The 140,962-nt window shown below is 33.3% G+C and overlaps 15 protein-coding genes, 1 long non-coding RNA gene, 1 other non-coding gene and 1 pseudogene across 27 annotated transcripts in view; 7 read left to right on the top strand and 11 right to left on the bottom strand.

Moving 5' to 3' along the window:
- LOC133700460 (cucurbitadienol 11-hydroxylase-like) overlaps positions 1–2,405 on the bottom strand; it is a 2,817-nt gene extending 412 nt beyond the window's left edge. Inside the window, exons 1-8 of one of the 2 annotated variants that reach the window (XR_009843415.1) lie at positions 1,983–2,405; positions 1,528–1,858; positions 1,291–1,443; positions 940–1,188; positions 760–849; positions 582–660; positions 271–503; positions 1–5 (exon numbers count right to left, since the gene is read on the bottom strand). The exon at positions 1–5 is cut by the window's left edge and continues 123 nt beyond it. Coding sequence is in view for 1 of the 2 variants with exons in the window: in XM_062124000.1 (XP_061979984.1) it covers positions 1–5; positions 397–503; positions 582–660; positions 760–849; positions 940–1,188; positions 1,291–1,443; positions 1,528–1,858; positions 1,983–2,182 (1,214 nt within the window). In the remaining variant the exon portion in view is untranslated. The remainder of the gene's footprint in view (positions 6–270; positions 504–581; positions 661–759; positions 850–939; positions 1,189–1,290; positions 1,444–1,527; positions 1,859–1,982) is intronic. The other variant, XM_062124000.1, reaches the window with a different exon arrangement.
- Positions 2,406–2,650: 245 nt separating this feature from the next.
- LOC133700451 (cucurbitadienol 11-hydroxylase-like) lies at positions 2,651–5,774 on the bottom strand. Its single transcript, XM_062123992.1, has 9 exons — positions 5,453–5,774; positions 4,846–5,176; positions 4,380–4,529; positions 3,996–4,244; positions 3,776–3,865; positions 3,587–3,665; positions 3,374–3,480; positions 3,111–3,238; positions 2,651–3,020 (listed from the first exon to the last, which is right to left on the bottom strand). The coding sequence occupies exons 1-9, from the start codon at positions 5,662–5,664 to the stop codon at positions 2,927–2,929; spliced, it is 1,440 nt and encodes a 479-aa protein (XP_061979976.1). The 5' UTR covers positions 5,665–5,774; the 3' UTR covers positions 2,651–2,926.
- Positions 5,775–19,405: 13,631 nt separating this feature from the next.
- On the bottom strand, positions 19,406–21,459 carry LOC133699191 (cytochrome P450 705A5-like). Its single transcript, XM_062122349.1, has 2 exons — positions 20,490–21,459; positions 19,406–20,363 (listed from the first exon to the last, which is right to left on the bottom strand). The coding sequence occupies exons 1-2, from the start codon at positions 21,405–21,407 to the stop codon at positions 19,734–19,736; spliced, it is 1,548 nt and encodes a 515-aa protein (XP_061978333.1). The 5' UTR covers positions 21,408–21,459; the 3' UTR covers positions 19,406–19,733.
- An 18,353-nt stretch (positions 21,460–39,812) lies between these two features.
- LOC133676638 (uncharacterized) lies at positions 39,813–43,579 on the bottom strand. The gene is made up of 3 exons (XM_062098387.1): positions 43,240–43,579; positions 40,231–40,351; positions 39,813–39,942 (listed from the first exon to the last, which is right to left on the bottom strand). Exons 1-3 carry the CDS (start codon positions 43,577–43,579, stop codon positions 39,813–39,815), a joined length of 591 nt encoding a protein of 196 aa, XP_061954371.1.
- A 683-nt stretch (positions 43,580–44,262) lies between these two features.
- LOC133674765 (uncharacterized) lies at positions 44,263–48,505 on the bottom strand. Its single transcript, XM_062096030.1, has 7 exons — positions 48,129–48,505; positions 46,597–46,770; positions 46,427–46,519; positions 46,270–46,338; positions 45,387–45,593; positions 44,786–44,911; positions 44,263–44,653 (listed from the first exon to the last, which is right to left on the bottom strand). Exons 1-7 carry the CDS (start codon positions 48,408–48,410, stop codon positions 44,498–44,500), a joined length of 1,107 nt encoding a protein of 368 aa, XP_061952014.1. The 5' UTR covers positions 48,411–48,505; the 3' UTR covers positions 44,263–44,497.
- Positions 48,506–53,382: 4,877 nt separating this feature from the next.
- LOC133704303 (clustered mitochondria protein-like) lies at positions 53,383–66,406 on the top strand. 2 transcript variants are annotated; one of them, XM_062129111.1, is made up of 29 exons: positions 53,383–53,610; positions 54,329–54,563; positions 54,785–54,846; positions 55,065–55,254; positions 55,332–55,469; positions 55,583–55,739; positions 55,845–56,038; positions 56,143–56,244; positions 57,415–57,550; positions 57,678–57,806; positions 58,017–58,368; positions 58,813–58,917; positions 59,142–59,260; positions 59,632–59,740; positions 59,825–59,959; positions 60,361–60,495; positions 60,675–60,845; positions 61,027–61,113; positions 61,922–62,056; positions 62,325–62,477; positions 62,677–62,745; positions 63,117–63,275; positions 63,671–63,727; positions 63,892–63,932; positions 64,150–64,269; positions 64,482–64,791; positions 64,881–64,988; positions 65,068–65,139; positions 65,474–66,406. In XM_062129111.1, the coding sequence occupies exons 2-29, from the start codon at positions 54,338–54,340 to the stop codon at positions 65,939–65,941; spliced, it is 4,239 nt and encodes a 1,412-aa protein (XP_061985095.1). In that variant the 5' UTR covers positions 53,383–53,610; positions 54,329–54,337; the 3' UTR covers positions 65,942–66,406. The 2 variants fall into 2 exon arrangements, with proteins under 2 accessions (XP_061985095.1, XP_061985087.1); XM_062129103.1 differs by having other exon boundaries at positions 54,299–54,563.
- A 4,407-nt stretch (positions 66,407–70,813) lies between these two features.
- Positions 70,814–79,118, bottom strand: LOC133691887 (chaperone protein dnaJ GFA2, mitochondrial). Its single transcript, XM_062112540.1, has 18 exons — positions 78,690–79,118; positions 78,503–78,602; positions 78,181–78,255; positions 77,899–77,981; positions 77,493–77,576; positions 77,363–77,401; positions 76,085–76,174; positions 75,557–75,604; positions 75,375–75,462; positions 75,160–75,224; positions 74,985–75,059; positions 74,554–74,626; positions 73,226–73,317; positions 72,462–72,533; positions 72,105–72,161; positions 71,972–72,020; positions 71,582–71,648; positions 70,814–71,334 (listed from the first exon to the last, which is right to left on the bottom strand). Exons 1-18 carry the CDS (start codon positions 78,774–78,776, stop codon positions 71,241–71,243), a joined length of 1,338 nt encoding a protein of 445 aa, XP_061968524.1. The 5' UTR covers positions 78,777–79,118; the 3' UTR covers positions 70,814–71,240.
- A 4,982-nt stretch (positions 79,119–84,100) lies between these two features.
- LOC133702255 (FT-interacting protein 1) lies at positions 84,101–87,619 on the top strand. Its single transcript, XM_062126561.1, has one exon. The coding sequence runs from the start codon at positions 84,392–84,394 to the stop codon at positions 87,551–87,553; it is 3,162 nt and encodes a 1,053-aa protein (XP_061982545.1). The 5' UTR covers positions 84,101–84,391; the 3' UTR covers positions 87,554–87,619.
- Positions 87,620–88,199: 580 nt separating this feature from the next.
- Positions 88,200–89,945, bottom strand: LOC133680710 (large ribosomal subunit protein eL6-like). Its single transcript, XM_062103721.1, has 4 exons — positions 89,589–89,945; positions 89,211–89,317; positions 88,612–88,793; positions 88,200–88,509 (listed from the first exon to the last, which is right to left on the bottom strand). The coding sequence occupies exons 1-4, from the start codon at positions 89,840–89,842 to the stop codon at positions 88,354–88,356; spliced, it is 699 nt and encodes a 232-aa protein (XP_061959705.1). The 5' UTR covers positions 89,843–89,945; the 3' UTR covers positions 88,200–88,353.
- Positions 89,946–98,936: 8,991 nt separating this feature from the next.
- Positions 98,937–105,504, top strand: LOC133685345 (mitogen-activated protein kinase 3-like). Its single transcript, XM_062106896.1, has 6 exons — positions 98,937–99,295; positions 99,374–99,503; positions 103,579–103,716; positions 103,816–104,148; positions 104,631–104,814; positions 105,190–105,504. Exons 1-6 carry the CDS (start codon positions 99,138–99,140, stop codon positions 105,357–105,359), a joined length of 1,113 nt encoding a protein of 370 aa, XP_061962880.1. The 5' UTR covers positions 98,937–99,137; the 3' UTR covers positions 105,360–105,504.
- Positions 105,505–108,537: 3,033 nt separating this feature from the next.
- Positions 108,538–113,562, bottom strand: LOC133689945 (uncharacterized). Its single transcript, XM_062110064.1, has 13 exons — positions 113,255–113,562; positions 112,994–113,089; positions 112,585–112,662; positions 110,993–111,073; positions 110,691–110,910; positions 110,555–110,613; positions 110,310–110,359; positions 110,130–110,217; positions 109,773–110,030; positions 109,583–109,675; positions 109,352–109,456; positions 109,037–109,153; positions 108,538–108,925 (listed from the first exon to the last, which is right to left on the bottom strand). The coding sequence occupies exons 1-13, from the start codon at positions 113,318–113,320 to the stop codon at positions 108,860–108,862; spliced, it is 1,377 nt and encodes a 458-aa protein (XP_061966048.1). The 5' UTR covers positions 113,321–113,562; the 3' UTR covers positions 108,538–108,859.
- Positions 113,563–113,677: 115 nt separating this feature from the next.
- TRNAA-UGC (transfer RNA alanine (anticodon UGC)) lies at positions 113,678–113,750 on the top strand. The gene has a single exon. It is a non-coding gene; the product is annotated as a tRNA-Ala (tRNA).
- Positions 113,751–114,933: 1,183 nt separating this feature from the next.
- Positions 114,934–116,813, bottom strand: LOC133690234 (F-box/kelch-repeat protein At5g26960-like). Its single transcript, XM_062110465.1, has one exon. It carries the CDS (start codon positions 116,591–116,593, stop codon positions 115,325–115,327), a length of 1,269 nt encoding a protein of 422 aa, XP_061966449.1. The 5' UTR covers positions 116,594–116,813; the 3' UTR covers positions 114,934–115,324.
- An 855-nt stretch (positions 116,814–117,668) lies between these two features.
- On the top strand, positions 117,669–118,420 carry LOC133690907 (uncharacterized). The gene is made up of 2 exons (XR_009841527.1): positions 117,669–117,896; positions 118,016–118,420. It is a non-coding gene; the product is annotated as an uncharacterized LOC133690907 (long non-coding RNA).
- Positions 118,421–121,275: 2,855 nt separating this feature from the next.
- On the top strand, positions 121,276–124,549 carry LOC133671149 (G2/mitotic-specific cyclin S13-7-like). Of its 3 annotated transcripts, none has more exons than XM_062091813.1 (9): positions 121,276–121,557; positions 122,425–122,525; positions 122,627–122,845; positions 122,932–123,048; positions 123,140–123,388; positions 123,492–123,653; positions 123,761–123,942; positions 124,131–124,233; positions 124,288–124,549. In XM_062091813.1, the coding sequence occupies exons 1-9, from the start codon at positions 121,512–121,514 to the stop codon at positions 124,327–124,329; spliced, it is 1,221 nt and encodes a 406-aa protein (XP_061947797.1). In that variant the 5' UTR covers positions 121,276–121,511; the 3' UTR covers positions 124,330–124,549. The 3 variants fall into 3 exon arrangements, with proteins under 3 accessions (XP_061947797.1, XP_061947789.1, XP_061947803.1); XM_062091805.1 differs by having other exon boundaries at positions 122,422–122,525; XM_062091819.1 differs by having other exon boundaries at positions 122,422–122,525; positions 124,131–124,549.
- A 439-nt stretch (positions 124,550–124,988) lies between these two features.
- On the bottom strand, positions 124,989–127,400 carry LOC133671169 (molybdopterin synthase catalytic subunit). 2 transcript variants are annotated; one of them, XM_062091830.1, is made up of 2 exons: positions 127,244–127,400; positions 124,989–125,929 (listed from the first exon to the last, which is right to left on the bottom strand). In XM_062091830.1, the coding sequence occupies exon 2, from the start codon at positions 125,801–125,803 to the stop codon at positions 125,198–125,200; it is 606 nt and encodes a 201-aa protein (XP_061947814.1). In that variant the 5' UTR covers positions 125,804–125,929; positions 127,244–127,400; the 3' UTR covers positions 124,989–125,197. The 2 variants fall into 2 exon arrangements, with proteins under 2 accessions (XP_061947814.1, XP_061947819.1); XM_062091835.1 differs by lacking the exon at positions 127,244–127,400 and adding an exon at positions 127,033–127,187.
- A 499-nt stretch (positions 127,401–127,899) lies between these two features.
- Positions 127,900–128,718, top strand: LOC133676557 (cytochrome P450 71B36-like; annotated as a pseudogene).
- Positions 128,719–132,198: 3,480 nt separating this feature from the next.
- LOC133676210 (stomatal closure-related actin-binding protein 1-like) lies at positions 132,199–139,633 on the bottom strand. Of its 6 annotated transcripts, none has more exons than XM_062097861.1 (14): positions 139,206–139,616; positions 139,039–139,086; positions 138,258–138,557; positions 137,738–137,866; positions 137,504–137,596; positions 137,217–137,357; positions 136,874–136,942; positions 136,271–136,354; positions 135,500–135,680; positions 134,675–134,791; positions 134,306–134,364; positions 133,106–133,240; positions 132,699–132,848; positions 132,199–132,567 (listed from the first exon to the last, which is right to left on the bottom strand). In XM_062097861.1, exons 3-14 carry the CDS (start codon positions 138,537–138,539, stop codon positions 132,523–132,525), a joined length of 1,485 nt encoding a protein of 494 aa, XP_061953845.1. In that variant the 5' UTR covers positions 138,540–138,557; positions 139,039–139,086; positions 139,206–139,616; the 3' UTR covers positions 132,199–132,522. The 6 variants fall into 6 exon arrangements, with proteins under 6 accessions (XP_061953845.1, XP_061953835.1, XP_061953827.1 ...); XM_062097851.1 differs by having other exon boundaries at positions 139,039–139,083; XM_062097843.1 differs by having other exon boundaries at positions 139,039–139,616.
- Between the last annotated feature and the right edge of the window lie 1,329 nt (positions 139,634–140,962).

Below are 140,962 nucleotides of genomic sequence, written 5' to 3'. Positions count from 1 at the left end.
AGATCCTGTGTACCATTGGACAAATTAGCGATGAAAAGAGAAATAATCAGTTGTGAAGGAATGATGCTTGTTAGAGTGTATTGGTCCGTGTTAGAGTATATCGATAAGCCCGGAGTGGCCTGGCTCCAGGTAGCTCAGAAAGACTAGAAAGAAGAGCTAGAGAGAAGATGAGTTTAGTCCAGAGAGGTTATCCCTCTCAAGAGCCAAACCCAGGAGGCCTAGCTCATCTAAAAAACCACCCTAAAGAGATGAGGATTCCCAAGGGCTTACAAGAGTCCTGGCTTTGGTGTGTTTAGGCAACGTGGGATTCTAACAATGCTTTTTTATGTTATAGCAAAGTGAATTGATCAATTGTAATCCTCCCCTGTAAGGTTCAGCAATTGTAAAACTCCCAACCTTCCAGCGGCATGGGTCGAATGTTAGCGGATCCTTGAATGTTTCAGGATTCAGCTGGATAGCAGGGGTAGCAAGCAGTACTGTCCAGCCAGATGGAATAGTGTATCCTGGAAATTTCACAAACAATCAATTGAATTGAGCATAAGAAACCAAAGAGATCTTGAATTAAGAATTGATAACATTACCTTTGACTTGAAAATCTTTCAATGCTCTTCGGATTATACCAGGTGGAAGGTTCGAAATTCTAAGCGTTTCATAGACGACCTACGAATGATTTGACCACACTCCAGAAGAATGTAAGACTATCGATCTTACAACAAAAATGAGAAAAAAGGATTTGCATTTAAGAACATAGAAACTAACCATCTGTGTATAAGTCAATGATCGGTACTCCTCCCATGCAAGGCTCGAGTTTGGATTTTCTCTGTTCTTCAGAATAGTCTCATGCTCAGCCTGATTATAAAACAATTAGCGCCAGTATAAACCAGATATCATTCAATCTGGAATCTTAAAACTTTGATAATCGGTGTTAATTATACTTACGGTTAATTTCTCAACTACTTGAGGGTTCTCCGAGAGAAACTTGATTGCAAGAGTTAGGGTTGATGATATAGATTCATAGCTGGCAAATAATATCCCGAAAATGAGCTGGGGGATGAAATCTACGGTCAGGAACTTCTTTGTCTCCAGATCATCAATGGCTTGATCAAGAAAATCTCCCCGACGCTTTGAGGGGTCGTTCAGTCTCTCAATCAGTGTATCCTTCAAAATCTTCATCATCTTCTTATGGTCCTGAATCAATAGTAGTGTATATATATATTTTTTGATTAATCACTCCCAAGTAGCGAGTATCAAATAAGAATATATTTCAAGTTTGAGGACTTCTTTCTTTACTTGCATGCACTTGTGGAAGATAGTACCGGGGATTTTCAAGGGCAAGGATAAGAAACTGTCGGCAAGCCTTGTGTAATTCTCACTTAGCTTCTCTTTTGAGTTTTCAGCATCGTAGCCAAATACTATTTCTTTTGCTGTAAAATTGAAAACCATCTACAGCCAGAAAGGAAAGGTTAGAATTAACACAAGGAAATTGTTAATTAATACTACTGTGTCGATCAACTGAAAAGTACTCACAACAGCAATAGCTTGTTTCATATCAACAGGTCCCTGAGTAGCCCACTTTGCTAGGTTGGTGTTAATCATATTTTCAATTTTAGGAAGCAATGATTCCCTGAGGCTCTCAACACCGAAGTGGTTCAGCGTTATGCTTCTCGTGTATCTATGAACTTCACCGATAGCGCTCACTCTGTTTTCACCCTCAAGTGCGAAAAACTTGGCAAAGGAATCCAAATACCATAGCTCAACCAAAGTTCCTTCATGTTGCAAGATGTACTTGTTCACTTCATTGTCAGTGGATATTACGGTAGGTTTACCAAGCAAACTGGTTTTAAAGATCGGTCCATACCTGAAACAAGGAAATTAATATGAATTTGTTAGTAGTGAATAAAGCAGGCAAGCATTTATGATTTAATTATGAAATAAAATGCTCTCTCTTTTTTTCTCGCAAACTATGGTAGCCAGCATATTACTTGTGCATCCTTTTCTTGACGAATGGATGAAGATCGATAGATCTTCCAGGAATAATGAACTGAAGGGTTTCTCCAATGAGGGGCCAGCCCATGGAGCCTGGAGGAAGAACTCCATCAATTTTAGGATTTCTCCATTTGCTAATCAAATGTGTGTAGTATACCACCGCCAATGCTACAACAAGAAACCCAATTGTCCACATCTTGTAATGCTTTTCGCTTGATGTTTCTCTTCTTCCTTAAGGAAATTGATGTGGGGAAGACGCTTTTTATCCGTAGATGAAGCGTGTTAGTTTTTTCGTCGCAAGTGTTAGATGCCTATAAGGTGATGCGCAATAATATGAAGGAAGGAAAGAAGAAACTGCAAGGTTGCTTGCTACACACGAACCATTTGTGTTCCTTTAAGCTGGGCTGGGGATATGGTCAGCAACCAACCGCGTATTCTTTCATGTATCAATATTCAGGTTCTTTCTGCTATCCTTCAGAATTGTGACCGCTTATTGGCGATGGCTGCTTTCATGACCTTCATTTGTTTATTCTATGTATTAGCAGGGTCACATGACAGGACCCTTTTCATGAAATTGGCCAAATTGTCTTTTAAACTATAGAGTTCATTTCTTTTTTACATATAGGGTCGAGTTTATGAAAAACAGAGGGCATTCCAATCGATCTGAGGTTGAAATGGCATGAAGGCCAATAAATTAACTTCTCTTGCCAAATAAAAAAAACACGAACAAAGTAAAAAAAAAAAAGAAGTTTCACATAGGATACAAATCATCAACACCACAACACCTGGTGTTAATTGAAATACAATTTAAATTAATTAAACTCGCCAACGCCGTATACTGTAAATTATTCGAGAAGTCTAGTCTTTCTAGGCTGGCCCCTTTCTCCCTGTCTTGCTTCTTCCTCGTTGCCTACATATGATGGTTATTAGTTATTACCCTTCAATCACGTTTTGATGTAATCTTAACGTGGACACCATCTGGAAATAGTAAAATAGGACTTCGGGTGATGCGTCCTCCTTTGACCTTTGACCATCTGTTGCATCAAGCATAAGCATAAGCATTTTAAATTTTCTCCATGGCAGCCTATTAAATTATCCTTGGCAACTGTAAAAGTCAAATATACCTGTATTTGGTCACCAGTACATGGAGAAAGGCCGCCATGTACACCTTACTGAATTCTGCCCCGGCACACTGTCTTGTACCTCCACCGAATGGCATGAAAGACTTGGAAAGAGTAACCTGGTCGAGGTCCTACAGGTCCCGTCAAATAAATAAACAAGAGATATTAGCAATTCAGGGTTTATTTCTAAGAACTCTTGAGAATTCACAAGTTTAATTCTTAATATATTCATCTCCAAGGTTTCCATGATATATAAAAAGGCACACCTTCCAGCGCCATGGATTGAACTTTAATGGATCCTTGTATGTTTCAGGATTTAAGTGAACAATAGGAGTAACAAGCATTATAGTCCACCCAGCCGGAATTGTGTATCCTGGATCGAAAAGTAAACGTAAAACGATCAATCAATTCCATCAAAGAATAAATATAATTAATTACAAACAGAGGATTCATTGCAATGAGAACATATGCATACATACCCTTGACATTAATGTCTTTCAGAGCCTTTCGCAGTAAACCAGGTGGGATATTCATCAATCTAAGCGTTTCGTTAACGACCTGCGCATACATACAGAAACCACATCCATGCAAAAAAAAATATGTGAGGAACGTTTCAATATCTCAGAGTTTAGGTAAATCAATTCAACAATAGAGATTATGGTACTGACGCTCTGCGTAAAAGCCATCGTTTTGTATTCTTCCCATGTAAGCTGGGAATCAGGATTTTCTCTTTTCTTTAGAACCGCCTCATTTTCGGCCTGGAAAGGGAAAAAAAAAGGTGTTATGAGTTTTTCAAAACTAATAAATGGCAAATGATTGACTAATTTATCAGCTATCATGAGAATCTTGGAGAATTTTTTTGTTTCTGTAGTATTGCTACACACGCACCGTCAATTCTTCCAACACGAGAGGGTTTTCCGCAAGAAACTTGATAGCTAACGTCAGTGTTGTGGACACAGATTCAAAGGCAGCAAACAAAATCCCAAAAGAGAGCTCAGCAATAAAATCCTCTGTCAAGAACTTCTCTGATGCCATATCATTAAGAGCTTGATCAAGAAAATCTCCTGGACGTTTATCCGGAGAATTAAATCTCTCCTTTATTATGTGCCTCACCATGTTTGACATCTTCTCTTTGTCCTGAATAAAGAAAGAGATGCGTGACTGATCATTCCCCATTATAAAAAAGAAGGAAAAAATCTTCAGTAGAACAGGTAAACTTTAGTAATTTCAAGAAAGAAATCTCAAATCTTAACATTAATTCTCGTTAATCACCTTCATGCACTTGTGGAATGTAGTGCCAGGAATGTTCAAGGGAAAGGACATGAGACTTTTAATGAAATTGGGCAAGTTTTCAATTTTCTCCCCCTTCGAGTTTTCTAGATCATACCCAAATGCAACCTTCGCGGTGAAGTTGAAAATCATCTGCAAAACACCAAAAATTAATAGGGGTTGATTAATAGCAAAAACAACAATACAATCCCTCAGTTAGTGAGGTCTGTATTCGAAACATTCACAAAGTACTAATATTGGAATGGATAATTATTCTTGTTAGAATTTATTTAGTGTTGTTTTTTAAAATATTTTTTGTTTAAAAATAATATTTTTTTTATTAAAACACAAAAATAAACATTCTTAATATTCTATTAAAAAAATAAAAACAAAAACAAAGACAAAGACATACTGATAATTTTATATGTAAATATGCATGGCAGCTCTAAGTGAGAATAGCAATAGTTACCCGTGAAATAGCTGATTTAACTTCAACAGCTCCCTGAGGGGACCATTGGCGCAGGTTATCGTTTATGGAGGCATCAATTTGAGGAAGCATCTTTTCCCTGAGGCTCTCGCCACCAAAATGGTTCAAGGTAATGCCTCGCAAGTATCTGTGGACACGACCAATCGCAGTAACCTTGGACTCGCCCTCGAAAGCAAACAACTTGGCGAATGAATCCAAATACCACATCTCCACTAAATTCCCTTCCTGAGAAAAGATGTACTTGTTGACTTCAGCGTCTGCTGAGACTATGATCGGTCTTCCAACCAGATTTGTTCGAAAAATGGGCCCATACCTTGGACAAAAAAGATTAGCTTAATGCTGTCAGTCTCCTGTATCATTTACTCAGGTGATGACTTCCGTTCGAAGAAAGGACACACCGATGAGTATTTATTTCCAAGCCCATTTAATATATTTCAGAAAATATTTAATGATAAATTAATATCCAGATGGAATCAGATTCATTTTAAAAAATAAATAAAAACATTATTATTTTAAAAAATACTGTTTATCGCAAACTCAAACGGTACCTAAACAATGATTAGAACGACATATAATGCTGCCACAGTACCTTTGGATTCGTTTTCTGATGAACGGGTGAATATCTATAGAGTTATAGCTTGGGATAAGCAACTGGATGGTCTCTCCAATGACAGGGAGACCCATAGAACCAGGAGGGAGCTGAACTGGAACTCCATTAATTTTTGGGTATTTCCATTTGACAAGCAAATGAGTGTAATATATGACAAACAACGCTACAAGGACCAGCGCAATCTCCAGCATTGTGTGCGCTCTTGCTGTATCTCTACCTCGTAGGAGAATGGAAGCGAGGAAGAGAAGCAAAACTAACTCAAAGTATTAGAAGTGACGAGTGAGTTTGGAAAAATCAGAAAAAAGATGATGCTTAAATAGCTCAACGCCATGGCATGCTGAGGACTCAAGAGTCCAAAACCCAATTCCAACACAAAGTAACCCACGTTTGCTTTTCTTCCCCTTTTTTCCACCTGTTACTATAAAAAAATCATATGTTAATAGAAAATAGACCGGTGCTCGGTGGACGGGCTTGTCCGCTACTTTATTCTAAGACGGCTTACCAGTTCTGCATTATCCCATGTTTGACCACCGTTAAAATAAACTTTCGCTCTTAGATGAGAGTTTTTTATTTTTTGATTTAGTTTTAGATTTATAAAATCGAACTGAATCAGTTAAATTTTTAAAAATTTTAATCGGTTCAGTTTTTTCATTCATTTTTTTTAATTTTCTCAATAATCAGTATTTCAGTTTTTTCCATACTCCACCCTGTCTGTGTATTTTCCTCATTCTTTCGCTGCCCCTTCTTTCTTTCTGCTTGGTGGGAGTCTGCTGCTGCTGCCACATGTTTAACAGGTGTTGGAAGAATTTTCCTTGATTTTTTTTCCACATCACCTCACTGTGATTTTTATTTTTCTAGCGGATGCATACTGAGGCATTGATTGAGGGAGGGGAGTGGACAGAAAACTCTTTTTTTATGTGTCTGTGCCAACAAAGTTGATTGGGCGAGGAACTATCGCAAGCCAGTTTTCCAAAAGATCATTTTAATCCCAAGATTTTAAGCATTGATTCATGCTGGCCCCTTTGAGATTATTACTAAACCTCCCCTGAAAAATCAAGAACTTTCATAACATTACTAAATACTTGTGATATTTCAAAATTCCACCCCACCCCCGTCATCAGCAACCTCCCCACAAGGAAGTATATCTACATTTATATAAATATTTTTGTAAATATCACTTGAAGGTACAAGCCCTTTTTTATTTTATTTTTTTGTCGCTAAAAGTAAATATTTTCATTGATAAAAAGAGATAAAAATTACATCTCAAATCTAAACTAATTTGAATTACATCAATATTGAAAAAAGGGCTTAGTATATATATGGCATATATGGGCACTCAAGCACATGGAGGAGATTTTATACAAAAAAAAATAATCTTGATCATAAATTAAAAAGTCTATATATTTATTTCATTAAATAAATTAAGAATTATATATCTTAATAAATAAATAAATAAATGTTTACGTGTTTATTTGATTTGCCTCACTGCAGGTCAAATATTTTTTTTAATGCAAAAGAATTCATGTTTAAAAGTTATTAATGTATTTTTTGACATCGGATAAAAAATATAATTTTAAATTAAAAAGTTGATACTTAAATATAATAAAATACAGTGAATATTATATGTGTCAATAAAAACATATAAGACTTCAAGCTAATTTTTAACCTAATATAAAAATAAGATAATGTTGTAATTACTATAATGAAACACCTTTTTCTTTGTCTTTGTATAATAATTTAAAAAAAATACAAAGAAAAACAATTACAAAGAATGAAGATACGAACAAAAATAAATGTACAAATAGACTAAGTGTAGAGTAATAAATATTTCAAATATAAAAAAATAATAACATTTTTTTTTTCAAAAACAAAGTGTAAAGAAAAAAAAAGAGGAAAGTAAAAAATATTACAAAAAAATAAAAATAAGAAAAAAGATAGTAATAAATAAATCAAGTGTAAAATGATATAAATATATAGTATAAAAAATATACAAAAAATATTTTTTTCTAAAAAAACTTAAAAATTATAGTTTGACCTGAAAAATTTAAAAACAATTTATGATTACTTACGACATTTGTACATTAAAAAAAACCTATTTTTTAGTACATGTATAATAATAATAAAATTACCCAGGGAATTTTCAACTCGAGTAATTAAATTATTTTATTTAAATCGCACCCATAGTTTATTAACTTCATTAGTCAAATTCGGACTACTCAACATGGCCAGTTGCAGTCAAAACATTGTGTTTCAATTCCATTTTGTGGACGCCGTCAGTTCTGATTGTTGGGTGTTCTAGATGCAGTCCTGCTATCCGTTATCCTTTTGAACTTGAGGGCTATTCTTGTCATTTTCTTAAATGGTTTTTCTCCTGTTACCTGATGTTGGTTACTGATGAAGCAAGAAAAAACTTAACTGGACATGAGATTTTTTTCATAGCCAATAATAGGTTGGAGAGAAGGTGTTGTCTGAAAAAAAAAAAAAACATTTCTATGCTAAAGTTAATTACTTTAGAGTTTCCCATGTAGATATTATGTAGAAAAAGAAGAGAATCGAAGTTAGATATTTTTATTTTTTCATATAGAGATGGGAAAAATCCTGCTCTTCTTCTTTAAACTTGGAAATATATAGCTTATTTGATAGCAAACATGTGACTAACTATATGGTAAAGTGATATTTATATTGCATATCTTACTTTTATTACATGATAGGTTGCCAAGTCAACTATGCATGTGACAATTCTAGTTGAAATATAAATGAAGTTACAGCATGCATGTATAGCGGTTGCCCAAAACAAAATAAGACATAAACTACATAGAGAGAGAGAGAGAGAGAGAGAGAGAGAGAGAGAGAGAGAGAGAGAGAGAGAGAGAGAGAGAGAGAGAGATGATTGTTTGGGTAAAAACTAAGCCATGTGAGGCTTGCTTGGCTAGGCCTCGGTTGGCCTCGGCAATAACCGGGCCACAAGCTTTTTTTATATATTATCAGTTAATATATATAGGTTGTGAAAGGTGACGGAGCTAGAGTGACGGAGCTAGAGTTTTTTAAATGAAGGAATAAATTATTAATAAATATTATATTATATTATATTATATTATATAGATATATATTAAAAATCAATTCAAAACATATATACTAATACATATCAAGTAAAATTAATTTAAAAATATTTTTAAAATAAAAAAAATTTTATATTATAATTGTTTTCTTCGAGTTTTTATATTTTGAAACCGCTTCATAATAACTTCATTATCAATCTTATCAAAGATATCTTTCTTAATATATACAACCAAACTATCATTTATTCATTTATTTCTCATCCTATTCCGCAATCTACTCTTGGCAATATACATAGCAGAAAAACTGTAGTAGTTGCAACTGGTAGAAGTAATTACAATTTGATAAACATATATACCAATGGAAATATCAAATTATTTTTTGTTTTTATCTTTTTCTCTGCAAGACTGGCAATACCTTCAATACCAGAAACTCATCATCACCATGTAGATCAATAATATGTGTATCAAGTTGGTCACCAAGTACCATAAGGTACACTATAGAGAATTCACTATGATAAAAAAGAGCAAGGCGAATAAGTTTTTCTTTGTTGAAAGTAGAGAAAGAGTCACTTGAGTTTAAATATGTCACACAAAGAATTCACTGGATTTTTTTATCATCACTAGTGTCTACATGATAATTAACACAACTACACAATAATTCTAAATCTTCCATATGAAATTCATAACAAAATACACATCAATTCATCAAAATCAAAACCTATTTCAATTCATATCTATACGCATATAATAAGTATGTTGATTAAATTGTACTTAATTATTTTTAGACAAATTTGAACATTTTTATATCAAAACCCCTAAAGAAACATTTATCATAAACCTCTAAATTATCATAAATCCTAATAGTTTTAATAACTAATTATAAAAGAATAAAAGTAAAATTAGACAATAAAATAAATAGAAAAGATGAAGGAAATTTACCTAAAGTATAAAGCAAAAAACAAAATAAAATTAATTGCTTAACTGTACTTAAAGAAAAATTTGTATATAGAAGAGAGGCAGGGAACATAGTATTAAAGAATCATCTCAAGTCAAAAGCTTAAACTTTTAAGTGAGATCCTAGGATATGATTTATATTATTCTCTAACACACCCCCTCAAGTGAAAGTTATTTGGGCTTGAAACTTGCACAGACCACATTACCTTGTGCTTAATTTTTATCAAATAAATGAGGATGGTGAAATTCAAATTCATAACCGTTTGGTCATCAAGGCTCTGATACCGTATCAAAGAACCGTCTCAACCCAAAAAATTAATCTTTTAGGTAAGGTTTGCACATGAAAAGAACAAAAAAAAACTTTTTGTTAGTCGGGGGAAGTTAAAGAAAGAAAAGAAAGGGAAAAAAATTTAGGTAACGAGTTGTACTTATATATATATGTATATATAAGTACAACTCGTTACCTAAATTTTTTTCCCTTTCTTTTCTTTCTTTACATTTAATAATAACTTTACTTCCGTGTAGCCACAATTCACCAAACTAATATATTAATATTTTAATATATAAAATATTTAAAACAAAATTAAAGGGGCAATTGCCTCCTTTTGTCCTTTCGTGGCTCCGCCAGTGGTTGTGGAGATAAAAGAATAGAATTAATTAATTGGTTTAGAGAAAAGAAACTCACATCTTTCAAGGTGTTCATGTGTGTGTGTGGACACACACTTATTTGAAACAACACTTTATAATGATATGATTGTAAAGAAAAAACTTGATACTTTTGAATTAGATTGAATGACTATCAATGCAATTTAATTTTAATAATTGCACCCATTAACTAACTGATGTCAATAAAATAGATTTTATATGTAAACCCTTGTTCTAACACTAGTAAATCAATGCTAGAAATTGCAAATTTTTTATTTGAGAAATGATAATTAAGAATAAAAATTGTTATAGATAGAGATGATAAACTTTTATAAATTTAACTTAAATTTCATACAAAATAAAGTAATAAATTAATACGCAAAATGTCAACCCAATGATGAATAGCGTAAATTCTCCAACCGGGTGAAATAATTATCCAAGGAAAAAAAATTATACATTGGGTATAAAAAAGGTGATACAACAACAACAACAACAACAATAATAATAGAGTGGGAATCTAAGAAAAAAATAATGTATAATTTTACATGTGAAAACATTGATTGTCGATATAAGCCCCCGCGTACAATCATGCTATTTTGACCAAAAGTAGCAAAAATTCTAAGCAATTTTTTTATGATGGTTATGAATGGGAGTCATTAATGAATTAGATTAAAAATCACGGTGATATGAGTAAATGAAATGGTACGCAAAATTTGGATTTTTGAAGAAAACTAATCCAATAACTAGTTTTATAATATCAATTATATCTTTTAATCAGGCCATTCAATTAAGTTAAGCTTTTACGAGTGTTTTTTTAACATATTATTCTACCTTAGGTTGAATTTTTAGGTTAATCAGAGTCCGAGAAAACCTCACAAAAATACCAACATACTAGAATTTGATAGAAAGAAACATATAGATATTTATGAAGGACATTGTAGTCTTTTCATATATTGTGATAAAAATATATATGAAGTAAAAAAATGATTTGAAAATACAATAGTGCCCCTGTATGCATTATTATAAGTATTAATGATTAGGGGCATTATAGTCTTTTTTTCATATATATATATATATATATATATATATAGTGAAACAAAAAATAAGAAGAAGATACCAAATTTTGGAGAGAAAATCGTAAGTGAGAGGAAGAGAAAAAGATGGAGGAAGAAATAAAGAAAATGTTGAGAGATAGATGATAAAGGAATTGAGTGTTAAAGTAAGAATGAGTTTTGATATGTATGATAAATGTGATGTTGATTTTATTGAGGTTTCTAAAGATTTGAATTTTTTATTGTTAAAATTGATTGATGATTGTTATGGGTAATGGTTAAATTGAGTGATTTGAGTGGATTATTAAGAATAATTATTTGAGATTGAATTTGATTAATGAATAATTTTTTTTGTAAGTAATCTTATGAGTTATGAAGATTCCTTTGCTGGAAAATTCTAGAAAAAAAATGGATTTGAGGTTGAATATGATCAAATTTCATTTTGGTCATTCATTTGTAAAATTTACAATTTTGTCTTAAAAACTTTGAAAAATTATGATTTGACCCCTGAAAATTATTCTAGAATTACAGGCAAAACTGATTGTGGGATTAAATATGATGAAATTCAGTTTAGTCATTGATTAATAATATTTTCAGTTTAGTCCCTCAATTTTGTAAAAAAATCGACTTGACCTTGAATTTCAAGAAAATTACAATTTGGTCCCTGGTTGTAAAAGACAGTTTTTAAGATGTTTTCAAGCAATAAATGTAGACTTATTAATGGTGGATTATTAAGACTTAATTAATTTTATTTGCATTTGAAATTGATTCAATATTGGGTTTGTATATTCCTTAGGTAAATGATGAATTGAGTTAATTACATACCATGTGTTTGATAAATTGTGTGAATATTTATAAATTAAATTGTGAAGTGTCGGACCATTTTTAGTGTATTTTGGAAGATTTGAGATGTATAATTGGTGCCGGAAATTATGTAAATTATATGTGATAAGGATGAATTAAGTATGTAATTGTGATTAGAATCATTGTAAATTAATTTATGATATGTGGAACCATTATGGATGTGTCTTGGACGGTTATATATATGAAATTAATTATAGAATTTGAGTGTTGGAATTTATGTAAATAGAATGAAATGATGATAAATTTAATGTATAATTTTCATTGTAAATTGATTTACCGATATGTGAGATTATTGTAGTTATGTTTTGGAAGGTTTGGTATATACATTTCTTATGTAAGGAGTAGTTTAAATTAATTACACATCATGTTTGATAAATATGGGATTGATTATAAATTGATTTTGATGAGAAGAAAATAATTATGATGTTTTGAAGAGATTGTATATGTATCATCTTTATATAAAAGATGATTTGATTTGATTGTATTTAAAATTTTTGATGATGAGTGCATAAAGTGAAATGTTTAATGAATTTTTTTTCTTAAAGATGGCAAAAGCTTACTAGGCTAAAATTATAAATATAGTAAAGGGAAGGATTAGCTTGAACATGGTAACATGTACTATGTCAAACTTGGCTTGAATTATTGTGTGGAATTTATCAATAAAAAATTATGTTATTCAAACATTGAAAAGCATCAATAAAAAAATTAAGTTAGTGTGACATTAAAATTATTATTGAGAAATGAAGGCATTCAGGCATTTAATGTATGGGTCTGAAGAGATGCATTCTTGGGCTCAACTAAGTGCTAAGTCCAACCATGTATAAGTCTAGCAAATTACCAGACCCAACATTCTTCGACTCAATCAAGCGCCAAGCCCAAACATGTACAAGTATTGTGAGTTGTCAGGCCCAGCATCCTTGGGCCCATCCAAGTGTTACGTCCAAGCATGTACAGGTCTGGTGAGCTTCCAAACCCAATATCATTGAACTCAATCAAGCGTTGAGCCCAAAAATAAACGAGTATGATGAGTTGTCTGACCCAACATCTTTGAGCTAAGCCAAACACTGAGTCTAAGTACATATAGCTCTAGGAATCTTGTTAGACTCCATGTCGGACCACGAGATTCTAATAAGTCAGATATATTTTTCTATGATGAGTTTGTGACATTTTTTCCACTTGACGCATAAGAAAAATTAAATGTTATGAGGAAAATATGACTTTTAAGCTCTCATATCCACCAAAGATTAATAATCATGGGCTATAATAAATTGATTAAATCTTTAAAAGAAAAGATTCTCAATATCCATTCTTTAGCTAGAAAGAATGGACAAGGTTATCAAAATCAAAAGGTTAACTGATTATCTAAGATAAATCTTGCTCCTAAGTTACTTGAATTTTTTAGGACTTCATCTCTCAAACACTTAATTAACCATCAAAAACCAAATTTCTCACTATGACAACAAATTTCTACTTAGATGCTAATATTTTTTATTGGTATTTATTAAAATAATATTAAATATTTGAAAAAGGAATATGTTTGTAACCAAGTTCTCTCTGTTTTAATTTTATAATAAATTTCATAGGTTTAGGTTTTTTATTCATTTTTGTCCATATATATATATATATATATATATATATATATATATATATATATATAAATTTGTTTTAAAGTAATGATCTTATCAACCAATGCATATATTTGACACATATTACATGATTTAACATAATTGAATGAAAAGAAAAGAAAAAACCCAATAGTATATATAGAATAATCTAGATATAAAAAAAGTGTACATAGGTAAGGATTATAAAAACTAAGAGTATAGGAGTACTAAAACATGTCATTAATCCATTTTTATTCACTAAACAAGAAAATAATCATCAAATGTCTCTTAACCAACAAAATAGATGAAATGTTAGAGAAGTGATTCTTGAAAGACAGAATCCAAGAAAGAATTTATAGAAATACACAACTCGTAAAAAAGAGCAGAAAATAAAAGCTCAACACACGCCATTAACACAATTATTACACTACTGAAAACCCTTTATTATAAACACTTTGAGCGTGTGTGTGTGTGTATTAAGTGGATCGGACATATTTATGACACGTACAATCCAAAGGGTCCTCAAGAGGAGAGCTTCTTTATTATAAAAAAAAAAGGAAAAAAAAAAGAATAATTAAGGCAGATTTGCCATTTATATATCAATAAAAACGTTAACCACGTGCACGAGGAGGAGCCTGGTATTTGTTTCCATTCCTTTATAATGCAAGTGAAAGCTGCCTATTTGGTGGCTATTTGGGTTGCAGTTGTAACTTGTTTTAAAATTTTATTTATATATTTTTAATTATTTTAATACGTTGTTGTTGAAAATAAATTTTAAAAATATATATACATATATATATTTAATATATACTTTTTAATTTATTTTTTTTTAAATCCTAACCACACAAATATTTCGACAAAAAAGCAGCGCTTCCTCTTTCCAAGTGGGGCATAGGATGTCTGTTTTATTTATTTATTTATTTATTTATTTGCATAGGAGGTCTGCTAATTGTTCTTCGCTTAAACACCGTGGCATTTTGTTTTGTTAGGTAGTTTGCTTTTCTATAACATTCCTCTAGCAATTCATCCGATTTTTATATTTTCATCGTCCACATTTTTATAATCGGGTTTGTATCATCTCAGCAAGTTTTTTTTTTTTTTTGTGATGGGTGAAATGATAGTGAGTTTTTAATGATAGTTAGTATGATATCAGTGACTCGTTTATTTTAATTAATTATTTCAAAAATAAATTAACAGTTTGTTTGCTGTTATTGCTAATATTTTAAATAAGATTATTAAACCATCAGGTTTTATTGGATTTAGTCGAGTTAATAACTTAAATATCAGATTTTTCTTGCTTCTTAAAAAATATTATCTTTATTTAAGTATTTTTTTGTGTGCCAGAAATTTTTTGACCAATCTAGTAGTAATTATAAATGAATGAAGGGGAGAGTGAGACCGTCTAACATTGGCAAAATTAATAAAATTAAAATATTTGAAAATTAATTAATAAAAATTAAGGATAATATGCTGGAGACTAAACTTTTGACTCATGGGATATCTCTTATTAATTATAAATTATGAAAATAATTTTGACAAATGAATTTTTTTTTCCAATGCTTGATCATCTATGGAAATGAGTTGGAAAAAGTTTTCAGTATTCTATGGACATAAAAAATTAAATTTCTATATTATTATATGATTTTTTTAATCATTTACACCAAATAATGATAATTTTTTGATAAATCACGAAATTAAAGCCTTAACGAGTAGCAAACTAGATGTGAATAATGTACTTTCCTTATTTTATCATGGAAAATAGATCTCCCAGAGGCTGATTGAAATAATAAGACACCACTTTTTGAAGGGTTTTTTTTTTTTCCTCTCTTCTTGTTTTTTATTTGAATAAAATTGTAGAGCGTCTAAGTATATCAGATAAACTGGAGAAACACAATAAAAGTCATTAAATCTAGTGATGTAAATGATAGAAGGTAGGATAATTGAAGAAAAAGAGGTACAAAACAAAGAAATATAAAATACTGAAAACTACGACCTCTAAATGTATTTTCCGAGCTAAGAAAACCAACCCCTAGTGTTTACGTAACCTGTGGACTCAAAGACAGACGCCTCCACGCCTGGCAAGGCACCAGCCCACCTTTAAAACATGCCTAGATTATAAAATTACAAATGCCCTCCACTTGTTATTTGTTTCTGGTACTCCAAGCCAATCCCTTTCTTTTTTTTTAATTTGTTTGATGTGTAAATTACAGATGCCCTCCTCCACCTGTTATTTGCATGAACATTCTTGCCATCTTCGGCGGTGATTGAACCTGTTGAAGGAATCATAATATCTAACATACGCGAGGGAATTATTTTGTAAATGTGCGTGCGATGCTGGTTAATAAATGAGTATTCGAGGGAGTAAAGCTTTTTGCTCGGAGTCTGAAGAAACATTCTCATACAGTGGACATGTGTTTGGTATGTTTAGTACAAACTGATTCGAACATTCTGGTTATCAAAAAAATCATTATATACAAAAATAGTAGAGGATGAGGTATCTGCTTCAAACTTGCAACGCAACTCAAATAATCTCAAATATTTCACCCAACTACATGTAAATTTATTTCGCATGGACAGGGCAATCAGCCAATATAAAACCCTCCCTGAAAATAAAAATAAAGAAACTGGCATGACAGCACTTGACAAACCTACCTCCCAGAAAACAAACGGCATATAAGCAAGCATGGCAAAAAATCATCCTTCTCCAATTGGAATGCAAATGAAATTAACGAAAAATGTTAAAATAGAGCATAGAAAATGCCAAGGAAACTCTTAATTTCATCTATGTTCATGTGATAAAAGCTGAAGGAGGCAGCACAACCCAAAAAGTCTAAAAACAAAAGGCAAGAACCAAAGCATGGTAGCCCTGAAACCAATCCACAAGCCAGCAAACAAACAAAATATAAGCAACCATGATGGAGAATCATCCATGGTCAACTGTAATTCCAGGGAAAATTACTAAAACTAGTTAAAATACAGCATAGAAAGATTCAGATAAAATGCAAAGGGAACTTAGAAACAATTCTTCTACATGCCTTGTGAGTTGAAGAAGGCAACGCAACGCATAAAGCCCAATAAAAAAAAACCAAGAACTTAACCATGGCAGCACTGAACTAACAAACCAGCTAGCTAGCAAACAAACAAAATATAAAGACCGTGACTAAGAATCATCATCTCCAATCATAATGCAAGCAAAACTACTGAATATAGCAAGAACACAACAAAAAAATTCCAGAAAAATATGCAAAGAAAAATAATGAGGTCTTATTTTATCCCGTGGGCTTGAAGGTCAAGCTTGGGCCTAGTCTAAAGTCATTAATATCCTATGGCAATCTAATTCACCCTTCTATGGTGAAAATATAGATAGATCATCATCGTTACCTGTAAAAAATTCTCTTTTATATATCTATTTGAAGACTTTCCAATAATTAAATTAGAATTGATTCAAAGAGAGATCGGTTATATTTTGAGAAAAAAAGCTTTTAACATAGATCAATTTTTGTAACCAAAGAGAAAAAACTAAAATTGGTGTGATCATCTTTGCTTTCTCCTTTTATAATCCTTCGGGTGCTTCTCTTCCTTGTAAGGGAAAGGTTGACATGTCCTATTAAGATAAAATATGTCTGATTTGTGGTCCAATCATGATACAATATTTATGATTTACGATCCTATCAGAATAAGATATCTCTGATTTATTAAGGGGTGTCTAGGCTCAACACTTGGCTACGCTCAACAACGATAGGTCTGGAAACTCGCCAAACCTACATGCGTATGGGCCCAATCCTTGGTTAAGCTCAAGAACAATTGGTCTAGCAACTCGTCAAACCCACAGGCGTCTAGGTTCAGCGCTTGGTTGAGTGTAGAAAAGATGGGTCTAGCAACTTGTCATACCCACATGTGTCTGGGCTCAGCACTTGGCTTAGCCCAAGGATGATGAGTCTTAACCTTCTCATGGTTAGTCATTTGGAGAGCAATTTTAACCAACAAACAAAAAGCAATAAATATCGATCCATTAGTAGCCCGCCAAATCTTTGGGTATTATATGTGAACATTTTGAAAAAACCTATACCCATAGCAGGTAAGACCCTTTTTTATCTTTCCCATAAAGTTTTATACATCCCTCTTAACACCGTTGGGATCCTCAAGTTCAGGTGGCTTCTTTCCACGGGTAAAAGGTTTTTCTTGGGGAATGAAATGATGGCCAGCACTCAATGTAGCAATTGAGTATCCTTCTCAAGATATGTGATGACATAAAAAGTTTTTAAATGATCTTTCTTTTTCAATAAGAATCAATAGAGCCCAAAAACATCAGGTCTAGTTCAAGAAAGAGAAGTACTTCAATTCTTGATGAGGAGTTCAAGTTTCAATTAGAACATGAAAAAAGAAACAAGGGATATGGGTCCCTTAGATTAGGCCCTAAGGTTTGGGAGGATGCCATATTGGTGTTGTTCTCTAGTAGAGAGGAGAGAAGATCCTCGCGTAGTGGCCCATCCACTTCTCCTTTTAGGGGTGCTCAAGAGACGAGATCCCATAGGAGTCCATCCCATGTCCCCACCAAAGACCCTCGGGAGAGAGGAAGGTTGCCTTAGATCCCCAAGGATGACATCCCCAACAATATATAAACTGCACACGTGGAAATCATAGCTTGCCAACAACTCAGCAAGCACATTGCCTAGATGCCCCTCCCTGGAAACCTCTCAGGGTCTTTTTGAAATCAATGTTCCTCTATGCATGTACAAGATGGGGTATTATTTCCCTCTCTAGGTGATCCACCTTGACAGAATCACCAACAAAACATGTCATTGATGTTCTATTAATGAAATCATCAGTGAGACAGACATATTGCCGACAGAACTATCCGTCAAAATTCTATTGATAATATTCACCAACGAATTTGACAACAGATATTGGTCAGCTCTTTTTTAAGGACCAACGATAATAATTTATCGTTATATCCATCAATATAAAAATCATTGATGAGATTACCGATAGATATAATATCAACAACGAGATATTTTCTAACATGTTTTTATCAATAAATTCATCGGTGATTTTTACAACGATAGAATTAGTGTGTTTGTATTGATGGAATATCTCGTCAGTATTTTAAAAATCTTCGGTAATGCAATGTAAAATGAATAAATTCAACTTATTTGGAAAAAAATCATAATATATATATATATATATATATATATATATATATATAACAAAACAAATCTTTAAGATGAATGGTATTTCATGATCTAATAAAAAAAAGATGAGAGAAAACCTCCCACAAATTTAAAGGAAATGTAATTGGGAAATGAAGAAATGATAATTAAAAGTGATCGTTAAATATTTGGATTCTATAAGGTGAAATTACATATGAATAATTTTGGAATTCTAAATATTACATCAAAATCCCTCTAGTGGGGTAGGGTTGTCCAAATTTCTCATATGAATTTCACACCGATATAGTTTTATAATCTCAACATTAGATGAACTTTGTTCACCATCTAAAATAAATTATTAAATTCACCCAAACCATCAATTTAATTGTTATGTTTAAATATGATTTTTTTTTCATATTTAGTATAAAAAATGAGAAGGAATAATTAATAACATAATCACAAAAATAATGTAGATAATTTTAATAAGGTTCGGCAATTTTATTGACTTGATCCGTTATCTTAGATGGTGAAATTACAAGATAAAACAATTATACCAAAAAAAAATGATAGAAATCATCCATCAACGTGCCAAATAGTCATCATCTGGAGCAACGTGCCAATACTATTATTTTCTTTTTATAATTGAAGTGTACACTGTACACGTGTGTGGAGTACATTATTTAACAAATGTATGGACACGTTAAATGTACTAAAAACGACCACATCTCATAAAGCAAGGGATAGAGAACAGGTTTTGGTTCCTGTCCTAACTACTTATGAAAACAAGGGGGGGAAAAAACACATCAGAAGTATGCATTGCATGCCACCGAGAAGTGTGATTTGTTTTGAGAGTAGATCGCTAGAATTAGATAAGCCAGCGTATATAGATAGGAAGAACAAATGCATAAATGGAGAGATTCTTCTTTAGGGATTCAGGCAGAAAATAAATTGCGGTGGAGAACAGGAGTGGACATGAATGGTTTATCCAAGCTCATAGTCACACCTGCTTTAGTGTCCATGTTAACTTTTGATCCATCTGGGCCATCTCCTCCAACCACCTTCCAATCAAAACATTGAACCATAGCTGAAACACTGCAATTGATCAAACTTGAGGACATGTTAGTCCCAGGGCACATTCTCCTTCCCCCGCCAAAAGGGACGTAAATCTGCAGGTTTTGCCCCTTGGTGCTGTCATGTTCTGTCAAGAACCTCTCTGGAATGAAGTCGTTGGGGTTATCCCATATCTTTGGATCCCTCATGATAGAGTATGCATTCATTATCATTGTAATTCCTTTGGGGATGTCATGTCCTGCAAGTTTGCAATCTTCACGGCATACTCTATCAAATAAAGGCACTGGTGGATGTAGTCTCATTGCCTCCTTCACACATGCTTGAAAATAAGGCAGATTTGGGATATCTGCTTCATCTGCAAGTCTCTCTGTCCCGACAACTGAATCTATCTCCTCTCTCAGCTTCTTGAATGCTGCAGGATGGTTGACAAGCTCCCCTAAGATCCATAGTATGGCATCTGCTGTAGTACTCGTACCTCCAGTGAAAAGATCCTGAGAAAAGAATTAAAAGGGATATTTGTTAAGACAGTTTATTCTTGACAACTCATCCCAACATGTATAATTACAAGAAAGATTTATGAATTAATGAAGAAGGGAAATGGATGAAAGAATAATTACCAGAAAGAAAGTCTTCATTTGCTTCCTGGTTATCCTCATTTCAGCATTTTTATCATGATAAACTTCCAAGAGAATATCCATCAAGTCTTTATTCTCCATGTGTGGACCTCCTCTCTTTGCTTTTTCCTCATGCTCTACCAAGATGTTCTCAAACAATTCATCATACCTTTTGGGCACAGAAGCAATTTTCTTTCTTAAGTACCAAATACCTATCCTTTTCAAGGGACCAAACAAGTTACATACAGCAAGCTTTGCAGCCAGATCAAAGGATTCACTCACCAGCCCTCTACACTGATCAGCCTGATTATCTTCCCCCGAACACCTAGCACTCATGATCATCCTGCAAGTAGCATTGTTTGCTAGTGTTAATACCTCAGCACTCAAATCTGCAACATCATTTTTTTGACCTATCTCCAACATTTTAGACAAAAATCTCACAACTTCTTCGTGCCTAACATTCTTTAACTTCTTCATCTGGCTGCTCCCCAACAATTCTGTCATGCAAATCTTCTTCATGAATTTCCAGTAATCACCATATGGGGCATTGAAAAAGCTTGTTGAGCTTCCAAATAGTAAATTATCCTCAAAGGGGGATTTTATTCTAGAGGCAAAATGGACATCTTGTGCCTTGAAGATCTCAGTGGCCACTGGAGCTGATGAGACAAGAACAGCAGGATACGTGGCCAAACGGAGATAGAGGAGAGGGCCATATTTGTTGTTGAGAGCATGGAAGCCTTTGTATGCTACTGGGGTTAGTAAATGGAGGTGACCGATCAAAGGAAGTGATGGTGGGCTTGGAAGGGGGCAATAACCGGCAGGTTTCTTGCCGGGTCTCTTGAAAATGTATTGAAGAAAGACGGTGATAAACCAGAGGACAAAGAGGGCAATGACATATTGAATGGCAGTCATGGCAGCCATTTGACTAGAAAAGCTGGCTAGCAAATGGTGAGTATATCGTTCTGAACTAGAGTTGTTATGCATTTATAACTAACCTCTCACTAGGTTTCATTTCAGGGAATCATTTCTGAGGATTTTTTTTTTAAAAAAAAAAAAGTCATCAATATGAATTTGTTGAAATCGAGTTTGAATGAGTAGGGGCTTTGTATTAGTCAATGCATACGTTCGATGAAAAACTTGGCATGCATTCTATCTAAAATAAAAAAACATAAAAAAAGTGAGAAAAATAAAGTAAAGTAAAGAAAAAAATAAAAATAAATAGTAACCAGATGTAAAACAAATACCATGCTACATATTTTTATTATATTTTTATAAAAATAATGTTATCATCTCATAGGAAAATTCGTTGATCGATGGGATAACGGATGACTGTCTCATGGAAAAATTAAATCAAAAAGGTATTGTAAGGCACCCTTTATTAATTACTCACAGGTTCAAATTCACTTTTTTTTTTTAGAAAACTTATTTATTTATTTATTATTGAAGATATGATGAGAAAACACAACAAGAAAACACATAATCATGAACTAATTCGACATTAATCCTGTAATGTTCTAAAACTCTGAAACTAATTCGAACTGCCGGCCATTTGAGTGATTTTCCGATTGAAAAAGAAAATGTCCTTCTGAGGCCATGAAAGGTCTCTTCTTATTTGCTTTAGCAACAAGAAGCAATAGGACTTTTCAAACTTCATTATTCGATATTTGTATTTCGACAAGTTATTCACGTTGAGATATATATGGCCAGAATTTCGAGTGTGGCTTTCAACTTCAAGGAAAGGAACGTATATTCAAGGTAACTGAATGCTGAGTGGATAAATTAGCTGATGGGCCACTTCAAATTCTCTTTCAAATTTCGTTAATTCTTGATGTATATGAGTATGTTGCCGTAGCCATGTGGCCCATGCTATGAGAGCTTGGGATCTTTATGAGTCAGGGCACAGATGACTCGGTGCATTTTGCCGCGCACTAATTAATGGGAACAGTTTGATCAATATCGACAATAATTGGGTTTAATGGAGTTTTTCTAAATCATCCATGGTTTCAACCAAGTATGAATGGGTTTAATGAAATCTTTGGATTAAGATAGTCTTGATTTGAATATATAATTAATAGATTTGGCTTAAGAATAACATGATATAAATTCAAACCATTTATTTAAAACAAAGGTTTAAGTTTCTCATTTATGATTGTTTCCATGAAGAAAGAGTACGTAGTGCTTAATTTCTCCATGGTAACATGTTTTAATTTCGAGGGGACGATAAACAAGCTGCAGCCACAAAATAATGAGCATTTACACCAAAAGAAACCAGCAAAAATAAAAAACATGGTTGTTTATGAATATGATACTGATTACTTTTTATTTCAAAATTTATTAAAGTTGAAAAAATGTAAATTTCCTTTGAATTGCAAACAAAAGAAGTTTTGTTTTGTTCTTCCAGTCGATTATATTTTCTTCCGACAGTATTTTGATGATCATCAAGACTATAGTTTTTTTAAAAAAAAATGGAAATAGTCAGATCCTTTTTCTTTGGATTGGGAAATTAAAGTCAATTTTGAACGCGGAATTTGACTTTCAGCGTTTTAAGAGGTGGTATTATTCTACCGTAAAACTATAAATATATATACCGCATCATAGACCAGCCCTGGCTTAATTTATTATAGTAAAGCCAGCGCTGGTCTATGATTGAACACTAATCAAACATGTGCACATGATAAGAGATAGAACACTAATCAAGCACAATCTTAAGGATTTGTTTGATCAAAGTTTATCCAATAGAATAGAAGGTTTCAAGATTTTCATTGGTTAGCTTTCAAAATAATCATGCACGCGATGACCTAAATATTCATGCACTGCTGCTCTCCAAAATCATCCGCCGAAGCTACGAAGGCCCGTCCACACACATATTAAGTTGGTCTCCCTTCCTTTCCTTTCTTTTTTTGGGTTACCGTCTATCTAAGTTTGTTGATCCCCTTTCGTTTTGCTAGGGGATTATCCAAGTTGTTAATCTGTCCCTCTCAAAATAAAATTTGAATTTACCCCATAAGAAGTTGTGAATTTTATCGAGATTTAACGAGTCCAGTTGTTTGCTGAGAAATTCAACCATCCAACTGATACAACACTGATTAAGCTGAGAAATCCAAGCCATCCAACCGGTACACTACTAATTCAAGAGATCCAATTAGGTATCCGGATCAACTTGTATATACCTCAATTAATTATACAGTCCTGAAGTTAACGATCATGTAAATCTCCAGTGGCCCTGAAATTTATAGACCTTAAACTGGTAATTTGTAGGATGCAAACTTAGAATTTAACCAGTTGAGCTAGCTAGAATACCCTTCAAGATTATAAGATTCATCTAAATATCCTTGTTTTTCAAATAAAAAAATTATTTGGCATGTGGGGTGCTGTGTAATCACAAATCTAAATAACATCTAAGATGAATAGAAACTGTATACCTGGTAAACTGTATCAAGGTTGTAGCTTTGTTTAACTGAATAAGCTCCTCTCATGGTTAGAGTAGAAAAGATTCCAATGAATAATTATCGCAATGTAAGTTTCACGTTACAATTATTGTCCTGCATCATCCACGCACATTCTGGGTAACTGCTCCACTGCTGAAAGTTGAAAGTCCTTCATGCCGCCAGGCCTTTCTTTTTCTTTTTTCGTTTTGACTGTATCATCTAAAGAAAACCTATGTCAGTATCCTTTGTTATACGTTTCTCGTGGAATTTTTGGAATGCCGTGGATGGAAATTTGTTCCAGGTCCACCCCTTGAATTTTATTTTATTTTTTTTATCGCATATCTTTTTGCATCGTTACCATTGATCAGAGTGAGTTGAGTTAATTAATTAATGATGATTTTGGAATAAGTTATAAATAAAATATTTAAAAATATTTTTTAATTATTTGTTATGCAGATAAATAAGGTATCGGGAAATCTTGGTTTTGTATTTGAAGTTTTTCATTAAATAAAGATAATTCTTATTTTGTAAAATATAATTTTTAAATATATCTTATTTATTTTTAAAATTTAATATAATCATCGCTATTATCCAAGTAATTTTTAGATTAAACCTGGCCGGCTCCGAATCAAAAGACTCGCCACCATTTTTTGTTCACCACCTTGCATTTTTTTTTTCTTTTTAGGGCTCGTGGAAAGAAATTGAGCTGTTGGGTGATAAAATTTATTATTAATATTCTGTTTGAATACATGCAAGCACATGTTTAATCTGAGAAATGGACACAGAAGCACGCTATGGTTATCTTATATTTCTATGAATTATAGTTAGGGAAACAGGCTGGTTTTTTTAATTAAAGTAATGATTATTTTTTAAAGTATTTTTTTTTAGAAATATATTAAAATAATATTTTTTTTATTTTTAACATTAGTACATCAAAACAATTTTAAAAATATAAAATAAATTAATTTAAATAAAAAGGTTAAATCTTTTTTTAAAATAAAAAATAATTAAAAATCAACTCCAAATATCTTGTCAATGTATACGTTCAACATTATTTAGTAAATGGTAATCATAGTTAAAGGCAAAATCATACATTTGACGGGAATAAAAAATATTTATATTCAGAATTAATTTAAGACCGTGTAAGCAGGTGGCGCAGGGTAAACTCTGTCATAATTCTTTATGTTTTTCTCACATCAGACTTTCATTGATTCACATTAAATAATAATAATAATAATAATAATTTTAAAAAATCCGCTAAGAAAGTTACTATGCTATAATTATGATTTTTATCATGGAGAAAAAGGAAATTCACTGAGCTTCGGAGTAAAATTGTCTTTTATTATAATATAATTGTTTTTTTTTAATTATATGGGTTAGTTTGATAATTTGTTTTATTTTGTACAATAAAATTATTAATTTAACCCTAAAATAAAATAATCTAATATCTACTACTCATAGATATTTTTGTATTTTTAATTTTTAGATCGTTGATATTTTTAAAGACAAAACCAATTGAACTTTCATCCAAAAGCTTTTTTTATCATTTAACATTGTTTTTATTGTAATTTTCAAGGGTGCTCAGAAATATTATTACAAATTATATTTATTAAATATAATTTAAAAAAATTATTAGCACGTATGCGGCATGCACGAGCGTGTGGAAGGCCTTCGTATTGTTTGGGCGGCGCATGGGAGGTCGTCCAATCATAAAATGCTGCCTTCCGAGGCGACATTTGAAAGGTCGTGGCGCCCCAAACCAAATGAGGTGACGCATGTGCCAAGATTTGAGGTGGTTCGGTACCAACAACCATTTTTTTCCCCTATTCTTCTCTCTCTCCCCACCTAGATTTTCACAGCAACCCCTTAAAAATTTAAGAACAACCCTTTAATTTGTTGATTTTTTAGATTTGATCATTTTTTTGTTATTATGACTTTTTTTTATCTTGGATAATTTATTGAATTTGATAAACGTTCTTTTTATTGCTATTTTTTTGTTTGGAATCATTTTTTCAATTGATTTTGTTTTATGATTTCACCCTCTTTGCTTTTTTCCCTATCAAATTTAATCCCTCTTCTTTTGATTGTCATTTTTTTAGCCTTGACAAGTTTTTATTATAAATCATAAATGATTTTATTTTATGATTCACCCTTATTTATATTTTTTTCCTATCAAATTTAATCCGCATTCTTTTGCTTTGATAACTTTTAAACTTTTACATTTTTAAATTGGTTCGTAATAAACATCTTGATTGAAACCGGATCACAGATTTCACGGGTTACGAGTTTTTAAAATTTGACCAGGTTTATGATATTTGTCCGGGTTTGCTTGGTTTTTACAAATATTTTTCAATTTCACCCTTATGATTTTCTTAATCTTTAAGATTTGGTCTCTATTCATTTAATTGTTATTTTTTATCTTTAAAATTTAGCCCCTATTCTTTTAATTGTTGTTTATTTTAACTGCCATCATTTTATAATCTTTTTAAATTATAACATTTTTTAGTTTTTTCTATTAAATTTGATCCTCACTATTTTTTTATTGAATTGATTGAAAATTAGGTTTCTTAATTGGATCTGGGTCAAAGATTTCACGCGTTGTGACTTTTTTATATTGGACAAAATTTAAGAGGTTCCCCAAGTTTGCTTTGTTTTTTTCCTGTTTGTAAACTGATATTTTCTTTTTTTTATCCTTTTTTTTTTATTTTTTGTGTTTTGATTTTGTTGGGTTAGCAGTCAACAATTTATTTCTATTTTAACCCTTACCATTTTTTAATTTATAAATAATCTATCAAATTATAAATATTTTTAATTTCAGCCCCTATGATTTTTTAATCTTTCAAATTTAGCCTCTGTTGATTTAATTGCAATTTATTTTGTTTGGGATCATTTTTATTTGTTTTTTTTCAATTTTTATCTTCTTCAGGTTTTTTCTATCAAACTTTATCTCCATGTTTTTTGCTGCTATATTTTTTTTCATTGCATGTTTTTTAATTAATATTTTTTATGCGATTTCATCCTTCAAAATTAAATTTGTTGAGAGTTAAGTTTCTTGATTAAATCCATGTCCAAGATTTCACAAGTTGTAAATTTTAGAGATTAGACTAACTTTAGAAGGTTCACTCGGGTTTTCTTGGTTTGTTTTCTCTTTTTTGAGTTTTTTTTCTTATTTTTAATATACAAATAATCTATCAAATTCCAAATGTTTTTCAATTTAATCTCTTATGATTTTTTAATCTTTTAAATTTGTACTCATTCTTTTAATTACTATTTATTTTTTCTGAGATTGTTTTTTTCAAATATCATCCTCCTTGGTTGTTTTTCTCAAATTTTATCCTCGTTCTTTTTATCATTTTTGCAATTTTTTCTATTAATATATTTTTATGATTTCATTCTTTAAAATTAAATTGGTTGATAGTTCAACCTCTTCATTGAACTCGAGTCTATGATTCAACGAGTTGCAAGTTTTTAAAATTAGACTAGTTTAGGAGCTTTGCCTGAGTTTTCTTGCTTTTTTATCTTTTTTCAAGCAAATTTTTTTCTTTTTTTCTTTTTTTTAATATTATTTAAATTTTCATTTGAACAACTCAAGACTGGAAATTTTTTAACTTGGCACTTTTTTTAGATTAAAAACAAATTTTGACCCGCAACAGAGCATGACAAACATATCAAGTAAATATTTATTCTAGGAACTTTCTTAATTCAATAGCTTAAAATTGTTAAGTAAAGCCTTAAAATATAATTTATAGGCAAATTACTAGGCAAAAGACCTAAAAAGCTAGTGCCAATTGCATTGATAAGTGCAAAATATACATATATTTTTATTTCTTTTACACTATGCTTTTTAATGTATTTTAAGATTATTTGAGCTTATTGAAAGTTATTTTTATGAGTTTGGCATGCCTAAAAAACTTTATGAATTAATTGCTAAAAGATAAGAATTTCTATATTTTATATTTCAAACCTTACTTCTTGTGATAGGTTTTTCACCGAGTTGTAATTTTATAATGTGAATGTAGGCTGAATCAAAGTTAAAGTGCACATATCAAGCTTTCCAAGAAGGTATTATAGGCAGAAATCCGAGTTCGTTTGAACCTCTAATCAGACCTGCAAAATCGGATCGAAATATTACTTAAGCAGGATTCTTTACTTACATACTAAATATTCAAATTGGCATATCTTGATCCTTGAAAATCAAAATCATGTTATTCAAAATCTCAAACTCATCCACAAATCCAGGACCACAACTTTTATGAAGGATTCTAGGTCAGATAAAATTATTTTAAAGGTGAAAATTCAGACACAATCTGAAGGACAAAATTGGTCTCCTGATCTGATGAGAAAACTAACGGTGTCGAGCATCCCACTATGGCTAAGAGTCTGACATAGAAATGATAGGTCTTAGGACCCAATAAAGGTGCATATCAAGCCTGGTCTTAGGACCCAATAAAGGTGCATATCAAGCCTTTAACATGCTATGAATGAAAGAATACAGCTGGGATGGTCAAATATTGCAAGAAACCAAGTCAGAAACAAAGTCTAAGTTGCAGCAGAGTTAGAATTACAGTTGAGTTGTGACAGCAGCAGAGTCCTAACAGCAGCAGAGTCCGTTCTCAACACAAATTCTGAGAGATTTAACCAATCTTAAGGACTAGATAAAGAAAGAAGGAATTAAGTAGCTTAAGGACTTTTAATTAGCCTAAGAATTCTGAAGAAATTTGGCGTCCAATGGAGAGAATAAATAGAGCAGAACACTCAGGCAACATTTTTTTTTCTCTATTTTTATCAATTTTCCAACAACTATGAACTAATTTCTAATTTCGGTTCAAGAGGAATACACACTATCTTCATTAGCAAGTTATGAGAAGTAACGTTAGTTTTGTAATTCTTTCAGATTCAAGTATTTATTTTTCTTTATCAGAATTATGCTATTGATTGTTATTCAAGCCTATTGAATTGTTTTGAGATAGCATATATGCTTTCTAGTTTCTTTCAATCCATAATTGTTGTTAGGGACTAGAGTTAGAAGCAAAAGAATTAATTTGATTGCTACAACTCTCATCATGATTTATTAGGGAAGAATAAACTAAGTTAAATTGTCAAGTTTTTGAACGTTTGCTTAAAATAATTTCACAGACTTTATTCCTAAGACTACTCCCGATTGAATAAGAATTGCTTTTAATATTAAATTCGTTTGATGGTAAGAAATTGATTAGAGAGCTTTGTCTAATGAATTTACTTGTAATCTCATCGATTTTCCTCAATTTTAAGGGATATCGAATTTATTTGCTTGACTTGAAAGAATATTATTTTACTTTGATGATCAATAGATGTATAGGAATAGATATGTGGACCCTTGAATTGAGTTAACGACATATCAATTTATTATTTTTATTTTCAAAATTTTGTTTCTTTAATTTTTTTTATTCAAATCCCCCATTCTTTTTTATTTCAGTATATTATGGAAAAATTAAATAAATTTTTTTAAAAATTTGATCTGGTTTTCACGATAATACTACAAATTTATTTTATTTGTTAAAAATTGTATTTTAAAGATTCCAGCGGCCTACCATGCATCTTATAAGAGTTTTATAGCATAGAGGTAGTTGATGGAAGGGATTTATCAAGAGAGAAAGAAATAATAAAAGATCATTTTGGCTATGACTGGTTGAAACAACAACTGTTTGAGATAATTTGGTATTATAATAGCTTTTTTTATTTAATTATTGAGAAAAAATCATTTAAATAGGTAAATAGTTTTTTTCTTTTTGCAACGAGCTTGGTGTAAAATTACATTTCAAACCTTAATTTTTAAAAAACTCAAATATCATTTTTTTTTCATTGTAAAAACCTTTTTTTTATTTATTTTACATGTAAAATTTTATCTCATAACAATTTTAACCAAATACTATTACAAATATTTTTCTTAATTGTTTTTTTAACCTATAACCCCAAAAAATATCAAAAGTTCCAAACAAGCACAAAATTAATTGGGAAGAGGGAATTCATTCATTCATTCAAATGAAGGTATTGAAATACTATTGCAATGGCAGCGGATTTCAGTCATTCATTCAAATGCCATCATTGGGAAGAGGGAATCCTCCTTCCAGCCCAAATTGGAAGAAAACTGAAGGTATGCTATTTTTCTCTTGGTCATATTCTTTAGTGGACCTGAAACCCGTTTACTTATCGAAATCTGTGTTCTCCGACCACCAGATGGGATGCTCCTTTTTCCGTAAGATTAAAAATTAATTTTTAATTTTTAATATTGCAAAAAAAATTTTAAGCAACCACTCATGAAAACTTATTCTACTAAATATGATGTATACTATATTTTTAATTTTATTTAAAAAAATTAATTTTAACTAATTTATAAATTGATACATGGATATCTTCTATTATTAAACCAACACACACCTATTTTGCAAGTGTAATTCATTCTTCCTTGTGTATGATTATATTAAAAAGATATTTAATAATTATTAAATAAAATGTTTTTTATTTTGAAATGTATTAAAATAATATATTTTATGTTTTTAATAAATATATGCATAAAATAGAATGTGATTTGAGAGATGAATTTTATTTAACTTTATTTATATTTTTATTTGCTAAAGATGTTAAGAGCCCAATGAATAGAAAGAAATGCATTTATGGGCCGACAACCCATGGAGATTCATTATCCAAATTCCTATCATACTCTTATTTTAAAAGTCCTCATATATTAGATTAATTAAATGTGAGTCCAATAATAATTGCGTAGAATCAAATCGAATGCTGAACATGCATGGAGTGCGGGAGTGTGTAACTAGTAGTATATGTTTAAAATTAAATTAAAGGAAAGTTGCTCATTCAATTGGTTTAGAAAATCCAAAGATAATCTAATAAATTCAAGATAATTGTTTTTTAAAAATATTAAGATAACAACATATTAAATCAATCCGAGTTTCATGACTTAACTTGCTAAATTTGCAATCTGGATAATGAACTTTGGTGGTCTAGGAACTCTGTTTTTTTAAAAACTGTTTTTTACTTAATTATACAAAAACAAAAATTAACGCTCGTAAAGTTAATCACAAATCAAATATCAAGATATTTATTTAATACTGCAATAACCTCATAGAAAGTAAACAGAAATAATTTATGTAGATAAATTCAAAATTAAACAAAAATTGAAGGTAAATTTGAGAAAAAATGATGAAAATGAAAGAAAAAAGAAAGAGAATAAAAATACAAAAAAAAAATAAAGTCATCTACTTCACTGTTCATTAAAAAAAAAAGGAACATCTTTTAGTGTTCATATATATATCAACAATGAAGGAGGTGTTTTTTCATCCCAAGATTTTTAGTATAAAAGGTATAAACTTGTGATTTAATAAAAATAAATGCTCATAAAATTAATCGCAAATCAAATGTCAAGATGTTTATTTAAGATTGCAATAAGTTCATAGAAAGCAAATCAAAATAATTTATGAAAATAAATTAAAATTCAAGCAAATATGAAAGGATGAAATTGAGAGAAGAATGACAAAAAATAAAAAAGAAAAAGAAAAAGAAGAAAAAGCCACCTCTTTCACTATCCATTAAAAAAAGGATTGTTTTCATTGTTCATATATGAACAATGAAGGAGGTGTTTTTCATTCCAAGATTTTTAGTATAGAAAGTAGGGTGTTCAAAAAAACTGAATAACTGAAAAAACAGATGGAAAATTAACCGAGAAAATCGAACCAAGATGAAAAACCGATTAAATCAATTACTAAAACTAGAAATCTTTTCGGTTCGATTCAGTTTTGGTTTTAAAACCAAAACCGGTGACCCGAATCGAAACAACAATAAAATAAAGGAGGTATAAATACTGCACAAAGCCTAACCCTAATAACTTAATACAAAGCCGCCAGAGACAATTTTTCTCTTCTTCCTTTCCCTTTCATCCACTCTACCTCCTGCATCTCCTTCTCTAACCTAACCCTAATAACATAACACAAAGTCGCCGCCAAGACCAGAGACAATTTTTCTCTTCTTCCTTTCCCTTTCATCCACTTTGCCTTTTGCATCTGTCTTTTCTCTAGCAGAACAAAAGCTCACATCTCCATCTCCTTGGCTTCTCTCTTTACTTCTACGCAAGGCGTCGCGATCCTCCTCCTTTATACTTGCAGCAGAAAGATAAGGCTCTTTCATTAGAGAAAAAACGGCAAGGTAAAGTTTATCCCTATGCTAATTCGGGCCTTTATGTGCTTGTAACATCTGTTTCAAACTTTTATGCTTCGATTAAGTTAAAGTCTTGTTTTCTCATTTCTATGTTATCTGGTTAAAATCTTGTTTAATTCAAGTTAATTTGGGATTTTATGGTTGCCCATTCTTGGTAATAAATTCAGTGTTTTCTCATTTCTGTGTGCTTTGATTATGTTACTGGTATGGGCTTTGATTCTGTTATTTGTGTTACTGGTGTGGACTGTGTAAGCTTTTTTGGAGTTCTTGGTTTGTTTTTGTGGTATCTGTGAGAGAGTTCTTCAACTGTGGTTTGCTCTCTGCTTGATTGGTTTCTTCACAAGGTTTGTTTTTTTTCTTTATTTGGGTGCCCTCTTAGTGTTTTCTTGATTGCTTTATTTAGCATTGTTAACTTTAATATGTATCAGTTTATCTTGATTGCTTTGATCTGTATTATCGGTTTTATTATATGTATTATTAGCTATCAATCTGTTTTATGTTGTATTAATTCTGGACTGCTGGCATGGCAGTAAGTTCATTCTGTTTTATTCTGGCAATAAGTTCATTCTATTTACATATGTTTAATCTAACATTTTAATTTATGTTTTTGTAGAATTTGTTGAAAGTTTAAAAATATGAACTGATTGTTTGTAAGTAGTATTGGTGGCTTGGTGCAATCTTGGAATATAATTGTTTTGGGTAATTAATTTATTTTACCTTGTTAATTCCCCTTAAAAATTTGCATACTTAATTCTTTTAATAGTTGAACTCTAATATGTTGCTAATTTGCTAGTGTTTTTTTATAGCATTATCCTTGCTAGAATTTTTGGATGCTGTCGTTGCTGGAATTTTTGGATGCTGTCGTTGCTGGGTTTTTTTCTTCAAAGTTCAAACTATGTCGGATGTTTATAATAATTTATTGTTGGTTGCTAATGTATCCGCTTGTTAATGTTAACTTTTCTAGTACGAACAAGTTTTTAATTTGAGGTGTTCAAATTTGATCATGCATCTTGCATATTGCATTGATTTAGCACTTTGGAAAGCATATTAAAAGTCAGCCAATTTGCATCTATGTGGGATTTTAATTCATGTCCAGATTTTAATTCATATTTAAAGTTAGTCAATTCATATTAAAAGTCAGCCATGTGAATTAGTTGAACATTATAAAATTTTAAAAGCTAAACATCAGTTTGCTTTAAATTTTAAAGCTTAATTTAATGTCATCCATGTGAATTAGTTGAACATTGTAAATTTTTAAAAGCTGAACATCAGTTTGCTTTAAATTTTAAAGCTTAATTTAATGTAAGGCTAAGCCAATTAAAAAAACAAAAAAAAAACTATATATGATGGGATTAGGTTTCCAAGTTTTTTTAACTGAACCGGATCGGTTCTGTTTGAACCGGTTTCCGATCCGGTTTGGTTAATTTTCTACAAAAATATTGTAATTCGGTTCGATTGGTTTTTTTAGTCTAAACCGAACCGAACCGAACCGAACCGTGAATACCCCTAATAGAAAGTATAATCTTGTGATTTTAAAAAAAAAAACAATAAAAGGATTTAGATGAAATTAAGATTCCACCAGTAGCTAGCTAGTTACTTCTATAAATGAAAACTTTTATTTATCTTGTTAACTTTAGTATAACGATAAATAAAACTCCATATATAAATCTATGCATACATTCATTAGAAACAATTAATAAACAGATGGACGCATGAATAAACATGTCAAAGAACCATCTCAACCCAATAGCTTAAACTGTTATGTGAGGTTCCAAGATATGATTTATATTATTTTTTTCTAACAAAACCCTTCCAAATGTTTGATTATTGAGTTTTTGTTCTTACCATATATTTTATATATAGGAATGGAGCTAGGGGTTTGTAGATTAGAATGATAGAAAACATTGTTATGTACTAACGCACAAATTAATATTCCTCTAATAATCAATATCATGTTTAATAAAAGTATTAAATAAAAATTCAATTTAAACAATCGTAAAATAGTCAATGTAAACAATAACTTAATACATAATTAGATATGTCAATATCATCCAAACCCAATGGGTACTAACTTGAATTCACCCGAATGGATAGGAATTTGTTTTGCCCGTTTAGTTCGGTTCGGGTTCGGGTAATACACTAAGTAAAAAAGGTCAAGTTCAGATAGGATATGGATATTGCTCTACTCGACCTAAAACTTTGCCTAAACTCGACCCGAACTATATATATAATCTTAAATTTTTTTAAAAAAAAATTGCATTTGTACCTATCTCTATATTTAAAGAAAAACTACAATCTCTCTGTCACATTTCCCTTCTCTTGTTCTCTTCTCCAATCTCTAACTAACAGCAGACATGTCGTAACACTAGCAACATGTTTGTTTATTCTATGTTCCATACAATCTTGCACTTGAAACAACCTTGTCTTTGTCCCCCTCACTCTCTTAGTTGACACTCTTTTTCTTTTTTTTTCTTTTTAAGCTTTTCTACCAAAATCACATAATGACTTCAAGGTTTAAAACTAGTTTTCCCGCTCTTTTTGGTTTTTATTTTTATTTTTTTTTATTTTGGTATACTTTATCAAATGGACAAAACAACCCAATAAAGAATAACTTTTTTCAACTTTAAACCGTAGGGACATATTTGCTTTTGGGTTTTTTCTTGTATCATGAAGTTTGCAATTTCCTTGATGTTTTATTTTAGTGGTGTCAGTTTAGGGAATGTAGGGTGCTAAAATTATCGAGGTTTGGTTATTATGAATGAAAAGAATGGATCTAAAAGTTTGGTGTATTTGTTGCTTTTTTTATCCTAGGATTTGAAATGCACCCTCTTAATTACCATATTAATGTTTGGATGTATATTGTCTATTTTTGTTAATCTATATGTTATACACATTTGATTAATGCAAATTTGATTGATTCTTAAATTGCTCTGTTTGGATCATTTGATTAAATGATGGATCCAACTATTTTAATTTAAGAACTATCGTATGCACAACACATTATAGTTTTGGTTCTGGTTCTAGTTCTAGTTCGGGTCTAGTATGAATACCTCATAGATATCTGATGGATGGCTAATGGATACCTAAAACCCAATTGGGTTGGATTTGGTTTATGCCTAATTAGGTTCAGGTAAGAAATTTGGGATCGAATTCGGGTATGGATATTGAAAAACCTGACCCATGAGTATCCATTATTATCCCTATACATAATTATTCCAAAAATACAGTAACATGATAAATATGTCAAGAAAAGGAATATGAGGGCAAATATCTAAAAAGTCAATGGAAATTTTGAATAACTAAGACTAATGATTTTACTTTTTTAAAAAAATAATCTCCCCTCTTCTAATGGATGTATGTTTGCCCCTGCTTTCATATCTTTATATGTTAGTAGTAAGAGGGATGAAGTATACCATAGAAAAACTATTAAAGGAAAGCCTAAGTTGTTGCCTTTGTTATTGTCGTTGGTTATGTAAATTAGTTGTTGTGGCTTAGCATAGTTGATGTTATCTTATTTATAGATATGATAAGGACTAGTTGTTACCAATTGTTATGCCTAGATTGTAGGAGAAAGATGTGGTTGTTATTACTATCTTTTCTATTTATTTTGTATTTTGTACGTGTAAAACTTGACTATGATTGCTCAAATAGAACAAGCTCTATTCCTTTAAATTTTTTTATGGTATCAGAGTCAGTTCTTATTATTCTGTATTTTATTTAAAGTTTTTAAGGAAAACACTCCTAAATCTGGTGGTGCTAATACCAGAAATAAATCTTTCAACATTTTAAAAGGAGAACCATATCCAAATCAGCATTTGGGTTCCATATTGTTGAACGAGCTCAAAATCTTCCTTGGTCAAGAGTCATGATAATTGCTCTTGGTGGAAAGTCCAAACTCAACTATGTTAATGGCCATATTAAACCTCTTAACCCTTCTTCACCAACCTATAAAGCTTGGTAATGCAAAGATCAACTTGTTACTTCTAGCTACTCAATTCTATGAAGAACAATATTGCTAATTTTTTTAGTTATTCGGAGTCTTCATTCGATCTATGGGAGGCAATGAAAAAAATATATGGTAGTCAGAACAATGTTGCTCCAGTGTTTTAAATAAAAAAAAAAGGATTTTACTAATCTTTATGGCAGGACCTATGTGTAATTGCTTGGAATGTTGAAAGGTATGTGGAGTGAACTCGCACTATACCACCCTCATATTATTGATGCTGCAGTATTGCAGAAACGAGAGGAAGATAAGATATTCCAGCTTTTATCTAGTTTTGGTTTAGATTATGAAGATCTTTGCAGTCGAATTCTTATGAATCTTGATCTTCTATCACTTACAAGTGTATATGCTACAATTCAATAAGAAGAAGTCCGCAGGAAAGTCATGAATATAGAGCCTAAAATCACCTTGTCAGAGACATGTGCTTATATTTTAAATAGACAAATAAAGAATGGCAAGGCTTATGAATGAAAACAACTAAATTTAAAGTGTCAGCATTGTCATAATTTAGGTCATTCAATTGTGTGATGCTGAATTCTTCATCCAAAGCTGAAACATAAGTTTGAAAAGGAGAAGGGATTTCAAAAACGCTATGAACATAAAGCTCATATTACTGCTTACTCTGTTGATTCGTCACCTAGTAATGTGGTAACTTTTTCTACCAATCCAGCTGCCCTTATTAATGATTATGTTACATATCCATAGGAGAAGGGTGATCATGGTTTGTCAATTTCTGAGAATTATGATTCCATAACTCTTCTTAGTAAGCTTTGTGCATCTGTCATAAATATTGAAGTTTTTTTTACTGCATTCAAAACTGCTTTAGTCTCTAGTATTGTGCATGATTTTTGGGTCATTGATTTGGGTGCCATTGATCATATGACAAATAAAATGATCGATTTATATCACTTTAAGAAGTTTTCTACTCTTAACTCATGTATTTTTGCAAATGGGAAAAAATGTTTCTATTGAGGATAAAGGAAATGTTAAATTACTATCTAAAGATTTAGAATCTATGGTTATATATGTTCTTCTTCTTCTTTTTTCATTTTAGTTGCTCTCTATTGTTAAACTCACCTAAACTCTTAATCATCATGCTGTATTCAATTCTCACTGTGCTATTTTTCAAGACCTTGTAACCAAGAAGATAATTGGTGAAGGTTTCTTTTTCTAAAGACTTTATTATCTTCAAGAAATCCTTAGAACATCAAGAATTTTCGAGTTTTTTGCTCTTTCCTTTCTTTCCATGTCAAATTTTATGGCATTAATGTTTAATGCATCCCTCTGAAATTGTTCGTACCAATTTGATGCCTAATTTAGGTACCAATTCCATCGCTTATGATACATGTCATTTATTAAAATTCACTAGACTATTATTTATGCCTTCTTTATCTAGAGCTAATAAGATTTTTGAACTTGAATACTATGATGTTTGGGGACCTATTATTGAATCTTTTGATGGTTATAAGTATTTAGTTACTTTCATTGATGATTTTTCTCATTAGAAAAGTCACATGCCTCCCACACTCCAATGTAACCATTATCTAATGGATGAAATTGGTCTCTCTAGTGCAATAACACCACCCTTCATGAGCTTTTCCCCTCTGCCCTTTCAAAAAATTTCTAAGTATAGGTGTTGACATGGATCCGACCTCTTCAGCCTTTAGAAATCTTTCCAAGTATAGGCATTGACATGGATTCATCTCCCTAGCCACTTATTACCTGAGGTTTTCACCCCTCTTTTTAAATGAAAAAAACTCGACAAAACTCATTGTACCAGATATTTTTACAAATATTTACGTATCAATATTAGGGGTGTGCAAAAAAACCGGAAAACCGAGAAAACCGAGAAAAAATTAACCGAAAAAACCGAACCGAAAAAAAAACCGATTAAACCGATTAGAATAGTTAGAAAAAATCCCGGTTCGGTTCGGTTTCGGTTTCCAAAGTCTGAAACTGATTGAACCGAACCGAACCGGTTCAACCATTCCAGCATTAAAAAAAAAAACCAAGTATAAATAGAAAAAACCCTAGACCTAAAGTGCAGTTGACGCCCCCATCCCTCTCTTTTCTCTGCCTCTCATCATCTTCTCACACAGCCCCCCTCCCTTTTCCCTTTTTTTCTCTCTTTTTCTCCCTGTCTCTCATCATCTTTTGATTCTTTTCACAGCCCCCCTCCCTTTCTCTTTTTTCTCCATGCCTCTCATCTCCCCGTAGCCCCTCATCCTTTTCTCTCTATCTCTCATCTCTCATCTCTCATCTCATCTCTTTAAGTTCACCCTTGCATCAACAATACATTTACTCTAATCAAACTACATGGGCTGGGCAGATAAAAAAAGAGACGACTTTTTGATGATTAAAATTCTAACTTCATTTCAAGTTCATCTCTGCAGTTTGCATCTTGTGGGTTTTTTATTATTATTATTATTAAGTTATAATTTGCTTGTAATTTGTGGGTAGATTTGTGTTCTTGAACAACAGAAACCGAGATTTGCTTGTAATTTGTGGGCACTGGACATCAAGATTTGCTTGTAGTTTGTGGGCACTGGGCAGATCTGTTTTCGTGAACAACAGAAACTGAGATTTGCTTGGAGTTTGTGGACACTGGGCACCGAGATTTTCTTTTTGGTTTTACCGGTTTTTGAACAACAGAAACCGAACCGAAACCAGTCGGTTTGAACCGGTTTCGGTTCAGTTTCGATTTTAAAATTTTAAAATTAATAATGTTGGTTTGGTTCATTTTTTATGTAAAAACCGAACCGAACCGGATTTGCTCACCCCTAATCAATATCACAAAGACTAGGTTTAATGGGCCCAAAACCCTCCCTAAAAGGCCTCATTCAACATATCTAGGCACACTACGGAGACCCACTCCATGGGTTCCCTATAAGGGAAGAGCCCCCACTCCATTTCTTTAAGGAGGAGCCCAACTCCATGGGCTTTTTCTAAGGGAGGAGCCTGACTTAATGGTCACTCCCTAGAAGAGGTGCCTAACTCAATGGGCTCACCTTATGAAGTGTGTTTGGATCTATTTTTTACCTCTAATAAGGCAACTTTCCCGAGCCCAACTCTCTATTAAGAATTTTTCCAAAACCCCACGCAGGTACCTTGATATTTTGTATTGATCCAATACATATTATTTTTAAGTTGATTACTCTTCAATCCCTCCTCTCCATAAAAAGACAAGACTCATGGGTTATAAATACATTATAAATCCTTCAAACTCAAGATTCACAATCTCTTCATTCTTAACACTTTCAATATATATATATATATATATATATATATATATATATATATATATATATATATATATTAATATCTTATATTTCTAAGATATTATTGCACTTTCTCTTCTTACAAAGTTATTACCTTAAGCATCTAAGAGTTTTCACATCCATTAAAAAAAAAATATTTTGCAAGTACCAGTTACCAGTCATCTTAACTTACCAGGCACCATCAGCTACTATCTATCTGAACTTTTTATATCAAGCCACAAAATACCTTAGATGAAAAAAATAAATCAAATTACTTGAACTAAAAAAAATTAACTAATTATTGAATATATAAACTTTATTCCTAAATATTTTAGATTTTAATACTCATAATTCTTTGAAACGATGCATCATCATATTTGTTGCTCAAAGTCCCTAGCCCGTTTTCCATATAGCCGAAACCCTGGAACTTTCAAAGGACCCAAGAGGCCAAGACTTCGCCAAAACAGAACTTTACAGCCAATTCAAACGACTCCTTCACAAGCTCCCTACGCTTCTCAGCTTCTCCATCTTCCTCTGAACACGAAGTGCTCATCACCATCCTGCATAAACACTAACGATTTCATTAATAGAGGACATCAAAAAATATATTTCACTAACAGCCAATTAAAACAAGAAGTGGCTAACAAATATAAAATCAATTAGAAAAATTATAGGGTTGGCCTAATGATTAAGGGCTTGAATGAGTTCTGTAGAATGTCTCCATTCTATTCTATTAGAAGAAAAAAATAATTAATCTGCATGTGACATTGTTTGTAAGCTTGGTTAACTCGGCGCTCAAATCAACATCCTCATTTTTGCTGGCTTTCTTCAAATATTTATGCATGAACCGCATGATCTCTTCACGTCTATCTCCACAGGACCTTTCAAGCTGCCATGGTCCAAGCAGTTCAGTCACAAAAAGTTTCTTGATGAATTTCCCGTAATCACCATAAAGTGCAGTGATAAATCCTGAGATTCCATAAGGTAACTTATCAGCAAATTTATAGCAAATGTTGGGCGAGATGAAAAGGCAAGATCATTGATCTTGAAGATCTCTTTTGCCATGGATGCTGATGATACGAGAAGACAACGAGAAGGGCCCAGTCGGAGATAGAGGAGAGGACCATATTAATTTGGAGGAGAGATTGTAGAAACATTTGTACAAGGCAGAAGTGAAGAGGTGGAGGTGACCATCACTGGAAGAGTGGTTGGCGTGGAGGAAGGTGGAGTTTGGTGTTGGTTGTTGCTTTGGTGAGTTTCTTGAAGATGAACTGAGGGAGAATGGTTAAGATTATGCAGAAGAGCAAGAAGATGTAATTATTCATGTCGATTCATGTCAATAATCGAGGCCATCGCTAGATAAAGTAACTTTGTCGGTGCATATTTTGAGTGTATTTGGTATTGCGGTAGCTGTTATGGTTGTGGTTTGAAAAAAATTATTTTATAAAAAATATTTTTAGTTGAGATTGGTTTGGAAAAATATATGTTTTGTTAAAATTGTGGTTGAAATTGAGTTTGAACAAAAAGTAGTTTAATGTATTTGGTTAAAAGAATGCTTTTTAAATTGAGGTATATATATATATTGTAAATTTAACTAATATTATTACATCATGAAATAAATAATATTGATATCAAATATTGTTTATTGTTCCATTAAACTATATGCAATTTCATCACGTACGAAATCTATCCAACAAGAACTATATTTTCTATGGTTTCTTAAGCGCGCAACAACATTAGGTTAAATAAATAAAATTGAGATTGCAATCAAACTCTGCAAATGCTACGTTATCAAATGATCTTCTTCTAATTTTTTTGAATAAAACACAATTAAAAATAAAAATAAAATTTGAATTTGAATTTTTTTAACTGGATCGGACCCGGCAAGAACAAAATTGGAATTCCGATCAAATTATGTAAATGCTACATCATCAAGCGATCTCCTTCTAATTTTTCAAATAAAACACAATTAAAAAAAATAAAAATTTTTTACTGGGTCGGACCCGGTTCAATGCATTGCTTTGAACCGGACCCAGTCCAACCGGAAACACTCCACTGTTCACATAAGTGAAGTGAAGAGTGCAGCTCTTTACTTTTAAAAAACACAGAAGAAGCATGGAAATATTGCTTGTGCAAAACCGCAGGTGAAACATCAAATTTTCATGGATTCCGTGACTAAAAACACAGCTGCTGAAGATAACTAAACGTTATATTACTGAGTTTGACAAAAAACACAGAAGCTAACGCATCGCCTAACACTCTCATGCTTGCGTGTGTAATGGTACCAACTACCAAATGTTAATTCATATTATCCGTTCTGGACACAAGGAAAAAACTAACCTCACGCATGATGATTCCGTGGTATCAGTAAAGAAATAACGGTTATTTTTTAAAATATTTTTTATTTTAAAATATATTTAAAAAAAAAAATTTTAATATTAACACATCAAAATAAAATAAAAACACTCAAAAATAATAATTTAAAACATAAAAAAAATAATAAATAATTTTTTCAAAATACTTTTAGAATATAAAAATAAATAGATCCTTCAAATTAAATCTAGCTATTAAATATTATTAAATCTGGTTAAATTGTCGGGTTATTACACCTTGGATGAACAACTTGGTCATTGATACTATATTATAAATATAAATATATTTTACTACATATGAAGCATGAATAATTAACGGTAAAGTGGTAGGAACATAATTTTAAAAGTTCCAAGCATCAAATGCAAGCACCACAATCTATAATTTTATTTTATTTTTTGATCGGATCAGTGCTCAACTCATTTGTCTAATTGGTAAAGTGTCATCAAATTCAAATCTTAATATTATATATTTTGGTTATTTGATTGGGTGAGTAAAATTTTTTATCAAACCAACTGGTTTGGTTCAGGTTTAATAATATGAGTGATCATGATTTGTATTTTCTTAAAAATAATGCATTTTTCTTGTATAAAGTATGAGCATCATTAAATGGGGAATATTAACAAGGACCAACTTGAGAAATATACGAAAAGTTGGGAATCCAACTAATGAAATATTCTGTTTTTGAAATGAAATTAGGGTTTAATTTCAGATTTTCCTTAGAGAAGGGGAAAATATATAGTACGTGAGGACCTCCTGTCTAACAAAAGGAAAAATGGCAATAAAGCTCGTGGTTGGTTTCTTCTCCTCGACCAAAGCTATCTCTTCTGAGCGACCAAAATTTCCTTGTCAATCTCTTAACGTGAAGGACATGCAGTAATTTGTTGCCGAGACATGATAGGATGTTGGAAGAAGTTACAGGAAAAGAATGCTTTTGGATGGAAACGAAGCAAGAAAATTGACCTGACAGCAAGAAGTAAGCATCGATATTCAAAGGCCATGATAAATTAACTAAACAACTTGTTGACGTTGAAGAAGAAAGAAAATTAAACATCAAATGCTAAAATCCACTTGTTTCATTACATAAACTTCAAATTTATTCTCTTATTGCCAAAAGCATTGCTGTTGTCCTAACTAATGCCCCCCCCCTGGAGCTCTCCACGCACTTATTCCTAATAATCTCCCATGCTCTGTGCCCTACTTCTTCATAATTTCACCTGCACATAAAATGACAAAATAAGTAGCAGGATTGAAAGAGAAGGTAAGCGGGAAGAATAGAGCAGATATCAATTAATAAAATAAAAGGAAAGAACCTTAAAATGATGCTGAATGCTAAAAGATAAAATTTATCATTAAAAAAAAAAAATATCAGAGACCATTTTGATGCCCAGTTTGCTGATAATTTTATGACCTTGAATTGGAAGAGTTGAAAATAAAGAACCTTCAGGGTGACCTAAAAAAAAACCTCAGGGAGGGTGTGTGCGCGCGTGCGCAAGTTTTTTGAGAAAGAGAGTTACATGGTTCAAAGTTGGCTGAACACTTGTCAGGAAGCTGCAAGGCCATGTTCCTGTCAACACCAGAAATTGGAGGGCCATTGACAAGAGTACACAAGCAAGGCTGGCCGAGAGCTTTCACAGCACTGCAGCAGAGCTCACTTGGTTGGATAGGACTAAAAGGAGCAACTGCTGCCCTGCAAGGTATCATTTGAATGAGTGCAGAGAAGAAAGTGCTACCACAAGGATGTGCTTGGCCTTGCTCCACCAATACTGTCAACATCAGCACAAGTACCAGGAATGGCAGAACCTTGACACCACAAAGCTTCACCATCTTTGAACTGGGATATCTCCTTGAATATTAATGAATGTTTTCTTACTGGAAGAAATTGATCTCGAAGATGTTCTATATATACATACATAGCAAACGAACTCATGCTAGCTTGCACACCATTCCTAACCCAAAAGCTACAGTGTTCATGCGATTCTTGTGTCAGCTCCAGAGGTACTGTTGGTGTGCTGATGGAAACAGTTGGGGAATTCAAATTTCATGACTCATAGCAGTTGTTCAATTTTAATGTCTTAAAGCCCATGTCTCTTGCAAGGACAACAAAGTCCTTTAGAAATTTGGATTGCTCATATAGGGAAAGCTAAGTAGGATTGATTTTCTTAGGTTAACAACTCGCCTCGCCGCAGGAACTGATCCATTCTTCCTCTTGAGTGAGTGATCTTCAATCTGTTTAATTGTATTTTCACAACAATTATGCTTCAATCATTAATTTGCTTTCCCAGTCAGTTTATTAACGAGCTCATTGAGTTTCTTAACCCATAATCAGAGGCTTATCTAAATCCAAATTTGGTTCTAAAACAGAAACCAATAGTGTCCCACCAAGATAAAACAGAGGCTGTGAAGCAAATTAATATTCCCTTTGTGTTCTGATCAGAAAACCATGTCCTGGTCAAATGAAATGACTCCATAGCCATATCCCAAACAGCCATTCAGAAATGTAAAACATCTATCTCCAATTGAAATTTATCATTTAAACAGATCTTTCAGGTCTGATATCAGTACATTTGCACCATGTAAAATTAACTTTTCAGAACATGGGGATGTATCAGAATTATATGCTAAGAAACGGATAATTAAATGCTCCTATCCCAATAAATATCCGTTCTTTATTGCAAAAAAACCATCCCAACAACCATTTGGTGATGTTTGCATCTCTAGAACAACAAAAAATAAGACAAGTTATCATGATTCCCCTTTGTTTCCTTTAAGGTTGATCACCGCAAGCTCCTGTTCGACAAACTCTCCGGCGCGCATTAGTGGATATTTGCTGGCCAATGGAGATTCAACAAAATGGCCTAAAGGCTTCAACACGGCATCTGATGCTATGTGTGCAAAAAGCTGCATATGATCGAGGATAAAACAAGTAAGCACAAGATTCTCTAAGAAATGCAGTTTGCTTTTTAGAAGGTTGCAAGCACCAAGATCCAAGAGGATGATGATGGAGGAAATGGTATGCTTAGCTCCACTTACTGTTGATGAAACTCTCCAAAGGCTGCGATTTTGCTGTGATGCTAATTTGATTGCATCTATTGTCCTGTTTGTGACAACAACTTCATGCATGCCAGCCATGCATTCTCCTGCAGTCAACCACTCTATCTGCATATAATGCAAGATACTGTTAAGATTAAAAGCCAGATACAACTGAAGCCGAAGTCGTACTCAAGAAGTTGATTAAACTGTCATTCAGAGCTACAAACCACAAATGCAGCATGGAACTGGAAAAAAAAAATAAGTTAACTGAGCTGAACACTAAATGGACCAACAACAATATATTATCTAAATTATCTTCCAAATGTAAACAATTCCATGTGAATAGCAACATTGGATTACTGGCTGTGTGTTCTATAAACCAGATATATGTTTCTTCTGCTTTCTTAATGGAAGCTAGTAGCATATGTGACCTGATAATTAGAAGGAAAATGATACGTGAGAGTAAATACTAAATCACAAAGAGGGGAAAACAATGACCACAAAGTCAAGGTTTTAACTTTTCATCATAACACTGCCATCAGTATCTTGTTCATAATTTTTCATGTCTTAAAAATTGTGTCATCACTTTATATGCTTTTACCTGCTTTCCTGTCTGAATGAGAAGACATCCTGAAGGAACCTTCACTTCAATTTTTTGCCCATTCCTTAGCCAAATGTTTAGACCGGGAAATCTACTTCTGCCATGAATTGTTAGAAAGTTAAGGTCATAATGATACCCTGCAAAGACAGTGCCTTCCTGACCATAACGGCTGAGATCACTCCCTGTTGGAGCAAGCAGATGAGGTCCCTAGTGTTTACAGGGAGAATGGGAATTGTTATTCAGTGCATGAAGTTGTTACCACTGGAAACAAAAAGAAAATCCTAGATCCTAAGACATAAGTACGATAACAGCATTGAGTTAAAGGGAGAAAGAGGATAAAGAATTAGTAATGAAGAAGTTCCTACAAGAAATTCGCACTCCTTGTCTGTTAATAAAATGCTAAAACAAAAAAATTAAGGTGAGACACTTGTCAAGCCTTTGGGGTTCAGCTCAAGTAGTTGAGGAATGGGACATGATCTCCATGTGTTCTAGGTTCAATTGTCATCAAGCCAACAAAAGGAATAAATAAATTGAATAAAAATACAGAAAGAAAACCAATAAGACACAGGAACATGGCATGAAAGTACAGGTAAAGAAGTTAAAGATTGGAACACTTTACTAAAACATATAAGATATTAACAAAGAGCGGCTACTAATAGGGATCCTTACGACACCCAACCAGCATTGAAAAAGCAGAGTCGAACACTTGCACCAAAAGTGAAAAAAAAATGTTAATCGTCAAATGAAAGGGCATAGAAAAACAACAAATCCATCATTCTTTTGTTCAATTTACATTTCCTGCTTTAGTGCTAAAAATTGATCAAGGAGAATAGAAAACAGGAACATACACAAAATTAAAAAGTTATATTATCAAAATTTTAACCTGTTTCATAAGAGAAGTAAATGCATCCTTGGACAAACCAAAACCAATTGCTGCCATTTCAGCAACAGCCTGACAAAAAACATGGCATAGAGAACACTATAAGAGATATAATAGAAGACAAATACAATCAAGCCAACAAACCACATAAAAAGATTACCTCTATTGCAGAGATCATTTTGCAACCCCATGAGTCCATAGTGTCTTTCCATTCAGGAAAACCTTCAGGTATTACAGGTTCTGAATTAAGTTCCTATCAGAATGGGATTGAAGTTAGCAAACAGTAACTAGAGGACCAAAATGTTAAAAGGGAAAAGAATGATCCCATACCTTAAAGCGAGTGTTTGATGGCCGAGGACCTACTCTCCACATGTATCGCCATTTAGGATCCGGTCCACAAGGAGTGGATGGTTGGAACTCTTTGGGCATTGCTTTTAACTTCTTTTGCATCTCTTCATCAACCAAGCTTCTTGGAACTTCCACTCCCTCAGGTGTCACTCCAACCTGATATCCCCATTTCACAAAACGATTCTTTTATTTCTTTTTTTACAAAAAAAAAATAACTTAAATACAATTTAACCACTGAATTTGGGGCAATAACAAATCCTTCCACATTCCCTTCCTTTTCCTTTATGACTCCGAAGTCAGAAAAATAAAACCTGTACTTAGTCTTTAAAACTTAAAACTAGAAAGAGAAGGCAACTTCTTGAACAAAACAGTTGTGAGTATCTACCTTTTCATCTCTTTGATCTTCTCAAAAACCAAAAAACAACTAAACTAATGACTACCAATCAGAGTCCCTTTCTGGAACTACAATAGTTCACAACTTCATCAATCATGATGTGCTATTCTAGAGTGGTGTTTCCATAACAAATCCATATGAACAATTCTAGTCGCCATCAACATCCTAAATCCCAACTATTTTCAGTTAGCAAACAAAAACAGGAATAATAAATCAATAATTCCTCTGCTTCAAGCAACTAGTACTAAAATTCACATAAGCAATATTTTTTTGTTGTGGCATTCAGTGATAAAAAAAAATATCCACCCTGTCAAACAAGTAGATCAACTTGAACAAGGGGTTATCATCGTCGACAATATTCCCGAGGCGGTAACCAAACTTTTCCACTTTGATAAAATAGAAAGAAAGCGATCTAAGCTTCCAATTCTCTCTCACATTTCACAGAAACCATAGAAATCACAATTCTCAGACTCCAATTATGCAAAGTAGGTAGGGACCCAAAACCAAACATAGCAAAAGATTTAGAAGTGATAAATGTTCAAAACTCTTTCCCTTTCCATTTGTCACGTTTCCTCCGCAACCAGACAAACTTGATCGCCAACGTGGTAATGCAAATCCAGTCTAATCACTATAACCAATACAGCCTATCAGGAACTAATGAATGTTCCAAAATTTTCCCCTCTATTATCAAAACCCGATTCGATAAATTCCCTTCACTTTCCCCACATCCTCGACTAATCATGTTTAGTCAGGTGTAAGCAAGCTGGTCCGGACACCCAATTAAACTTTAAAAAAAAAATTATCTCCCTACATTCTCCTAAACATCATCTAAATCAAACTCAAGAAACACTTTGGTTCCTAAAACCCCAAATTCAAAATCAAAACTTTCCCTCATTTCCCCACACTTCCTCAACAAAAACATCCAAAACCCAGAACCAGTCCAATTCCCAAAATTTATCATCCAATACAATCATCCACATTAAAACCTTCACATCCTCAAAATTCTCACCTCCCATCCCAAAAAACAAAACTTTATCCCTTTCCTCACTTCATCAAAAACCCATAAACCAAAACCCCGAAAAACAACACAATTAACAAAAAAAAACCTTCAATGTAGTACCTGATAATGCAAGTGAGATCTTTCTTGTAGTAACTTGAACTCTCTAGGTCTTTCAAAGTACTTCTCCATCATATCAATAAACCTGTCATTATCTTCCGCTGTACATCTCGGATCCTTAACTACCAAAGCTCCAGTTTCTCTCAGGATCTGACTCACTTCTTTACACAATTCACTGAGCCATGACCCGACTTCTTCGATTTGACCCGATAAAACAACCGGATCAGTGCTCAGTTTATCTCCGATCTCTAAATATCTCGAGAGGTCAATCACCGGTATCTCCATTTTTTTTTTAATTCTGGTTTTTGGTTTGTTTTCTCTTTTGGATTTTAATAGAAAGTGAGAGAGAGAATGATGAGACTGTTGGGTGTGGCGGGATAGTGGGTTGCTTTTTTATTTATCAAGGGATAACTACATCTAAGTCATCCAACTACTAAGTATTTTGGTATTACGTCCTTACAAGGTTCAATTACGCCCACTGTGACAGATTTTTTACGGCAATATCATCCTCCTTCGACCAGCATTTCTCGGATCTTCCTTAGAAATGCATACGTATGGTTGTAACCATTGCATTTTCTATCAAAAAATAAGAAATCTCTTTATTTGATTGAAACAAATTTTGACATAAATAGGTGAAATAAATGATAAATACTAATACTATCATAATTGATGAAATATTTACCTTCTAATTAATTTGTGCACGTGTACAGGTGGTTGTGTACGCTGCAGTTCCACCCCAAAGGATACTAATTTCTATATTTATTTCAATAATTTTTTTTTAGTTTAACGTGAATGTCCGGGCCAGTTTTCATGCATCTCAATTAATCTCACAGGTCCTGAAGTTAACGACTATGTAAGCTTCTAGTGGCCATCATATGAGCAACCACAGGGCTTGAACCTGAGACTACAGAGAGAACAAATCTTTTAATTCCAAGTTTTTATCATTCAACCATTATCTAGATGATTTATTTTAATAATTCTTGCATATGCGAGTAGTTGAAGGTGTTAAAAAATAACATTTTGAAGTTTGATTATCAAAATGGAAAAACACAAAATTCCTTCAATCTAATAAAAGAAATGGTGTGAGAAACAAGGTTGTTAGGATGTGATGGCAATTAAAAATGTGTGTATAGATCTCAATTTGACTGTTATTTATTTCAATTCTTTCATCAAGTAGATATAAAAAAAGTACTGAAGGATACGCTATAGATTTTTGACATTCATCTCTTATTGCTCTATCAGCTCAAAGAAAGTGAGGTGTTTAGGAAGACCAGAGGTGAGGAATAAAATCAAAAAATTGATTAATTAAGAAAATTAAAAAATTCAAATCAAGAAAAAAAATGGATTAAAATTTTAAAAAAACAACCGGTTCAATTTTGATTTTATAAACCTGAAAGTGAAAAAACCAAACTAATTCAAACTCGAATAAAAAAAATCAAAAAAAAACTAAGTCAAACCGAGTCAAAACCAGGCTAAACCGGTATGGTTTCGGTACTTTAAACAAAAATTTACTGGTGTGCAGTTTACTTTATTATTGAAATGGGCTGCGGTGCATGTTAGCAAAAGAGGATTGTTTTGGTGGCGCTTTAGATTCGTGTGGGAGTTTTCTTGCGTGTGATTGTATCATACGCAAAGCACTTATTCCGGTTACATGCTATCTGGACACGTGGCTGGTTGATTTTCCCCCGTGATTCAGAATCCAGATCACATAAGAGAAAAGGATCGCGTCCTTTGTTGGGTAAAATTCTTGATTTCCTTTTTTACCTCGTGGGTGATAAACTGTAAAACATTTACGGAAGTTGAAGTAGTTTTCGTGTGAAAATGACGAAAACCTAAGTGGATGTGTTTGGAGTAGCTTTTTAGGTTGCACATTCTCACTGTAATTTTATCCCCAACATTCTCTAAAACCCAGAGAGTAGTTTCACTTTTCATTTTAAACATGTTAATATATATTATATTACACTTTTATATTAAGGCTTCATTTGTCTAAGCGGTAGCGTTTGTGTTTTTTAAAAACACACTGATGCATATGTTTGGTTACGGCATGTTACAAAAATTTAAAACGCGGGTTCCACCAGTAAAATAAGGCAGGACCGTGATTTTTGAGAAGCAGTAAAATACTGCTTTTTTGCAAGTTTAACCACGGGTTCAGCTTTTCTGATATAACAGACATGAGAAATTACCAGCTTATCCTCTTCCTGGCTGACCCCCCCTCCAATCCCTCGACTGAACCTTATAAGGTCGTGACGACTTTCTGCGAGTCTCTTGTCAAAATAAAAAGCTAGCAAAACAGCAGTTGGTGTGCAGCCCACTAACAACGCCTCACTTTGTCCCTTGCAGTGAAACGTAGATGTAGAAAGTGATGTTTATTGCAGGGACCAATCTTTAGACAAACGGATCTTTGTATTTCCTTTGATAAATCAATTGTTTTTACTCTTGAAAGTTTAAATTGCAATTGTTTCATTCATTTCTCTTTATCAACATAAACGGAAGAAGAAGAGCAAATTGTCTGTAATTATTAATATTATGAATGAAGTCCTTTTAGGTAATTGTACCATAATATCAAATTCAACCATAATTTTTAACCAAACACAATAAACTACTTTTATTCAACCTCAATTTCAACCACAGTTTTAACCAAACATATATTTTTCCAAACCAACCACAACTAAAAATATTTTTTTATAAAACTACTTTTTTTCAAACCACAACCACAACAGCCACCACAAAACCAAAAACACACTAAATAGCTTAGGTGGTCAGAGGATGAGGAATCACTCTTACGTCGCTTGTACGAGGCCGTATTTTCTTTTAAGAGCCCGTTTGGCTCTGAAACGCAATTGCAGTTGTTTGGTTAAATAAAAATATAATATATTGTTTATTGGATTCCATTTTTTTTCTGCGTTGTGAACGCATCATTTGCAAAGCAAAAATTCCTTGCTTTTTCTGTACTGTTCACGTTAATTGCACTGTTCAACAAACAGTGCAATTAACATGAACAGTGCAAAGTGATGCACTGTTCATGTTAAAAATAGTGAACAGTGCAATTTTTTTCCACTGCGTGAACTTTTTTTTAGTGTGTTAATTTTATTTATTTTTTGTTAATTTTTTTTTAAAAAAACTAGTTCAGAGTGAATTTTATACATGATAATATTTTATCTAATTTTATTACACGCTAAAAAATTATGGAAACTGTAGTTCTTGTTAGATAAATTTTGTACGTAATGGAATTGTAGATAGTTTAATAAAATAATAAATTTTTTTATATATAAAGTATGATTTATTTCATAATATTACCGCAATAGTTAAATCCACAATATTTTAATTAAAAACCATCAATATTAATTTATATTTTTTTAAAATTATTTTATAACCTCAATTTCAAAAACATTTTTAACCAAACACATTAAACTACTTTTTCTTCAACCTCAATTTCAACCATATTTTTAACCAAACACCTATTTTTTCAAACCAACCACAACTAAAAGTACTTTTATAAAAACAACTTTTTTAAAACCATAACCACAACAGCTACCGCAATACCAAACACCCTTTAAAAACAAAAGAGATGGGAAGGTGTGCGGGCCTCCTCGGCTACAGTTCACATGTCTGGCTCTGGACCTGCTTGAAATTACGATAATAATAGCGATTTGAAGTGTTTTTATTTGAAAATATATTATAATAAAATTATTTATTTTTTAAAATTAATTTTTAATATCAATAAATTAAATTAAATTAAATTATAAAAAAATTCATACCAAAAAGTTCTCAACAATCCAACATGTTTTGTTTTCAAATACTTGTATCCAAACTTGGAGTGAAAATGCTTGCTAATAAACTAGCATAAAGTAAGATAAGGTGAAGATTTTTTAAATTGATGATTTGATGTAAAATTACATGTAGTTAGAAAAATATGTAAAATTATTTGAAAAGTTATTAAGTTGTATTTAAATTAAATTATATTTTAATGTAAATTATATTTTTTTTTCTTAACCCTTTTATAAAAGTTTTATTGGTTTTTAATTTCATTATTAAATCTAGGTATATGGTGTGTTATTGTTTTTAATTTAATCATTATTCTTTAAATTTTATTTTTTATTTTTATTGAAGTTAGTTTTTTTTTTCAATTTAATTCTCTAATAAAAAACTTATGTACCTTTTCTTTTAGTTTCTTATTTTTATCATTGCCTTTTTTTTTTGTAAAAGTTTAATTTCTTTTAAATCTAGTCCTTTAATTTCAATTCATCATATATTTTTTTTAGTTCGATATTTTATTATTTTATTATTTATTTCCTTTACTTTTTTGTAAAAGTTTTATCTCTTTTCAACCTAGTCATTTAATTCCAATGTATATATATTGTTTTTTTAAATTTGATTTTTATTATTTTTATTTCTTAATTTTTTCAGAGCCATTTTATAAAAGTTTTATTAGTTTTAAATTTTACATTTCAATATTGTGTCATTGTTTTCAATTTAGTTATCGTTCTTTTAAATTTAAATTTAATTGTTGTTAGAGTTATTTCATTTTCAATTTAACTCTCTAATAAAAAAATCATGTATCTTTTTTTTATTCTATTCAATCAATTTAATGCATATGTCTATTTGTTTTATCGTTTGATTGAATAAAAAATTATTTTAATTTAGAAAATTAAATATTTTGATCTATACATGTCTCTTGATGTTTTCAGTTTTTATTTTTGATCATCGTTTATAGTACTTTTCACTTATTAACACAGAATTCTCAATTTATTTAATTATAGGTATTTATATATTTTTTTATTTTCACTTAGAATTTTTTTAAATATAAAACATGCTGAAAAAGTCTATATATAAATTTTTTTGTTGAGAAAAAAAACTAACCCGTAGTGAAATGCAGGTCAAATATCTAATAAAATTAAAGGAGTGTGTTTTATATTGTAGTGTAGGGTGTCTTTTAAAAGTGATTTTTGCTTTTATATATATATATATATATATATATATATAATTTTTTATTATATTTTTAATATAAGTATATAAAACTTATAAAAAACACTAAAAAAAACATCAATTTGATATCTTTTCACGACAAATATATTTTTAAAATGTATTTAGAGTCTATTTGATATTATGATAGTAATTTTTTATTAAAATGTATTTTACTTAAAAATATATTAAAAATATATTTTTTTATTTTTTAAAATTTATTTTTAATATTGATATATTAAAAAATATATTTTTTTAAATTTAATCTTTTAACAAACCACAGTCAACCAATTTCCAAACATGTTCTTAAACGCAGTAACACGGAGAAATTTCGCCGCCTCTCAGCCACTTCCTGTTTTGTTAGCCCTCCTGCTAAAACCTCAGCACCTCTCTTTCTCTCTCTAAAACCCCTCTCCCCACTTTTTATACATCTACTAGCATACACCTACACACAACTAACAACAACAACAACAACAACATATAGAGCTGCGATTGGATTGAAGCTTTTTTCGTCACTTAATTGGTAATACTAATCAATAAAGAATGAATGTTTAGTTTATTTCCTTGATAATTTCCTTGCTTTTTAGGAACCCATTTTTCATTTCTTTCTTTCTTTTATGTTGGTTTTGATTTCTTTGATTTTTTTTTGGGTGTAGAATAGTGTTTATAGTGCATAGTTTTGATTTTTGGTTATGGAATTTGATTGATTTTAATTTTTAATAACCCTATAGTTTAAAATTGCATGTGTTTTTGGGCTTTGAAATAGTTGATTTTTATGTTTATCAATGTGGGGTGGGATTTTGGTGTTTGTTGACTGGTCTCATCAGTTTTAAGGGGAAAGTGAAAATAGATTCATCAACGCTAGGTGGTGCTACAGGATTCAAGTTTGTTTATGAATGTCCCCTGTGCGCGCGATAACTCAAATGGTTACTTTAGTTCATTTTGCAATGATTGAAACTTGAAAGCTCCTTTTGGCTTTAAAGCTACCAGGTTGGAACTTTCCTAGACAAGCAAGTGCAGGAGGATTTAAAGTCTTAGAACACTGTTTTCTAAATGAAATATGTATTCATTTATGCAAGAGTACTTACAGATGCACTCATGCACACGCACATCAATGAATGATTGCATTCTCTTTTGTGCATTCGGATTCTTTGGTATATTGATGATGTTTTCAGTTTTCACTGAACTGGGTATTCTTTTCATTTTGAAAGCTAGTAAACCTTATTAAGTTGTCGAATTAGGAGGTGAAAATGGCTGGGAAATCTAATAAAGGGAGGAATCGGAGAGGGTCCAATAACACAACAAATTCTTTGGAGCCAGTGGCGTCATCGAATGCTCCTGTGAAGGATGACATAACTGCTTCAGAAGCTGGTGTAGCTACTCTTAATGAAGTATCAGCTGGGAGTGAATCAACTAATGGCTCCTCAGAGATAAAGGAATCTGAAACAGCAAATTCTGCTAGTGAAGCAAAGCAAGGTTGTTTTTATGATTATTTTTTTTGCTTTCCTAAACCTCATAGTGTTTCGCTAACGGCATGGTTTGGTAACATTACTATTTCTCTGCCAACCCAACCTAGTGAAATGGTTGCACCAATCATTTGTTGAAATTGAGCTTAATTAAATGCTGCATTACTGGTTTGTAATCTTTATCTTTTGTTTTGTCACACATCTCATGTGGTGTTTTCCCTATGAATGCAGGTGATCTTCATCTTTACCCTGTCTCTGTCAAATCTCAAAGTGGCGAGAAGCTTGAGCTACAAGTGAGCTAACTTGTTCCATTTAGATATTTTATTGTTTTATAGCACTCTTTGCATTGGGTAGTACAGGTTTTTTCTGTCACCATTCTGCAATGCAGAAGGTTTTTTTCCCTCCTGCTCAAACAACTAACTAATGGCCTCAAGTTTTAAACATGCTCTTGCTTTTGGCATGTTATTTGCTTATTTATGTCAATCAATTGATAAATAATACAAAATCGCAGTTGAACCCTGGAGATTCTGTCATGGATATAAGACAATTCCTTCTTGATGCTCCGGAGACCTGTTTCTATACATGCTATGACTTGTTGCTGCACATGAAGGATGGTTCCACTCATCAACTAGAAGATTATAATGAAATATCTGAAGTAGCTGACATTACTTCTGGTGGTTGCTCCTTGGAGATGGTCACCGGTCTGTTAGCATTGCTCTCTCTTTTGGTAGTAGAGATCCATTTATGGACGCTTCTAACATGGAAACTTTTTTGGCAGCACCATATGATGATAGATCGATCAGGGCACATGTTCACCACACAAGGGAATTACTTTCACTTTCTACACTTCATGCTTCATTATCAACATCCCTTGCTTTAGAGTATGAAACAGCACAAAACAAAGCTCCGGGTTCAGGTGGCTTGTGATATTCATCCTAAAATCATTATCATTCTCCTTTGATTACTTATAAAGTATTTCTTAACACTTCATTCAGTGCCAAAGATGTTCATACAATGCCTTTAATGTAGATACTGGAAAAACAGAGGTCCCTGAGCTTGATGGGATGGGATTCATGGAGGATGTTGCCGGCTCGGTTGGTAAATTGTTATCATTCCCAACAAAAGAAATCAAGTGTGTGGACAGTATTGTGTTTTCATCCTTCAATCCCCCTCCAAGCCATAGAAGGTCCAGCCCTCTCACTCTCTCCTCTGACTATTTGCACAAAAAATCCAACATTTCCCTTGGAGTGTGATTTAGCAAAATAATTTGTTTTCTTGGTTGCCTCTCCAGGCTTGTTGGGGATTTGATTTACCTGGATGCAGTAACATTGGAGGGTAACAGATATTGTGTTACTGGAACCATAAAGATGTTCTATGTCAATTCAAGCACAGGGAATGTCCTTGACCCAAGGCCCAGCAAAGCTACTTCTGAAGCAACAACCCTTGTTGGACTCCTGCAGAAAATCAGTCCTACGTTCAAAAGAGGTAAAGGAGGGCAATTGAGAATTTATATTTTATTGGGGCTTGAAGTTCATTTCTTAGTTCTGACTTTTGAATAATATGTTTCCTTGTGTGTTCCTATTTTGAAGCTTTTCGTGAAATTTTGGAGCGTAAGGGCTCTGCACACCCTTTTGAAAATGTACAATCTCTCCTGCCACCGAATTCATGGCTAGGATTATATCCAGTTCCTGGTTAGTTGAACTTTTGTATTCTATTTTGTATATTTATGCTATTTAGTTCCTAAAGCTGCAGAACACTGCTTTAACTTGAATGGACATTCTTCCTTGCAATTTTTAGTGTAAATCAACTAGCCAGGTATTTTGGCTTCTTTTAGATGGGGTACCAGCTGTACTTCTAATCTTGATTAGTTTTGTTTTTTTGTTGCTCACTCTCAAACTTGTCTAATTCCCTGCAAACTTCAAACTCTTCTTTCATTTATGTCATTGCTTTGTTCATTTAGAAACACGGTCCACCTGTCATAGATTTTGAGGAAGTTTCTGTTGGTATTTTTCAAGTAAAGTAAGCTTTACCTGAAAGTTTCTCTAAGTTGTGAATTATAATCTATGCCTCACATCATTCCTGGTGACAAATCTTGAATTCAAGCTTTGATAAGTTTTAATGAGGCATCCTTTATGGGAGTTGGGGAGGGGGGTGTTATGGTGTTGTAGCTACATACTGGCACAAAGAATGTGGCACAGGAAGTCAGAGGAATAACTAAAGAACAGAGAGATGAAAAGAGACAATTGGAGGAGAAAAGACTGGATGGAGGAGAAGGGATCTCCTCTTCCGAGTCTGATCAGTTTTTACCCTCATGGAAGCTATTAGTTTCACATCAATAAGGCTTTTCAAGCTTAACAGCCATAACAACCAAAAGAAATAAGATAAAATCAACCTGGCCATGTATCTTCCCTGAATTCCTGTATCTGTCCTTTTTTTATTCATACCTTGATTTTTTAGATAGTGGTTTTTTCTTCAGTGTTAAATTTGGCTGAAATTACTTATTTAGGTACCATGTGATCATGTATATTTTCACATCAACTAAGAACCGGCTGCATCAACTAATTAATTGTTCTGAAAAAGTTTTTGTCCTGAAAAGATAATTAGAATTTTATTTAGTGGTGAAATTTTATAATAAAATACATTGGATATATATGCTACTAAAATGAAGATCAATACAGAAGAAAAATAGGGTTTTGAAGTACAATTCAAGGCACTGTAGCCATAGTAGCATGTGATAACATGGCACCAAATATGCACTTTTGGATGAATTGGCTGCTATCCATAAAAATGACAGATCTGTGGAACTCAGTGGTTCATTTGACATCTCACCTGCATAAGCTTCATGGATTTTTTTGGGTCAGATCACAGACCTGATGCAGCCAGAGCGGAGGATGCACTAACTCTTTCATATGGTAGTGAGCTGATTGGCATGCAAAGAGATTGGAATGAGGAGTTGCAATCCTGTCGAGAGTTTCCCCACTCAACTCCTCAGGAAAGGTATACTTGTCATATGTGCTACTACCTTTATAAAGTTATGCATGTTCTGTGCTGTTTTGTTTCTACAATGTACAGTTTCTTTATATAGTTTCATCCTCTATCCCTTATCAGGGTGGTTTTGTTGCAGGATCTTGCGTGATAGAGCTCTCTACAAAGTGACTTCTGACTTTGTTGATGCAGCAATTAAAGGAGCTATTGGAGTCATCGGCAGATGTATTCCTCCCATAAATCCAACAGATCCAGAGTGCTTTCATATGTTAGTGGGACCCTTATAACTTCTGAATTTCTATTCCATCCTTGAAGTCAATGCTATTTGCCGGTTTGAGCATTGTGTGATGTATTCTGCATCTTCATGTTCTTATGAATGATTACGGGCTATGCTAGCTAAAATGCTATTTCTTTGAGAGGTTTGTGATCATTAGTAAACTTTTCCATAATATCTCGTTCTTGTTTATTCTTATTCTAGGTATGTTCACAACAATATATTCTTCAGTTTTGCTGTGGATTCGGACCTTGAACAGCTCTCCAAGAAATGTAATTCAGATGCTAGTTCAAAGACTGAGAACACTAGTTCTTCAATTAAATCATCTGAAAAGGCCACTACTAATGGGGTGAAATGTGATGGATCAACCGCAGAAGTGATGGAATTGCCTCCCGAATCTTCTGAGCCACAGTTGGCTGAGAGTGAACAAGCTACATATGCTTCGGCAAATAATGATCTGAAAGGCACCAAATCCTACCAGGAAGCTGATGTCCCTGGTTTATATAATCTTGCCATGGCCATAATTGATTACAGGGGTCACAGAGTGGTAGCTCAGGTGTGCATCGTAGATGCAATTCTTCTTTGTTTCTCGCATTCGCCCTCGCACTCAAATTCACATACACGGAAACACACTCACATGCACGCACCACTTTTAGTCTAACATGCATGCATGCAGTTATCATTGAAGTTATATAAAAAAGGAATGCAATTTTAGGCAAATTGCTCTCTTTCATTGCTTGACAAAATTGGTGTCTGCTTTTTCTGTCATCATAGGTTATATGATTACTTATTTGCTAAAGATTGCTCTTTCTCTCATCTTAGCGAAAAAAGAATAATATCGCAAATCCTAATCCATGTTGCGTTTCCCATTGCATTGAACTTCCTGTCTTACTTGACAGCCAGTGGTCATTTTTGTTGTTCCTGTCTTTTCTTTTTTAGACTTATTTTTAATGTTGTTGTCCCTATTATCATCCCACTGTTCTTTTGAATTTTGTTTTAGAGTGTCTTACCTGGCATTCTTCAAGGGGATAAATCAGACTCTCTGCTGTATGGTTCTGTTGATAATGGCAAGAAAATATGCTGGAATGAAGATTTCCATTCCAAGGTGAGCAGAAATTTAAGTTGTCATTATGGGTTGATGGTAATGCATCATTAATTGAGAGCATCTTGTATTCAGGGTAGATAATTTTGTTATTAGTCATGGGAAGTATGTTTGTATCTGGCACCAGCTAAATATCCTGGGCACCATGCTACATCCAAACATTAGTATGTTCTCAGATTTGTATGTCACACACTTTCTTGTTAAGTACTGATCTCTGTGCGACTCAGGTGGTTGAAGCTGCCAAACGCCTTCATCTAAAGGAACATACTGTCCTAGATGGATCTGGGAATGCTTTCAAATTAGCTGCACCAGTGGAATGCAAGGGCATTGTGGGTAGTGATGACAGGTGAGGTGATTATCTGCTGGGTTTTTATCTTTATAGTTTCTCTTCACTTCTATCACATGGTGACCTTTTCTCTGTCTTCTTTATTGCCTTTTTTGTGTTATGGTAATGATTAATGATGACACCATCAGTATGGGAACTGCCTTACATGGCTGCTGATCCTTTCTTAGTTGTATTTTTTTTCCCACTAAAATATGAAATGAAAATCAAAGAATAAATCAGCATTTGCATTACTGTGCTTCTATCTGTTTAATAAACTTTAAGCTTCGAAGTGCTGTTGAGTGGAGTTCGGTGGTACCACATGCTAACATCCATAGAATATTCATTCTTTTATAAGCGCTTGTTATGATTGGTAATTTTATTTCTTTTATCAGGCATTATCTACTGGACTTGATGAGAGTAACTCCTCGTGATGCAAACTATACTAGACCTGGCTCGCGGTTTTGCATATTGAGACCAGAATTAATCACTGCCTTCTGTCAGGTATGTTCGCGTGGACAAAATAATTTGGTAATCACCGGCTTATTTCTGCATGTTCATTCTTTTTTTTTAAAAAAAATGGCGAAGGCCGAAGCTGTGGCAAGGTCGAAGAGTAGACCTAAATCTGAGGGAGGGGTTCAAGTGGCTGCTGGTTCCACAGAAGTTGCTGGTGCTGATAAGCAAGTTAAATCTGAAGAAGCTGCAGTGCCCATCAACAATCAAGTAAGATTGTTTGGCAACCTTTTCTTCACTTCTGGCACCATGCTCAAGCTAGAATAAATTGCACCTTATGAGGTTCATGTGATTGAAATGCATGCATGCAGGGGGTCATCTGGAGGTTCCTATGCAATTGAAATGTTTGTTTGTTTTATTTGGTCATAAATGCTGCAACATGACACAGTTGTGACTGAGGGTGGAACATTCTCTTATTATATCTGAAGCTATACATAGTTACAGTGTCATGTTCAAACAGTGACATATGGCTTCAGATTTCTTCGGAGGGCAAGTGTAAACTGAATTTTGTTATAAATGTTGCATTTTATTGTAATATGTATATGAACACTATTACCCACAAGTGTGTGAGCACTTATTTGAATCATGTGGCTTTTTGCGTTCGTCTTCAGGAGATAGCTAAAGAAGGGAAAGCTGACACTGTAGAAGAAAGTGCTCCTCCTCCTGCTGGAAGCTCTGAATCCCTTGAAGAAATACTTTTTAACCCTAATGTTTTTACTGAGTTCAAGTTGTCTGGGAATCCAGAGGTGAACATCTAACCTTTCAGTTTTCTTATTGTAAATCCCACTATCTATTTGAATTTGCTGGTGTTCTTGGTGACCAAATACCTTTGTTACCAATCGTGGCCCAAAAGCTGTTTCGGTAGCCACACAGTAACACTAAACAACTAGGAGTTCATATTCTTTTTTCAATTGCCATTTATCAGGAGATAGCAGTGGATGAAGAAAATGTGAAGAAAGTTAGTTCATATCTTGCAAATACTGTACTTCCAAAGTTCGTACAAGATCTTTGCACACTTGAAGTCTCACCCATGGATGGACAGACTCTTACTGAAGCACTACACGCTCATGGAATTAATGTTCGCTACATGGGAAAGGTAAGCTTATACATTTATTTAATGCTCTCTAACATTCGTGCCAAGATTCTGACAAATTTGTCAAATAACAAGTTTTGTAGCTCAACTTAAATTTGATTTATTTATACAGTGATAGAAGAAGTCACTATTATTTAATCTGTTTTCTGTTATTACATTTGACACAAGTCAATGATTTCTTTAGGTTGCTGAAGGGACAAAACACTTACCTCATCTATGGGATCTTTGTTCCAATGAGATCATTGTCAGATCTGCAAAGCACCTCCTCAAGGTGATCAGCTTTATCTGACCCCCTCCAATGCCACGTATTGCTGTTCTTTCTATTTTTCAAAAAAAAAAAGGTGCTGACTAACTTTTGAAGGTCTTCAAATTAATGCAAGGCCTATTACCTGCATGTTGACAGCATTGTGTCTGTAGTGTTTTGGCAACTGGGCCACCCTGTTTTCTAAGAGAGGCATTTTGTAGTTCTCTAAAGTGTTTTCTTAGGATAATTTTGCTCCAGTTATCACCAGTTAGTTGGTATTTGGTCAGTCCAGGCCAGGCATCTGTCTTCAAGTGATTTTGTTGCATGTGCAAACCTGCTTGGGACAGAAGCTGCTTTTGTTCTATGCTTTCTAATGCATTATATGTGCATCTTGTCATTAATTGGCAATAGATCTTTGAAGCATACTGTGGAAAAATGCTAATGTGCTGCAGAATACATCAATTAGATCAGTGACTCCATGTGGGGCCCACTGATCTAATGGATAGATTTTTTTGACGGATTTTTTGGGGATGAGTCTCTGGTAGGCTGGACTTGTTATTAATTGTGCTTCATTTGCTGTTAAAATTTAAATTCTCCTATCTAGTTACAGGGATTGGTGGCTGTTTTGATTCATCAATTTCATTTTAGATGGGCAAGAACAGCAAGCTGTTATTTTGTAGTCAGAATAAGAAATTCTGAGTTTTCTTATTGGCATTTGCGGAGGACACTAAATATGAAAAAGTGCACACGCAGGCACATATATGTCCTTTAAACCTGTGCCTCTGGTACTAAGCGATTCCCTTTCTCCTGCCTTCTTTTTGTTCTGTTGATACAGGATCTCCTCAGGGACACAGATGATAATGATTTGGGGCCAGCAATCTCTCATTTTTACAATTGTTTCTTCGGAAGTTGTCAAGCTGTTGGTGTGAAAGTTTCAACTAATAATTCGCCTTCAAGAGCAACAAAGAAAGTATGTCTGCAAAAGATTAATAGTCATAATTGTTTTTCACTTACTTCCATCACACATTGTATTTGCTCCTAAGCTGTTATGAGCTATACTTCTTAAGGCCCCCATATGCTTTGTTTTCCCTTCTGACCATTCCATTTCCCAGATTCGATAGGTCGAATCTCACAGGAAGAGGAAGACTTGTGTTTAAATTTGAAATATTTTTCCTATTATATCTAATCTCTTTCATCAATGTTGAATCGACTGGTTTCTTATGTTGGAACACTTGCAGGAACAAGCTAGCAATCATTCTTCAAGAAAATCCTCTAGGGGCCAAACAAGGTGGAAAGGAGCATCTGCAAGAAAGAACCAATCCTCATATATGAATGTTAGCTCAGAAACTCTATGGTCTGACCTTCAGGAACTTGCAAAGCTCAAATACGAGGTATCTTTTACCATCATGTGGGTTATATAATTTGAGATTAACTTGAAATTGAATTAGTCCATTTTCTTACATGGCTTTTTATTTGACTTATGAGAAACATTGCGATTATCATTTGTAAGGGGGCATTATTCTATTACCTTAGCGCTAAAATATAAAATGCGATTATAATATGCTGGATCTAATGTTTTCCTATGTATAGTTTGAGTTGCCAGAGGATGCGAGGTTACAAGTGAAGAAAGTCTCAGTTATACGTAACCTTTGCCAAAAGGTCCGTTTCAGTTCCTATGTCATCCATTCATATTGAAATACTTATATTTTTCGATGGAGTTTTCACAATGATTGATTTTTGGTAAACATCATTTCCATCCTGTGCTGCCTGGAACAGTTTTTTTTTCTTCTTATAAGTATATGTTCGTTAGTGGCCATAAATGCTCATGCTTCTTTTTTCTTCTACCACTGTGATCATTGTTTCCTATTATTATTATTTTCTTGCCAAAGAAAAACATTTTATGTTTGCCTTTGGGGTGCTAATTATAATTATATTCTGGCACTTCAGAATAGACTGATGAATTTCATGTTGGCTTGTGGTTGACATTCTAAATGGCAAATGGTTTGTGTTTTATGTGGTTCCCATAATAGGTGGGCATCACCATTGCAGCTCGCAAATATGATCTCCATACTGCAATGCCTTTCCAAATGTCAGATATCTTGAATCTCCAACCTGTGGTGAAGCATTCAGTTCCTCTATGTTCAGAAGCCAAGGATCTTGTGGAAACAGGAAAAGTTCAACTGGCTGAGGTATGTCCTGGAGAAGGTTGCCTTCAATAGTGGCCTTGGATGATTGTACTGTGTTGATCCTTCAAGAATTAAATTCTTTGATTGGGATAATGTTTCTTCCAGAACAGTTATAGGTTTTTTAGCTTCAAATTTAGATGTGTTAAAATCCTATTTGAGCATGGTTTAAAATGGATTTCATCACACCATAATTTTGGTAAAGACCGTATCTGAAAAAAAACAGAATATTATTCTTTGGTAACCTATTTTCAAGTAGTATAGCCTTGCATGGTGGAAAGTTGCAAGCATAGCATATGATCTTTGACTTTGTGGAATGTAAAAACATTTCAGAGAACATGCTACGTGTGTCTTGAAAGATGTTTGCGGTTATTTAATAATGTCGCTTTCTTTTGCTTCAGGGGATGCTTAGTGAAGCCTACACATTATTTTCTGAGGCATTTTCCATTCTTCAACAGGTATGTTGTTCTTTTTTCTTCATCCAGTTAGGAAGTCTCTGAGATAAATATCTTGACCTTTTTTTTTTGTTTTCCATTTTTCAACAGGTATTTTGTTCTTTTTTCTTCATCCAGTTAGGAAGTCTCTGAGATAAATATCTTGACCATTTAATTTTGTGTTTTAGGTGACTGGTCCAATGCATCGTGAGGTTGCTAACTGTTGTCGGTAGGTATTGTTACTCAATAACCAAACAATTCTTAATTTCTGATTCTGTTTCCTTGACTTTTTGTCAATGACATGTGAAATCATGCTTATTTTAACTATCTGAGTATACTTTGCAAATGCAAGGTCATCTACAATAATCAGACCCAACTTCAACTTGCCTTTTCTATTCAGCAGTGATTCTCTGTTTATTCTTTTGCACTTGAACTTGAATATTCAGGTACCTGGCCATGGTTCTGTATCATGCTGGTGATATGGCTGGAGCAATCATCCAACAGCACAAGGAGTTGATCATAAATGAACGTTGCCTGGGATTAGACCACCCTGATACTGCCCACAGGTATCATTTCCTTGCCATTTTGTCCTTCGTACTAAGTTAATTTGCAGTGGTGTTGTTATTTTGCTGTGCACTGACAATTGTCTAACAAATTTGCAGTCTTAAATTCTTTGAAAATTGAGATATCTTCATTTCAGTTTCTGCATTCAACAGTTGGCAACCTGTTTAAAATTTGTTTGGTTGAATTGGCTCACTGTGCTTTTGCAATTATGCAGTTACGGAAACATGGCTCTCTTTTACCATGGACTGAACCAAACAGAACTTGCACTGCGGCACATGTCTCGTGCGCTGCTCTTATTGAGTTTGTCATCTGGCCCAGATCACCCTGATGTGGCTGCGACCTTCATAAATGTTGCAATGATGTATCAGGACATTGGAAAGATGAACACGGCTCTTCGCTATCTGCAAGAGGCCTTGAAAAAGAATGAGAGGCTTTTAGGAGAGGAGCATATTCAAACTGCTGTATGCTACCATGCTCTTGCAATCGCATTTAACTGTATGGGCGCATTCAAGCTATCACACCAGGCATGTTTTTGCTTGACATTTCTTTAGTGTTGATTTTCTCTGATATAGAGAAAGCACAGATGACTGAATTAGCTTTTGCTTGTGCACAGCATGAGAAGAAAACCTACGACATACTTGTCAAACAACTTGGTGAGGAGGACTCAAGGACACGAGATTCCCAAAACTGGATGAGCACATTTAAGGCACGAGAACTGCAGGTTGATGCAGTCTTACAAGAATGTTATTGTACTCTTCTGTTTCTCAGTTTCTAAACTTTTAATATATTTTTATTTACAGATGAATGCGCAGAAGCAGAAAGGTCAGACATTGAATGCAACTTCTGCTCAAAAGGCGATGGATATATTGAAGGCAAGTGTTATTTAATTTTTCTTTGATTTAATCTGATGAGATGGTTTATTGGTATTTAGATGATGGATATGGCCATTTTATCATTTTTGTGCTTGTGGAAATGGTTCCCTGTAAAACATAAAGCATGCCCAAGCAGTTGTGCTAAAAAACGTTGTGCATTCATCAGAAATTCTTTGTTTTGCCTGATACAATTTTCTTCCAGTTTTGTGTAGTCCTTACATCTCAAATTCGTAATTACACGAATTAAGTTAAGTGACAAGATGTATAGTCTCTTTGTAAGTGTCTGCTGGTGTCTATTGGAGACCAGAATTTCTGATGTTGATTTGAGTGTCAGGCTAATCCTGACCTGCTGCATGCATTCCAAGCTGCTGCTGCTGCTGGAGGATCTGGATCTGGGAGCTCTAGCAGTTCCATTAACAAATCCCTTAATGCAGCAATAGTTGGTGAAGCCCTTCCACGAGGGAGGGGAGTAGATGAACGAGCTGCTCGTGCAGCAGCAGAAGCTAGGAAGAAAGCAGCTGCTAGGGGGCTCTTGATTCGCTCACATGGTGTTCCCGTACAAGCTTTGCCACCATTCACTCAGCTCCTCAACGTCATTAACTCAGGGGCGACTCCAGATTCCATCAACAACGAGGAAGCAGGTGGAGTGAACAACGGAGCTAATGGACAGTCTTCTAATGACCCAGTAGATAAACAAAAAGATCAAACATCAGGGAAAGATCAGGCTCCTATTGGGTTGGGCAAAGGCTTAAAATCATTAGATGCCAAGAAAGAGAAAGCAAAGGCCAAAGTTGCAGCTTGAAGTTTCGAGGCAGAGATCGGATTGATTAGTGGCAAGGCTTAAACAATTGGAAGTGTTCGTATTTCTTGCCATTTGTGGGGGGGCATCATTTCATAATCAATTACAGTGGTGACCAGCCGTCAACTACTCATACAAACTGAAGAGTACCGAGGTGTGCCAAAGAAACCATCTGTATTCGATTTGTCCAAAAATCACCCTCGTGGATATAATTGATTGAGCATGCATGGGGATCATGAGGTGCAAGATAGATGATAAATGACATGTTGTTATGTAGGTACACTATATAAATTGATGATTAATTTTCCAGCAAGTTAGTTTTGTAACTTCAACTCAAAAATTAGTTTTGTAATTTGTTTGCAAGGGCTGCTTGCTCTTGGCACCCTTGCTCTGTAAGGGATAAAGGATTGCCAGTTTTTATTTTATTTTTTTTATTAATGAAAATAATATATTTTTTGTTTTGTAGTAGCCTTGTGATGGAAAATAACACTGCTAGTTGCCGTTGCAGCGTGGCATACTGAAAGAATGGCGCCTGTTTGATGTTGTATTCGTTGTAATCGTCTTTTCCACGACGAGGGGTGGGTGTAACTAGTTATTAGCCTCGTGTTTATTTGATACAGGTTTTTTTAACATGTTTTTAAATATAAAGAATTTTCAATCATAAATTAAAATATTTATACATGTATCAAATTAAATAAATTGATATTCAATAAAAAATAATAATTAAGATCAAGGTATTTGCATAATGTATTTAATTATGTTTTGTTTATGAAAACGAAACTTTTATCTAATCAAATAATTATTTATAGTGAATTGAATAAAACTGTAAATCTCAATTATCTAATAATCTAATGTGGAATAGTGAAATAGAAAAAAATATTTTTTATGAAAAAACAGCAATAAAAAAAAATCTAGGTCAACTAGAGTTAATCTGCTAGCCCTGCAACTATAGACATAGGATTGAGATAGCCTCATAAAAAAAATAAAGGTCAATCTCTAAAAAGATAAATGTTGAATGATAAAATTTTTAAAAAATAATATTTTTTTTAAAAAAACCAAAATTAACTCTTATTAACCTTCGAAAACCGTGATCGCGGTCACGAGGCTAGGATTAATTGCATAAAAGGCATATAACAAAAAATAAAGTAAGTTATTGAATAAAAAAAATATTGAATGATGAAACTGAAAAAATAATTAAAAAAATAGCAACGAAATTTTTTTTTGAGTCAATTCATGTTAAATCGCTAATCCCATAACCATAGAAATAAGATTGAAATAGCTCCACAAAAAGGAAAGTGAAGAAAAAATCACGAAGATCAATTAAAAAAATCAAATATTAAAGAATAAAATTAAAAATAAATTTATTTATAAAAGGACCTAAAATAAGATCAAATTCAACTTGTGTTAACCTTTGAAATCCATGACCCTGGTCATAAAACCGACTAACCCTATGAAGGAAAAAAAGAAACAAAAACAAATCTCAATAAAAAAAATAGTGAGAGATGAAATTGGACAAAAAAAAACACAATAAAAAAAGATAAAAAAACAACAGTAAAAAGAGGGGACTAAATTCAATATAAAAATAAATTAAAATTAAATGTTAAGGGATAAAATTAAAAACAAAATTCAATCAGTAAAAAGGTTAAAAGAAATCAAAAGAATGAGAACAAAATCTAATTAAACCAAGTGATGAGGGATGAAATTAGAGAAAAATATAATGTTGAGGCTTGAAATTGAAAACAAAATTTAATTAGTAAAGGCTTAAGAAAATTAAAAGAATGAGGACTACATTTAATATAAAAATCAAATTAAACCAAATGATAAGGGATAAAATTGAAGAAAAATTTAATTAAAAGAATATAAAAATAAAACAAATAATAATAATAAAAAATAAAGATCAAATTAAATATAAAAAATAAATAAGAGGACACCTTCACACTTTGACAAGAAAAAAGAAAGAGGGAGGAAAAGAAAAAAACCCGTTAGAACCAAGCCATCATTTCATCGCGTACATGCATCGTACCATCAGAAAGAGAATGTTGACGTGCTTCCAAACACCGCTATAAGACATGCATGTGCCGCCTAAATGGCGTGGGCGACTCCTAGTCTGTGGTGTTTGGAACAGAAATGTCAATAAATCCCTTGTCTGCCCATTTATTTATTTGTTTTCTCCCAAAATTATTCTAGTCATTGCATTGTAACAAAATAATATAAAAAGACCCACCATGATTTAGAGTTTCTGTTAATATACAAATAGATGATCATTTTAGCATTTTACCTGAGTCATAACCAGTCTCTCGTTTCCCTTTTCTGCCAACCTCCTCTCCCTCTTAAGTAACAATTCCCTGTAGCTGCTGTGGCTAATTTTCCACAGGCCGTAGGAGCCCCTCCTCTCCTGAGTCCTGATTTCCGAGATGGAATCGTCGTCTAGAAAATTGTCCTGGGCTCATTCCTCCATTAAATTGTGGCTGGCTGCAGGTATTCGAATTCATGAAGTTATCGAGGGGATAATTTGTTATGATTTTCCTAATCTGATGTGAACGACTTGCATTAAACTTGATTGCTAAAAATGGGAGCAAAGAATAATTTTTTTAGGCAAGAAATAAAGTAAAATAGGATGTGGGATGATACTCCACGCGCGAGGTTAATTTGTTGAGTAATTTAAATCTCATATTTAAACACCTTTTAAGGTATTTAATTGTTAACTCATTCGTGTAATTAGAAATGGCAACGCTCTGCAAGAAAAAGCTTATCCCTACACTACTTGGGATCATTTCTTGAAGTCTATTAGCCATGCCTTTACAACATAAAACTGTGTCCACCATAAATAAATTTATTAGATTTTCATTATAAAATTTTAAAACTAAAATTCTTCTATAAAAAAGATTTTAAAAAAATTATATATGAATTAGAAAAAATCTTTAGAATTTAAATGCATAACAAAGAAAATAAATATCATTTAAAAGAAATTTTTTAAATAAAATAAAAGAGAAAAGGAGTATTAATATAAATATAAACAAAAAAAATTAGAGAAAAAATTCATAGAAAAAAGCATTAATTTTTTTAAAAAATAATTTAGGAAAAAGAAAAAGCAAAGGCCAAGCAACCCGCCCAACCCATGTCGTCAAGGCCCGTGAAATTAGGCCCTTAAAATTTTTTTATTGCAACTAGGACGGATGATCATCCACCCCAAAGTTTTTGAGAAAAAAAAAATAGACGTCGAGTCGTCTAATGTGGTGGCCGAAAAATTAAGACTTAAGTTTTTTACTTAAAAACCTGTTTTTAAATCCATTTTGACCCAAAACACCTTAAGAACTATGATAAACCTATTCAAGGCCTAAAAAAAAACCAAAAACCATCCCAAAAAAAAAACCCTGAAATCAAAAATCAAATCAAACTCAGATCTATTTTTTCATGAAATTTTAAGGTAAAAAAACACCTAATATAAATTCCCCTCATCAAATGAAAGCATTTGGCACAAACATCGACTATTTTGATAGCCTAAATCAGTGTCAACGGTATTTTCTTTCTCTATCACTAGAATCTAGTGATTGTTTTCTCTTCTCTTAATCAGGGACTAAAAAATAAAATAAAAATTAACTTTTTTATCAAAATTGAATTTGAAAAAAAAAAGGCACTAAAATCGTATAATTTATGTTATTTTTAAAGTTAGAGAATCAAAGTGTATCTTTCCTGAAACTTCTGGCATGCCACTCATGTTTGAGTCATTTTTAATTTCGGTTCTTTTTCTTTCAATTCCATCCTTACCTAAAAAATCCAAATTAATTGGCCTTCAATCAAAATCAAATCAGCCAAAATAAAACTTTGAGGATCAAGATGATTTTTTTTAAAAAAATAAACAAGATGATCCATAATGTTTTGTGAATGTTTTGTGAAGGGTGAATATTACATAGTGTTCACTATAGTGAAATAATATCAAGAACATTCTAACATTTTAATTGGGTACCAACAGGCATCCAGGTTGATATACAAAATCCATCTGAAATTCTAACAGCACTAAATCAAACTGCATACCCATTCAAAACTCTATTAAGGTTTAATGGAGTCCAATTATGATTTGGATGGTAAAATCCCCATTTTAAAACAGTGCTGGTAAGTGATTTCGAGTTCCAATGAAAGAAGGGAAAACTGACCTCTTGTCAAGCTAGATGCATCTCTACACCAGACAAGCACCAAATAGGTTCCCCAATAGTAAAGATAATAGCCCAACCACACTTGAACAAGCCGAGCACTTCAAAGCTTAGACTGATATTGTTGGGATGACAGAATATTTACCATGTCCTATTCATTATTTATCGATTAAGAATAATAAGAAATTTAAATATTTATAAACTTAGTTTATCAAGTCCTATTCATTATTTATTGATTAAGAATAACGAGTAAAAAATTTAAATATTTATAAACTTAGTTTATCAAGTTTTGAGATGATGTTATCTAATTATTATTTATTATTCAATAAAAAATAAAATAATTTATATAAAACTCATATTATATTAAAAAAAATATAAATGTTCTTCGAATATATCTATATAGAATAAATATATATTTTAGATTATATTTGGACGTAAATATATACCCTATCTATCTATTATTCACCGGTAAATATCAAATTGATATCTACTTGGTTCAGATTAGATTAAACTACCATCCTTAGAAATTACAAATCCAAGGGAAACGCAGACACGTGCCCTTTTTTTTATCTGCCACCAAAATGTGCAGCGCTCATATTATTGTTAAATTGCAAGAGATTCAAGAATTAAACTTTAGGAGAAGGGGCAGCTGATTATTAATCATTTTCTAAACAAGAAAGAAAGGCTTTGTTTCTTCAAGACCATAACCATCAGAACCAACGAGTTAAGTAAATGTTACCATACAAATATAAATCAGCGAATGTATCACAAGCTTGACACCTCTTCAATTGAATGCCGAATGCATGGATGCACGAACCAGCTTCACAATCATTCTTGTAATTCATCCAAAATAAGAGGGGGCAAAAATAATTGTGGTACAAACTACAAAATATAATATATGTACAGAGTCAAGCTATTCCGTTGGAAGGCTACCATTTTGTCTCAAATGGGGATGGTGATTTGCTGGGGGGAAACACACCATCCAAAATAAATAGAAAGTCAGATACATCTCAACTTTTCTCCTACAAAACTTCTGAAACAGGATGGTTATTACCATTGACCTTTTTCCTGTCCTTTATCATTCTCTTGTGTTGCATAATCTTCTAAGCAATAAAATGGGATGATGAGCAGAAGAAAATATTACCCTGGTCTCACCCAGATGCTCCAACAGCACGTTTTTCGTATTCACCATGTTCTTCTTTGGCAAACTCCTCAATCAATTCACGCTGTCTTGGGGTCAAATTTCTGTAGCAAAATATGTTTTCTGTAAAGGTATTGCCTACCACTTGAAAAACTAAGGAGCCAAAAGGATGGCTATAGTTATCATATATTATGCATTGCCCATACACACCATCCAAAAATTATGGGCAAAACAGAACTTAAAATCTCTATATAATTCTTCATCCATCCATTTCTAGTAGTGGGCAGAGCAGCAAACACATCCAAAAGTTGAGCAGAGTTAAATAAATTGACAAAGAAAAGACCAACTCACAATGGAATGCTGACATTGAAGTGCACAAACTCATCACCAAATGAATACGATCCCCGTGCTTTTATCCCTGTCAGGAAATACAACAAAATTCTTACTTCATCACAGACAAAAGCAGAGTAGCATACCGCACACATGAAGGAGTAAGGAACATCCCTGAGAACCACAACAAACTACTGAGGCTTTTCCAAATTTATCACCATTAATTCAGTATTTAACAAAAAATTACAGCAGATTCTTGGATAAGATCTAGGATAAGGAAACAAAAGCCACTTAAAAAATTTTAAACCATAAGCTTGGAGGTATGCTAACAAGATAACCTCCAGCAGGAATATAGCACCGAAAGCTATCTAAGACAGGTGTAAGGAGAGCAAGAACTGGCTTTCATCTCACCTTTATTCTTCAGAACCACCTTTTGGCCAGGTTGGGTGCCAGGGCGTACCTGAAAATATATAACAGGTTAAGGTAAGATGAGTTGGTTTATTTTTTAGAAAAATCAAATCATGCAAAATGATTTCCAACAAACCTTAAGCACAACATCTCCTGTGAGAGTTGGAACCTGGATGGTTCCCCCCAAAATTGCCTGCAAATAGCAATTGAATGAATTTTGCATTAGGCATAAATACTAAATAGTTATGATTTATAATAGGTATATATCAAAACAAGCTGCAAATTCTATATGTTTCTGCAAGAAGACCATCTGAACCGAGAGCCACACTTTATTTAAAAAATAAACATACAAGTATAACCCATATCTCAAGCTAACAAAGGAATTTGTAAATGAGAACCTTGAAATGTACTGAACCACATAGCAAACAGGAAAGGATTCCCGTTCATTAGAATCTAGTATTTTTCTAGGACCGTGAAACACAAAGGGTTTTACCTGAGTAATGCCCAAAACAGCATCAACATGAATGTTAGAGCCTTCTCTGCGGAAGACAGGGTCTTCCCGGACCTGTGGGGGGAGGAAAATAACGACTTCAATAACATGGAAAATGAAATAGCTGCAATAAGATCAGAGGAAGTTGACAAGCATCACAGGTGACTAGACAGTCTAAGCACACTAGAAGTACACAAGCAAAGAGAGCAAAACAAATGAAAGAAAGAGAAAGCAAACCACCAAAAAACTAAAATTTCAGAGAGCCAGGAGATCATTCACAGTGGAAAAGGACAACTTAAAAAAAGATATTTTTTCCTTAAAACGCTCACTTTCTATTCATCTTTCAAATGTTGTCATTACCCTGCATAAAATTCAGAAGACAAGGTGAATCTACCATCCATGTCACACTATTCTCTTTCTTGATTCCCCCATCCAGCTTGCCAAGCAATCAATGACCACTGAATAACCATTTAAAACAAAATAAAGAAACAAAACTCATCCAAGAGTTTGCCAGCAAGAAGGCAATGTGAAAACTAAAAGCTGCATAGTCTGCTCGTTATGCCATGAAAATGCAGTAAGAGGAAAAGCCATCCATACAAATAAATAAATAACAAAATCATATAAAACAACATCATGCTAAATAATGCTGTCAGGAAATGTTATTATCCTTTATCTCCACACTACATCCTAAAACATCACACTAGGAAGCAAAGAAATAGGTAACACACAAAAATAGCACCACAAAAACATTAAACAAGTTGAATTACCTTGATTGTCACATAGAGATCGCCAGGTTGATTTTTCTCTGGGTCTGCTCCACCACTTTTATGGATCTTCATAGTCTCATTGTCATCCACTCCTGCAGATGTCAAGAAACTCAAATTTAATCACCAAATCCAGCAAAAAGTTCCACATGGGAAAATGGGCAATCGAATATATAGACCATTTTCATGAGTGTTTCCAGAAATCAGAAGTTGAGCTCACTTGATAATGTCCCTATCTATATATTATCCCTAATAAATGTCTGGGTGTAAAAATAATGACTGGAAAGAAATTATCTGTTTTAAGACAGAAAGCAGTCAACTTTATCCCCCATTTATCCACTCAAGGACTTTTTACTCTATTTTCACACCAGTAGCATGTTCAACACCAGGAAACTACGTTTGGTACATGAGAAACCATGTCTGCATCCCTCTTTCTTTACATATTTTAAATCAATTAAAGAGACTTTCTTTTAGTCCAAATTCCAAATTCAATTCTAAGGAATAAGAATCATTTTGACAGCCAGAGAAAACAAATAAGCAGATCTAAAATGGTTCCGTTCAATTCACATGGAAAGTCTGTGCAAGTCTCTTTTTTTTAAAAAAGCAAGATTGATTTGTTCTAAAAACAATTCCCTCCAAAACAACTCAACCAGAGTTACACCTGTCTTCCAGAATACCAATAAGAAAGACAATGTCCAAGATCAAAGAAAGTTTGTTATGAGCAATTGCATTATCACACCGGTCTGCAGGAAAGCTAGTGTACTGTAGTAAATCTTGAAGGGTATTGAAGCTCCTAATTTAACCTTACCTAATCTAGTTTTTTTAAAAGGAAATCTGTCAATTTTATATTTTATTTCATAAATGGTGTTAGGATGATAGAGGAGTTTATTTGTCAGATTAAACAAAAGCCCTGACTCATTGCTATCATTGTTTAGGGTTCTTCTGTTCCACAAATAGTAGATACCTAAATATAATTGTTGAAACTAATCTAGCCTTCATTTTTTATTTCTGTAACTTCATGGTTCATTCGAGCACCCAAGAACTCGAGCTTGAATGGAAACTTGAAGTTCACATCTCTGGTTTATTTAGCTTCTTACTGCTTTTGGTACCATAACTAACAAATCTAGAAAAGCACTCAAGGAAACAACCACACTATCCTTTGTTTCATATGAGATGCCTAATGTGAGAAACAACAAAAATAACTATGATGTACCATTACAAGACCACATTGTGTGGAGCATGTAAGAGCGCTAACCTTGGGCAGAAAATAAGACCACAATATTGTACAAGACCGGAAATTTAACAAGATGATTCAAGATCAACAAACAAACCTGTTGGAATGTTCAACGAAATTGTCTTTGATCCTCTCACTACTGTGTGTCCATGGCAAGACCTGCAGAAGCTCTGACACCAACAGCAGTAAAGCATATGCATTAATATTAAAAAACAAAACCAAGGGACTTAGACCCATCATATCATCAAATTTTGGAAGAATTGTTTAAAAATGCATTGCCAAAGTTGATCAAAGCTGCCAGATTGCAGGAATTCAGAAGCCAAAATTAATGCAATCATGCACAACAGTTTAAAATAAAAATTCTTCACTAGTGCCCATGTATGAAGTAATACCTTATCAGGTTGTTTCATTAACAAAGAAAAGTTTTTAATGTTTCCCAGAATTTTGCTCATTAAAAATCAACATTTCCTAAAATTATTTAAAGAAGACTTGCAGACCCCAGATAAAAACAGATATTGATTCCCGTACCGAAAAAGTTTGCCCAGTTCCACCACATTGATCACATGTCTGCTGAAAACTGAAAAACCCTTTTTGCATAGATATCTGCAAATGTAGGAAATGTTACATGTTAGTTGGGGAAAACACCCAGTATTTCCTGAATAAGTAACATCATCAAACATGGTCTTCAGCAAGTAAGACTAACCATCCCTCTGCCTTTACAGCGTTTACACATTTGAGGTTTCACTCCAGGAGGAACACCTTCTCCACCTTGGAAAATGCAAAAAAAAAAAAAAAACAGGACCACGCATTCTTAAGAAATTACAAGAGAGCTGCAGTTATGAAAACATAAATCTCACAAAAAAAGGAAAAACTGAAGTCATGATGTTTGTAAATGCTATCAAGTGAAGATAAACAAACCACAAGTTTCACAAGGCACATCGGTCTGAAATGTGATAGTTTTGGTGCATCCCTGAACAGCTTCCATGAAGGAAAGTTCAACAGAAACCTATCCATGATGGTTTTAAAAAGAAACTGAAAGTCAACATTAATTCTAAGCCAAAAAAGAGAGCACCAATCAACGTGATGGAAATTCTAAGAACCTTGACATCTTGGCCAGCGACATTCTGTCTAAATACATTGCTGAATATCTGATCTCCATCAAAGCAAGTGTGGTGTCATGCACAAAAAAACATGTAAAGTTCATCAACTGTGAAAATCCATTGTTTAGAGAGGGAAAAAAATACAGAGAAGACCCAAACCACCCCCACTAAAAAAAAAGGAAGAAAAAAGGCAGTGACAAATATATCTCTCCTCATATTGCATTAAACATCCATTGTGTGGCAATTTTATAAGAAAGAATCATACATAAGGTCATTTACTGCAATGCAGTGAAACGATTTTAATTGCACTGCTGGCTTAATAGTTTTGGAGGCATAACAAGGACCCAACAAACTCCAAGAGTCTGTAACTACACAGAATGTAAATTCTCACCCTAAGAAAAGGCTGCTCTTATTTAATTTAAGATTTGGATACGAGCAGAATAAAACCACAAGATAATTGACTATCAAAGAGAAACAATTAAATATGACAGAATCAAAACAAAGGAAAAGAAGCTGGAGAGTAATTACATCTTCCATTCTGAAGTCCCCAAATGGACTCTCAAATCCTGGTCCACCAGGCTGATAGTTATCCTGGTTTTCAAATGCGTCATGGCCTAGCTATAAGTTTGCAAATATAACAAACATCAATATAGATATTAACAGAAGAGGGTCATTACATTACATATGATTAAAGAAAAAAAGAAAAAAAGAAATTGCAAGGAAGAGAATTTCAGCATATTCTATGGATAGAGTACCTTCAAAGAGGAAAAAAAGGGGGACAGATAACGAGAGAATATGGCAGATGCATGCAAAGGTTGATATTCTTTTTTCTTAAAACTTTGCAAAGTATGTGAACTTCATCCCCAGGCCAAAATGAATGATAAAATTCAAAGACGCGCATGTTGTATAGAATAAAAGGCAAGCAGAAGTTTAACATACACCACCGGGGGAGGGTATACTTTCAGGCTAACAGGGCGAAATGAATGACCTTTTCACATATTTGCGATCGAGTGCATGGAAGCTTCAATTCTTTTTCTTCTTTTTGAAAAAGTAATTACCTGTTATCTTGGCCTACCTGTTGGGGACTAGCTAACCTAAGTGACCCTAAAATTCCCTAATCTTCCAGATGATGCCCAATTGTTAAGCTAGAACAGATGCAATTTATACCTGCAAGATTGATTGTTTTTTTGGTAAGAAGTTAGCAACTCCTATTTGAAAATACAACTTTTTTGTTGGCTGGGTCAGGCACACAAGGCTTGACAAATTCTTGAGATTACAAACGGAAATTGCTTTTGCAGGTTGACAGTTGACTACTCAAGTAAAATTATCACGGCGAGGGGCACTAAGAAACAAAATCCAAGATCATTTTAACAACAATGACCTATCCATTATAAACTATAACCTTTCCATTTTTCACTGTGGTAGAGCTTCTGGATGGTGCTAATTAGTTGTCGCCCTGCCAAGTTTTTTGGATTTATTTCACCAGTTGACCTTATCCTATATACTATCCCTAGACTAGGCAAGTAAACAACTACATAAGACATCTTACTCTATTGGCTAGTTATAATTCTGAATAGGGGGGTTTCAATATTTATGCATGTAACAATTCCCAATTAAGAGCAACCATGTGATGAGCTATAAACCTCTCACTTATATTGTATGTAAATCCTCTCCTCTTATAAGCACTCATACTGCCCATGTTTTCGATCATTCATTAATACTGTATGTTACTTGGTTATGAGTTATACAGACATTCATTTTCCACTTATTTAATAATATAAACACAGTTAAAATTAAATATGAAACCTGATCATATTGTTCCCGCTTTTGGTCATCTTTCAAAACCTGCAACCAAAACAAACAAAAGTTTCTCCATTCAGTATTCTATGTAACTCGGTTAGAGGAAGGGACAAAAATTCTGGTCTGCAAAATTTACCTCATAGGCCTTTGAAACTTCTTGAAACTTCTTTTCGGCTTCAGGATCGTCTTTGTTTGTATCAGGATGGAGCTTCTTTGCCAGCTGCAGAATGGTGCTAAAGTGAAATCAGAAGACAAATTACACAAAGCTTAAAAAAAAGAAAAAGTTGCAAAGTAAAAGCTGTAATCCTATCACAGTATAAAGAAAAAACATTAACATGCCGACCTAACACCCAAATTAAAAGAAATAATGCATGAGAGTTGTATTATTTGGACTGAAATATGCACGATTAGGAAAAATAATGAAAAGAAAATCTACCCCATAAGCAGTCCTAACACCCAAATTAAAAGAAATAAAGCTTGAGAGTTGCATTATTTGGACTGAAATATGCAAGATTAGGACAAATAATGAAAAGAAAACCTACCCCATAATAAGCTTTCTTTATATCAGATGCACTAGCATTCTTGCTAGCACCAAGTACATCATAATAATCTCTCGACATATGAACTGACCAGAAAAAAAAAGATATAAAACATACATTGTTAGCCACACAAAATGCCGAGGAAATATTTTAGAATAAAACGATAGTAAGCAGCAACAGCATAAATGTTACAGCAATTGCACTTCAACAAATGAAAACTTGTACTAAATATAGTCCAGGGTAAATTTAAAAAGCAAAATATTAAAAGCAGGACATGTGAAATACCAGAGCCATGAATCGACCTCGTAGCACCAAATTTCGCATTTAAAGCTCCCAATTGCAACCAATTTGTTTGGTTAACTGCGAAATTAAAAAAAAAATCAGTACCAAAAAAAAAATCCCCCAAGAATAGCAAAGAAAATGAAAAAATAGAAAAATATATAGATTCACCAAAATGTAAAATTAATTCCCTTTTGAAGCCCAATACACAGAAACAACCAAAAAGTTTAAAAAATAAGCTGTCTAAGAAACCAGACAAAGAATCTGAAAATAACCCATAAATCAAAACACTGGAAGAGCAAGAGAAAGAAACACAAGGGCAAGTTACCATTTTTAGGAGAGTAATTGCCAATAAACCAAACAGGATTACAAACCCCAGTGGTAGTACTTAATCTTCTATAACTCCCATTCAATACACTCTTGTGTACCTGCAATTAATACAAAAAACACATTACTTAAAAATGTAAATTAAAGCAATTCATTAAAAAACTGCAAATAAATAAGCAAAATCATACGGAATTAGCAGATTCTTGGAGGAGGTTAAGGGGGAGAGAAGGGCGAGCGAGCCAACCAACAAGCTTGGCGCTATGAGACCGAACCATTTGGTGGGTTCTTTAGTAGGGTTTGAAAAGTCTTGATCTTTCTAGCAATTTGGTTCTTTTTCGGTTTAGGGATTTTAGGGATGGGGGCTTAAACCCTACAAAAGCCCTAATTTTTTAGATTGGAAGGTTCTAGGAGTTAAGAGAGGGAGGGAGGGAGGAAGTTTTTTTGTTGGGGTTTTAAAAACAGAATCTAGAAAGTAGAAAGTAGAAAGAGAGAACCGTACGGGCCTATGGCTACCAGGGCAAGGGCCAATTTTGTTGGAGGCAGCCCCTTTCTTGGGTTCTGTTTTCTGCTACAGTGGCTGTTTAGATTGTGTTTGTTTTTCTATGGCTACTTCTGCTCTCGGAACAGACCACGTTTAAAGATTAAAACTGTTTTTTATTAAAATTTATTTTTTAATATTTTTAAATTATTTTAATTAATAACAAAAATAATATATTTTAAAAAAAAAAACACTTTAAAAACCAACCTCTATTATTCTTTCAAACACCCCCCGTTAACTTATTTGACGGAAAAGAATTTATTTGACACCATAGTCTATCAATGGTTTTGAAAAAATTTAAAATTTTATTTTAAAGTTATTTTTTTTTGTTTTTATATTGTTTTGATGTGGTAATATTTAAAATGATTTTTAAAAAGAATAAATATTATTTTAATATATTTTCAAGAATAGTATATTTGATCCCTTCAGTATTTATTTTGCAGAATTTTAGTCCTTTTTTATTTTGTAAACATGTTCTCCTTTTGCCATTGACTATGATTCATAAAAGAAAAGGCGTTTCATCCTGCCATTATGCGCAACAGATGCTGCCATCTGTGGCCACATGAAATAAGTTTTCCAAGGAAAAGGGGCACTGAAGGATGGGATTTAACGTTGTTACTGATTAAAGGATGATATTTGAACAAATAAAAGTAAAGAAACTAAATTATAAAAAAATTGAGAATATAGAGACCAAATGCGAATTAAACCTTGTAGTGAAATGCATTCCTTGGTTCAGAATTGCCCTTCCAATTTTCTCCTCTTCTTTTTTCTAAATTATAATTTCTTTTTGACAGTTTCTTTTCCTTGTATTATATTTGGAAAATTAGTTTCAGAGCCATTATTTTTCACTTATTAGTACTTCTCCTTTTCCTGAAAAAAAAAAAGAAATTGGCTAAGCTCAAGTCATTCTGCCCCTTTAGTCCTTTAGTATTGTAGTTCAAAATACTTTTTTAAAGTGTTTTTTTAATTATACATTAAAATAATTTTTTTTATTTTTGACATTAACGCATAAAAATTATAAAAAAACATTAATTTAATGTTTTTTTCAAATAAATTTACTTTTAAAAAGTATTTAAAAATAAAAGTTATTATAATTTCAAATGAAATAGTAATGACTTTTTACCCAAAGGTCAATAATAAATGATACATTATTACAAACCAAATTATTTAAACTAAGAAACAATTAATTGGAATTAAGTCCTGATGAGCAAGAGAGCAGTGATTAGAGATTCAAAGTACAATAACAGAGACTTCTAGAGAGTAACATCAACAATATTGGGTGAATCAATCTCATAGCCCCTCGAGTTTTGAAACTTAGTTCAATAAGCCCTTGTACTTAAAATTTGGACATGTCAAACCTCGTATTTACAATTTATGCTCACAAGTTGGTTCTTTTTGTCCGGTTTCACGATATACCTACAAACACACACAACAGAAACAATAAATTTAAATTTTCAGGAGTTTCAAGGATTCTGTTAGATAAATATAGAGGTTTTTAAGATTTATATAAAGATTACTTGAAGATCAAATATTTTTTTTTATTTGAATATTTACTTTGAAGTTGAATTGTCGCAAACTACTAGTCATCCAAGTGTCCAGCTTTAAACAATAATCCACACGAACCACTACTGAAAAATCTTCTAAACCCTTTCATGAGAGAGAGATTGTTATACTTTAGAGTATTAGCTCTTTTCTTTTGTATTTTAAATGTGTATATATTGTACTTTTCTCATCTTTTTTTCTCATAAGAAATAAGAGGCATAATATTCTATTTATAAAAAAATCTAAAAAATCCTATAAATAACAAAATATCAATTTGCCCCTTAAATAATATCATATATATTATTTTAGGATATGTTTGGAAATTTATTCAATTAAGTCCTTACTTGATTTTTTTGGGTCTAAAATTGTAATCCCTTATATTAATTATATTCTAATCTTCAATTTCTAAAATTTATTTACAATTAAGTCACACTTGATTTATTATGCCATTTTAATTTTTGACAAATGGTTCTTATATGTGTGACTTACTGGGTTCTCTAATAAGTAACCCAAATATAAATCATAATCCTAAATTAATTAATAATTTAATGTATTATCAATTCAATAATTGATTGATTTATATTTAAAGATCAAGTACAATGTCTAGTAAGTTGTCATGATCCCCTAAATATTAGAAAAGTTATAAGTGATTTGACTTAATCTTTTATGTCTAGTTTCTCAGTGTAATTATTATCCTTTCATCATGAATGTTCTAATTTAAATATTATATCATGGAGTATGTATACTTTGTTAAATTGTTTTAGTTCTCAACATTATAATCATTAATTTTTTGAATAAGATTTTGAAATTTTTTTCGAAATTCATTCCACTTTGACTAAAAATTTCACAATTAATATTATTTATGAGCAAATATAATATATTTTTTAATTCACCTAGGATGATAAATCCTATCTTGATTACTTAAATATCTTCAAATAGTTTATGTTATACCCAATATATGCCCATTTGTTACCTTTGATTAAAACAATGTGTGGTCAATATCAAAACATAACACTCTCTATATAAAATAACTTAGTGATCTCAAGTTTAAGGATCACTTACTGAATTATTACAAGAGTTTTTCCATAAACATAAGTGATCTCTTCATATATACAATTTTTTTGCGGGTTAGTTTAGTTTACATATAATATAACAAGTATCTGTATATTAGTTTAAGATATATCTTATACCCTAGTTTATAAGAGGAGCTACTTCCTTTCATAAAAGAATGAACATATTATACATCGATTTTAAAAACTCTAATTAATGTTCAATTTTAATAAAACATTGACAAAAAATATTTAGGAACAATACTTTAATGAAATAGAAATCTCATAATTATAATAATTTTATAATTTTCTTTATAAAATATTTTTGTTTCATGAATTTTGTTTTTAATTTAAATTTATTAATTAAACATTAAATTTATAAATTAAATATAAATAAAATATTTTATATGAATAAAATCAATATTATAGATGAATATGCACATCAATACGTGATAAACATCTAATGAACATGAGTCTTATAGATGGACCCGCGGCCACTAATTGAAAGGCTGAGGGTTGCCATGCTCTAAATCAAAGTATTACCCCTGGATTACTGTACTCTATCAAGATCATACCAATGTGTCCATTAGTTGGGAATAATTTAGAAGTCAATATAGCAAGCAAGTAAACAGTTCAGTGAAGAGCTGAAATTACTTCAAGCCTGTTTAGAAATGTGAGTTAACCTGTATTTCAAAAAAATTTAATATTTTTTTATTAAAAATTAATTTTTTTATATTTTAAATTATTTTAATATGTTAATTTTAAAAATAATTTTTAAAAAATAAAAAATATATTATTTTAATACATTTCAACACAAAAAATATTTTAAAAAATAACTCTAAATATACTTTTAAATAAATCCAAATCCTTCTCTCTCCTTCCTCAACGAAGAGGTGTGAACTTCCAAAAGCACTATGATTACACTAACAAGAAGAGCTTGTTTTTATGGTCCAGGAAAATGGAGCACAAAATCACCTCATTTCAAGCTGAGGACCCCCCGCCCCCCGTATGCATGATGACAAGCAATTCTTAAAAGAGATATGTCCACGCTTTTTCTTCATCTGCTCTTAACATAAAGCGCAATTATCCAGTAATTCAGGGTAGCAATCATAGTGATCTTTGATCGAAGAGAACTTACGCAGAGCTAGGCCCTCCAATCTCTATTATATCTTAATGTCGAAAGCCAGAATTTTGAAAAGTGTTGGTAATTAAAACAATTAATGTCCTGTAACTTGACAATCCATCAGAGAAAGCATGGATTCTCCCTAACACAACCATTCTTTCTGAGGTTCCCTTTTCTTTTCTCCAGGCAAAACAGATAGGATGTTGTCATGTACTTGGGACGCAAAACAGTAGGAAACTCGAATCAAATCCAGCAAAAGGGTATTGCAGACTTCCTCCTCCTAGACACATACCCTCTTCTCTTTTCTCTTTTTATACCTCCATTTTTTATTTTCTGTTTCTTAGAGGGGATGGTATGTTTTGCAGGAGATACCATACCTTTCTTTTTGACCACGGCAGAGAATCGCCCCTATGAAAGAAAGTGGTTCCACTCCCCATATTAAGGGCTTTAAAATGGAATTGAGTTGGATAGCAGATGCAATTTCAACATAGGACTAACTAAACAAAGGGATAACAACAATAATAAATAAGTTTTAAAGCAAGAAAAAGAATACAGCATAGGAAAGGGCATCTTTCACCAGGGTCACGCTCACCTGAGCTTTAGGTTTTACTTTTTCCTTCTTTCAGCTCTAACAATGACCTTTAACTCATTTTATTTTTCTCTTTAGTTTTCTTCACATGGGTGTTGCTGACCACTGAAGAAAGGCATGTTCATAATTACACAGGGTTAAGCAAACTACTCTTTAATCAATGACCAACATATGATGAACCTTTTACGTTACAAATTTTGAGCATCGACAATCAGCACGCAGGGCCTTATGCAATGTCTTAAGCTGGAAGCGTGAGAAGTGTTTCTAAGGAAATCGGCACTGGTTAATAAGGATTATTCCAGGATTTAAAAATATTAGTTTTTGTAGGCGAATGAAAATCAGATCAGTGTGGTAACAGAAGTTAATTTCTTCACCTATGAACAGATCTTAGGATCCACATTTGCCAAATGTTACGATGAGCTTCATGATAAAACCATACATCATATATCTACATTGAGAGAGAGGTGCAGGGCTGATCCGTTTCTTGTCAAAGATGTCGAACTTTCAAGTGTAGAAAGAAAAAGAAAACGAGAGAAGATTAAGACTGTTAAAATGCAATAGTTGATCCTATTAAGATCCAATGTTATTCTTTGTTAGCTTACTAAAAGCACCAATAAATTTTTTGAAGGGAAGGAAATATGCGCAAGAAGCATCTGGAAACCAGTAATAAAATAACCAATTTCCATTTAACTTTATCTTCAAGTTCTTCATAGCAATCTGGGCGACAGTATATAATATTTGTGGAGAAATAAGCATATGATTATTACATCCACAGACTAAATAAAGCTTATTCTTTCCCTCCATTTTGCTCTTCTTGGCCAACCTAGTCTGTCTACAAAACTCAAAGGCAGCTTCTACATCAAAGCATTCCTTTCTTCACAATTCAAAGCTACTACTGTGAGTGAGAAATAACCAACCAACTATTCCTTCCATTTATATTGTAACTTGGTGACTAGAACGTCTTCGCTTCCACTTTGAGTTTCAGATTTCTTGTATAGAGTCACTTCCCTGTAGCTTCCGACACCAGCGAAGTAACCCAGAAAAAGAGCATGAAGCTAGTGGTAGAAGTAGTAGATGCTCATGACCTTATGCCCAAAGACGGAAAAGGTTCAGCTAGCCCATTTGTAGAAGTTGATTTCCAAAACCAACTAAGCAAAACCAAAACCATCCCGAAGAACCTCAACCCTGTTTGGAACCAAAAACTTCTCTTTGATCTAGATGAAACCAAAAACCGCCATCACCAATCCATTGAGGTTTCCGTTTACAACGAGAGGAGACCAATTCCTGGCCGAAACTTCCTTGGTAGAACTAGAATTCCATGTTCTAATGTTGTCAAGAAAGGTGACGAAGTTTATCAAACTTTCCAATTAGAAAAGAAGTGGTTTTTCTCAACTGTCAAAGGTGAAATTGGCCTTAAAATCTATACCTCACCAGAATCGAAAGCTCCTCCTCTTCCCTCTCCATCACAACCTCCACCATCTAATACACCACAACCACCAGAAACCTCTGCTTCTAGTTCTTCTCTCCCCACTATTACTCATATTGCAGAAAATACCGGCCGTGATTGCAGAACACTTGCTGCTCCTCCTAGAGCAGAGATTCGTCATACTTCTGAAGCTATTACAGAACAGCCTGGGAAAAAGATTTCTGCAATTTCTGAAGCTAGTGGCGGTTTTCCTGCAAAAGAGCCAAAGAACAGTAATAAAGAACCTGCCAAAATAAGAGCTGATACCACTCAACACGTACACAAACACCAAGTCCTGCAGAAAACCAGCCAATCGGTGGAGAAACTACCAAACGGTGCCCCTTACACAATGCATGCTGCTAATCCATCAGCTCATTCAAGTGATCTAGATGACTTCAACTTGAAGGACACCGACCCCCAGTTAGGGGAACGGTGGCCAAGTGGTGGAGCATATGGGGGAAGAGGATGGATCAATGGCGAGAGATATGCAAGCACATATGACCTTGTTGAGCAGGTATCCTACCTGTATGTTCGAATTGTTAAAGCCAAAGATCTTCCTTCGAGCTCCATCACTGCAAGCTGCGATCCTTATGTGGAGGTAAAGCTTGGGAACTACAAGGGTAGGACAAGGCATTTCGAGAAGAAAATGAACCCAGAATGGAACCAGGTCTTTGCTTTCTCAAAAGACCGAATACAGTCATCGGTGCTGGAAGTTTTTGTCAAAGACAAAGAAATGGTGGGGAGAGACGATTATCTTGGAAGGGTAGTTTTCGATTTGAATGAAGTTCCAACTAGAGTTCCACCAGACAGTCCACTGGCTCCTCAATGGTATAGACTGGAGGACCGACGAGGAGAAGGGAAGGTGAGAGGAGAGATTATGCTTGCGGTTTGGATGGGAACGCAGGCAGATGAAGCCTTTCCAGATGCATGGCACTCTGATGCTGCCTCAGTATATGGAGAGGGTGTACTCAACATCCGCTCAAAAGTCTATGTATCACCAAAATTGTGGTACCTAAGAGTGAATGTGATTGAAGCTCAAGACGTGGTGCCAAGTGACAGAAGCCGCCTCCCAGAAGTATTTGTAAAAGTTCAAGTTGGAAATCAAATTCTCAGGACAAAGATTCACCCCACTAGAACAGCTAACCCACTCTGGAATGAAGATTTGGTGTTTGTAGTGGCTGAGCCTTTTGAGGAGCAGCTCTTTCTAACTGTTGAGGATCGATTGACTCCTCTGAAAGATGATGTCTTGGGGAAAATAAGCGTGCCCCTCAACATTTTTGAGAAGCGACTAGATCACCGGCCTGTTCATTCTCGCTGGTTCAATTTAGAAAAATATGGTTTTGGTGTTTTGGAAGCTGACAGGAGGAAAGAGCTTAAATTCTCAAGCCGGATTCATCTAAGAGTTTGTCTTGAAGGAGGATACCATGTAATGGATGAATCGACAATGTACATCAGCGATCAAAGACCAACAGCAAGGCAGCTCTGGAAGCAGCCGGTTGGGATATTAGAAGTGGGAATCTTGGGTGCACAAGGTCTTCTTCCAATGAAGATGAAAGATGGCCGAGGGAGTACAGATGCCTATTGTGTGGCTAAATACGGCCAGAAATGGGTTCGCACAAGAACAATCGTTGACACTTTCAATCCAAAATGGAATGAGCAATACACTTGGGAAGTTTACGATCCCTGCACAGTGATAACATTGGGAGTTTTCGACAACTGCCATTTAGGAGGAGGCGAGAAACCACCTGCTGCAAATGTAGCACGAGATTCAAGAATTGGAAAGGTAAGAATTAGACTGTCAACGCTAGAAGGTTATCGGACTTACACTCATTCTTATCCACTTCTTGTTCTGCACCCACTCGGTGTGAAGAAAATGGGGGAGCTCCAACTGGCAGTTAGATTCACCACCCTCTCTCTAGCTAACATGATATATGTCTATGGGCATCCTTTGCTGCCTAAAATGCACTACTTGCATCCATTCACAGTCAATCAGGTAGACAATTTGAGATACCAAGCCATGAATATCGTAGCTGTGAGGCTCGGCCGAGCCGAACCACCTCTGAGAAAAGAGGTGGTGGAGTACATGTTAGATGTGGATTCTCACACGTGGAGTATGAGAAGAAGCAAAGCCAACTTCTTCAGAATCATGTCACTTGTTTCTGGTTTGTTTTCTATGAGCCATTGGTTTGGGGACATTTGCCAATGGAGGAACCCAATTACATCAGTGTTGGTTCATATCCTCTTTCTTATATTGATTTGGTATCCAGAATTGATCCTCCCAACTCTCTTTCTCTACATGTTCCTCATTGGAATATGGAACTACAGGTTCCGACCAAGGCATCCACCTCACATGGACACTAAACTTTCATGGGCAGAAGCAGTGCAACCAGATGAACTTGATGAGGAATTTGACACATTCCCAACTTCTAAGTCCCATGATATAGTTCGAATGAGGTATGACAGGCTTAGAGGAGTTGCAGGAAGGATCCAAACTGTAGTGGGCGACATAGCAACACAGGGGGAGAGATTTCAGTCTCTACTCAGTTGGAGAGATCCAAGAGCAACCAGTCTTTTCATTGTGTTCTGTCTTTGTGCAGCTGTGGTGCTCTATGTGACTCCTTTCAGGGTGGTGGCTCTAGTTGCTGGTTTGTATTATTTGCGGCATCCTAGGTTTAGAAGCAAGCTACCTTCTGTGCCCAGCAATTTCTTCAAGAGATTGCCAGCTCGAACGGACAGCTTGCTGTAATACTGCAAGACTGCAAGTAGAGCTTGAGGTCTAATTTAATATATTCCTTATTTTCCGTTACCCTAATCGCTTCTTGTTCGAGTTATACAATTCAAATTTTTGAGATTTTAATGAAATTTTATATTTGTAATTATTTTAAGTATTAAAAATTAAATTTTAAACGGAATTTAATCTTAAAAATCTCAAAATTACGATTCTAAATATAATAAATTTAATATTAAAACTGATTTTTTTAAAATATCCATGAAAGATAGGATACCAAGTACCAACTGCATCTTTATGATTGATTTATATACCCTCAAACAGAAATTCGGATCTCCTGTTCCTACTTCCACTCGCCATGCTATCATTGCGAGAAAGCTAGTGGAATTGATTGGCTTCCCTTTCCAATTTGCACTGTGATTTTGAGCGAGAAGCTATAGAAGAGATGTTATCCACTTTCCTTGGACAAGTCATTGATAAAAGCGCAGCCGTGCCAGGTACCCAACTATTTCATTCAGCTTGAGCTGAGCCGAGCCGAGCCAAAGCAAAAAATGTTAACAACCCGAGGGAAAAGAGATGTTTTAGATTCACTAAAATAACAGCAAAAGCTACACAACTGACAATTCTAATGAACAAATAACATGAAAAATCTTGCACCAAGAAATGAAAAATGGGAAACAAAAATCAATTGCTGCCTTATACGAGGTTCATGTAGCTGTCTATTGCCAAAAACACTAGAAGAGTGCATCTGCTAAGATAAAGTTCAAACAAAATACAATTAAAAAGTAGCTCAAGAGAAACGATCCTAAATTTTTCTTTTAAAACACAAGCTCATGAGGCTTCATTCCATCCTTGAGAGAAAACCTTGCGCCCAAGTATGCTTTCAATTCTGGAACACTCTCAATTGATTTAATGACTTGCGCATCCACTGACTTCTGGTCATCCTTCTTTTCTTGTGGGAGTGCATTCTCACCCTGTAACATGGGATGAGATGATAATAAATTTCTGAATGGACAAGATGAGAAAATACAATAGAACATAACCAAATCTAACTAATGACCACTTGCAAAACCCACCTCTTTCTCTGCCTCAAAGAAGTTGCCCTCTCCTTTCTTCTTCTTCTTCTCAGCCTTCTTGGCAAAATATTTGTCATCGAACTTCTCCACATTAACCCCAGAGATGTCAACCTTGGTGGAAGTTGCAATCAAATAAGATTGGTTGACTCTCCTAAGAGGAACACCGTTGATCTTAAATGGTCCTGCAGCAATTAGGAAACAAATACCATAATTTTAAGCAGGAAAACCACAGAAAAAATCGTCCACGTTACAACAGCAATACTAAGTCCAAGACCTTACAAAACAAATTATATCGCAAAATTTTACAAACCCAAAACCATCCAAGCTAAGTCATATCACTAAATTTCCATTTCAAAACAGCATAGAACATCAACCGGGTAAATAACCAAGCACTGATGCGAGCATAATCACAGATCCAAATTTCAGGTAACTAGCTTTAAGATGATGAATAAAATAATTTCTTTCACCCAACAAAAACAGTAATGCACAAGCCCACTAAAGCACCGGCACGACAGTCAGTATAAATTAAGCAGGTAGATGTCATTGTCATACAAGAAAAAACATAAAAATGATGAAAGGGAATAAAAAATCAAGCTAACCAGTGACAAGAAGCAGCCCAGAAGTCAGTTGCTTGAGAAACACAACTCTCTTGCCCTTGAACCTTCCAGCAAGAATGATCAACACAGTCCCAGGAGTAATACTATCCCTACAACACCATATAAAAAGCAAATAAGATAACAGATTACAACATTAACATTGCAAAGAATTTAGCAGCCAAAACTATCTGTAAATCAACAGCCTTTCTCACACGATAAATCTCTTGTAATTCAAAATGAAATATTCAATAGAAAACACAACCAAAACCCCATTCTAATACAGAAGCATACTCAAAAAGAAAAATTACAAAATCGATTAAAAGATTTAAGAACTCAAAAGAATGAATTCATAAAGAAAGCGACATGGATAAAAGTGGATACCTGAGCTTGGTGGGCTTCGGCTTGCGCTTGTTAGGCAATGGCTTCTTGACATCATCAGCTGGGTAAAACTTAGGTGGTTTCTCGGCAGAGGTAGGTGCTTTAGCTTTAGGGGCATGTTTAGGAAAAACACCGCCGTTTTTGGCCTTGATAGCCCACAAACCTCTCTTGTGGTACATCTGCGACCTCGAGTACTTGCCGATTCCTCGGACTAGATCTGGGTTTCTGGTTACCTGTGGTGTCTTCCTGGGAGCCATTGATTCCGATTGAGGTCTCTCTCTGTGAAAAATGGCCACAAACCCTGGTGGAGAGGATTTAGAGCGATTATATATGCGACGTTTTATATAGGAAGAGAAATGGGAGTGTCAGTGAGAAAAAAAAACCCTAGAAACCCTAATTCCGATAATTGGGTTTCGGGCTTGGGTTCGGGTTGTGTGTGGTTTGTTTCTACCCTTGAGTGGGCCTGTGTTGTTACTGATGTTTGGTCTTGGAATTATTTGGATAAAATATATTTTTTAATTATAGAAAACATTATATGGTTCATCAAATAGGTTATAATTTTTTTGTTTGATCTTATATATATAATTATGTTTCAAATATTAATTTTATAAAAGCTATAATAATATGTTTTTTATTTATAAAAACTTTTTTTATATATTTATTTTACATGAAAAAATCTATCTCACAGCAGCTTTAATAAAATATATATTTTTAAAACCGTAATTAAAATTATTTTTATTAAATGTATTTTAAAAAAAAATTATAATTTTAAATTTTATAATTATTCTGTCCAGTGAATTTTTTTTTATTATAAAATTTCCTTTAAAAAAGTTTAATCATGAATCTAGAATTGTTTTATTAGTTTTTTATTTATTTGATAGTAAGGGTTATTTTTAGATTAGTTTGTGAATCAATTAATATTAAATTTTATTTTTAAATAATTTTAAATACATATTTTAACATAAATTTGATAGATACTAATTTCATTATTTAAATTTTAAAAGTTAGAAAAACAAATATATCTTTCTAATATTAAATAGTGTTATTATATTTATAAATTGATAATATTTAGTTATTGTTTTGTGATATAAAAAACATAGATGGTAATGATAGATGAGACATGTTTTCCGGTATTTTTTATTTTAAAAATACATAAATTCATTCAATAAATTATCATATGAATATATCTATTTTATATCTCTAATTTTATCTTCATCTAAATAAACATAACTTCATCTAAATAAACATAAATCTCCATTGTTTCATCTTTCATGTCTTAAAACAATAAACAAATGCTATTATTATATATCAGGCTCATTTTACTTATTCACTAATGGATTTATTATTCCTGCAATAAAAAATAAAAATAAATATCATTTTCATAACCATAGTGTAACATCTTCCATTATGGGATAAAACGACAATCTCATGTTAATCGAAAAACAGAGTAATTAATTTTTTGTGTATATATATATTCATGGTCTTCGTATTAAAATCTACCGAAATTTCGACGGAGTCCCACCTATACCAGAAGGTCCCAGGTTATTGACATGGAATCTGTTTACACTTCTAATAGCTCGCATCTCATAACTTAATTCCCGACCCAATTATCCTGGGTTTGAATTTCACACTTATACTTACACCTATCAACCATAATATTTATGATATGTATTATATAACAAAATATCATTATGGATGGATAAAACTAAATAAATATAAATACATAGACATGAAATATGGTTATATGAACTACATGGTTAAATTCATTCAATCAAGTTTAAACATTAATTATACAAATTAAGCTATACAAATATTTTTATGTTTACAAAATACAAGGGTATACTCCTTAGAACCTAGATTACAAGAAGGGAACATAAGTTAAGATCTACTCCTGTCGTGCATGCAATGATCCTGAAACAAAATATATATTATTGAAAGGTGAATATTACAATAAATATAACAACACGAATATCTAACAATTTCAACAGGGTAAAATGCATTCATAGTTTATTCGTTTCTCCCTTCTAGCTTCAATTAGAATCTCTTCCTTATTCAACTATTAATAACTGTTCCCTCTGCCACTTTCAACATTCATTCCAGACTTTATGAGATCAACCATGATTATTCTTGCTTATCACATTACTGATACCAATTTCACTAGTATCCTCATCATCATCCCATAGGAGTCGATGCAAGGTGATTCCCTTACCCGGGATCCTAACATACACTAAATGTATGCTAACCAATACATGGCGATCCCCTTACCTAGGATCCTAACATACACTAAATGTATGCTTGTCCAATCGTGGCGATCCCCTTACCCGGGATCCTAACATACACTAAATGTTAGTGATAATTTCTTTTGTCAGTGATAATTTCATCATTTGACAATTCACACAACAAGTTTTCACTTTGAATACACATATATTCAGTAATTCATATTTCACATTGGTAATATAAATAAATCATGGAATTAACTAGGAAGTATAGGTGCGATTCACCTACCTGCAATAAAACCTTTACTCGTGCTCCCCTGTTACTGCTGCACCACGCCTGTGGTCTCTCCTGCAATTCACAGATTTATCTCATAAATTTTCCTCACCCAAGGATATGTTTTATTATAACCATATCAACAACCAATAAGTCTTTCTTTCTGTCATTTCTTAATATTTTATGTTTTTCTCATTTCATCCATTAATATTGTTATTCTTTATCCAAGCACAGTTATCATTCCTTATATATATTAACCGTTTCTGTTTAAATCCCGAACTGTCACTGTCTAAACATTGAACTGTTACTGTCTTATTTTTTTAAACTGTTACTGTCTCATTTCTGAACTGTTACTGTCTAGATATTGAACTGTTACTGTCTCATTTTTGAACTGTTACTGTCTAGATATTAAACTGTTATTCTCTAACCTCTCCTCAAATTTTTAACTATATCTAGAGTTATAGAACTTCGATTAAAGCGAGATTAGTCTTGTTGGAAAGCTAAGACATGAAGCTACAAGTTCTCTGAAGGAAGAAGAACCCAGTTCTACCTCTAAGACAATCAAAATTTCTCATTAACAAACCAGACCTACTACCCTATAGGGTATGTCATGACCCAGTCTCAGTTGGTGACCCATAGCTGGAGTTCTATAACTTCAAATTGAGCAAGACCAATTTCATTAGTTAGCCAACATCCAAACCTATAATTTTTATGAGGAATCTGATCCTAATTCCCTCATCCTCCCACCTGAAATCCTCTAAAAGTCAAGAAATAAAACTGTCCAGATTCGTCAATCTTTCCATTTACATACAACACATGAAGTTCTTTAATTTAGCAACTCATACTTTTTTTCTCAATTTAAGTCTAAGAACTCAAATATATAAATTAACATCCAGACATCAATTCATAATCGACTTGAAATGACTCATAAGAGCAGGTTTAGAATACCTTACCCAGTATGAATCAAGGTTTCGATCCCTCCCTTTCTTTCTAATGACAGCTGACCCTCCCCTCTTCTTTTCTTGTTCAATTTCTCTTGTTAATCCCTTTCCCACCAGTGTTTATTTTACCTATAACCCTTAATCTTGGTTTTTGAAATTTTGGTGTTTCTCTCTTGATTTGTAAAAATGAATATAAAAACTCCCTCTTTTCTTTCTTTACGTTATCTGCAGATCTGTTTTTGGTGAGAAGAGGAGTACTTATGCTCTATAATTATTTTTATTTGCATTTAAGCCCTATTTTCTTTAAGTGTATTCGTTTTGCCCCCATTTCTTTTTAGTTTAGTTTATTTCCTTTAATTTAATCCAACCTTTTTATTTTTTTTTCTCGGGATTTACACATAGCCACTAAATAACATAAGTTGCAATATCATCATATCATATTATAGTCTTCATTTAATTTTAAAAAGCCAAGTATTAAATTGATGTGAATTTTTTTCAAATTAAAAAGAAATCTAGGAGAAAATAACTTTGAAATTAACAAATAAAAAAAATCTAATATGTACCAAATTAAAATCCAATCTTTGAAGGGCAAGTTGGTAAACTGACACCCAACTAATAAGATATATTATCCATCAGTTCTACTCTCTACTACAAAACCCTCACATTCCCTCTTATTCACAAAGAAAAATATCTAATAAAAAATGGCAACAATATCTTATTTTACTACATTATTACCCACACCTAAAAGCTAACTCTTTCAACAAACTAGTCAAAACCCACTTTTCAAATCCTCAAACTAGCAACTAATTTTAACCATTTCCTTAAACTCACACATTTACCTAATATTCTAAACCCTAAAGCCCCTAAAAAACTCATTACAATTGCGAAAGAAACAAAACTAGTTTTTGTAGCAGACCCTTCCTCGAAAGCTACTAAGAGGCTGTATGTCGAAAATATTCCAATGACTATAAGTAATAAAGAGCTTATAAAGATTGTTGAAGAGCATGGTGCTATTGAGAAAAAAAATAAGGTAATTTATGAACTAATAAGTTTGTATTTCTGATAAATTATTTTTTATGCTTTAAGAAAGCTTAAACCTAATATAGGGCTTTAACCTATTCTAACATAGGTTTGGTAGTTATGTACTTAGATCTGACAAGTTTTCAGACCCAATACATTTGAGTTCACCTTTGAGCCAAACCCAAGACATCGTGGGTTAGGCAAGTTGTCGGAAATAATATACTTGAATTCACCCTTGAGCCAAGCCTAAGGTCCTGTGGGTTTAGCATGCTGTCAAACCTAATATACTTAGGTTCAACTTTGGAGTGAACCCAAGGTACTATGAATTAGGTGTGCTACTAGATCTAATAAATTTGGGTACACTCTTGAAATGAACTCGGGGTAACATGAGCCTGATAAATTGTCAAACCTAATATATTTAGGTTTATCCTTTAGGTGAATCTAGTATGTTGACAGATTCAATATACTTGGGTTCAACCTTGAAGTAAACCCAAGGCATTATGGGTCTGAAAAAGTGTCAGACCCAATGCATTTGGGTTCAGTCGTGAGCTAAACCCAAGATATTGTGGGTCTGAGGGATTATCAGACCCATCTCATCTGAGTTTGGCTATATGTTAGGTCCAATAGATCTCAGAGATCCATGCTATGAGCTTTTTGTTTTTAGGACATGACTTATTAGTATCATAAATACTTATCATCCTATATCAGTAGATGTATAAAAGGTCTCTCTAGGGGCCTACTATATTTCCACGTTATTAATGCTTATTAATGATCTACAAGGGATATTTATCTTTTATTAATTATGTGTAAAGAATATTTATCATTCATTAATGTTGTCAAGCAGAAATGACTCTTTAGTCCCTCTTAACTTCATCAAAATGACAAGATTCAAGGAGTATAAATACATATTGAACCATCTAGGTAAAAAGCTAATAACTTTTCCTATTTTAAAAGCTTATATATCTTATAGTATCAATAACACTAAAACTAAGAACAAACACTCTTGTTCTTGAAATTTAAATCTCTTTCTTTCATTTATTATCTTTTCCATTTAAAGTTATTGACTTTATCATCATAAGGCCTTTAAGTCCCCACGATATGGACTGTTTTTGCAGGTTCTAAGACTTTCACTGTTAAATTTATACTTCCCGGGATAAAAAGAATGAAATTAATGACACAAATATTTTATTAACCATTATCCAAACACCAAATATCATGTTCCTTAAACATATTAGATTCTGAGATATCAACATGAACTAATAATGTTTTGATTGTCGTTGTTATGCTTTAAAGCATGAATGTTGGATGGATAAGGAGCTATATGGAGCCACATTAGCATGAAACACATGTTGATTTTATTCCTTTATGGAAGTTTATAATGATTATCGCATAAATCGGACAATTCTTAAATTTTTTTTGTTGTTGTTTAGGATTGAAACTTGATGTGGTTTTGTTTTTTCTTTGGGAAAACTTTGAAAGTATTTCAGCTGAGCATTAAAAAAGAATGTTTGATATTTTTTTCTAGAATTAATGTAATTAACTTTGGTTTATATTATTGTCATAGCATGTTGTTTGATTATTTTGCCTTATTTTTTTTTATTAAGGTTATTGATTCAATCAAACTGTGATTTCTTTATATTAGCCATTAGGTTGTTTGAACTTGATTTATATGTCAAGAAATAAAAACAAATGCGATATTTTTCAGCAAACATCCTTTTATAAATGCTTTCTTCCAGGGCAAAAATATTTGTTGAGATTAATCCCAACTAACTGGAAGAGTATCAAAGTAATGTTTAATCATTAATTTGTGTACAAAATCATAAAATGGGCATGAGAGCAACTTTTGAACAAGCAGTTATCTTTTTCTTTTTAGTTCCCCCCTACCAAGTCATCGAGCCTTATCTCAGAATACATTCCACGAAGGATGGATCTATCATCCACCAAATCTTGTGACATAACCATTGATATTGAATTCTTCTATAACCAATTTTGGATAAGTTTCGACCTTGATTTTTATATTACCAATCAGTCACTCCTTTAATCATTTTTTCAATGTTTCTACATCAAGCAATCATCATTCCCTTACTACTTTCTTTTGTCAAGCAACTTGTTATTGCCTTATCATGTAAATCCATTATATTCCTCTACTTGTTAATATTATTGTCAAAAGGATAAATATGACATGTTATCACCTTGTGAAGACGTGTCAATTTTTCCTTTTTATATACCACTGGACGTTTTATTAGTTGTATCCATGAATTAGAAATAGCTAAATGGTAATACTAGAACTATAATGGTAAAGTTAAAATAAGCAATCTAAATTTAACTTGTTGGAATGAAAGTGGGAAGAGAGGATGCAATTATGTGTGTATGGGCACATGTCTGCACCTTTGCGCTTGTATATGAGTATAACTTCATTACAGGTTAATGCATGCCAACATCTAGTATTTCATTATAGCTCAGTTGAAACTTTGGGCATCTCTTCTATTATTTGCAATCCTTTTTTTAAGCTTCAAGCATAATTCTGGTACTCCCAATAAGAGTAAAATGTGTTGGGATGCCTATTCTCTAGATAACTTATCTTATTGTGTTTCTTAATATGTTATGTGTGATAAGTACTCAGGTAAGAATCGCCGACTCGTATTTGTCATGATGAAAACTATTGAGGATGCAAATGTTGTGATTAAAAAACTAAATGACATTATAAACGTTACTTCTTCTTTGTCTTGTTATAAGTGCAATGAGATATTTTATCATTATCGTTGTCATTTATTTCTATAAATGACTTCATAATTATTGAATGACTTTTTATGTTTGTTTTTCATTGCAGGAAATTAGAGGCTTTGAGATTAAAATAAACGTCATAAAAAGCCTTTGCAAACATTGGATTTGTCTTCTCTCTAAGTAGATGAATCTTAATTTGTTGACGGCCCGTATAAGGTTTATATAGGAAATTTTGCTAAGATAGTAGCAGTATATACACTTAAAAAAAATTTCTCTAAAAAGGGAAAGATTCTTAATGCAAAGGTTTCATCGTACCTCAAAATCCAGTGAGTTTAGGTTTGTAACATTTTCTTTAAAGGACAATGTAGACGTTGTCATCTTATCTTTTAACAATTTTGTAAGTTACTTGCAATCTTACTTTATTTAATTAAGTGATTTAAGTTTATGAAACACAGAAACTTCTTGTGTTTGCGCTTTGTTTATCCTATGCATACACTCCTGTCATGCATTATTATTTATATATATTTATTTATTGTAAAGGCATCATCAACTTTTTACTTTTAGATCACTAGCCAATCATCAAGATCTTTTAGCTCAATTAGACCATTATTAAATTGTTTAATGAATCTAATATGATATGTTACCAACCTGATATGATTTTATTCTTATATATTCTTACTTTTATGAGTTGTTAATTATATATTCTTAGGCTTTATCTTATAAGAAATATCATTGACAACTATAAAAATTCTTTTGTGACACATGTAATTTGAGTGTGTGTGTGTGTGTGTGTGTGAGAGAGAGAGAGAGAGAGAGAGAGAGAGAGAGAGAAACTATAACATAAAAAGTATGAATAAAATGAAAATCTTTTTATGTTATTTCTTTTCTTCTTCATAGTATTAGAGCAAGTTCATATTTATCTGTCTCAAATATTCTTTGTTTGGATGGCTTCCTCTAGTTTGGATGATATAGAAAGTTCTATTGTCTCTTCATCGTTAAATCTTTCCTATTTCAATTCAAATCAATGTCTATGTTTTGTTCAATTGAATGATTTTGATTATCTTCTTTAGTTAAGGGTTGTGTCATCAGCGCTTGACGGAAGGTCAATAATTGAATTTATTAACAAAAGTAATATTGCTCTTGATGTCAAATATCCTTAATACAAATCATGGTTCCTAACAATCAAATGGTTCAGTTATAGCTGTTCAGCACTATGGAACCAAATATTGCTAAAAATTTTAATCTAACCATTTGTTTTTTATTTTCATCCTTCTACATTAAGTTGTTCGATAATTAAGTTTCATGATATTATTCAATTTGCTTTCGAACACAGTCACCCTAATATCAAGATTGGATCAAAGATTTTGCATCTTGACTTGGGTGGGATCGTATTGAGATTTTTTTATATTTTTATTTTTTTTAATTTTCATCCTTCAACATTTCATCTGCTAGAAATTAAGCTTCACATTTCTTTTTTATAGAATTACTATATTCTCATTTGATTTATTAGAAATTGATCTTTAAATTTTTTTCACGTATTTTTCCTATGAGATTTTCTCAAATGTATATTCATGGTCATAAAAGTTTACAAATTAAGCCGATTTAACTGAGGTTTTTTTCTCGTTTTATCTTTTAGTCTTTTTTGTATTTCATCCTCATCATTGAATTGTTTCAGCTCACATCAAGTTTTTATTTTATTTTTTTCTCATTGTGATTCTTTTGTCTCTTTATTTTTTATTATTTTATGTTTATAATTATATTATTTAAATTATCAATTAAACTAATAACTTGAATCTCAAATTTATTTTATTTAGCATTTTTTTACATTAAATTTTTTTTACCCTAATCATAATAAATCGCGTGACACAAATCTAAGTGAACTATAGCCCTAACCAATCAAATTTCCATGATAAAAGAGGGCGAGACTAATGGACGAAAAAAGAAGAAGTAGAAAAATTAGCACCTTAGGTGGCTACGTACGATACGGATCATGATGGTCCTACCATCATCAAACTTGTAATTTCTTTTTGTGAGATGGATGAGCGTTGACAAAGCTGAACAAACAACTGTACCATTGATCAGAGGCGGCTGTAATCCAAGCCGTCCATTATTCCCTTGCTAAACGCGTCCATCTCCACGTTTTGTTTTAACTTGGCGCGCGTTTTCCCTTCTCCTTCCAAGCGAGGCTTACATTATCGTAAATTAACATGTAGATAATCATAGAAAGTCGAATCTAAGTATCTCCCCTTCTCTCTTATATATTAAATCTCCTCCTCTACCCTCTATTTTCACAGCTTAAATTATACATCGATCAAAAAAAGATTCAGATATTTTGGTCTTGGATATACTCAGAGAGAGACGAAACAGACGATCGGAGATGGCAAATTACGCACCGGGAAATGGTGACTTCCCGGCGATTCCGACTCACGGGGGCCAGTTCATTCAACACAACATTTTCGGTAATCTTTTTGAAATCACGTCGAAATATCGACCTCCGATCACTCCGATTGGCCGTGGCGCCTACGGCATCGTCTGGTATTAATTATTAACTTTTGGAGTGGTTTTAATTAGTTCGATTGATTGAATTAGATTAAATTAATGAGTTTAATTTAGCTCGGTGTTGAACTCGGAGACGAACGAGAAGGCGGCGATAAAGAAGATAGCCAACGCTTTTGATAATTATATGGACGCCAAGCGCACCCTTCGTGAGATCAAACTGCTTCGCCATCTGGATCACGAAAACGTAAGTGCCTCGCCTGCCTCTTCACTCTTCCACTGCGTTTCAGTCAATACCCTTTTTCTCTACTAGCAACGCAAAATGAACACTAGAAAAGAAGGAAGCTCTACCCTTACTACCTAGCCAAATAGTCCACGTGTTGCCTAGAACCTAGCTATGCCGGTAGTGTGACCAGCCTATCCTCTCTACAAACCGATGTTTGCTTTTGTCGTATATTCACTGTTAAATTATAATTAGGCAATACAAAGAAGAAGTAATAAATGAATTATAGAATGGCGAAATACGTTATAATTGTAAGCTTGCCGACTTGGAACATTGTGAAATAGAATAATACTACACTATATGCGTGTCTTTGACCGGATTAAATTTTTCATAACATAAAAAAATATCTAAATAACAATAATTTGAATAAATATTGGTTAATTTTACTAACATGCAATGCAATATATACGGGATATAAAATTAAAATAACTCGCATAAAAAAAGTAAAAAGAAATTGCAAACTCCATGATGTAATAACCTAAAATCAAATAATAAAAAAAAAATTAATTTAAAAAAAAAGGTTCAAATCTAAGAACAAATAACCTGGTAAAAAAGACCATAGTTTAGTAAAAAACATAAAAAAAAACCTGAACTAATCCGAATTAACTTTACTAACCTACTCTCAGTACAACCTAACAAAAAAAGAAGTGAAAAAATAAAAAAGCTCAAGAGCCAATAATTTAATGTTAAATGATAAAATTAAAAAACAAAATCAATATCATAAAAAAAAGTCTAAGGGGAAAAAACATTGCGACCCGTGACATGAGATCAAGATAAAAAAATTAGACTTCCGAAAGGACCTAGCAAAAAAAATCGAAGTTAAATAAAAAATATTGAAAAAAAAACTGAACTAACTCAAGTTAACTTGACTAACCCATACTCGGGATAACCTAATAGAAAGAAAAGCGAAAAAATCACAACTCAAGAGCTAATAATTTAATGTCAAATGATAAAATTAAAAAAAATCATTTTCTTACAAAAGAACATTGAGGAAAGAAATCCGAATCAACTCGACTAATCTATTACTCAGAATATAAAATAAAGATAACTCAACAAAAAAAAGTGAAAAAAACAATGAGATTAAGATAACTCTACCGCATCCAAATCGGACCTCCACTGTAAGCACGCGCACACCATTGAAAAGAGGATGACTCACCACCCTCAACTCTGTCATGGATGGAGGATTTTGGTACTTGTATGGCCTTGCATGCACCGCTCGAAAGGCTTGAGAACTGTCACGTGCTGACATATATGCTAACAATTTTTTTTAATAATATTTAATTATTTAAAATTACCAAATAACCTCTAAATAAATCCAAAAATCACAAAAAAAAAGCCTAGAATAAAAAGATTGAAACACCCTTGAAACTAACCTTAGTTTTTTTTTTAATTTAAAGGGTAATTTTATCATTTAATTATTTAAACAAAATGAAAAGGATGAAGAAGCCACTATGTGCATGTTCTCTGTTTTTCCCTTGGGGTATGACCCTAACTTCATTGTACAAATGTTTTTTAGAAGACAAAAGAGTCTCGTATAAAAAATTAGATATTTTTTTGCTTTTAAGATTAAAATAATTATTTTATTGTGCAAAAAAGCATGATCTTATTAATTTGTCCCTGATCAATTTTGCAATGACCTATCAATCCTCTAGAAAAAACGATTCTACCCCTAGTTGCAATTTTATTAGGTTTTCTGGTGAAAGGGTAAAAATATCATTTTTACTGTTCTAAAAAAATGTAAAATGTGTTTATAGCTACAATGTTTTGCTAACGACTTTTAGTTTTTTTACTAGAAACGTAGCCCGCGCTACGCCGCGGGTTATTTTTTTTTGTATAGAAAATATTAAAAAAAAGTTAAAATCTAAGAGTGTTAAGTCTTTCTACAAAGTTATACCTATGAGCATTGAGTCTGTCTGCTACTCCTGACCCAAAAGTTATATTTATAATATTAATAATAATATTAAACTTGCATGACTGAAGTTTAAGTGAGTTTGGTTGCAACATCAAACCCGAAGCCTTGGATATGAGTCTGGTTGCAAGGTCTTGTTATAAAAATGTGATAATTAAAAAGAAAAAAATTTAATATTACAGAATGAAATTAAAAAAAAAAGATTAATGGAAAAGAAAAAACAATAAAGCAAAGCATTATTCCGATGAATAGTGCTTTGCAAGGAGCGGTACAATAAAATCCCCTTATGAGATCACAATAATCTAATGAACAGTCAACAAAACAAATCATAAAGTTTAATTCTTAATCAAATTGATATTAAAAGATGAAATTGAAAGAAAAAACTACTTAAAAAAAAGAAAAAAAAGTTTTGAATCAACTGGTTTAACCCGTCAAACCTGGAATTCGTGTCATGAAATTGGAAGAAAAAATATTGATGTCTTTTAGTTATAGTTAATTACAATATTTAAAGAAGAAATTGGAAGAAAAAAACTAATAAAAAAAATAAAAAAAAATCCGAATCAATTGAGTTAGCCCACCAAATCAGGTTAACCTGTCAAACCTGATATTCGTATCATGAGAGTGTGATAGCTAAATAGAAAAAAATTAACATTAATAAACTAAAGTGAACAAAAAAAAAGATTAATTAAAAAGAAAAAAACAAAGAAAAAAAACCTACAGAAAGAAAAAACTAATGAAGAAAAAGAAAAAAAATCTGAATTAACTGGCTTAACCCGTCAAACCAGGTTAATCCGTCAAACCTGGGATCCGTGTCATAAAAGTTTGATGACTAAATAGAAAAAAACTTAATATTAACAAACTAAATTTTAAAAAATTAATTAAAAAGCAAAAAAAAGCAAAAAGCAAAAATACTAAACAAAAAAAATATTAATTTAAAAAAAACAAAGAAAGAAAAGCCTACATGAAGAAAAAAAACTAATGAAGAAAAAAAAATCTGAATTAACTGGGTTAACCCGTCAAATCTGGGATTTGTGTCATGAAAGTTTGATAACTGAATAGGAAAAAAAAATTTATGGGTTAACCCAGAATTAGTTGGGTTAACCCGTCAAACCCGGAATCCATGTCATGAAAGTTTGATAACTAAATAGAAAAAATTTAACATTAACAAACTAAATTAAATGAAAAAATTAATTAAAAAGAAAAACCATAAAAAAATCTGGGTTAACCCGTCAAACCCAGAACCCGTTTCATGAAAATTTAATAACTAAATAGAAAAAAAATTTAACATTAACAAAAAATATTTTAAAAAAATATTCATTAAAAAAAGCTTAAAAAAAGAAAAAAGCAAAAAAAGGAAAGAAAAAAAAACAGCTTAAAAAAACAAAGCAAAAAAAAAGACAACTCAACGTTTCACTGTGAACTGCACTCGAAAAAATTAATTAAAAATAAAAATCAGAAAAAAAATCCGGGTTAACCCGTCAAACCCAGAATCTATGTCATGAAAATTTGATAACTAAATAGAAAAAAATTTAACATTAACCAAAAAAATAAAACAAAAAAGTATTCATTAAAAAAAAAACAGCTTAAAAAAACAAAAAAAAACTTATAAAAACAAAACAAAAAAAAAAAATAATAATAATTCAGTATTTTATTGTGAACTGAACTGTTTAGTTCACGGTAAAACACTTAACAGTTTTAGCTATTGTTATAATTTTTTAATAGTAAAACTGAAAATGCCATTTTGTGTAAATTAGGAAACCGTGTTGGTCGCCTTCTACTCCTAGTTTTATCAAGTTTGATTATATCTTACAATTTCTACTGTAATATATTTCTCTTAGCCAAAATTTCATGCATTCTTTCTGTTTGTAACCAGGTAAAGTTGTCTGTGCATCATCAATTCGAAAGATCATTTAAACTTCGGCAAATTTAAAATAAAGGAAAAGGTAATTAATCTCAACAGAAGAAAGTAAATTGCATAATGGATTCTCTCTCTCTCTCTCTCTCTCTTCTCATATCTGTAGCAAAAATTTAAGGTCCTCCAATTTTATTCATAACATCTGGATTTGGAATGTAAAATGTCTTGTACTGGAATCAGTTTTTGTAAATTCTAACACTTTGAATGCAAAACAGGTCATTGGTATCAGAGATGTAATTCCTCCACCTCTACGCAGAGAATTTACTGATGTCTACATTGCCACGGAGCTCATGGACACTGATCTTCACCATATTGTTCGTTCCAACCAGGGTTTGTCAGAGGAGCATTGCCAGGTAATATATTTCAGTTTTTAGTTCTTGTTGAACTTCGCAATGTAATTCAGTAGTTAAATACATGACACTGATCTCTTTCTGTTCATATATGCGGGGCAGTACTTCTTGTACCAGACTCTTCGAGGATTGAAATACATACACTCTGCTAATGTTATTCATAGAGATCTGAAACCCAGCAATTTATTGGTAAATGCAAATTGTGACTTGAAGATCTGCGATTTTGGTTTAGCTCGGCCAACTTCAGAGAACGAGTTTATGACAGAGTATGTTGTTACCAGATGGTATCGTGCACCTGAGTTATTGCTCAACTCCTCAGACTATACTGCTGCGATAGATGTGTGGTCTGTAGGTTGCGTCTTTATGGAGCTTATGAATAGAAAACCTCTATTTCCAGGCAAAGATAATGTGCATCAGATGCGCTTATTGACAGAGGTACGGTAGATAGAACTGAAGCAAACATTGCTTGCATGGTTTTAACAAATTTGTGTTTGGAATATCTCTTGTTGTGTTTAGGATCTATATTCAGAAGAATGGTTGAGGCCTTAGATTACAACGTTATAACTGATTTTCTATTTTTCTTTTCCATTCAGAAAAGAGTTAACTTCGGGTGCAGTCAAAGTGTAGGAAATTAATAATAGAAGGATTTGGCAGAAACATGTAAAACTGTCCCTCCTAAAAATTTATTCCAGAATAAATGGGTAATTATTGCTGATATGCACTAATTGAAAATCATTATGTATGTTCGTTATTGTCATTTTTGGAAAGGGATACATGACCAGGGATGTTCATCTTGGCTTGCTTTGCATCTGTTTCTAACAGTTCAGGTTCTATAGGGTTTCACTTGTGATGTTAACGTTTCTTCCAATGAACTACGCATAAGAAGTGAATGTTTATCGTAATTTTATTAACCGCAGCTTCTTGGCACACCAACTGAATCTGATCTTGGGTTTGTCCGGAATGAGGATGCAAGAAGATACATCCGGCAACTTGATTCGCATCCTCGTCGGTCGTTAGCTGAACTTTTCCCACTTTTTCAACCGCTGGCCATTGATCTTGTAGATAAAATGCTGACATTTGATCCCACTAGAAGAATTACTGGTGAGTTTGACATCCTTATTTTGATGCTTTTCTGAATACATAACTGATCAATTGCAATAATTTTTCGTTGAGATGAATTTTCTCCATATATGTTGATCTGAGAGTGAAAGCTCAGTCTATGTTGATTTTGTTGGCTGCGAGGAAAATTCATTTACAAACAACCCTAGACCTGCGAAACATGTTAAACTTTTTTCCTAATTATTGGGAGTTGCTTCAGCATTTGAGCTCACTTTGCGTGTTTAACTAGGCTGGTCTTTCTTTGATCTTGGTGATCACAAATACTTTCTTAGAAAAACTTGTGCTCCACAAATTTGATATTCCATTGGATACGACTTCCATCTGTTTCTTTCTAAAAGCAAGATTTGTCTGTATCAGTTGAAGAAGCATTGGCTCATCCATACCTTGCAAGGTTACATGACATAGCAGATGAACCAGTCTGCCCAGAGCCTTTCTCCTTTGAGTTTGAGCAACAACCCTTGACAGAAGAGCAAATGAAGGATATGGTCTATGAGGAGGCTTTAGCATTCAATCCAGAATATGCATAATATTAGGGAAAATATATGTGATATCCAGATTTTTATTTTAATGTTCCTTTAGCACTACCAATCCCGATGCCATTTGCGGCAATGGGATCACTGTCACAGATTAAACAAGAAATATCAGCTTTTGATGGTCTTTTGTATGTGCAAATTTTGATCCTGGACTTGCTAATTGTTCATTCCATCATTTCCATGGTTGTGCACAACCTTTATAATCAGATTCTCCAGTGGTGGTGTAGTTTGTAAATTAAAAAAAAAAGATGTATATTTTATATTGGAAAAAAACACTTCCTTAAGTATGTGTTTCTATTATCATGTAGTAAATTAAATTATGGTAAAATAACTATTTTAGTGGGCTTTCTAATGTTATTATATAGATATTTATAATAATAAAAGATAACACTTGGAATTTAATATGTCAATAAAATTAATTTGTGACTATTAAAATAAAATTGAATAACATTCAATTTAATTTAAAGTATAATTGTTTCATAAACAGTCATATAGTTTAATTAAAAATCATATTGTTTCAAGTCTATAAAAACAAGTCACTACACAAAAAACAAAACACAATAAAAACATATATTCTTTTCTTAATCTTATTTAAAGGTTTAAAGGGTTTAGTTGTATTATAAAGATATTATCTTTTTATTAGATAAATAAACACTTTTAAAGACAATATTTTAACGTTTCTAAATCAATTCCATATTTGTTTTTAGATATTTTTAAAAAAATTTATTTATCAACATCAAATTAATGTTTTTTTAATCATTTTGATAGTTAATATTAAAAATAAAAATAAAAAATATTAAAAAATATTTTAATATATTTTTAAATAAAAAAAACATTACATTATAATACCAAATATAGACATGGCAAATTGATTTTAGTATAAATAAAAGTAAAAAGAAGAGTATTGGTAAAAAAAAATTAAAAAGTACACGAAAGTGCCCGCCCCCAACGTAACGTCTAACTTCACTTTTAATGCTGTAAATCACCCCTAACCTATTGCATTTTCTAATATCTACACTCTTCCATCCTCTCTACCTACTTTTTCTTTCTCAACTGTTCTTACAAAGGTTACTTACAACTCTTTCCAGCTTTTCTGCCATCACTGACTTTGTCATTAATGTTAAATAATACACTTATCTTATTTTATTTATTAAAAATAAAATAAATATTTTTAATTTAATATAAGCTCTTTTTATTTAGATTAAATAATGTATTTTTCACAAATAAATAAAAGAAAAATTCTAACCTACTACTTTTTTTTCGTGTTCGTATTTTTTTCATGTTAATTGAATTGTTTTAACAATTAACAAGGTAATGGAGTTAAGGGTCTGTCAGATAAAGGCCTGAAAACCCTTCCTGAGCAACACATAAGATTTGATATCCGTAATTGATACGTCAAAATGGGATGATCAAAAGGTTGCAGAACCAGTTTGTGAGGCGGCAATTATATAAGGTTTCTTTCAGATCATCAATGACGGGGTGCCATTGGAGGTTCTTCGAGTTGCCAGCAGAGTTAAAAGGAGGTACTTGAAAGAGAATTCGTCATCTAACACCGTCCTCTTGGGAACAAGCTAGCTTTAGTCCTCATGCAGAGAAAGTTTTTGAGTGGAAAGATCACCTCGACCTTGTTTATATCTCAGAACACCACGTACGCCTCCCTTTATTGGCCTTCTGTGATCTTAACCTCTTTAATTTGTAAACATAACTTGCACCTTTTTTTTAAAAGGGAACGAGTTCTTGAATACATGAAGAGTTCCAGTAAAGAGGTAATGTTCAATTGGACTCGGGCTATGACTCACTCAGCTCTTTTATTATGGTGGTGGGTAGAAGAGTAATAGAGGTGCTGTCGAAGGGGCTCAACATTAAGGATATTGACAAAAATAAAGAACATATCCTAATGGGTGGAAAAGGGATCGACATCAACTATTACCCCAAGTGCCCAGAACCTGAACTGGCAACTGGAGGGGGCTGTCACTCTGATATCTCAACAATCACACTCCTTCTTTAATATAACATCAGTGGAGAAACTGAAAAAATATGAATTTTAAAATAATAAGTAAATCTCGACGAATGTATCTCGAATATAAACTAAATTTGAAATAAATAACAATCAAGGACCAAACATTGTTATTTCAAATAAATAACAATTAAAAGAATATAGATTAAATTTAAATAGATAAAAAAAATTATAGGGGTGAAATTGAAAATAAATTTCAATTTGGTAAATTATTCCAAATAAAACAAATAATAATAAAGAAAAACAAGGACCAAACTTGGAGGAACAACAAATTAAGGGGCTGCTTTGAATTTTTTAAGAGCTGTGAAAATTAAAAAGGAAAGAGAATATATATATATATATATATATATATATATATATATATATATATATATATATATATATAACACTATTATAGAATATGATGTTTGGTCGTTAAATTACCCCGCACGCATTGCCAAAAAAAAAACACAGGGCCACCCACTTTCTAGCACCAATATATATTTTTTAGCAATATTTAATATATGATTAAGTTAAAAAACACAAGGATACATTAACTTCCTAGCAATTTAGTTTTCTTTTAATCTAATCTAATCTAATCTAATCTGGTCATTCCCTTTTCAACGCATAGCTTAAAGCTCTGACAATTCCACGAGGGCAATATTTTTGGAACACTGCAACAAACTACTAAGCTCTCTCAATCAGAGCAATATAACTTCATTAATAACATGATCTGGATGCTCTTGCAAATGGCTTCTGTTTAACGGGTGCCTTCCATTGAGAGAAACAGCTCTGATATACAAGCCCCTGATAAAAAAAAAAGATTCTTAAACCAGCCCACCTTGTTAAGCTTCTGGATCAAACAGATTCTGGCACTCCTAAGCTCAAACACAAGCATCTTGAGTAATGTTCCCGTAGAACATGCAAATGCTTCAAAGATGATTACTGGCTGGCTACTCGGATGAGATTCTCAGTTTACATTAGCCCTGAAGTAATGTTACCATCACAACGACAATAGAGGCCGGAAGAATAGAGGTAGAACGTAGAAGAACAAGCATTTCACATGCAGACACGCAGAATTACGCAACAGCTACGACGGACACCCAGAATTGATTGAAAACGATAGAAGGCTTGCGATCCAGCAGCTAGGAACTTCGAGCATCTTTTACAAGGATATGAAAAAATTGGTGCTAATCTATTTTTTCCCGAGTCATTGAAAATATATGGGACGAATTGTATCAGATACAAGCAACACAGTAATATAAAAAAAAGAAAACTGTAAGAACAAACTAACAAATGATTGGAGCAGAATAGTACACTAATTAAGATTGGCATCTCTACTCGCCAAAAATTCTCTTTGCTTGCCAGAGGTAACACCTGCTGTGCGATGGCAGCAGTTAGCAAAAATTTTCCTCTGACCTATGATTAGCACACTACACGATTCAGATAACTCCTTCACTTTGGCACTCTTTCAAGCAAGGGTTTTCCTCATTTAATTCTATTTTCTAGCCAAAGACTCTCCCTTGTGCTCTCTGCCAGCCGTAACCACGAAACCTGCTCCTACCTGGAAAGAAGACATAGCAAAATGACAACATAGAATACACATGAAACTATGCACTGTGTGTACCTGTGAGAGTGAAAAAAGGGAGAGAGGGATAAGTGAGGGTGAGAGGACCTGGCAGTCTTTCAACACAGCTCGCTCTTGGAGCTGGGCATTGCTACAAATCACGGATCCTTGGATTGAACAACCATCTCCAATAGTAACATGGTTCATGACAACTGAATTAACCACCTGCAGTTACAAAAAATTTAGATTCAATGACTTGACAGCTACATTGTCAAAGTTACAATATGTCCTTCTATTTATGAATATATAAAATTACAGTAAATTATATATGATAGCCAAAGCAAACAACCCGGTAGCTTCGTTATAGCATGTGTTGTGATATATGCCTTTTCATTTTAACTTTATGATTAAAAATCATCATACCTTCACATTGGAACCTATCCGGCAGTGACGGCCAATAACAGATCGCTTGACACTACACTTGTCACCCATTTGGGAACCTTCCCATAGCATACAATGAGGCCCCACCTACACCCATCAAATTAACTTTTAAGTACACAACCAAATTTATCAGACCAGGTGCCCAAGGTAAATTGTTACTGAAATTAAACAAGTGATTTTAGAAGTGTAGTATTTTTTTTTAAGTATACTCACAGTAGTTCTTGATCCAAGCTGTGCAGAAGGATGGATGATGTTGTTATGAGCAGAGAAGGAATATCCCGACAGATGACTGGCGTCGCCTATGACCTGACATTTCACAGGTTGAAAATGAGCAATAAAAACTGCAAAAGTAGAAGTGACAACATAATAATATCCAATAAGAACATCAGCAGCATAAACTTACATCTCGATTAATATCACTGAATGCTTGAATAGAATTTAAGCGCTGACAGTATCTGCTCTCGCTGGCAATGTAAGCACAGCATTTATGGATTCTTCGAACATGAGCAGAACCACTGTTACCTGAAGAGAGTTCATGGAAGCTTGGAGTAGATGCATTGGCCATGATTTGAGATACCACTGCTTGGTTGTTTTGAGAACCAACCTTCTCATTTCCACTTTCTTCTGATTGTGGCACACCATTAAATAATAACTCTGATTTCTATCATCAAATGTAGATAGTTGAACCCGTTTTAAGTTTTTTTTTACCAACATGCAAGGCAAACAGAAACCAGGCATACAAGGAATTTATTTGACTAACCAACTGACTCCGAACAAGATATGGCAACACATCATCTTTTAAGCTTTGAAATTCATCCTTCTCATCCAAAACTTCTTGCAAAACAGATCTGAAAGAGATAGACAGGGATGGTGAAGATAGAGAACACCTGACATGGAAAAACAACGACAACAAAAAATGACAAGTTGTAAAAAGACCAACCTCTTGAATGCATACATATGAGCATCCATGAGATCAGCTCGTATTTCCATCTAATGAAATGATAGAAAATAACACTAGATTAAGAACCACAATTCCATAAAAATTATTAAATACAACCAAGTACTAGAAATATGAAAATCTTTCAATTACACATGTTGGGATTTCAATATGTTCAGAAAGCACAAGAACTAAACAATAACTAGAAGATTTTATTAAGAAGATAGCGATAGATGTGTCTCCATTACCTGACCTACTGCACGAAGAATGCTCTTCTGAATTCGAATTTCTTTCTCAACTTCAGCTCCTGGAAAGAATTCCAGAATGAGCATTATGAGCAGATAAGCGGAACTAGAACCAACATAAAAAATTCAAACATAAAACCTGTTGCTATGTGCAATAAAAACTGCTTTGAAGGGTCCAATCCAATGATGTTGTAGCGTCTTGGTTTCTTGATTTTATCCTTTCCACCTGAAGATCCTGACTCTGTAGGTCCACTGACAGGAGCAGGGCAAAGCATTGTGGTCACCACTGCATTATGCTTTCTATGGGCAGCTGCAAGTGCACCAGGAGGAACATCAAAAACAAGATCGCCACTCACAACCTGCAGGAAGATGAAGCGTGAATGGCTGTAATGAATTGAAGACTTAGGACTAAAAAAAACTTCAAAGGATTTGAATGCTGACCAAAATGTCATTTGCAGTCAAGTGGTGAGCAATGGCCCGAAGAGCACCAGCAGTTCCAACATCCTCATGAACTGCAGCAACCTGCAGCGTTATATAGCACCTATAAGTTCAAATTTTATCGATAAGAAATGAATGACACGGAGTAGAGTACGATGCAGTTAATAAAAATCCTGAAATATAACAATGCTAGCATCGGCAACACCAGAATACAAAATGCAATAGGTTGCAGCAGAGCACGTGATGCCAGCTCCCATTTGTAGAGTTGCAGAAAAATGAAATGACTTATTTTTGGAGAATAATATAAACTGCATACAATTAATGGTATCTTTGAGACAAAGGAATGATAGCAGTACTATATGACCTCCAGCAAGAAGCTCAAATACCAACAGAACAGAAAGTTCCAGACTAATCTGGCCCTCGTCCATGACCATTGTGTTTGCTTCATTTTAACAAAGATGCAAACTAGGTATGCCTTTCTTTCCATCTCAATTGACATGTTCTTGTAGGTTTAAGAGAAAGTGGTGAGCATTTCGGGAAAAAAATCAACTACCTATGTCTACCAGTAAATGGTTTCAAACCCTAGGAATAAAAAAACATGTCCAAAATAATTTAGTGCACCAGCACCAGTCATTTTAGCAGAAGAAAGTCATGCAATAAAACAAATATAGATAGGTCTTCTGCTCTTGTTTAGTTATTATAAGCTTGAGTACCCTAAATAATCACACTTCCCATTACTGATGGTGGTTAGGGATCCATAATCACCAGGGCATAGTAATTAAACCTAGATTTCAAAACATACTTTGGAATTTTGCATGGCATGTGTTTCTCAAAACCTAAGTTACAAGATTTAACTGAGCAGATATGAACTCTATGTTTATTCCCATTTTGTTGCTATTCAGACCATTCACAAATCACATAAAAAGGGTTAGTAAGCGAGACATATCAGGTGACAAAAGAAGGCTTCTAGAAATTTAATGGCATGTCACTGTGCCGTGAGCTTTAATTACTGAGGATAAAAGTTACGTGAGATAAAAACTTGGGAAGTTTATGAAGAGATTTTCATCTCAACACTCAGAAAAAACAAGCAATGCAACAACCCATTTTTTATCTCCTAAAACTCTTCAGCGTTGAGTTCAAAACACTGCAAGGATATTTTGAAGCAAAACACTTTGGGACAAATAACAGCCAGATGATGAATATTCTGCAATGAGAAACACTTCTAAACATCAGCAAGTCCAACACTTGGATACATACCCAGGCGGCACCTGGTCCATAAGTCCATGTCACATGGATCACTTGAATTGTAACTATAGTTGATATAGAAAAACAAATAGAACGGTCATTTTTCAAGGTCACATTATAGTTGTAATTGTTTGGTTAAGCAGTTTGCACAAAATAAAGTCTCGTGTGTCATTACTCTTAAGCTAATCATTTCCTAGTAACATTCGCTGCCAATTTCTGATTAGTTATTTCAGTGACTTAAAAACAGCATACATCATGCAATCAAACATCGAACACCACCAATTACAAATTATATTAGATCAACAAAAAACATTATCTTTATTGCAATTTAGAAGGAAAAAAGGAAGTACCTCAACATGTAAACGATCAACATAAGCATTTGATATCCAACCACCGACATGAATAGCAGCATCTTCCCCTTCAACAACCTATAATATAACAATACGGATTAAATTAAGAACCGGCATTAGAAAGAAACCCTAAGCCCCAAAGGCAACTACGAAAACCCATCACTATTACACATTTGCTATTACACATTTGCTATCGATTTACTTTAGAATCTTAACAATGGAATTAAACTTTATTTATTTATTGGGTTCAAGATTATGAATGAATATTCCAAAATAGAAGCAGCCTTTTCAAATTCAGTTTTTCTTCTCCTTTCGCCTTTTTCTTCCACTAGTAGAGAAAGCAAAACAGAACACGCAAAAAGATAATAAGGAATCTCAAATAAAAAAAAAAAAACAAAGAGAAGCATACCACAATAAGATCCTTAAGGTTACTGAGTTCCAATTGCTCCAACACGTAAGAAAGAACAGGGCGGTTAGCCACCGGAAGCAGCGCTTTTGGCACTTCCTGCATTCGCAAAACAAAAACAAGCAAGAAAATAAAATCAAAGAGAAGACCAAATTAAAGTAAATCATCGTCGGTAAAGAAATTAGAGCGTTTATTTAATAGTTGTTTTCTCGAGAAACAAACAGAAAGAGAAGAAGAGGCAGGTGAAGGAATTAGGAAGCAAACCTTGGAGACGAGAGGAAGTAATTTTTTAGAAGTGCCACCGGCAAGGACTACAACTTGAAAATCCATCTCTCAATATTTTTTTTATTCTTTATTTCTGGGAGAGGGAGAGGGAGAGGGAGGAAGCGAAATCAAGCTAGGAGGAGATGTCTTAGGTTTTTTATTTTTTGGTATTTTGTATTTTAGTGGAAAGCAGGGTTAATTAGAAGGGAGGAGAGGGGGGCGGGTGTCTTCTTTTCCTCTTTATGGTCTAGTTTATATATATGGCTGGACGAATCGCGATCAAATGAAAATGGTACTTGCCGCAGGTGAGCAGTTTCAGATTTTCAGGACTGTCGTTTCTTACCTAATCTTACTTCACAGTGGTGATTATGCCACTTGAGGTCTCTGAATCAGTTAATCTAACGATGTAAAACCTACAAAAAAGGGGATGTAGCTCAAATGGTAGAGCGCTCGCTTTGCATGCGAGAGGCACGGGGTTCGATCCCCCGCATCTCCATTCAAACTACAGCTTTTCTGGTTTGTTTTTTCTCTAGAAAAAAATTTGCAGAGGATCCATGTAAATGTGTGATATAGTTTCTTAAAAAATTTGCTTGTAGACGGCTTTTGTAAGAAAATCTTTTTTATAATTTTTTTTTTAATTTACGTGAGGTGTCCGGGCCAGCTTGCGCGCACCACGACTATTCCTCACGGCTCATTGGACATCCTGCAAGCCCAGGGGCAGGTTAGACACCGCGGGGGTGACAGGCATGCACATAGAGAGTCGAACCCGGGACGGGGGTGGAACAAGTCACACGGTTGACCACATCAGCTAGGCCCTCAAGTGTTTTTTTTATAAATTTCTTATTCCTTATTCGCATGACTTGTTCTTTTAATCATTACTAATGAACTCATACCGGAAGAAAAAAAAACCATGCTTGTGCTTGTTTTTTTTTAATAAACTCGAGTTGAGTTGTTATTGGTGATTGTTTTGAACATGTTTGGAGGCGCAGTGTAAATTGTATTCTTAAAAAATTTAAATTTTTTTTTGTTAAAATTTAATATGATTTGTATGTTTTAAATCGTTTTGATATGCTAGTGTCAAAAATGATTTTTTAAAAAAAAATCATTGGCATGCATTTTGACACAAAAAATTATTTGAAAAGCAACCACTACCATACTGTCAAACACCCTCATTAATATTGAAGTTATTTTGTTTATTAAATTTATTTTGTTGAAATTTTTTTATATAATTAATAATATTGTAATTAAATTTGGTATAATTTTGGTGGGTTTTTTTTCCTCTTTTCCATTGGAATATGCCATGAAAATTTATAATGATTGCTTTTTTATATTTCAAGGAATGCATAGTTTGGTCATAATTTCATGGAAGTTCAAACCATTAACCCGAATCCAAGTTTTGCCTAATTTGGACGGTTGATCTCGTACATGCTCAGATCGACTGGGGTTCAGTTGCAGCCCCCGAAGCACCCAGCAAGTTGATTTATCCCACGTTTTTATTTGTCATGACAAGGATCATCAATTAACTCTAAGAATTCTTCAAAAATGGCCAGCAAATTATGGGCTAATGTTTCAAAATTACGGGTTTATTTAAAAATAATTGATTTTCATGATATTTTTTATTTTAAAATATATTAATTAATTATTTTTATTTTAAAAAAATTATTTTTAATATGAAAATATAAAAAAATATTAATGTAAAATAAAATAAAAAATTAATTTACAAACAAGCCCTGAAAGACAGCCATCCTTTGACAAATGACAAATCTAAGAATACAGACAGGAAAATTTGTCCGTTGCTCGATTTCTTTTTCTCAAGCCATGAAAAGGCCAATCAAATCAATTAAAAAATTATTTCACACTCTCCTCGCACAAGCAACCCGTCCACAGGAGACGCCACTTTTTTCCTTATCGTAAGCGGTAGTAAAAGTATAATTAAAACATGTCACGTACACCCATGATTTTGTCTGCTATCTAAACGACATGCGCAAGGTAGCCCCAGGAACACAACTTTGCCTAACATGCACCACAATAATGAATGGCTAAAAAACTTTTAGTTCGGATTTTCACCCTCTAGCATTCCACAGTCACACAGGTGGCGCGTCGAATCACCTCCGGCAAATGAGGCCCTCTACTCCATACCCCGCTAATACAGTCATAAACCAATACCAATCCCTCCTTCAATCCCCGAACATTCCTTCCACTTCTCCTTAACAAATCATCAATGCACCCACTCACTTGAATTAACACCACCTTGTTTTCGACTCCTACGCAACTAAACCTCACTGTACTGTCCAGCCTAACTTGTGCTGGCAATGGTGGGCTCTTTATCCTACACCACTCTCCAAATCCCTTACCGTTGCTGCCGCCGCCTCCCCGCCTACGGGCATCAAAGCGACAGAATGATAACTCCACCGCGTGGCTAGTTAAAATATAAACATACCCTGCCACCGCACATGCAGCCACCACACACCCGCCACCAGGAACGGCCCTACTCCTTAACCACGCACGCGACTCCACATCAAACAAATCCATCGAACTGGCATACACATAAGCCTCTGCCCCTGCTGCAGCGGCGCGTGTGACTTCATTCTCCAAGGCGGCACCTATTTTAAGTCCTCCAATCACATAAAACACGCCATCAACGGCAGCCCCAATGCAACCATATCGCCTCCTTGTCGCCTGTGCCACCACGCGCCAAGTATCAGTGTCTGGGTCATACTCCTCCAATGCTGCCCCCGCTCGTGACCCGCCTCCTGCGACATAAATTTTACCCGAAAGCACTGCAGTAGCAAATTTCTTTCTAGGGTAAATCATTGAAGATCTTGAAGTAATTATGCCACTCCAGACATCATAACAAAACATTTCGTTTCGTCCAATGATATAGATCCTTGATCCAATTGCAGACAGACGAGCGTGAGAAAGGCTATCCAATGAGGCTACAGGAAAAGGAAGACACGAAGCAACTTTCCACAAAGGGTCATTGGTATCGGCATCATTGTCATCTGGTAGTCGGAGGGAGGCGGCAAAAGGGGCGGATAGAGTGAAGATGGTGGGGTGGATGAGGTGGTGGAGACGGCGTAGGTAGAGAAAAGAAGGAGAGTGAAGGAGGAGGGACCAGCGGCGGCAAACGAGGGAAATGGAAGGGAGGGAAGAGGAAGGGACTCTAGAGAGGCATTCTAAGAGAAGGTCATCTGAAAGAGAAGAGAGGGTGGTGGTGGTGGGGATGGAGATGGTGATTATAGGGTTTGGAGAGAGGGGTTTGGAGGTGGGGTCTTGTGGGTTTGGGAAGCAAGATTTCATTAGCCATGAGAAGTGGCGAGAATTGCAACTTTCTGGCATGAAGAGGAGGGGAAAGGGAGTTTGAGGGGGGGTGTTAATGGAGGAGAGAGGGGATTTATGAGGGGGTGGAGCAGTTATTTATTCATGTTCGATTTCAGGTGCCTGAACTGCTTGCTGGACATACATTTTCTCTTAACTTGTCTTTTTGGTGATTGGTCTTGCTGGATTCTGAATAAACACGTGATATCTTCTAATACCATTATTATTGCTGTTGCGTGTGATATGTTTGCAGAATGATGATCATAAGTGATTTCATATATGATGTTTTTATTTTTTATTTTTTATTTTTTAAATATAAAGGCATTTGCATAATAGTTAGGTAGTGGAAAATTTCAAAACTACTTTATATGCTGTTCTCTGTGAATGAATATAAATATTTACAAGAGATAGAAGGATGCAACCAGGATGGACTCGCGGTTTTTTTAAAAATATCATATTTTTTTTTAACATTTAAAAACAAATTTGATCTTAATCACAGCGTAACTCACATGATGGACTAACATGATGACTCAAAAACCTTGTCTGGTTCGATTCTTTTTTTCAAAGCTTTGTTTCAACATTTTTGTTTTTTTGAAAAAGATTATAAAAATGATGTTATTTTAACTGATTTAGAATGAATTGGATTAAGTACCTGAACTCCTGACGTAAACTTTGCTTAAAACTACAACAGCCACGTCTAGTAGAGTCTCAACCAAAACGAAGGAGTAAAAAAAGGGGGGCAAGCGCACCTAACGAAACTTGAGTCTAAAGGTAAATGTACCAAGGTGACTAACAGCTACCCATAAAGCAACAAAAAGAAAGAAAGACGGGCTGGGATTGTCATGTCAATGTGGTTAGATTCTATGTTTGCCTAGGCACCTAGAGATTCTTGCTTCTTCTTTCTTTCTTTTCCATAAATACTTTATCTCGAACCACATTCTTGGTTCAATGGAACTACACATGCTTGGACCCTCGGAACCTGTTCTAAAAAATCTACATGCTATTGCCAGTCTTGGGCAGTAAGAAAGAAACAATAACATGGTACATGCTAGTGTCCCTATATTTTTCGATTGAGATTTTCATACAGATGAAATGATCTGAGGACTACCTCTTCCATCTGATGGTGCACAATCTTAAAAAAAAAAAAAGAAGAAGAAGAAGGAGGAGGAGGAGGAGGAGGAGGAGATATAGAGAAAAGATGTCGCTGTTTGAGCCCGGCTTGGCCTGACTAGCTTTTTTCCTCCTCCTCCCGGCTTTTTTAAGAAGATATTTGTTTTTATGGTTGTTTCTGTTTTTAAAACAATCCACATAAACAAACTATTTGGTAAAGTATAAAACGCAGTTTATTATTTGTGGGATTCAATATTTTTACGTTTAAAACGCAGGTTGATTGAAAGCACCTCCAAGCTGCTTCTAAAGCTATGTCATTCTTTGTTCTGCCAGATTTTAATCAGCATAAGTGTACTAACAATCACAGTTGCAGTCCAATAACAACCCCCATGATGATCCATCATGTTCTTCCCAACAGGCATTCGAGACTCCAGAAAACAAAGAAGATGATGAAAATGGATCAGCCCCTGTGTAACAAAGGAAGTGCACCAGTCGCACAGGTAGATCTGGAAAAGCTAGGGTCAGAACTTGGGGGGAATGATGAAGGACACACAACAGATGATATTGGTGAGTGGGGATGGATTCGATGAACTTGGAAGGAAGAAAAGTCAAGCAGGGTGAATTAATTTGCTTTGCATTTTTGCGTGAACAGTAAAAAATATATATATTTTTTAATTATGTATTATTTAAAAAATTAGTGTTTAATATTATTCAATGATACTATATAAATTAGAAGGAGATCACATGGTGGTGTAGCATTTGCAGAATTTAATCGTAATCTCATTTTTGTTTCTGATGATATTTTATCTAATTTTGTTGCACACTCAAAAAACCATGAAAATTATAGTTCTTATCGAATGAATTTCGTACGTGATGGAATTATAGATAGTTGAATGAAACAATAAAAAATATTTTATATAAAGTATTATTTATTTCATGATGTAATAGTAATAATTAAATCTATAATATTTAAATTAAAAACCATCAATAATATATATATATATATTAATTATTTTATAACCTCAATTTAAAAAACATTCTTAACCAAATACATTAAATTATTTTTTATTCAATCTCAATTATAACCACAATTTTAACCAAACATATATAAATATCAAATTAACCTTAACTAAAAGTATTTTCTATAAAATAATTTTTTTCAAATCACAATCATAAAAATTATCACCTTGCCAAACACGCACAAACCAGGTATTTTTTCAAGTCTCGATGAGTCAAAAACACGGTGCACAGCACCATCCTCACACACAAAATTTTACATGTTTACTTGTAGATTATCTGTAATTACAGACTTCTATACAAGAATCAAGATTAGCACAACATTCATGGCTAATGATTGTGGTGCAATACAAAGTTACAAACCTCGCTCTATGCAAATCAGTCATTTCTTTTCTTGATTAATGGTTATTTTTAATTAATATATTATTGATATTCACCACTATTTCACCAATAATAATATTAAACACTACATCAAACTATGTATTCGCTAATTTATTTTCACATAACTTTCCGATATGAGTGACATGACAACAATCCATTATGTCCTAAATCACCATGCAAACAAAAGATATTACCAATTTCTCAAACTCAACATTTCACCTTTTAATAATTCATTCTTGCATTTTTCTTATTTTTTCTTGTATACTTACCAATTTAAACATCAATGAATCTCTTTATCCATGACAAACTTATTTTTTCATGAATAATTAAACTTGAATATAAAGCCTAATTCAAATCCATATATCTTAGCATAATGTTACAGCCTATAAAAAAACCAAATTTATATATAAAGTTTTTCAAGAATTCATCAAGAATCAAACTCTTTTTTAACACGGACAACATACCATAATTTTATTACAAGGTTAGTTTTAGCACACTACCATGCATCATGATACTTCAAATTAACATTTATTAAAAGGTCTTGGTATGTTATTGTAGCAATGACCAGTGTTAATGCATTTCACACTTTAGTCCTTAAAATCAAAAATTTTGAATTTTTTTATTTACTTTCAAACTTTTTATTTTTAGTTTTAACATCTAACATTAAGCTTATTGGGTATTAAACTTTATATTTGTTTTGATTTATTTTTTATAAATTGTGTAGGTTAGTTATGTTGACTCAAATTATTTTTTTTAATTTATTTTTTTCTTAAAATTCATCTTTTAACATTTGGTTGATTGAAAATTGAGTTTCATAATTATAATTGACTTAAATTATAATTTTTTTCAATTTGATTTCTATGAAGTTATCTCATTTTCCTTGTCCAGATTTGGCAGGTTAACGGTCATTATTTTTGTTTTTTTTTATGTGATTTTTTTTTAATTTAACCCTTTAACATTTGATTGATTAAGAATTAAATTTCATAATTTATTTTTTATTTTTTTTCTATGTGGTTATCACGGTCTTATGTTTAATTGATTTTTTTTCTTTAATTTAATCTTTCAATACCGAATTGACTTAGAATTATGCTTCATAATTTTTTTCAATTTGCATTGTATAGGGTTATTTTAGTCTCATGACCTGGGTTACTAGTTTATTCAATTGACTTAGGTGGTTTTTCGTGTTTTTTTATTTCATCCTTCAACATTGAATTGATAGTAAATTAAGCTTAATAACTTGTTTCAATTTGCTTTTTAATTAGGTTATCCTAGTTTCATAATCTAAGTTTAATAGGTTAAACCAAAATGACCTGAATCATTTTTTTAGTTGAATTTTGTTTTTACTTTCACCTCTTAACAATGTATTGATTGAAAATTAGTTTTAATAATTTATTTATTTATTTTCTACAGGATTATCAGGTTCTGAAGACCTGGATAATAGATTTGACAAGTTAACCCGAGTCAATCTAATATGTTCTCTTTTCAATACTTAAAAATAATATGATCTTGATTTTTTTAGTAAAATTATATTTTTATTGGTTTTCTGGATTATCTCTGAATCTGTCAAGTCAACTAGATCACACAAGATCATCCCTATGTAATTTTATTTTTCTTTTATTAAAAACATATTAAAAGTACTTTGAATATTATTTTTATATTAAAAAAAATAATCAATCTCGCAATGTAGCACATAAAAGTATATAGTTTTTAACTATGCTCAAATTCACGGGTCTAACAATTTAGAGAGCGCAGCTCATACAACGTTATTGCGTGGCTGAATAAAATTACAAGAAGACGACGACAACAATAAAAACCATATCCATAATTATAATTACATATAAAAACATGAAGTTCTTTAAACATTTGACTCGAATTAAATATATTCAGTATTTATTCAATTGAATGATTAATTTGACCGGTCCCAAATTATTTTACAACAATCGAAACCATCTTCACCTGGTCTTTTTGCCCCATATAGAAGAAGCCCAAACTGATTTATCCAGCCCAGTATCCCCGTCCGTACCAACGGCTACATTAAATTCCAAAACTCAAACTCCTGCGCGTCAAGTTCTAACAATATCACATATGCGCTTTACATCCGTTGGATCTAAACAACTGAACGGTTAAGATTAATCAAAAAGTCGACCGTTGGAGGGTCCTGGCGTCTCTTCAAAAGGACTCTTCTTTGACTCTATGATCTCATTGCTTGCTTGCTCTCGTTTTCTCCACATAAGCAGAAGCAAACAAATACAAGAAACGGAGAAAGAATTTGCATAGATATTTCAGAGAGGGAGATAGATCAAGGGTTTGAAGAAAGAGAAGGGTGGCGACCGATAACACAGAAGAAGGAGAGACACGAAGTAGTCTTCTCCAAGAGTTTTTATCATCAATATTTGCAAGAGTCTTTGGGCAGAATCAAGAGGAAAATACAATGGGTTCAAGAAATCTTGTTGCATCTTATCAACAACAGCAGAGAGGTAAAAAACCAGTTCTTGGGTTTTGGTTTCTTAATTTCTTTTCTGGGTTTTGTTTCTTTTTGTGTTTCTACTTTATTTTTTGAAGTTCATACGGTTCTTTGTGGTTTGGTTCTGTTTTAGGTGTGATGGTTTTTGATATGGCTTAGATAAAAATCACTTACTGGGTTTTGATTTTTATCATTCTTTTGAGGGAATTGTTTCCTTTTGCTTGATTTTTGTATTTTGATGGGTTCTCTAGGGTCTGGTCTGATCATAAGTGACTTCTTTCTTTGGGGTTTGGTTCCTTTACAGTATGTTGATGTGTGTGAGTATGGTTTTGTTGTATTACAATTTGGTTTATAACAGGAAGAAATTTACTTTAAAGAGTCCTGTACTGAATTTTCAAACTGGGTTTTGATTTCTGCTTCTCTTTTGAGGATTATCATCTTTCTTTGCTTATTTTATTCGATTATCTCGAAATTTAAAGGGGTCTCTTGCGGGTTGATAGAATATAAATGAAATTACTTTAAGATTTATGTATCAAATTTGCGTATTTGATTTCTGATTATCTGCGTAAATGAAATTACTTTCACATTTCTGTTTTGATATTGGTATTATGGATAGATTATTGGCATGAATGATTTCATGAATATCTTTCAGTCCTTTCTTTGATGTATTGATTTTTTTTTACTGTCCTATAAGGTCTTCTCCTGAACTTGAGGCTGATATTATCGTATTTTAACGATGGGTGTCTTTCATCAATTTTGTACAATCTTTCAATCTTCTTGATGTTCCTCGTTAAGTCTTTGCCTCGAGTTCTTTTGAAATACCTTTTCTGTGTTAACCTTTTATTGTCCGAGTAATTTTATTTTCCTCTTCTTTTAGAAGAAGCGAAGCAGAAGACTTTTGTACCTGCAGAGGGAAGGAATAGGAGAGTGCTTCAAGACATTGGCAACTTAGTGAATGATCGCGTCTCTTTGCAAGGGAAGGTAAGCTAAAATTCTCGGGTGATTTACCGTTTTGTAACCGAGAGTCAGGTTCTTTTGGAATCTCACCTAATGGATGAACTGAAGACTTCGTCAATTTGCAGAAACCAGTTACAGAAGTTGTAGATACTGCAGTTGCTCGCGATGTGAGGGCTCCTGCAGCTACAAAGGCACCAGCAGCAGAAATAAAGAAAGTGAATGAGAAATACAGACCTGAGGATGTGATTAGCTCTGATGAAACTGAAAAGAGTAAACCTGTTAGTAGAAGAGTATCAAGGAAAGGAGTCAAGACGCTCACTTCAATCCTCTCTGCTCGAAGCAAGGTAATTGGATAGTTGCAGTTTTGGTTCATGTATAATTTGTTCTATCCATTCGATTGTTTATGTACTGATGTAGTTTATAACATTAGGCCGCTTGTGGTAAGCTCGAGGGTACACTGGTGGACATTGATGCTGCTGATGTTACTAATGAGCTGGCCGTAGTTGAATACGTTGATGATATGTACGAGTTTTACAAACTTACAGAGGTAAAGATATCCTCTGTCTCTCTCTCTATCTCTATCTATCTGACTGTATCTATCTATCTACACACACATTAACATGACGAGTTTAATGCAGGTTGACAGCAGGGTACATGACTACCTGCAATCCCAACCAGACATCAACGGAAAAATGAGATCGATCCTCGTAGATTGGTTGATTGAAGTTCATCGAAAGTTTGAGCTGATGCTGGAAACTCTCTATCTTACCATAAATATTGTTGATAGGTTCCTAGCGGTGAAAATGGTAACAAGGAGGGAACTTCAGTTGGTTGGCATCAGCTCAATGCTTTTAGCCTGCAAGTACGAAGAAATATGGGCGCCAGAGGTGCAGTATTCTTCACTTTTTAATGCAATACTGCCTTGGTATTTTGTTTTGTTCTAGTATAATCACTCTGCTGACATGATGTTGCTTGTTCTGAAATATGTAGGTTAATGACTTCGTTTGCATATCTGACAATGCCTATACAAGAGAGCAAGTTCTGGCAATGGAGAAAGCAATCTTGGGAAAGCTAGAGTGGTATCTTACAGTTCCAACACCGTATGTTTTCCTTGTTAGATATATCAAGGCCTCCATTCCATCTGATAAAGAGGTACTAATGCGAACAATGTAATAATTTTGTTTTCGAGTTCTGCTTTTTCATGTTGATGTCTCCTTGATATGACCCAATATTAATTGGTTGATGTTTTACTAATGTAGACAGAGAGCCTGGTGTTCTTCCTGTCCGAACTTGGTCTGATGCAATATCATGTTGTTTTCAAGTATGGTCCCTCGAAAATTGCTGCTTCAGCTGTGTATGCTGCTCGATGTACAATGGATAAGAGCCCTTTATGGACTGAAACTCTGAAGCACCACACTGGCTACACTGAAGATATGTTAAGGTAAATTTTCTTTAACTAAAAAGATATGGATCATAGTTCAGTTAAACAGTGCCTAGTCAGCCTCCCTGCCAGTAATAATCATGGCATGCGATAATTTGGCACACTGTTGATGCTTCTCTAGTTTGTGACCTCAAGGCACTATAGTTTGGCACAATTTTTTTAATGTGTTCCGTTCTGTCATGCGACAGGGATTGTGCAAAGCTCCTGGTTCAATGTCACTCTGCAGCTGCCGAAAGTAAGCTCAAGGCTGTCTACAAGAAATTTTCAAGCGAAGATTATGGGGCTGTGGCTCTTCTTACCCCAGCCAGAAGCCTCATCTGAATCACCATGAAGTTCTTAAGTGACTTTCTTACCCCAGCCAGAAGCCTTTCATCTGAATTACCATGAAGAAGTTGCGCAATATTTGTGTAAACAAGTCTCTTATTTTTGAAGGTCTAGATGAATGCCAGCTTCCACATATCAGTAGTGTTTGGTTAATAGGAAGATCATGCTGCTATTATGATCTGTGTCGGGTTGATTTTATTCTTGTTGTATCCTTCTCCTTTTGGTGAAGCAGCTGCCAAAATGCTTGATTTGATTCTTGTTCAAAGATGTTTTACACTGTTCATTGTGGGTTGTTGCATGCTAAATTCAGAATTATCGTGTGGTTTGCAGCTGATATAATGTTATAAAATGATCGTGTTAAAATGGTTAAAGCTGTTCACCATCTCTGAAGTTGAATCAGCCTTTATTTCCCCACCTTTTGATAACCTGCTGAGTTTCTGACTGAAACTTGCATCTTAATTGGCCTGATCATATCAGCCCCAGAATGAACTCTTTTTGTTCTTTCTATTTTTCTCTTTCATGGTGAGTGGTACAGTGTTTTGAACATACAGAGCACACCTCGTTCAGGATTGATAGACTTTTTGGCCAACGCTAGATTGATTGCATTGTAATTTGCTTTGTCTAGCTGTGCTAATCTTTTAGTCTCTGAAAGCCTGAAACTGGTGTGCCATTTACATTTTCTGATCTTCAAAAACAATATACAGAGCAATACAAAGACGCCATTTGGAAATTAAGTCGTGATAATAAAAACAAAGTCGACAAGTCAACATGTCAACAATGTACAGATTGAAAGGCTAAGCTGATTATTAGAGAGACAATATGCTAAAAAGCTGGCACATTATTCATGTATAAACAGTTTGGAACATCCCATTTCTCTGTTTTAATTTTTTCTTCCCTTTTCTTCTTATAGAGAGTGATTGTATTGAATCTTTTAGATTGTTTCTTCAGTACCAGCATCACTGGTGCTAATCTCTGCTGCCGCTCCATCAGCCACTTTGACCTTAGCTCCACAGCAACTCTTTGTGCCATGTGTCTCAACCTTGACATTTCTTCTGCAACAGCTCCCATTTGTTTTCCCTAGCTCCAGCTTTCTATCCATAAACTCTGAATTCTCCTTCCAAACCTCTCCATTAGAATAAACCTCCTTCTTCCATAATGGAACAGATGCCTTTAGCTCATCAATCAGAAACTTACAAGCATCCAGGGCATCAGCACGATGAACAGCCGATACAGCAATGAAGACACTCATTTCTCCAACTGGAACACTACCCAGGCGGTGTGCAACAGCAATGGAGTGGATATCCCAGGATGATCTAGCAGATGAACAGATGGATTTCATCTGGCGTATTGCCATTGGTACATATGCTTCATATCTTAGCTCCACTACTGTTTTGCCCTCAAAGGTGCCACGTGTTGTACCTGAAAATGTTGCTATGGCACCAGCCTGCGGAGCACTGACATAGTTTACATATTTGGCAAGATCAATGAGGTTGTTTTCTTCTAATATTTCAACTAGAGTTTTCTCTTCAGTGGCCATCTCAGTATGGAACTTCTGATTATCTTTGCCTTTGGACGTTCAATTTCAAAGGAAAAATCCTTTGTTTAATATAAAATTTCAGGGACCAGTAAAATCATATCATCAACAGGCTCATATTCCACGTGTCTGTCAAATAAAAGATAATGTCAATACCATGTGAATGAGGGGACGGAAGTGATTCTACAACACAAAGGACAAAGAAAAAAAGCTCCAAGTGATATATCACTATCAAAGATCCTTATGGCTTTTGATGACTAAAAGGCAAGCTCCAGATTGTTATTATCTCAAAACAATTTTTTTTCACAATGCTAAATTTTGATGACACCCACCACTTTCCTAAATTAACCAGATGATTAATTGCCAACAACATCGCTGTCACCATTTTTCATGAATTTATCTTCCATGACCCATCTTATCAATCACAGCCAATTTAACAACATATTGAACCACATTTTTTAGATGCAAGATAAGCCATAAGCACTCAGTTCATCTCACAACAAGACAAGAAACAAGGTTGACATTGAAGCATTATGGATAACCTATGGAGAGTTGATGCTGAGGTACCCTAGACAATTTGCAAAGCTTTTCGATCAGTATATCCTCTCTATCACATGAGGAATCATAATATGTTAACTAAACAACTTGAAAACCTTGCAAATTCATGTTAGCCTTTCTTCACTCCTTGGGTTCAAGGAATGCCAGAGGCAGAAGAGGTGTCTAATTCTTTTCCAACCATCGGCTAATATCTCGTGTCGCTTGAAAAAAAAACAGAGAGGTAGATTCCACATTTCACGAAACTAATGAGTGGCCATCTTTGATCACTAGTTCATCCACTAAATACAACACTCAGTCCCTTCCAATTCCATGTGCTCTTTGTTAGTTTCAAGAACCTTTTGATACGGGTCTTCCCTTTCCAAAGAAGAATAGTCATCAAAAAATTATAATCAGGATGGCCATAAGCACTAGTTAGATCCTTCGCGGCAAAGAGACTATGGGTTTGTAAAGTGTGGATTTTGTGCAAGCTGAAATAACAAGCCAGCTAAACAGAACATCCTAGAAATCTCAATTTTTCCTTAGCCCCAGGATGCAATGTCTCCTCCGTACTTTTAAACACAAAAAATAAATCATGTTCTGTCTATTCAAACACAATCAATCAAGAGACAATAACCAAAGAAAATCTCACAAAAAAAAATACTAAACAAACACAAATAGCAAGACAAATCACAAACCATGATGGTAACAAGCAGACGGCACTACATGCTCCAAACCCAGTTGCAAAAACCAACAAACTAAGAAAATCCCAAAAGAATTCACACCATATAAACCTCAAAACTATATATATATAAAGATGGGAAGAAACAGCCATATAAAAGATAAAAACAAAAGCGGAGGAGTAAAATAAGAAATAGAAAAGAGCAGGTAAAGAGTAGATACAGGTACCTAACAGAGATTCCTCGGTTTCATTACAGAAAAATGATTCTTCCTCCTCTTCACTGATGAGACCCAAACCTACTGCGAGTCAAACGAAGGCTTTATTGGGCGAGTCAGATATGTTTTGGGTCTGGCCCTTGTCAATTTGGTTTGAAATGTAATAGGTATGACCTGGGCACTAGGCCACGCATATGTCCAGTCCAATGTGATCTCTTGTCTTCTTGGGCATTGGCCTGTTAAAAGATTGAAGAAAATAAAACACTACCCTCCCCTTATTTGTATTTCCATTTTTGGATGTTACCTTGAACTTGGAGAATAAAGAACACGAGATTTTTAAGATAATAAATATTTTAATTTTAAGTTTCCTCTCTCCCTTAATTTTTCGGGAAAAAAAATAGTATGCATATGAATCACTTTATATATTGTTTATCATCTGTAGAGTGTTGCTGACATAATTTTTACATGCTATGATAATTGCAAGATAAGAGAAGTTCACTTCACAACCAATGATAACTTGTTGAAGAGGGTGAACCCATGACGTTGAACACGAACAAAACCATGCAGCCTTTTGCCCCTGATTGATTTGTTATATAAAATGTTACAGCTAGGAATTTCAAGGCAAATCCCAAAGAAGTAGTGTCATGGCTTGTCATGATCCCCTAATTATGTGGTCGCTTCCTCTTGTGCTGTTTTTCTCCCTGTTAATGTTTCTCCTGATAAGAAAGAAACAGAACAAGCAGCAGATCCCTCCAACGCCTCCCAGGCTTCCAATTATAGGTAACTTGCACCAACTTGGAGACTTGTCTCATTGATCTTTATGGCAACTCTCCAAGAAATATGGTCCTGTCATCCTTCTTAAACTTGGTGCTGTACCAGCAGTGGTTATCTCCTCAGCCGAGGCTGCAAAAGAGGTCTTGAAAACTAATGACCTACATGCTTGCAGTAGACCTGTCTTGGTTGGCACTGGGAGGCTATCTTACAGCTATTCTGATGTATCCTTCACATACACCTATGGAGATTATTGGAGGAAGATGCGAAAGATTTGTGTTCTTGAACTCTTCAGTGCAAGGAGGGTGCAGTCATTTCTGTTCATAAGAGAAGAAGAGGTTGCTTTGTTAATTGACACCATCTTCGCATATTCTTTTTCAGCAACCCCTGTTGACCTCAGTGAAAAGATTTTGTCTTTCACTGCAAACATTACTTGTAGGGCAGCTTTTGGAAAGATTTTTCAAGAGATCAAAGGGTTCGATGGAAAAAGATTTGAAGAAGTAATTCCTGAAGCCTCTGCAATATTGGCAAGCTTCTCTGCCGCTGATTTCTTTCCCAAAGTCGGTTGGATTATAGAGAGACTCACAGGTCTCCTCCATTCAAGACCTGAAAGAAGTTTTCGGGAACTGGATGTTTTATACCAAAGAGTTACAGATGATCACATCAAATTAGAGGAGGAACAAGAAGATATTGTTGGTGGTCCGCTGATAGTATAGAGAGATCAAACTGAATTTGTTACAATTCAACTCACCCATGATCACATCAAAGCAACACTTATGGTAAGCCACATGTTCATTCTCTTTTTCCTTTTTTCTATATTAATTCTTAATAATTTTTTCTTTTTCAATTTATCTATTGTGTTATGGAATTTTGAATAGAAACAAACCAGCAATGAATCAAAGATTCAAATACAAGAAAAGCTGACAATTACTGGAAACTATATTTAGAATAGTACTAGATTTGTGACCCAAAAATGCCAAGGAAAAAAAAATTGAGATCCGAACCATCATACCAATTAAATAATATAAATAATAAAATATAACAAAAAAACAAAAAAAAAAAGATAAAAAAAACCTGATATGAACCCATTCGGAATATAAAAAAACATAAGTTAAACTGTGTTAATTCACAAACTTTATGACAATAAATATAAGATTGAAAAAAACTCCATTAAAAGAAAAACAGGAAAAAAAGGATCACTTGAAAGCAAAGAGAAAAAAACAAGAAGATAAATTTTCAATATATTAAATGTTGAATGATAAAATTTAAATAAATAAATTTTAAAATTTTAAAAAGATAGAGTCAACTCGTGTTAACTTTCGAAATCGGTGACTTTGATCATGAATTTGAGACTAACCCTATAGAAACCAAACAAAAAAAGGGTAAAAACAAAACAACACTCTAGAAAAAAAAAAGGTAAAAAAACATCAACTTAAAAAAAAAAAACCTTTTAAACTTGATCTAATATCTAAAACTCGCAAATTTAGACTCGAGTTAAATTAAAATATTTAATTTTCAACTAATTTAATTTTGAAGTATGAAATTGTAAAAGAATATCAATAAAAAGAATTATTAAAGTTTTTTTAGTGGTGAATTTATAATTGCATTATTACCATAAACAGTAATCTATGCAAAGAGAGGACTTATTCAGCCCAAGGCTTTTTCTCTATCTGTCTGTATAGTAGAGGTAAAGGAGATGCTTCATTTACAAATTAAAAACCAGTCAGGAAGAACCACCCAAGCATTAAGTGATTATGAAAAACCAGTCAGGAAGAACCACCCAAGCATTAAGTGATTATGAAGAACCACCCAGTCAGGAAGAACCACCCAACCATCCAGGAAGAACCACCTGCCGGAAAGTTGCTCTTCTGGCTGCTGCATCAATGATTCCAAACCCAATCATTTCCATACCTTTAATCATTTTACATGAGACATTCTGCCCCATCCCTGGAGACGAACATGGTGGGTGGATATTTTACATTATACAAAACTCTAGACATTGTGCATGTGTTTGTCTTACATTTTAATATGGATTTATTGTTCAAAAATTTTATTTTTATTTTTTACTTCTCAATTTTTTTTTGTTTAATGTGATTGCATCTTTTATTGGCAAAATTAAAGACAATTGAATCAAACTTTGATTAAAAATAAAATTGAAAAAAAAAGACGTGACAAATAGGTGATGATTTCAAAATTATTATAAATAGTTTAATTTTGTCCTTAAATTTTTTAAATTATACCTATTTGGCTTTTTATAAAAATAAATTGAAAAAAAAGTTTTAAAACAAAAATTTTTTTTTTCCAACTACCATAATAGTCATAATATAAGGAAATCAAATGAAACATCATCTAAAGTTTTTTTAAAAAGATATATGAGGTCATCAGCTTTTAAAATTAAAGGCCCATGAGCCTAACAACACCTTATCTCTTTTTTTTTTATCTAATATTTTTAAAAACATTGATAGCTTTTTTCTGTAAGTTTTATTTTAATAATTTTTAAATTTATATTTTAATGAATACCCCTATATGATATTTTATTTTTCTTATTTAGCCTTTTATAAATGGAGATTTGTTTTTAATTATTTTGTATGTATTTAATATATAAAAAGATTATTATGATTCATCTATGAAATTTTTTTATATAGATAAATTTTATTTTTAAAAATAAAAAATATTTATTTTTGGATATTTTTTCTAATATGTGTACCATTTCATAATAGTTTTTTATCCTTTTATTTTATTCAATGAATTTTAAGTGTTTATTTGTTTCTATTATTATTTGATTTAATAAATAAATTCTTTAAACACTACTGAGTTAATGACTTGTATGCAAGATCGAATATTTTAATCTATACATATCTCTTGATTTTTTTAGTTTTATTTTTAGTTGTTGTTTAAGATTTTTGTTTTTATTTATTTACACAGATGGTTTTTGATTTATTTAATTATATGTTTGCAAAGGCTTCTTGGTTTATTATTAGGATTCTTTTATGTAAAGAAACATGTCTAAAAAGCCTGTGCATTCAATTTTTTTCATTGGAAAAAAATATTCAACGTACGATAGAACATTGGTCAAATAGCTAGTCAGAGAAAACCCTAAATGTTTTGGATAAAACATTGCGTATACAAACATTGTTCATCCTTTCACATTTTATTGTGGACTCACTACTCGAGTTTTTCCGCGATTGCAAGTTTTTGGCCAAATTAAAATATAATTAAATCAAATTTGTCGATTAAAAACAAAATTGAAAGACAAATGATCAAAGTATAAAAAACATTGTGAATGAGTGATAGTTTTAAAGTTCTCACAAAAATTTTAATTTAGTCCTCATATTTTAATATAATTATATCTATTCAATCCTTCAATATTTTTGCAATTCAATTTTGCTATAAAAATTTATTTTTGTTATTTTTAGTTCCTGATTTTAGAGAGAAAAAGGAGAGATCGTTGGATTATTGTGATAAATAGAAAAAATCATCATTGACATCAATTCATCACTCATCCCATCAAAATGATCGATCTTAGTATAAACAAGTTCCATTTGACGAGGAAAGTTCTATTTAGATGTTTTTTAGGTTTTTAAATGCCATATAAGGGTTTGTCAAATTATTTAGATTCTTTTCTAATGTTTTGCATAAAAAATAGAGTTCTAAGCAAAATAAAAAAATGAACCATGTCAGGCAACCGTAATAGCTGAAATTTGAGAAAAATATCAGCAATATCTAGTGGTCGTCGCCATGTTGTGCTGGTTGGAGAGACTGTCAGAGAATAAATATGGAAACCGCCGTGATGAAGCTCAACAATGGCAAATTTCTTGCTTTGTTTTTACTGGGTTTTACCTGTAATGAAAGAGACAACTGGTCAATCATATATCAACATGATCTGAGCTTTATTTGGTGCCCGGAGAGATGTACATGTTTTCTGTATCGTTTATCGGAAGAATAACTGGCAAACATGATATGGTAGGGATTGTGATGCCCAATGTGGATCAGTTTTTGACATTTCCATCTATTTTGGATGGATACACGTCTCATGAAGATATTGCTTATTCAATTACACGAATCAGAGAATTATTTGTTTAGATTTTCATGTGGTACATGAAAGTTTCATCATATAGAAACCACTCCAAGCATATTCAATGCAGTTTCCATAGTTTTGAACTTCAAAAAGCGTATCAGACACAGGATTCTTAAGCTTCTAGCAGAAATACAGCACATAACCCTTACAACAATCATCAATTGTGTAGCCATCATACAAAAACCATTCAACAGAATCGAGACAGCTGCAATCCATCTCCAATTGTAAGTGGGAATATGTTAACACTCATAAAGGCAAATTAAAAAAAAACAATGCCTTCGTAGGGGCAGGAAAAATTAAAATGAAGAAGAAAAAAGAATGGTGGAGGCCGACAAGGCCACAACACAATCATGCATGCCAAATCCTACTATTACAAACCTATGATTCATGTGCAAACTCAACTTAATTACAATTAGTGAAACAAAACAGTATGGAGGTTGGTTTAACTTCCTAAAGGAGCTCTGTCATCTGGCCCAGCGAGCATAATCTGACATTCCAATAGTTCAAAAAAAAAAAAGGGTTACTTCATTGGTGGAAGATGCCGAAAGACAAAAGAAGAATCAGCTTCACAGACAAAATTTTAATCCAAGAATCCAAGATAGATTTTGACACACTTACATTGCAATCAAAAGCAAACCTCCTTGCAAGCATGATGGCTGCATTCCTCTCTCTTGCTGATTCAAATGCTAATACAAAGGAAACCCCTTTCTTTGCTTGCCAAAACAATGCTTGAGCTGCAGCGTTCCCACCTCCTCTAACTCCACACAGCTAAAGCACAAGAATAGTGTGAGTAATGGCTGTGTCATGTGCTATAAATACCAAATTAGGAGGCTGATGTCCAACATAACTGTCAATAACGTTTTAGGCACAGATGAGGTGTGTGTGCATGTGTCTGTCCTGAGAGGATGGACCAAAACATTTGCAATCAAATAAGAATAAAAGCAAAAAAGAATTTAAGGTATGAGCTTTTGTAAATACAGAACCATCTTATCTCAAGAGATAAAGGTTGAAACAGCCCCTTATACCTGCATTGAAGTAGAGTAGTACTCTTTAGCAATTGTCGACTTCCCTTTGCGAAGCTTCATCCTCATCTTTCCGACATGAAGCACATGAATAGATTCTGATGTATGATCCAACCCATTCATCTGGGTAACAACAACCTGTAAAGTAAACAAAATCAATGGAGAATAATGGCCTCCTTAATCCTTATGATCACTTTTACAAAACAAATAAATGATTCAGTTTCATTTAACCCAGGCCCACAATGAAAGGACAACAGGATAAACAACCTCTATAAATTTCCATAAGGACGATTTTAAACTTCAATAAGTTATCCTTGAAGAGTTCTTATTACTATGACGCTCTCAACCCATGAGCTTGTAGCTCAATGGCTCTTGCAAAACAGGAGAGGTGAAGTCTCATGCTTCCGCTTCGGTCACATTCGCCAGTTCAATGATCCGTGATGCCCACACACCCCATTGCATTTTAGTAACAACAACATGCATTAAACAAGACTAGGACGTGTAAGTTTCCATGCTCCAGGAAAAGCAAAGAATTGATGGGAGTCTAAATGCCACCCGGATCCTCACAATGGTTAAGAAAATAACATCCGCAAATCAATAACAGAAGCAGAATGGGGCACCTAACTAACCATTCCCAATGTCATCCCTCATTGTGATTCTTACTATAAACTAGGTTGCGTCCTCAAATTCTTAACAACCTCAGAATCTCAATGTACATCTTTTCCTATTTTCTCTATGGCATGCACACTCTCACAAGGCCATAAAAGTCAAAGAACCTTCATTGCACAAAGTAGCAGATAGTCAAATATCATTTCCCTTTCACTGACATATTGCAGTACGTACGGTAGAAGGAAAAACATCAGCAAGCCCTCAGGATTCAGGAACGGAGAGAAAATAAATATCCAATCACCATGCACACAAGCACTTTTGCCTATATCATGTGAGCATCTGAAGGGATTTGATGTAGGACTGAGTTCAATTTAAAAAAAAAAATGACCAACAACAATGGTCAGCCTGGCTGAACTTGACCCCCAACCCATCCAACATGCCAGAATGGTGATTAGAATCACCAAAATGACTATTGCAAAGAAGCACAATATGAGTGTTCAGGTAACATGAAAGAATAATTCCCAAATATTGAACCTGACATGTTTAGCTACTTAAGTGGAAAAAAAAAGTTGAAACAGTATTAAGACAACTTACATTGAATTCAACATCATGTTTTCGCACAAGTGCCTCTACATAGCTTCCGAGACCAGCAGCTGGTCACAAAATTACATCAGCTATTTTATCTTATGCGAAAACATGGTTCATAATTTATTTATTTTATCTTATGTAAATGCATGGTTCATAACTTTACATGCAAAAGAGTGAACCACAGAATTTTATTTACCAATTTTCATAAATGAATAAAAATTGAAAATAACATAGGAAGCTTGGCAGAAAACAGAGCTGACAGGAGAAAGATGATTATGTAGCCAGCCCAACTAGTTTGGCTCAAAGCTTAGTTGAGCCGGGTTAATAAAAATTGGAAAACAAAAACCAAATTAGAGAAGCAGATCAAATACAGACCAGGATCAATGGCACAAGTAGTGGTCAAAGTGAATTGTTGGCCATCAGAAATTATTTCAGCTTGCAGGACTCGCCCAACATCAAAAGGCTCTGGAGCATAAACTGGTTTGGTTGCTCCTGTGAAGAGTAAAATTACTGAAAGTAGTCAGTAGTCTATTTTATGCAATATTCATGATAACTAAGCATAAATCATAAACAGTACTAACAATGCTTTTCTACTTTATGAATCCCCAAGCACTCACTAGCAAACGGCAATTTCATTCAAACCCTCTATGTGGCTCTTCCCAAATTCAATATCAAAATGCTTAACTTGTTACCCAATTAATTTACTGTCAATTCATCTAAACTTACAGGGCAACCATTTTCACATAACTCATGCCATATTCTACTTTAGCCATACTAGATAATAGAAGCCATTAATTCAGACAAGCAAACATTCCTATATCTAGATACTGAAATCTGAATTTACAGGATTCCCACACCTCATTTCCTCAATAAAATATTCTTTGTTGATAGTTGATTTGGAGTACAGGTAACATTCCATCCCACAATTTGTTTGCCTAGCAAAAAGTTTGATATAATCCATTTTATTTCATGTATTACAGATTTCATGCCTCATAGCAACTGTTTCAATCACAAAATGACAATTATTTCACCAAGGGTGGACAATGGCTAGATCAAATCTGAAGGACAGCAACTAAAGTAACTTAAAGGCACTAAGAAACGCTATCCTCTGATAAAATAGAATCAGTCACGAAGCATCTACTGTGCTTTGTTCAATTGTCCAAAGCATCCAGAAGAGAAAAAATGATTGAAGATGGAAACCTGATATAAGCGCCTTTTTGACATCTTCAGATGATAGACGATACCACTGAATGGAACATTCAGAAAGTTCTGGAGCATTATCAGAGCAAGGATTGATCCGCAAACATGAACCTAATGCTTCAGAGCCATCTAATTCAAATAAATGGAATATGCTCTGCTCGCCTCTCCTGCTCCTCGCAAGCTGGGAAAGATAGGGGGGAAACATAATATTTAGTCAATTCTCTGATATATACTATTCAACAAGTTTAATATGCAAAGAAGTAAACCACAAAATGAAGGAAATTACAACTGAGAGTCAAATACAAGAGACCATAACCAAATATCACAAGAAATGTTTTTAGAAGGAAGCGTGCATAAAGAATTTCCTCTAGCCATTGAGTCACTCTGACAAAAGCATATAACATTCATCAGAGCTTAAACCAGATCCTGAACCATTCAAAGACTTTTAAATGCTTGAATTATGAAAACTAACAACTTAAACGTATTGCCCCAAATTTTCAGATACTTCTACTTTCTTGAAGATTTTAAACAAAATTCTGAAATCGGAGAACTTAACAACCTATTGGCTGGGAAACAAATGACTAAAATGACAATTAGGGAGAGGTAAACTATACAAGTCAAATGATAAAAGAAAATTCTAAGATTGGATAATGGTGGAAAAGTAGCAACAGCAAAGCATATTAAAACATGCAGTGAAGTGAGAACTTAAGAGAAGATGCTGCAAGATCTATTTCTGGCCAACACATAATATCTTAACAACAACAACAATACCTCCTTCTGAAGCTGCAGAGAACATTTAGACTTCTCAGCAAGTTGTATCCTCAATGCTCGTAGCTCATGTTCCATGTCCATAACCTACAAAAATAAGTCCAATTCACTTGCGATCAATAAATGAATGTGCGTCCACAAATTTGAAATTTCTGAAAGCTATAGGTCATCATAAGCATTCCAGAGAAGTATAAAATCATAATCCTAGAATCTCAATTTCCCTTGAATTTATTGGATAACTCAAAACATGGCCCAAGCCCATCCAAAAAGTCTGCATATTTAATTTTTATTGCAGAAGCGAACTACATTTCAAGGAAACACAAGGGGACGTTGATAGTTCTAACTTCCAAGAACTTGGTCCTGAAAATGGACATATACATGTATCTGAAAGCAATTCAAGAATTATGATTGTTGAGTATCAGTTTGAAATGCAGTTATAGACTCATGATAGGCTTAGAGAAATAGATAAACTCTGGAGAAGCCACTAATGAGCCTCAACTATGTTAGAAGAAACTTCACCGAATTACATAAAAAGTGAAGCAAATTAATTTGGTGACTAGAATGTTCCATCAAGAAAGAAATTTTCACCAAAGATCCAGCACACACCTTGCTTGGCTGATGCAGCATTTTGATCCTTCTAGCCTCTTGAACCTCCTTCATTAATTCTTCCAAGTCCTAATATGCCACACAAACATATTTTTGTTAAGAAATAAGAAGAAAGAAAAGCATGCAGCAAAATAATGCATTCCAACTTGAACATGGGCCCTAAATGAACATGAAAAGTATGTCCAACTGTCCTCTTTAATTTCAAAAGCAGCCAAGTACTAACTCAATGGCTAGTACCAGAAGTATTGAAATATGAAAAGAGGATATCTATCTACTGTCAACGTAAAAAGGGACACCTTCAGAACTCCTATTGAAGCTGTAATAACTAATAATTAATACAAACCTGCTTCCCCAAAGCTCGAGACATTCGTTCATGTTCTTGCAGAGCTTCTTCCACCCTCTGAACTGTCGCTCTGGCACTCTCAATTTCAGCACGAGCATAAGCTCTTTCCTCATCGACAAGTTTCTTGGCATCTTCTGAAGCCTACAAGTCGATGCAAGCACTAGATAATGAGGCAAAAAAATTCCTTATTGTTATCTCAAATTGAAAAAGGAAAGAATAGAGAACTTGTTGGATGGCATTTACTGGCTTGAGAAAAATATGCCAAATTCTTTCAAAGACAAGATTACCTGCTTAAGAAAATTTGCTAGCTTCTTTACTTCTGCTTTTTCTTGAATCAACTCTCCTTCCCTCTGAGTCAGCTGAACCGCTAAAGCTTCCACCTAGAAGACGTGACCATAATTCATCTTCCACATGAGTGTTTTTAAGTAATGACATGGCAGTAACAACCAACTCATTGAGTAGCACATAAAATCATTTTTTTGGAAGAAGTTTGATAAAAGAAGCAGTGAAGTAACACCAACCATGGCAATAGCTTCCTCCACGTCATCCTTGTTTCTACCTGCCACACGTCCTTTTAATGATTCTAGCGCATCCCTAAGCTTCTTCAATAGGACATGTTTCTCTAATGAAGCAGCCTCTCTGAGCCTAGCCTGTGATCCAAAGATGAAAAGCTTATCATTTGATTCCTATATCACCCGCTCTCTTCAGAAATTAATAATTCCAAAGTCTTAAAGCCTGAGAAATGGAGAAAAACAACCACTGAAATGAAACAAACAACAGACTTCCAACTTTTTCCACAATTAATTGATGTTCCATTCAGTTGACAAGAAAAAACAAGTAGATAAGACCATGAATCAAAAAGCTGGATATAATACTGCCAGTTGGCATGATTAATTTCTCAGGAACCAAATGGGTAAACTAACATACAATTCAGGAGGTCAAGTTATTAGAAAATTAGCTTCAATAATCCACCTAAAGAAATCAAATCAAGTTTCCAAAAAGAAACACAAAATGCTGGATACAATTTAAAAGAAACACAACCTCTTCTGACAACTTAGCAGCAGCAGCCAATCCCTTTTCAAATTTACTGGCAAGGTCACGGACAGAGAGGCGTTTCTGCTGTTCCAAAAGCAAAGCAGTCTCGCGTGCCACAGCCTCCTTCATAGACAATACTTTGGGGTCATCTTTTGCATCCAGAATCTGATTGGTAGCTCCAATTTTGTAATTAGGAAACCGACTAGAAGCAAATGCAACATCTGCTGATACAGCTAGGACAGCATCTTTTTGCATAGTATCTCCAAAATCACGGGTTACCCTAGTCATTGTCTCAATCTAACGAACCTGTTGGACAATCAAATAAGTAATATCAACAGAATTGGAATAAACCAGACAATCATGGTAAAAAGACTTCTCAACGAAAAAGAAAAATGTGGGTCAGTGCTTACCAACCGAAACTAACTCAATCAGTATTAATCAGAGGGGAAAACAAGCAACCTTTTTACTCTCTTAAAACAAATGTAAGATTTACAATTACTCATTAGCTAAGAGAACAAAAACTTCCAACGCGAAAAAAACAAGAAATTCTCTTATTTAATTTTGTCCTATTTTCATAAGTCTTTCTCAGCAACCAAACAGACAGTTAATATCAACAAACAGAGCTGATATAACATTAAAAAAAAATAGTTAGAAGCTAAACATTAAAAAATAATGATAATAATTTCTACAATCACCCATGAAACAAAAGGAAAACCTTCAACTATAATAAGCTTTAAAAGTGATCAAAAAACAGCAGAAACAACTCTAAACAAAGACCAAAAAGTACCTTAAAAGAGGCAAAGACTGAAACAACAAAGCACACACAATAGTACTGCTAAGAAGTCAAGGAAAAGAGTTAGAGAGCATGAAAATGAAACCCTAGCTCTCTAGTATCTTTTGGGGTTGAAGAAAAGTTAAGAATGGAGACATAAAGGGAGAAACTTGAGGACTTACAGATCACGAAGATACGTGAAAAGGAAAGCAGATAAATGAGAAATAAGAGATGGGTTTTTGAGATTCTTGGATCAGATGCAACTTGAGCAAGCCAAGATTGAATTTTTTTAGAGAATTTGACTGTTCATTAATAGAGAGACAGGATGATAATTCTTCAAAGAATTTAATGGAAGATGCAGAGTAGGGGTTGCGGTAGCCTTTGCTTTTTTTTGAAAAAAAAGCAAATCGAGGAAGAAGTAAAAACTAAAAAAGAAAGAAAAAGCCGCCCTTATGACTTTGTTAGTTGCTACTGCTGTTTTTTATTTTTATTTTTATTCTTTTTTCAATTAAGTACCGCTTTGGCTTGAATATGAATTCAAGATAGACAATGGTTTCCAGATTAGTCTTTATTGAACTTTAATTAGGTTATTTATGTATGGATTAGTATGAGACTTCATGATTTAAAAAAATATTTTATTAAAAAATCAAATTAAATGCTTGTGGGTGTTATGAAATAAAAATATTAAATCCAGAAAGAAATACTTTAATCTGAAACGATTTGAAAAAATATTTCCATCATGCTTGTGGATGTCATCATGCTGAGAAGACTAAAATCCTTCCATGGTGGGCCCTACACCTTAGTGTCTCTTGATCCTTGATGTCTGTCACAAGTCATAACAAACACAAGAGAAGGAGAGTTCGTTGCCTGTTGAGATGATGTTGTTTTTTGTGGAAGCATGGAGGCAGTAATTCTCGAAGGGACCGTCCTTTCTCTTTCTGCTAGTTGACCAAAAGCTGTATACGCTACCGTTTAGTATTATAATAACTTCTGTTTTTGTCCATCTAAAAAAAATTGTTTGGTTTCAATTTGTTTGCTTTTTTTTTAATACACATATAATTGCATTTAAACTTTAATTTTTTAAAAACTAGAATATGTTTATTATCCATAAAATATTTGTTTTTTTATTTAATATATAAAAATTTATCTCATAATAATGTTAATCAAATATCTGTGTTTTTAAAACCGCAACTAGAATATGAAAGGGTTGAGCAAAACACATGCCCCCTAATAGCAAGCGAGGTGGGCATGGCCCTGGAGATGGTCCATATGTTTGTCTTTGTTTTTTTTTTAATTAAAAAAACAAATAATATGTTATTTATTTTTATTTTTTTAAAAAAAATAAACAACTCATTATTTATTGAGACGGACAACGTGTTGTTTTCTTATCTAATTTTCGACAGTCCAATGAGCAAAAAACCGGGCAAAAACTCTCCTTTAATTTTTTTGGAATAAACACCTTCTTTTCAACCAATTGTTATCCTAGAAAACATATGAAAAATAACATACACAACTCCATAGATCTATTTGTGCCCTATTTGTGCCCTTGAAGAAACTAAATAAAATGTTAAAATATTTTTTTTTCACAAATGCTAACTCTACATATCTTTTAAAAAAGTTAAAATTAGCAAAGTGAAGCCAACAAAAAAATAAACCAATTAAATATAGCTATATGAAAAAAAATAACACGAAAACCATTAAAAATAAAAAAAACACTTATTTATTCCATTATAATATAATTTGTTTTTCAAATAGTTTTTTTCATTAGAATATATATATATATATATATAATAAAAAACTATATTTATATCATTTAAAACAGTATTTTATCAATTTACCATTTTAAAATAGCATCTGGCATGGGATGCTCTTAACATTTATTATCTATCTTGATTTTCTTTGCATAGCAAAGACAAGCAACCCCATTCATTAAATACCC

This window comes from Populus nigra, chromosome 1 (assembly GCF_951802175.1).
Source record: "Populus nigra chromosome 1, ddPopNigr1.1, whole genome shotgun sequence".
In the NCBI taxonomy this organism is placed as follows: Eukaryota; Viridiplantae; Streptophyta; class Magnoliopsida; order Malpighiales; family Salicaceae; genus Populus; species Populus nigra.
This window is presented reverse-complemented; position numbering and strand designations above follow the sequence as displayed.

Excerpts from the sequence above, each read along its gene's own strand:
- LOC133676638 (XM_062098387.1), bottom strand. The coding sequence starts at position 43,579 with ATGGTGAAGCTTTGTGGTGTCAAGGTTCTGCCATTCCTGGTACTTGTG. Across the intron at positions 40,352-43,239 it reads TTCTCAAAAAACTTGCGCAC|GATTTATCACTGCACTTTAT; the intron begins GCGCGCACACAC and ends ATGGAATCTCAG. Across the intron at positions 39,943-40,230 it reads AGACGTGAAGAGATCATGCG|GATGGTGATGAGCACTTCGT; the intron begins GTTCATGCATAA and ends GTGTTTATGCAG.
- LOC133680710 (XM_062103721.1), bottom strand. The coding sequence starts at position 89,842 with ATGGCTCCCAGGAAGACACCACAGGTAACCAGAAACCCAGATCTAGTC. Across the intron at positions 88,794-89,210 it reads TGGGCTGCTTCTTGTCACTG|GACCATTTAAGATCAACGGT; the intron begins GTTAGCTTGATT and ends TAATTGCTGCAG. Across the intron at positions 88,510-88,611 it reads TCTTTGAGGCAGAGAAAGAG|GGTGAGAATGCACTCCCACA; the intron begins GTGGGTTTTGCA and ends CCCATGTTACAG.
- LOC133690234 (XM_062110465.1), bottom strand. The coding sequence starts at position 116,593 with ATGCCAGAAAGTTGCAATTCTCGCCACTTCTCATGGCTAATGAAATCT.
- LOC133689945 (XM_062110064.1), bottom strand. The coding sequence starts at position 113,320 with ATGGATTTTCAAGTTGTAGTCCTTGCCGGTGGCACTTCTAAAAAATTA. Across the intron at positions 110,218-110,309 it reads CATATGTATGCATTCAAGAG|ATCTGTTTTGCAAGAAGTTT; the intron begins GTTGGTCTTTTT and ends TATCTCTTTCAG. Across the intron at positions 109,457-109,582 it reads AGCTTGGATCAAGAACTACT|GTGGGGCCTCATTGTATGCT; the intron begins GTGAGTATACTT and ends TGATGGGTGTAG.
- LOC133671149 (XM_062091805.1), top strand. The coding sequence starts at position 121,512 with ATGGGTTCAAGAAATCTTGTTGCATCTTATCAACAACAGCAGAGAG. Across the intron at positions 123,049-123,139 it reads AGTTTTACAAACTTACAGAG|GTTGACAGCAGGGTACATGA; the intron begins GTAAAGATATCC and ends AGTTTAATGCAG. Across the intron at positions 124,234-124,287 it reads AAGATTATGGGGCTGTGGCT|TTTCTTACCCCAGCCAGAAG; the intron begins CTTCTTACCCCA and ends TTCTTAAGTGAC.
- LOC133685345 (XM_062106896.1), top strand. The coding sequence starts at position 99,138 with ATGGCAAATTACGCACCGGGAAATGGTGACTTCCCGGCGATTCCGACT. Across the intron at positions 99,296-99,373 it reads GGCGCCTACGGCATCGTCTG|CTCGGTGTTGAACTCGGAGA; the intron begins GTATTAATTATT and ends AGTTTAATTTAG. Across the intron at positions 104,149-104,630 it reads AGATGCGCTTATTGACAGAG|CTTCTTGGCACACCAACTGA; the intron begins GTACGGTAGATA and ends TATTAACCGCAG.
- LOC133671169 (XM_062091830.1), bottom strand. The coding sequence starts at position 125,803 with ATGGCCACTGAAGAGAAAACTCTAGTTGAAATATTAGAAGAAAACAAC.
- LOC133702255 (XM_062126561.1), top strand. The coding sequence starts at position 84,392 with ATGAAGCTAGTGGTAGAAGTAGTAGATGCTCATGACCTTATGCCCAAA.
- LOC133691887 (XM_062112540.1), bottom strand. The coding sequence starts at position 78,776 with ATGGTTCGGTCTCATAGCGCCAAGCTTGTTGGTTGGCTCGCTCGCCCT. Across the intron at positions 78,603-78,689 it reads TCCAAGAATCTGCTAATTCC|GTACACAAGAGTGTATTGAA; the intron begins GTATGATTTTGC and ends TATTAATTGCAG. Across the intron at positions 77,402-77,492 it reads AAGTTTCAAAGGCCTATGAG|GTTTTGAAAGATGACCAAAA; the intron begins GTAAATTTTGCA and ends TTTTGGTTGCAG.
- LOC133674765 (XM_062096030.1), bottom strand. The coding sequence starts at position 48,410 with ATGGAGATACCGGTGATTGACCTCTCGAGATATTTAGAGATCGGAGAT. Across the intron at positions 46,771-48,128 it reads GATCTCACTTGCATTATCAG|GTTGGAGTGACACCTGAGGG; the intron begins GTACTACATTGA and ends TGGGGATATCAG. Across the intron at positions 46,339-46,426 it reads AAATGATCTCTGCAATAGAG|GCTGTTGCTGAAATGGCAGC; the intron begins GTAATCTTTTTA and ends GTTTTTTGTCAG.
- LOC133700451 (XM_062123992.1), bottom strand. The coding sequence starts at position 5,664 with ATGCTGGAGATTGCGCTGGTCCTTGTAGCGTTGTTTGTCATATATTAC. Across the intron at positions 4,530-4,845 it reads TTAAATCAGCTATTTCACGG|ATGATTTTCAACTTCACCGC; the intron begins GTAACTATTGCT and ends GGTGTTTTGCAG. Across the intron at positions 3,866-3,995 it reads TCGTGTTGGAAGAATTGACG|GCCGAAAATGAGGCGGTTCT; the intron begins GTGCGTGTGTAG and ends TTCCCTTTCCAG.
- LOC133699191 (XM_062122349.1), bottom strand. The coding sequence starts at position 21,407 with ATGGCTGCCATGACTGCCATTCAATATGTCATTGCCCTCTTTGTCCTC. Across the intron at positions 20,364-20,489 it reads AAATGAAGACTTTCTTTCTG|GATCTTTTCACTGGAGGTAC; the intron begins GTAATTATTCTT and ends TTCTTTTCTCAG.
- LOC133676210 (XM_062097843.1), bottom strand. The coding sequence starts at position 138,539 with ATGACTAGGGTAACCCGTGATTTTGGAGATACTATGCAAAAAGATGCT. Across the intron at positions 137,597-137,737 it reads TGGAGGAAGCTATTGCCATG|GTGGAAGCTTTAGCGGTTCA; the intron begins GTTGGTGTTACT and ends CACGTCTTCTAG. Across the intron at positions 136,943-137,216 it reads CTCGAGCTTTGGGGAAGCAG|GACTTGGAAGAATTAATGAA; the intron begins GTTTGTATTAAT and ends GTGGCATATTAG.
- LOC133704303 (XM_062129111.1), top strand. The coding sequence starts at position 54,338 with ATGGCTGGGAAATCTAATAAAGGGAGGAATCGGAGAGGGTCCAATAAC. Across the intron at positions 57,551-57,677 it reads CACTCAACTCCTCAGGAAAG|GATCTTGCGTGATAGAGCTC; the intron begins GTATACTTGTCA and ends GTTTTGTTGCAG. Across the intron at positions 63,933-64,149 it reads GAGGTTGCTAACTGTTGTCG|GTACCTGGCCATGGTTCTGT; the intron begins GTAGGTATTGTT and ends TTGAATATTCAG.